Source organism: Hyperolius riggenbachi, chromosome 12, assembly GCF_040937935.1.
Source record: "Hyperolius riggenbachi isolate aHypRig1 chromosome 12, aHypRig1.pri, whole genome shotgun sequence".
NCBI lineage: Eukaryota > Metazoa > Chordata > Amphibia > Anura > Hyperoliidae > Hyperolius > Hyperolius riggenbachi.
Genome location: NC_090657.1, coordinates 132,085,124 through 132,229,302, shown reverse-complemented (window position 1 = coordinate 132,229,302; position 144,179 = coordinate 132,085,124). Strand labels below are relative to the sequence as shown.

The 144,179-nt window shown below is 47.8% G+C and overlaps 1 protein-coding gene across 1 annotated transcript; it reads left to right on the top strand.

Annotated features, from left to right (window-relative positions):
* The first annotated feature begins 26,026 nt into the window (after positions 1-26,026).
* Positions 26,027-140,920, top strand: LOC137541104 (uncharacterized). The gene is made up of 5 exons (XM_068262247.1): positions 26,027-26,128; positions 80,036-80,362; positions 94,204-94,367; positions 98,811-98,932; positions 139,041-140,920. The coding sequence occupies exons 1-4, from the start codon at positions 26,044-26,046 to the stop codon at positions 98,910-98,912; spliced, it is 678 nt and encodes a 225-aa protein (XP_068118348.1). The 5' UTR covers positions 26,027-26,043; the 3' UTR covers positions 98,913-98,932; positions 139,041-140,920.
* Positions 140,921-144,179: the final 3,259 nt, after the last annotated feature.

Genomic DNA, 144,179 nt, shown 5'->3' with positions numbered 1-144,179 from the left:
ACAAAATGTAGCTATTGTAGTGGCAGAATAGCCAGTGGCGCATGGCAGCAGTACATAACTCTGTGGACCCTGGCGGTGGGAGCACAGACAGCAGGAGGTTAAATACAGCAGCAGGAGGAGGAGGAGTGACATGTAGCAGCAGGCAATGTAACGGGCCACGGTACCTAGTGTCGGTACCACGGCTGTAATAATAAACACCATACAGCAGGAGGTTCCAGACAGCAGTCGGGAAGCCCACATTGTGTCCAATACACAATAGGGACAGCACAGTTTTCAACCCAGACACCTCAGAATAATAATTTTATTTTTTTTACACAAGAAAAGAAATAGTAGCTATTTTGGGGGGGTTTAAATAGCTAGTGACAGCAGCGCATAACGGAGTGGACCTTGGTGGTGGTGGTGGGAACAGAGAAATGAGGTTTAATGCAGCAGCAGAAGGACATACATGGCAGCAGCCAGCCTAGGCCATGGCATCTAGTGGTGGTACCACAGCACCTAAAGAAAAACCAGGCCAAATTTGCAGGGGACTGAAGGTTGATGTTGTTAAAAAATAATTCCCAGGCACCTCATGTCCTCCTGTCACCGACAACAGGTGCCTGGAACGTGCCTTCAATCCAGGCCTGGTAGATCTTCAGGAATGTGAGTCTGTCCACGGACTCTGTGGACAGACGAAAGCGCTTTTCCGAGAACACACCACCGGCTGCACTGAAGCACCTCTCTGACAGCATGCTGAAAGGGGGGCAAGACAAGACTTCCAGGGCGTACTGCGCCAGCTCACTCCACATCTGCAAGCGCTCAACCCAGTACTCCAAGGGGTGTCCACAGGCTCCTCGCCTGTGTCAAGCCCACTGAAGGACCCCATGTAGTCGGTCACCATCCGGGTCAGATGCTGCCTGTGACTTTGAGAGGAGGAGGATGCTGCTACACGCACCTCCTCTCTCGGCTGCTCTACCGTCAGGTAGAGTGCCTTTGTCAAGGACAGCAGGTTTCCTGGGCGAATGCTGCTGCTGCTGTTGGCTACAGGCACCGGCTGTTGTGCTGGCTGGAAAGGGACAGAGGGGGTGGAAGGTCGTGAGAGGTTTCCTCCAATCGCCTAACAAGGATCTCCTGCAACTCCCTTGTTCGCTGCTCACGGTCTCCAGCAGGCAAGGACTGAGCCACCCCTCCCCCTCAGCCATGGGTCCAGGATCATGCTGATGCAGGTGTCCTCCTGAGCTTGCATCTGCTTAACCCTGGGGTCTGTGCGCAGGCACCGCAGCATGTGCCCTGCCATGGTGAACAGGGCGGTCCGTCCAGCAGAGACATCAGGGTCAGTGGCCTCAAGTTAGTTGTCCTCCTCCTCCTCTGGCCCCTGAGCCTCTTCCTCCTCTCTCCACCCTCTCACCACTGCTGCTGCGCTCCGCTGTTCCCCCTCAACAGCAACATCTAGCACTTCCAACTCCTACTCCTCCAACAACTCAAATTCCTACGCAGAAGTGGAAAGCGCAGGCGGTTGCTGTTCCAGCTGCTTCAGGGCCTCCTCTCCCACATCCATTAAATCGCAAAGTGCCCTGTCCAGCAAACAAACAGAGGGCACCCACTGGCAGAGGAATGCCCGTTCCTCGCTCACCAGGTTGGTTCCCTGCAGGAAGGGAGCCAAAACCAAGCAGACCTGCTGCATCTGCCCCCACTGTGCATTGGAGATGAGCTGGAGTTTGGTGGTGCTGGTGACAGCGGCATCAACATTGTAGCGGTGGATAGCCCTCCTCAGCGAGTTGGCAAATCGATGACAAGGCGGTGTCGTGGCAGGCCCTCGCGCTGCTGAATGTCGGCCAAGTTTGCTGCTGCAGTGGCTGAGCGACGGCAGCCATTTAAAGGGCACTTCCGTTTTTTCTATCCGGATACCCGAATCGGTCGGGCTGGCATGCTCAGATGTACCAAAATTCGATTCGGGTACATTCAAATTCGGGCCAGGAGGACATTCGGATTCGAATTAGATCGCAAAATTTGGTTTGGATTCGAATTCGGTTCGGGTGTCGTTAGCAAAATTCGGTAAAAAACTAGTGTTCGGGAATTCGGATGCGTTTTTTTTTAAAAAGTGAAATCACATTTAAATAGGTGTAATTAAAAAAAAAAAAAAAGAAGTGACGTATGGCAGCAGGCAATGTATTCTGTGGAACCTGGCGTGGGAAAACAGACAGCAGGAGGATAAATACAGCAGCAGCAGGACGAGGAGTGACGTATAGCAGCAGGCAATGTATTGTGTGGACCCTGGCTGTGGGACCACAGACAGTAGGAGGATAAATACAGCAGGAGGAGGAGTGACGTGTGGCAGCAGGCAATGTATTGTGTGGACCCTGGCGGTGGGACCACAGACAGCAGGAGGATAAATACAGCAGGAGGAGGAGTGACGTGTGGCAGCAGGCAATGTATTGTGTGGACCCTGGCGGTGGGACCACAGACAGCAGGAGGATGAGAATCAGCGCGGCATAATATGTTGGTGCTTTATAAATACAATAAATACATAAATAAATTCATAAATAAATAAATACAGCAGCAGCAGGATGAGGAGTGACGTATAGCAGCAGGCAATGTATTGTGTGGACCCTGGCGGTGGGACCACAGACAGCAGGAGGATAAATACAGCAGGAGGAGGAGGAGTGACGTGTGGCAGTAGTAAAATGTAATGTGTGGACCCTGGTGGTGGGACCACAGACAGCAGGAGGATAAATACAGCAGGAGGAGGAGGAGTGATGTGTGGCAGCAGGCAATGTATTGTGTTGTGTTGTGTTGTGGACCCTGGCGTTGGGAACACAGACAGCAGGAGGATGAAAATCAGAGCGGCGTAATATGTTGGCACTTTATAAATACAATAAATACATAAATAAATTCATAAATTCATAAATAAATAAATAAATACAGCAGCAGGAGGAGGAGTGACGTATGGCAGCAGGCAATGTATTGTGTTGTGGACCCTGGCGTTGGGAACACAGACAGCAGGAGGATGAAAATCAGCGCGGCGTAATATGTTGGCGCTTTATGAATATAATAAATACACCAATTCGCCAAGTGCCCTGTCCAGAAGGCAAACAAAGGGCACCCACTGGCTTGTTCACTCACCAGGTTGGTTCCCTGCAGGAAGGGAGCCAACACCAAGCAGACCTGCTGCATCTGCCCCCACTGCGCGTTGGTGATTAGCTGGAGTTTGGTGGTGCTGCCGGTGCCGGCGACAGTGGCATCATGGATGTAGCGTTGGACAGCCCTCCTCTGCTCAACCAGCCGCTCCAACATCGCCAGGGTGGAGTTCCAGTGAGTTGGCACATCTATGATGAGGCTGTGTCGTGGCAGGCCCTCGAGCTGCTGGATGTCTGCCAGTTTTGCCTCGGCAGCAGATGAGTGGCGGAAATTGCGCACAATTTTCCACGCCGCTTCTAACAGCTCCTCCATCCCATGGTAGGTGCGCATGAACTTTTGCACCACCAGGTTCAGGACGTGGGCCAAGCAAGGGACGTGGACCAAGTCTCCCCTGCTGATGGCAGCGAGCAGGATGGCGGCATTGTCGGACACCACCAATCCGACAGTGAGGCCTCTGGGTGTCAGCTAGTGTTGGGCAAACACCTAGATGTTCGGGTTCGGGAACGTTCGCCAAACATGGCCGCGATGTTCGGCATGTTCGGGCCGAACCCCGAACTCCCCGAACATCCCGCTTTTGGGGGCCCTATGGGGTCGCAGGCATAAGGGGGGAGCATGCCCCGATCGCGGGGGGGGGGGGGTCGGAAATTCCCCCCACCCCCTCCGCTAGCGCTCCCCCCTCTGCCCGCTTCCCCATACAAAAGTTTGACGAAAGTAAAATAGTACCGGTGGTGGTGGCTGGCTGCTGCAGTGGCTGGCTGGCACTATGAAGTGACTGAGGAGGAGGAGTCAGAGTAGGACGCGTTGAGGGAGGCCGGGCAGCGGGCGGTTCAGCGGTAGTACCCTTGTGGTACTTCCGCCCTTTCTCTGACCTCACGTCCTCTGGATACGAGGGTACGCGTCACGCGTACCCTCGTATGCGTCATCACGCAGAGGACGTGAGGTCAGAGAAAGGGCGGAAGTACCACAAGGGTACTACCGCTGAACCGCCCGCTGCCCGGCCTCCCTCAACGCGTCCTACTCCGACTCCTCCTCCTCAGTCACTTCATAGTGCCAGCCAGCCACTGCAGCAGCAAGCCACCACCACCGGTACTATTTTACTTTCGTCAAACTTTTGTATGGGGAAGCGGGCAGAGGGGGGAGCGCTAGCGGAGGGGGGAATTTCCGACCCCCCCTGCGATCGGGGCATGCTCCCCCCTTATGCCTGCGACCCCATAGGGGGGCCGTATTCGGCCGAACAGGGCCCTGTTCGGCCGGGCATTCAGCAGTTCGGGCGAACCCGAACAGTTTGGCCGAACACCACCAGGTGTTTGGCCGAACTCGAACATCACCCGAACAGGGTGATGTTCTGCAGAACCCGAACAGTGGCGAACACTATTCGCCCAACACTAGTGTCAGCCACGTCTTCTCCTGCTCCCTGAGGTACCGGAGCATGTTGGCTCCCGTCAAGCTGTTTACCCCAGTCTTTTCATCTCCAGCAGCACTAGGCAGTGGCAGGCCTTCACGCTGCTGTTCAGACTTGATCGCTTGGCGGCGGGAGCTTCTGCTTCTCCCCTGACCCCGCGCAGTGGCACCACATACTGGGTGACTGGTGCAGCTGCTGCCCCTGATGAGCCCGAGGGTGGACCTGCTGCTTTCTCACTCGGGCTCTCCACCAGGCTGACCCAGTGGGTCCCAAAACGGCTGCTCCATGAATCCATGGTGACATGGATCTGCTCACTCACGGCGTGATCGATTGCGCGGCCCACGTTCGCCATGGCAAAGCGGTGCAGTGCTGGGATCACCCTGCGGGAGAAGGAGTGGCGACTGGGGACTTGACACTCTGGGATCCCAACCTGCAGCAGCGCTCTCATGTCACTCCCCTCCTGCACAAAGAAATATGGCAGGAGCTGGGAGCACATCTGAAATCTGTGCAGTGGCTGTCTGGGTTTGACCACTGCCTGCGTCACTCTCCGTCAGCTTCTCCAACTCACTAAACTCCTCCAAATGTCTACTCTGTAAGTGGATCTGCAGGCACGAGGCACTCAACTTGAGTGGATCGCGACCTCTGTTGAGACTGACACCGCAACTGTTGCAAATTGCTTTGGTCGCATCCACTGGGCACTTGGTGAAGTACCGCCAGACTGGGGACTTCAACTTGCTCTTTGAGCTTGAGGGCTGGGGTTTTTTGGTGGCTTTGAAGGATTGTGCCTTTTTTGGTTTGGTTGGAGGTTTGCTGCAGGTGGTGGTAGCGGCTGAAGCAGCAGGCTGTGGCTCCTGCCTTCCAAGCCCTGTGCTGGCCGCCTTGCTGCTGCCGTGCCTCTGCGCCAGAGACACCTCCTCCTCCGATGACGAGCTGCCTTCAACCAACTGTGCTGGTGGTACTGGTGGCACATAGGAAGGATCCAGCACGTCATCATCATCATCCCCAAACATCTCCTGTGAGCCCGCCTCAACCAACTCCTCTACCCCAACATCCCCTGCATCACGCCCCTCCTCCTCAGTGCCAAAAACAAACTGCTGCGCCTCTAACTCCTCCTCCTCCTTGCATGGCCCTGTCATGTCCACCTCAAACTGCTCCAAAACATCCCTTTACATGCTCACAGTGTCTGTGTCTGTGGATAAGAGCAAGCTCAGTCAGGGCAGGCTGGTCGATGGGGTCACCGTGACCATGGCCTCAAGCGGTGGTGGAGGCCTGCTGCAGACCGGAGTGCTGGTGGTGGCACTGGTCTTGCTGGTGCTGGAGGCCTGGCTGGAAACGGTGGCTTCCTGCTCCGCCATAATTTCTACCACAGCCTGCACCTCACTTTCCACAATGGGCCGGGGGCGACGACCCGTCTCAACGATGGGCGCAACGTGCTGCTTTTGCGCCTCTGCTCCCTCCTCCACAACTCTGCGGTCTTTGGCTGGAGGCAGACCAGTCCCAGACCTTCTGCTGCTGATGGCAGTGACTCCTGCAATGGCGTTGCCTCTCCTGGTGGTGCCTCGTCCTCTACCTCTGCCAGTCATTGTGCAATATACAAATACAGTACAACAAAAAATGAGGTTTTTTTTTTAATTTTTATATAAATAGTAGTATTAATAGTAGTAGTAGTCCTACTAACAGCAGTAGTGTAGTCTACAGTACTAACTAACTCGTGTGACAGACAGTGACAATTAAAGTCAGTCACACACGGTCAGATGCAATCAATAGGGTCAGGCAGATGACAGTCACAGGTCACAACGGATGCTGGCCTGTGATGTATCTATTTTTTATTACACAGTACAGAAGCTAATAAAATCACACAGTTGGGTTAAGGCAGCAAGTCATCAGAGGAGGAGGCGTCTCTGGCACAGAGCCGTGGCAGCAGCATGATGGCCAGCACAGGGCGTGGCAGGCAGGAGCCAAAGCCTGCTGCTTCAGTCGCTACCACCACCAATCGCACCAAAGCTCCTCCCAAAAAAAAAAAAAAAACAGCCCTCCAAAGTCAAAAAAGCTCTTCTGCCCTCAAGCGGGAAGGGCAAGATGAAATCCCTAGTCTGGCGGTACCAGTGCTGGTCGTAATGGAGAAAGCTACGCTTACGGATCATTACGCGTAATTTTACGCTATTACGCATTACGAAATTACGCTTACGGCATAGACAGTCAACTTCGGTACATGTGTATAATTACGTATAGCACTTACGCAATTATGCGTAAGTATACCGTAATTCAGGTTGTTACGTTATAGGTTTACGCGTAAAATCCTACTAGCAATTAATGCGTAAGGTCATGCTGCCAAGCGGAAAAGTTGACGCATGGATCAATGTTAGGTAGCCGCCGACTTTAAGGGTTAATAGCAAAGCCTCCTTAAGTGCTAAGAGCCTCAAATTTGGAGAATATATTAAGGAGATCAGAAGGAATAAGAGGAAAAAAATTTTTTTCAAAAAGACCTTATAGTTTTTGAGAAAATCGATGTTAAAGTTTCAAAGGAAAAATATATACATTTAAAAACCCGCCGACTTTAACGGTTAATAGCAAAGCCTGCTTAAAATTTAGGAACACCAAATTCACAGGGTATATTAAGGGGATCAGTGGGAATAAGAGGAACATTTTTTTTTTCAAAAAGACCTTATAGTTTTTGAGAAAATCGATTTTTAAATTTCAAGGGTGAAAATGTCTTTTAAATGCGGAAAATGTCAGTTTTTTTTGCACAGGTAACAATAGTGTTTTATTTTCATAGATTCCCCCAAGTGGGAAGAGTTTTACTTACTTCGTTCTGAGTGTGGGAAATATAAAAAAAAAACGACGTGGGGTCCCCCCTCCCAGACCTCTTTAACCCCTTGTCCCCCATGTAGACTGGGATAGCCAGAATGCGGAGCACCGGCCGCGTGGGGCTCCGCACCCTGACTATACCAGCCCGCATGGTCCATGGATTGGGGGGTCTCGGAAGGGGAGGGGCAGCCAAGCTTTCCCCTCCCCCTCCGAGCCCTTGTCCAATCCAAGGACAAGGGGCTCTTCTCCACCTCCGATGGGCGGTGGAGGTGGAGGCCGCGATTTCCTGGGGAGGGGTTCATGGTGGCATCTGGGAGTCCCCTTTAAAAAGGGGTCCCCCAGATGCCCACCCCCCTCCCAGGAGAAATGAGTATAGAGGTACTTGTAGTACCCCTTACCCATTTCCTTTAAGAGTTAAAAGTAAATAAACACACAAACACATAGAAAAAGTATTTTAATTGAACAAAAAACATAACCACGAAAAAAGTCCTTTAATATTCTTAATTAACCATTAATACTTACCTGTCCCTTTAAAAGCCAGTTCCCACGCAATATCCTCGGAAATATACTAATCAGTTACAATGTAACAAAGTTATTACAATGTAACAACTTTGTTACTTTGTAACACCACCGCACCCGACGTCACTCGCCGCTCACCCGCCGGCCGCCGCATACACGCTAGTCCCCGCCGGCTCCCGCCGTCCACTCCGCCCACACCTGTCACTCATATACATGCTGGCACCCATGGGTGCCAGCATGTATATAGGTGACATGTGGGAGAGGCGGGGAGGGCAGCGGAGCCGGCGGGGACTTAGCGTCCCTTCACCCGACAGAGCTCTGAGCTATAGCTCAGAGCTCTCGAAAGCATCTTTGTATTTGGGCTCCAAGGAGCCCCATTGGTCCTTAGCAGACCAATGGGGTTCCTTCAAATCAGAAGGAACCCCATTGGTCTGCTAAGGACCAATGGGGCTCCTTGGAGCCCAAATACAAAGATGCTTAGAGAGCTCTGAGCTATAGCTCAGAGCTCTGTCGGGTCCTGCAGCACAGACGCGGTGGCGGCGGCGGCGTGAGTGACGTCGGGTGCGGCGTAGTTACAATGTAACAAAGTTGTTACATTGTAATAACTTTGTTACATTGTAACTGATTAGTATATTTCCGAGGATATTGCGTGGGAACTGGCTTTTAAAGGGACAGGTAAGTATTAATGGTTAATTAAGAATATTAAAGGACTTTTTTCGTGGTTATGTTTTTTGTTCAATTAAAATACTTTTTCTATGTGATTGTGTGTTTATTTACTTTTAACTCTTAAAGGAAATGGGTAAGGGGTACTACAAGTACCTCTATACTCATTTCTCCTGGGAGGGGGGTGGGCATCTGGGGGACCCCTTTTTAAAGGGGACTCCCAGATGCCACCATGAACCCCTCCCCAGGAAATCGCGGCCTCCACCTCCACCGCCCATCGGAGGTGGAGAAGAGCCCCTTGTCCTTGGATTGGACAAGGGCTCGGAGGGGGAGGGGAAAGCTTGGCTGCCCCTCCCCTTCCGAGACCCCCCAATCCATGGACCATGCGGGCTGGTATAGTCAGGGTGCGGAGCCCCACGCGGCCGGTGCTCCGCATTCTGGCTATCCCAGTCTGCATGGGGGACAAGGGGTTAAAGAGGTCTGGGAGGGGGGACCCCACGTCGTTTTTTTTTTATATTTCCCACACTCAGAACGAAGTAAGTAAAACTCTTCCCACTTGGGGGAATCTATGAAAATAAAACACTATTGTTACCTGTGCAAAAAAAACTGACATTTTCCGCATTTAAAAGACATTTTCGCCCTTGAAACTTAAAAATCGATTTTCTCAAAAACTATAAGGTCTTTTTGAAAAAAAAAAATGTTCCTCTTATTCCCACTGATCCCCTTAATATACCCTGTGAATTTGGTGTTCCTAAATTTTAAGCAGGCTTTGCTATTAACCGTTAAAGTCGGCGGGTTTTTAAATGTATATATTTTTCCTTTGAAACTTTAACATCGATTTTCTCAAAAACTATAAGGTCTTTTTGAAAAAAAAAAATTTCCTCTTATTCCTTCTGATCTCCTTAATATATTCTCCAAATTTGAGGCTCTTAGCACATAAGGGGGCTTTGCTATTAACCCTTAAAGTCGGCGGCTTTTTTATATTATACGGGAGCGTAATATTACGCGATTACGGCAGACTGTGTAATTTCAATGGGAGTTTACTGTCTTACGCGTAATTTGTTATGCGTAAAACGTAACCCTACGGTCTACGCATAATTAATTACGCGTAATACTGTAACCTTACACGTAACGCTTACGGTGCATTTGTAGTGAATTACGATGCGTAATTACGCTAATGCGTAATGTCGGCCCAGCACTGGGCGGTACTTCACTGTGTGCGATGACGACAAGACCCGTGCCATTTGCCACAGTTGCAGTGCCTGCCTGAACGGAGGTCACGATCTCAACAAGTTGGGTACCTCGTGCCTGCAGACCCACTTGGTGACCAAACATTTTGAGGACAGTGACTTTCTGATGCTGAAGGACAGTGGCACAGGCAGTGGTCAGAGCCAGACAGCCACTGCACAGACTTCAGCAGTAGCAGCAGCAGCAGCATCCCACCCTCATGCTCATCCAGGATCAGCAGCACAGAAAGTCACTGCTTCCCCCCGGGCAGCCAGTCCTCAGTGGTCTCATCTGCTCCCTCCACAGTGGCCTCCTCATTCTCCCGTGCAGGCAAATGCCGCCAGACCCTGCTCAGCAAGTCCTTTCCCAGTGTGACCAAGGTTTTGCCTGCCACCATCGGGCGCATCTGAGTGCTGAACGGGTTGCTTGGCTGGGCCATGTGCTCCCAGCTCCTGCCATACTCCTTTGTGAAGGAGGGGAGTGACATGAGAATCAGGGTTGCTCATCTGGATTTCGGATATCCAGGTAAACCGGATATTCGACCATTTTTACACTATCCGGCCGGATCCTGGATAGTTGAGCAGAAATCCGGATAGCTATCTGCAGATAGTTTGACAGCCGACCCGGATATCCACGGATTTCTCCCAGATATCCGAATCCGGATTACAGGTTCGGTGGCAAAAAGCTCCAGCTCCTCCTCCTCCCTCTGATCTTGCCTTCCAGGGATTTGTAGGCTGTCAAAAGCAAGCTCACATACATTGGCCAGGAATTGAACCCAGGTCCACTGCTTTGAAGGCAGCTATGCTCACCACTATACTACCGACGGCACTACATGCTGAAGCCAGCCTAGCATGTACCATTGTGATATACCCAAGAGAAAAATAAGCTTGCTTATTTGCCTAATTTGCTAGATGAAAGCAGTGGGACACATGGTGAAACTGCTTACAAGATTCAATTCAAGACTTCAGAATCAGAAAGATCATGTGCCCCCCTGGATGATGCAAACACACACAGCAAAGGACAGCAATTTGAAGTCTGGAAGATTCCAGGGCAAGGGTGGGAAGGATGAAAAGCTAGGTGGCCATGCAACCCTTCCTGCTAGGGATGGCCTTGCCTTTTGTGTTCAACAGTTGTCCGAAGAAAACTCCAGATAGCCATTTAGCAGCAACTACATACACACAGTCCTTGTGGCACAATTGGTTAGTGCATTTGGCTGTTAACCGAAAGGTTGGGGGTTCAAGCCCACCTAGGGACGGCCTTGCCTTTTGTGTTTGTGAAGGGAACTAATGTACCCTTCTTAACCACTTCACAACTGAGGGGTTTTACCCCTTCAGCATCCGAGCAATTTTCTCCTTTCAGCGCTCCTTACATTAATTCGCCTATAACTTTATCATTACTTATCACAATAAAATGAACTATATCTTGTTTTTTTCGCCACCAATTAGGCTTTCTTTAGGTGGGACACTATGCCAAGAATTATTTTATTCTAAATGTGTTTTAATGGGAAAATAGGAAAACATTTGGAAAAAAAAACATTATTGTTCAGTTTTCCGCCATTATAGTTTTTAAATAATGCATGCTACTATAATTAAAATCCATGTAACTTATATGCCCATTTGTCCCAGTTAATACATCATTTAAATTATGTCCCTACCACAATGTTTGGCGCCAATATTTTATTTGCAAATAAAGGTGCATTTTTTTCAGTTTTGCGTCTATCCCTAACTACAAGCCCATAATTTATAAAGTAACAGTGTTATACCCTCCATGTATAAATATTTAAAGATTTCAGTCCCTAAGGTAACTATTTAAGTTTTTTTTAATTGTAATTTTGTTTAATTTATTTTAATATTACAAAAAAAAATATATTGGTAAGAATTGGGGAGTGTGGGAGTTAATGAGTTAAAATTTTTAAATGATTAGTGATAATAATGTATGTGTATGTGAAAAATGTTTTAGGGTGTAGTACTTTTTGGCCACAAGTTGGCCACATTTTTTTTTCAGGCGTCCTACAAGCGTCGGAAGGACGCTTGCAGGAAGGGAGGCTGGGAAACTGAGTTTTTTCACAATGGTCGCGCTGCTTCTAATAGAAGCATGCCGATCATTACGGGGGCAGAGATCAACGAACGGGAATGGATTTTCCCGTTCATTGATCTCCGGGCGAGCGGGCGGCGGCGTGCACGATCGCGGGAGTGCGCGCACCTGCGAGCGGGAGCACGGACAGCGGCGGCAGTGGCGGTGGGGGGTGCGTACATCTATGCTCCGGGCGGGGAACTGAAGTCCAAAGGAGCGTAGATATACCCGGGCGGCGAAGTGGTTAAACTTGAAAATTGTATACAAATGTAAGCAGACTGCAGAGTAGAGCAGCAGAAGTATGCTGGGCCCATAACCCAGAGGTTGATGGATTGAAATCATCCTCTGCTAGGTATGATTTTATTTTTGCACCTCGCTTTATCGCATGAGCAAAACGGTTTCCATAGCCCTGTAAGAGAAAGTGTAATAAGGGCCCTGCTGTAACATAGATATTACGGTAGCTAAGACTACTCCTGGGCCTTGCTTGTAGTTGAAGAGATGAGTGAAATGGCTGGCTTCAGCCTGTAATCTTAGTTGACCTGGGTTCAAATCCCGGCCAATGGTGGTATAGCGGTGAGGAGAGCTGCCTTCTAAGCAGTGGACCTGCATCCATCTGAAAATGGCACCTGTGAATAATGGCGCACAGTGTTGCCGCTAATCCGTTCGCCGCTTATCGCTATTTAACGTTAAAGCCTTATTGTTATTTAGCGGTAAAGCCTTATCGTTATTTAGCGTTAACACACAGAACCCTCTCTGTACCGATCCCTAACCCCTAGACCCCCCTGGTGGTGCCTAACCCTAACCACCCCATGGTGGTGCCTAACCCTAACCACCCCCCTGGTGGTGCCTAACCCTAACCACCCCCTGGTGGTGCCTAACCCTAACCACCCCCCTGGTGGTGCCTAACCCTAACCACCCCCCTGGTGGTGCCTAACCCTAACCACCCCACTGGCGGTGTATAGTGTACTGTAACTATACCTAACCCTACTCTCACACAGAACCCTCCCTGTACCTAACCCTAACCACCCCCTTGGTGGTGCCTAACCCTCAGACCCCCCTGGTGGTGCCTAACCCTAAGATCCCCCCCCCCAGTGGTGCCTAACCCTAACCTTGACAGTGTTACATTAAATCCATTCACCGTTTTGCAGTTAAATAACGTCTGCAGTTTGGCTTATGTAGGGCGCTATTGATAAATAACGTTAGTGTGTGCCACTATTGGTAAATGACGTTAGTGTGTGCCGTTTTTCTTCTTTTTTTCCCTGTGCGCCATTATTATGCAGTACTAACGATAAATAGCGATAAGCCTATCTTTTTAATGCGGTGCCATTTTTATGCATAGGGGATGTGCGCCATTATTCACTGATCCCGTGGACCTGGGTTTGATTCCTGGCGAATGTATGTAAGCGTGCTTTTGACATCCTACAAATCCCTGGAAGACAAGATCCTCCTCCGGAGGAGGATAAGGAGGGAAGGAGGGAAGGTAGGTAAGAGGATAGAAGGTGTTTTTAAAGCATTTTAAAAGGCACCTCCGGTTTTTCTATCCGGATATCCGAATAAGTCGGATATCAGCGGATAATGCGTTCGGATATCCGCGTTCATGCTGATATCTAAAAGGTTGGATTCGGATATCCGAACCGGATCCAGATATCTGAATATCCGGATCAATTCCGATTTTAAAAAGTACTATCCGAGCATCCCTGATGAGAATGCTTCTGTAGTATGGGATCCCAGAGTGGAAAATCCCCAGCCACCAGCCACTACTTCTTCCGCACGGCGATCCCAGCACTGCACCGGTTTGCTATGCTGAATGTGGGCCGCTTGCTCGATCATGCCCTGAGTGAGCGGATGCACATCACCATGGACTCCTGGAGCAGCCGTTTTGGGACTGCCCGCTACATGTCCTTCATGGCTCACTGGTTCAGCCTGGTGGAATGCGCCAGCGAGGAAGCAGCAGGTCCATCCTTGGGTCGCAGCAGCAACGGCACCGGTTGTCCACTATGTGGTGCCACCACGCGGAGTCAGGGGAGAAGCAGCAGCTCCCGCCACCAAGCGACCCCGCATCAACAGCAGCGTGAAGGCCCACCACTGCCAAGCACTGCTGGAGATGAGAGGCCTGGGGAAGAACAGTTTGACGGCAGCCAACGTGCTCCGCTACCTGAGGGAGCAGGAGAAGATGTGGCTGACCCCCAGAGGCCTCATAGTCGGATTGGTGGTGTCCGACAATGCGGCCAACCTGCTGGCTGCCATCAGCAGGGGACACTTGACCCACGTCCCCTGCTTGGCCCATGTCCTGAACCTGGTAGTGCAGAAGTTTCTGCGCACCTAACAGTAGAAAAAAATGAACTGAACGGGTAGTAGTAGTAGTAGTAGCAGTAGTAGTAGTAGTAGTAGTAGTAGTAGTAGTAGTAGTAGTACGCAGGTAACTAATAAATCCCTAGCGTACTACAATAACTAAGTCGTGCGGCAGACAGTGACAATTAAAGTCGGTCACACAAAGTCAGACGCAATCAATGAAAAGGGTCGGGCAGATGACAGTCACAGGTCACTCACAACGGATGCTGGCCTGTGATGTAACTAACTATTATTTATTACACATTACAAAAGCTAATAAAATCACACACTAACAGTAGAAAAAATTAACTGAATGGGTAGTAGTAGTAGTAGTAGTAGTAGTAGTAGTAGTAGTAGTAGTAGTAGTAGTAGTAGTACGCAGGTAACTAATAAATCCCTAGCGTACTACACAATATCTAAGTCATGCGGCAGACAGTTAGTGACAATTAAAGTCGGTAAGACGCAATCAATCAATAGGGTCAGGCAGATGAAAGTCACAGGTCACTCACAACGGATACTGGCCCGTGATGTAACTATTTATTGCAGCAAAAACGGAAAAAGTTCCGCACAAAATCTTGTGTTTAATCGAGTCCCAACTTTATTGATACAGGTAAAAAGCCATACAGTCATGGAGCTGACATGTTTCGGACTCACAGGTCCTTAATCATAGCACAAGTTCATGTTAAAAAGACACAGTGAATATAAAGTCTAAAACCCATCCCCAACACAGGTGAATCCAATCACACTCTTTTCCTGGTTCACATTCAAGAGTGGTGGTAGGTGTGGCTAAAATGTAAGGAAAGAATCAATAGTATCCCCTTAATAAAACCAAATTAACGCATATGAAAAAGATACAAAACACTTGATACAGCAATGTAACGATTGGTGTCAGCACGCAGAGAGAATCTGATTATTGGTGATCTGCAGTATTACCAAGAATGCAGATATATACCCGGTTATTGATGATCTGCAGTATCATCGATAATCAGATATATTGCTAACCTCTGGACACCTATGGATATGTGAGTGTTTGGAGTAACAGTAATACTTTGAGTAATGTACCTGCTGAGCAGGCGATATACAGTACAGAGACACCGCTCTGGGAACACAGGAACCTTCCAGCAGCCTGAGGCTCTCCCAGGGGAGGAGTCAGACTGGAGACGGGAAGGGCCTAGGAGAGGGTGACACCTAAGATGGATGTCACTATCTGATCTGGAAACTATCTCTTTAAGGGGAGAGATAGCTCTCGAGGTCGGGCACGCCGGGTCGGCAACACACTGACAGATAAAGTACAAAGACAGAAGGCTGATTCGGTATCCAAGTCAAGCAGGGTCTGGCAACGGAATATCAGATATACGAGGTACCGAATCAGAAGACAGAGGAGTAGTCAGAAAAGCTATAAGTCATAACATATATCAAACAATGTCTATACTGGGTGCGAGGTCCTTGGTCTCAGCACCCCGGAACTAGTCTGAAGAATACACAGATGATAATACAGTATTCCTGTGAAGAAACGCGGAAAAGCCGCTGCATGGACGCAGGATGAGGCGGCTGTTTCCGCGGCTGGCATAGCGGAACGCGGAGAAACCACTGCTTCTGACACGGCGGTTTGCGCGCACAGGCCTGCTACTGACAGTCTGACCAGGCGCGGGGAGGCCACCGCATGTGCAGATAGCGGTGCGTCTTACCCCGCGTGCAGGCCAGCAGAGACATTGCAAAGCGTGACTGGTGTGGCTGGGACTGATAGTCCACACAGGTTCAGAATGACGCGCGCGCGCGCTGAGAGGCAGAGTTTATATGACAGCCAGAAGAAGGTCAGCTGACCAAGCTGGTCAGCTGACATTTCCACCACTTTTCATTGGTCCAGCACTTTAGGGTGGCGCTGGAGAGCGCTATAGTATATATACTGGGTGCTGGTCATTTCTCTGGCGTCTGGTGTTGTGATCACTACGTGGTAGCACTCAGGCCTTGTCTGTTTCTGTGTTCTAGCATAGTTTCCAAAGGCGTTGACATCAAGGAGCTCACACCTTAGCATTAGGAATATTGAATTGTATTATTTGTTATGACCTACTGCCTGCCTGACTATTCCTCTGAACTCTGATCCTGTACCTTGCTATTTCTGATATCCTGTTGCCAACCTCTGCTCGTTCCTGGACTCTGTACCTGCCTCCTAATTCTGTACCTCGTTATTCTGATTCTCCGTTGCCTGACCCTACCTGTTATTGGATTCCGTATCTGCCTTCTGATTCTGTACTTTATCTGTCTGTGTGTTGACGACCTGGCTTCGCCGACCTCGAGAACTAGCCTTACTGTTAGGCCTAGTCCACACTAGGTCCGGAAACGTATCCGTGGCTGCGTTTTTCAAACCGGATGAAAAACGGAGTCCCGGATACTAATGTTGAGAATAGCAGCCAGCCTCACCCAAGTAAAAAACGGATCCGTCTGCGTTTGCAGGGACCCGTTTTCAAAACCTGAACGGAAGGTCCGGATCTGCTGCATTTTCACGGACCACGGATACACGGATGGGTAGCGGAAAGCAATGGGAAAACGCAACTCCATCTCCACAGGCAAAATAGCACCAAAAACGGATGACAAAACGGAAAGCCTGAACTTCCTTCTCCTCCCCTCAACGTCATCTCTGACAGCTTCCTGTTTACGAGCTGGGAGAGACACGAGTGCAGCCATCATGCCCAGGAGCTTCATCAATGTGGAGGACTTCATTATAATAACAATAACAATAACAATAATATTTATATAGCGCTTTTCTCCCTGGGGACTCAAAGCGATGTGACCCTGCATTATGCAGTCTCAAAGGCTAGGGAAAAGAGGTGAGTTTTTAGCCTTTTTTTAAAGCTGTCCAGAGAAGGAGCCTCTCGTACTGATTGTGGAAGTGAGTTCCATAGAGTAGGGGCTGCATAGGAAAAGGCCCGAGCACCAAATGTTAAGTGTATCCTGGGAATAACCAGCTTCATCTTGTTGGCAGAGCGGAGGGTGCGTGGAGGGGCATAAAGTTCCAATAGATCCGCTATGTATTTGGGTCCCATGTGGTGTAGAGCCTTGAATGTCAGCAGGCAGATCTTAAAATTGATTCTCCATTTTACTGGCAACCAGTGAAGAGTTTGCAGTACTGGGGTGATGTGTGAGCTGCGGGGGACATTGGCTAGGAGTCTGGCTGCAGCATTCTGTACTAGCTGTAAGGGGCGCAGAACCTTATCTGTAGATCTGATTAACAGGGCGTTGCAGTAGTCTAGGCGGGAGGATACAAATGCGTGAACCAGGGCAGGTAGGTCTTCAGCTGGGATAAGGTGTTTTATTTTCACTATATTTCTTAGATGGAAGAAGGAAGACTTGACGACAGCTGATACCTGCTGTCTGAGTTTTAGATTTCCATCCAGGATCACCCCAAGGTTTCGCACAGAGTCTTTATACTGTACATTATCTCCCCCAATTGCTAGTTTGAGGTGGTGAGCGTTTTGAACTTTATTCATCATGTGTGGACCACCTACCACCAACACCTCTGTTTTGTCAGAGTTCAGCCTCATCCAGCTGGTGTTCATCCAATTTTGTAAATCCACTAGGCACGCATTTATGGATGCTGATGGGTCTTGGGTGCCAGGCTTGAAGGACAGATACAGTTGTGTGTCATCTGCATAACAATGGTATCCTAAACCATAGTTCTGGATTATTTTGCCCAGTGGGAGCATGTAGACTGCAAAGAGTAATGGTGATAGTACAGAACCCTGTGGAACTCCATAGGCAAGTGGCACTGGATTAGAGTAGTGTGTGCCCAGACATACTTGCTGTGTCCTGCCAGATAGGAAGGTCTGAAACCAGCTAAGAACAGTACCCCTTAGGCCACAGTAATTCTTCAGTCGCTGGATTAGTATTTCATGATCCACAGTATCAAATGCTGCTGACAAGTCAAGAAGAATCAGAATTGAGCAATCACCCTTGTCCCTTGCAGTAAGTAGATCATTCATTACTCGGACTAATGCTGTTTCAGTGCTGTGCCTTTTCCTGAATCCTGACTGAAAAGTATCAAAGATGTTGTTATCTGTAAGCCTGGCTTCTAGCTGGTTGGCGACTGCTTTCTCGATAACTTTTGATAGGAATGGTAAGTTTGCCACAGGTCTGTAGTTGGTTACAGAATCAGGATCTAGTGATGGTTTCTTCAGGAGGGGTTTTATGATTTCTTTCTTTAGTTCTTCTGGGAAAAGTCCACTTTGCAAGGAGCACTGAGTGATTTTGTGAAGTGCTGGCCTGAACAGCGCTGGGCACTGCATTAAGGATCCAGTTGGGCCAGGATCCAGGTCGCAGGTAGTGGGGCGGAGACTTTGAATGAGAATTCCAAAATCTTCTACACTCAGAGTGTCAAAGACTTGCCATGGTGGTACGGTAGTAGGCATATGCAACGTCCAGTGGTCAATTGATGTTGTTGGTGTAATGCTGGCACGGATGGTAGACACCTTGTTTGTGAAGAAGGCAGAGAATTCTTCACACCTTTCCCTGGAGTATGTGGTTGGGGCTTTTAGGCAGGAAGGATTGCAGAGTGATTCCACTGTGTGGAAGAGTTGAGCAGCTCTGTTGTTGGCTGTAGATATTTTGTGCGAGATAAAGTCTGATTTTTTCTTGGTTATTGCTTGTTGGTATTGTCTGAGGTGTTGAACTAGGCTAGATTTGTGCTCCCCAGTCCCTGATTTACGCCACTGTCTTTCTAGTCTGCGCCCTTTCTTTTTTAGATCCATGATGGTTTTGTCAAACCAATTAGCTTTCTGCTTTTTGGTTGCTGATTTGGTGCGCCATGGGGCAATACTGTCAAGTGTTTCATATATCGTGTTGTTGTACTGGGTTACTAGAGAGTTTGGGTCCATTTGACTGTGGAGCAGATTTGTAAAATCCAGGTTGGCAGTTATCCTCTCCGGTGTTAATTTACTCAGGGGACGGGTTTTGATTGTTTCTTTAGGGAGCTGCTTGATAGGGTGATGTTCAATAGTAAACTGTATTATGTGATGGTCTGACCACACCACTGGGGTTACTGTTATGTTACTAATGTCCATTCCGAGGTGGAACAGTAAGTCTAGCATATGCCCTCCTCTGTGGGTAGCTGATTTTACAACTTGTGTGAAGCCTAGTCGACCCATGAGATTTATTAGTTCATTTGCATCTTGTGATTGAGTGTTATCAGCCCGGATGTTGAAGTCACCAAGGATGATCCATCTCAGATACGACAGAGTTAGCATTGCCAGAAGTTCTGAGAATTCCTGTAGGAAAGGGTCAGCATCTCCAGGGGGACGATAAACCACTAAAATTTTGAAGCCTTTACCAGCTGAGATCTGGGCACCTATACATTCAAAGGACTTTGTTGAGCCAACATTCAGGGCTCTGAGCTGCAGAGTTGTTTTGCCACAAATTGCTACACCCCCTCCTCTGCGGTCTCGTCTTCCCTCACTTAGGACTGAGTAATTGTATGGGATGGTTGCTTCCAATGTGGGGCCCGCATTGGCATCAATCCAGGTTTCAGTGATGCATGAATAATCGCATGTCTGAATAAGGTCCGCAATAATGGCTGTCTTATTGTTTATAGAGCGGGAATTGCAGAGCAATGCAGTGACTGCATGGGGCTTAGCAATGGCGACTGGGTTCACTGCCGGGGTGTTACTGCATCTCTGACTAGGGACATGGTAACTTCTGCTACTTTCAGCCTCTGATTTCCAGTACACATCACTAGAGATCGCTGGAAAGTTCTTTCCTTTGAATGGACCTGGGTCCCTGAAGTTGGACTGAGACTGAGTGTGGCACTTTTTATGGGCCTGGCCGCCTTTTTTACCTCTGTGCGTTTTATTTAAAATCCCTAGAGATTGCAGCAAATTAGCTTGTTTTTTCCCAATGTGAGATGCAGCTCTCAATGGCCTGAGAGATAGTAAGAAGCTGGCTGTATAGATTAACATTGCTCTTTGGGAAGGAATGGGTTAAGTAAGCTCTTCCTTTGATTGTTGTTGTTTATCAGTGGGGGGTAGACAAAAGCAAATGCTGGCCTTCAGAATCTGCTAGAAGAGGTGTGAAAAGTCCATTGATTATGGCCATCCAAGAGCGGCCAGAGCTGTATGATAAGAAGAATGACCTCTATAGTGACCTACAGCATGCCAGGAGGGTATGGGAGGAGATCACAAAACAATTTGTTCCTGAGTATGACAAGTTTCCAGCCAGGAAGCAGGCCAAGGAACGTAAGTGTGCCCCCTCATATCTGTGTGGTTTGAAATACATGTTTTTAAGTAATCTAAATGCCACTCTCTGCCCCCCCCTCTCCAGTGTCTCCTAAAATGCCACTCTCTAGCCCCCCACCGTCCCCTCCCCCCTCAATCTAGCCCACTCATTGTCTCAAAAATGCTCTGCCCCCCTGAAGTGTCTCCTAAACTGCCACTCTCTGTCCCCCACTGTCCCCTCCCCCCCCTCAATCTAGCCCCCTCAGTGTCTCAAAAATGCTCTGCCCCCCTGAAGTGTCTCCTAATCTGCCTTCCCCAGTGCCACACATGTTGCATTTATAAGAACACTCATCTGTAAAAAGTTTAGAAAAAGTTTATTAAACAAAGAAAGATACAATTAAAAATTTACATATAAAATTTATAACTAAAAACAGCGTAATCATCCCCCCCCCCCCCCACTAAAAAAACAAAAAAACAAGTACAGCAACAAAAATGTCCACTCAAAGAGGCACAATAATGTCTTGGTATTGGAAGTACCCCACCAGCGACAAGAAGTACTGTGCCAACCGATCCCGATTCCTCTGGGCCTGAACCCTACCCCTTGTCGCATACCGGCGAATTTGGGGCAAGTAGTCCATGTCGGCATGCTGGAGATTGTACCCTTGCTCCTGTCGAACAAAGTTGTGGAGGATGCAAGCTGCTTTAACTACAGCTGTGGCGTTGGCAGGGCTCAGCTGTAGTGGCGAGTGGAACATCCTCCACTTGTTCGACATGATGCCAAATGTACACTCCACCATCCTACGAGCCCTTGTCAACCGGTAATTGAACACGCGTTGCTGGCGGCCGAGGCCTCTCATCCCATACGGCCGCATGACATGGTGTGACAAGGCAAAGGCCTCGTCGCCAACAAACACGTAGGGGTAGCTGGGCGATGTTCTTCCAGGCCATGGCTTGTCCCCGGGGATGTCCAGCCGGTCCTCATTCAGTAGTCCATGTAACCTGGAGTGCTGGAACATCCCCGAGTCACTTGAACCGCCGTAAGAGCCAACGTCGACGTAGACAAACTTGTAGTCTGCGTCGGCTACAGCAAGGAGTACCAAACTAAAGTACTTTTTATAATTAAAATACAGACTCCCGCTCCTCGCTGGCTTCTGTAGCCGCACATGTTTGCCGTCAATGGCTCCTAGGCAGTTCGGGAAGTTGCACCTATCCCAGAACAGTTCAGCAACCTCCATCCACTTTTTAGAGTCGGGAACCGGCATGTACTTCTCGACGAGCTTGCTCCAGATCACCCGGCTTGTCCTGTTCACGATGTTGGCGACGGTGCTTTTGCCCACTCTGAATGTTAGATGTAGACTTGCATAGCTTTGTCCCGTCGCAAGGAACCTGAAATGAAATGACAACATATTGTTTGTTTGTTGTTTACAGTTGAAAAAATGAAGACAAAATGGCGAAGTATACGGGACAGTTTTGTCAAGGAACTTAAGGTGGAGAAAGATGAACAGAGGAGTGGAAGTGGTGCATCGAAAAGGACTCCATATTGCCACACTCGTCTTCTTTCATTCTTACGACCACTCGTACAAGTGCGAGGGTGAGTACGTGACGTTTGCAACTTGAAATTGCTGTTATGTGTATGCTCTCCCACAACAGTTTAATCTTTCTAGTTCTTTTTTTTTTGGGGGTAAACACCGATGTGCCTCTACTTTTCACACATGTAACCATTGCTGTTTCTTTTCTACCCACAGTACTGAAGATAATTTTGATGCACTCATGGATGATTCTAATGAAGCACCTGCTGCGACAAATAGGGATTCATCCCCTGAACATTCCTTTGAAGACTTGACAACCATCAACGTGGATGACATAGCAGAGGATGATTCTATGACATCTGAGTCACCAACCCCTTCCACATCTACTCCACGTCCAGACGCACAACCTGCCACCGACAAAGCAAATGCTGAAACTACTCGTTCAGAAGCCAGACGACCAGCTGCTCGCCCTACAAGTGCTCGTGGACAGAGCAGAACAGCTAATGTTCAGATGGCTGGAGCTGTTTCAAGTTTGGTGGGAATGATGCGCAATCAAGAAAGTATGGTTTCACGAAGACTACAGGATACAAGTTCTGGTCTATCACAACAATATTTGCAACACATAGAAATGCTAAAAAAACAATTAGATGAATCCAACCAAGTACTCCAAAAGGAAAGGCAGATGTTTCAGGAGCAGATTCAATCTCTACACATGCAGCATCGCCACGAGATTGACCGGATAATGCAACACCAGAACAGCCAATTGTACTACTCGGTGATGTCACTTTTGCCTTTAATGGAACAAGTGCCACGACATCGTTTAATACAGTGCCAGTGTAGTTTGCTTGAGTGTATCAAAAGTCATTTTGAATCCTCACCTGCACCAAGTAGGCCACCTAGCGCATGGCAACCTTCTCACACTCAGCCATACCAGGGTCCATCTCCCTCTCAGTCATACCAGAGTTATCAGCAAGGCCCTTCCTTCCCTCCCTCTCAAGCAGATGAACGTCCCGTTTATACTCAGCTAGGTGGCGGCATGCAACCCAGCCCCCCTAATACGTCTTCCCAGCAAATAGGTGGAAACTACTCTTTTTTCCCTGAACAAGATCCTAAAAAGTAGGATTTGCTGCTCATGGCCAATGTCCCACACCCCCTGGGTCAATAGATTTGCTACCTGCCTTTGAAGGCCTTGTGATCAACACATACCCAACGTAGCTTTCCATCAACACGACAAAGGGATGATGATGATCCTAGGCCTTCAATGGCAGGTAGCTCAATCTACTGAGGCAGGCAGTGTGTGGGATCCACCTTGTGAGCAACATTGTTTACATGTTATAGAAATTTTAAGATGTGTTCTAGGTACTGCACTTAAATTACTTTGCACTATAGAGGTTTGCTGCTCATGGCCAATGTCCCACACCCCCTGGGTCAATAGATTTGCTACCTGCCTTTGAAGGCCTTGTGATCAACACATACCAACGTAGCTTTCCATCAACACGACAAAGGGATGATGATGATCCTAGGCCTTCAATGGCAGGAAGCTCAATCTACTGAGGCAGGCAGTGTGTGGGATCCACCTTGTGAGCAACATTGTTTACATTTTATAGAAATTTTAAGATGTGTTCTAGGTACTGCACTTAAATTACTTTGCACTACAGATGTTTGCTGCTCATGGCCAATGTCCCACACCCCCTGGGTCAATAGATTTGCTACCTGCCTTTGAAGGCCTTGTGATCAACACATGCCCAACGTAGCTTTCCATCAACACGACAAAGGGATGATGATGATCCTAGGCCTTCAATGGCAGGTAGCTCAATCTACTGAGGCAGGCAGTGTGTGGGATCCACCTTGTGAGCAAGATTGTTTACATTTCAAACATGGCCAATGTCCCACACCCCCTTGGTCAATAGAGCTAATCTTTTTCCCTGAACAGCAGCAGATAGCAAAGACAATTGTCTATTGTCCAAGCTGGGCTGACCCCGGTAATGTGCAAGACATGTGCTCTGGGGGCAAGGGGAAAACAAAGACACAAAATGTAAAGACTTGAATGCCTGAACAGCAAGTACATTTTCTAAACCTGCCTCTTCCAGGTTGGAAGGAGAACTTTATAACCTACCATGTTGGTAGTTTTTCAATAAAAACTCAAAAAAAAATAAAGTTTTTGTTTGTTTACAAAATTGTCTCCTCATCAATACAAATGAAAAGTGGTATAGGTAAAGCAGACATTACATACCGCAAGGTGATCAGAAGTTGTTCCTCTGGGGTGATGGACTTCCGCAACCTGGTGTCTTTCTTCTGAAGATGGGGCCTCAACATCTCCAGAAGTTTATCAAAGCTTCAAAAAGGAAGGGATATCACCATTAGCAATGTGACAAATATGGGAACAGGACAAGGTAAAGTATAGGTAAAATTGGTAATCAAGTGTACTTACACACTCACAGACATCCGGCAGTAGTTGAAGAACTTTGGTGGGTGTCGTCTGAGGTCTCTGTAGAGCTGAGAGAACTGCCCTTTCCTCTCCCTCTCTTGTAACAGGGGATGCACCCACCACCGTCTCCGACTTGACTCCAGGAGGTTTCCGGCATAGTACAGCAGGACACCCAGCCAGGCTAGGTTAAGCCAGTACATAAAGACAATGGGGTCCATGGCCTTGGCTGGGCAGCAGTGCTGGAGTGGCTGGAGTGCTCTCCTGCTGGAATGTGCTGAAAACAGATGTTTCACACAATAGACATCAAAGCCACTCCCAAAACACTCCCCTGTACATTAAAAATATCCTTACATGGTGCTAATCTACTTTCTTTACAGAAAAACCACTCCCACTTCCCGGCTATTGTTCCAAATCCACTCCCACAGCCACCTCAACTACATTCCCCATGCTCAAAAAAGGTTAATTAACCTTTTTTGGAAAACATTAACCACACCCATGTCCTGCCCACTGAATTGATCACACCCATGTCCTGCCCATTGAATCTTACCATTCAAATTGATTGATTATTGTCCCAAAAACTCCTCCCTTTTGGCCTAAATTCCATTGAAAAGCATAGAAACGTTTTCTGTCCGTTTTTTGGGGTTAAAAACGGACCGGAAATGGATGCAAAACGGATGCACTTTTTGGTAAAACGGATCCGTTTGCGGTCCGTGGGAGTTCCCCTGAGCACGGACTGCAGCATCCATCCTGCAACTGGGTCTAGTGTGGACCCAGTCTTAGAGGCAGTTCCCAGATCTGTTAGTGACACCCACTCAGTGTCACTCACGCTCTATCCTTCCCACATTCTGCTTAGCTCCTCCACCGGGAGAGTCTAGGCTTACGGAAGGAGCATACGTCTGTGCAGTATTCCTTACTGCCTCTGTACCTACTCCTTAGGTACAGTCCACAAGTGTTACTGTTACACCCAATCACTCACTTCTCTCTCAGGTGTCCAGAGGTTAGTAGATATATCTGATTATCGGTGATACTGCAGATCATCAATAAGCGGGTATATTCTGCATTCTCGGTGATACTGCAGATCACCGGTAATCAGACCCTCTCTGTGTTACACCGATCGTTACACAACGCCAGACCAAGATGCAAATGGACGCACACACTGACCGTCTGGGCGTCTTCCACGTCTTTCACGTGGAATTCCAATAAAATTGATGCATGTTTTTGGCAGTAATGTGACAAAATGTGGAAAACTTCAAGGGGGCCGAATACTTTTGCAACCCACTGTATCTCACTCAGGCTCAAGATTAACACTCTGAGCTGCGGATTTCTGTCCCAAGCCTGACTTGGGATTACCGCTAAGGAGGTTAAGGAAATCTGTAAATTACGAGTTTTTACACTCACCACTATGATTAACCCAGATTGTGTGCTGCACCATCTGACCAACATGTGCAATTGCCTTCAATTGCATGATTTACAGTATATGACCAAAGTCGAGAAAGAAATGACATACAAATGCATCACCTGTTGCAAACATATATATTGACAACTGACAATGACTGAAAACTGATAAAGTGCAAACAATATTACAATTCATGTTCAATGAAATAAAAAAAACAAAAACATACAAGTGTGCAAAAAAAGGTTTCAGGGAAATGCAGAGGTGTGGGAGGTATTATGAACAGTATATGGGTTGTGTACTTCACAATACTGTAGTAGACGTGAGTGACAACAACCACCTCAAAGACAACTATGGCTAGAACTAAGGAGGAAATGATTCTGACATATATAGCTCTGCATTGCTCTGTGGCCCTGGCCTTAGAGACATGTAGTAAAGGTTAGTACAATTACTACTTTTCTATCCCATTAATATTATATTGAATTTCTGTTACATTTGTTAATTGTATACTTTAGAGTAGAAGGGAGGCACACCAAAATGTATAAAATGCTTAAAAACTGTTTAATGCTCTCTGCACACTGAAAATCTGATTTGCGATTCTGATTCCACTCCCTGCACACTGCATGTGATTCCGATCCCAATTTTTTTATTTTTTACATGCGATTCCTATTTTTAATCGTTACTGCATGCTGCGTTTATTTCTGCATTTTTATTTTGATAGCATTCAGGGAAAATCGGAATTGCAAATCGGAATCGCAAATCGGATTTGCAGTGTGCAGGGAGCCTTAAAGGTAAGAAGCACTTAACTCAGGATGACGCAGTTTAACCACTTGAGGGCCACAGTGGTAAACCCCCCTAAAGACCAGGCCTTTTTTTAGTAAAATGGCCACTGCAGCTTTAAGACCAAGCTGCAGGGCCGCACAACACAGCACACGCGGGAAACCCCCCCCCCTTTTCTCCCCACCAACAGAGCTCTCTGTTGGTGGGGTCTGATCGTACCCACAGTGTTTGTTTATTTTTCAATAAATATTTATTTTTTTATTTTTTATTATTTTTGACACTTTTTTTTTTTCTTCCAAACCCCTTCCTCAGTCCCGCTGGCCAATCATGGTGATCGGCTGTCATAGGCTTCTGCCTATGAGAGCCGATCGCTCTCAAGTACACCAGGGGGACAGCCATGTTACACGACTGTCCCCAGTACAGCACTGCTGTAGATCACAGCGCTGTACATGTAAATAGACAGCGGTTATGTCGTCTAACAGTCTCCTGAGCGGCAATTGCAGCATGCGCGCGATCTCCTGCAAACTGCAGCCCCAGGACTTGACGCCAATTGGCGTTAGGCGGTCCTGGGGCTGCTGCCCATGGGCATGGAACGGTCTTTAGGTAGTTAAGTAGAAAAGAGGTATTTTATCTGTAAAAAAAAATAAATAAATAAAAGGGGGTCTTAGGGTTAGTATGGCATGGCTTGAAGTGCCAGTAGGACACCATTTACTGTCCTGAGGATGCGGGTCGGCTCCTATGAAACCTGTTGTCTGGTGTTTTTTTTTTTTTTTTTACAAATACACTGTCTCATTTTACCCTAAACGGTGTAATCCTGAAGTAAGTTCCTACTACCCTTTAATCTATTTTAAATGTGTTTTATATTTTGTGGGGCACATTCCTCCCTCTCAGGTTACATTACGACCCCCTACAGAGGTGCTTATCAGTTCGGGCCGCTAATGGTCTTCCCCTTTGGTGACCCTATCTACACTATTGCTGGAGAGAACCCTAACCGTTTAATGATTATATACACATCAAACCCAAAGCTTAAATACCATGGCTGCCATTCCACAATCTGGTTTTGTGAATACCACTTATTGGTCTTATGTATACCATTTGCATAACATACTACACCATAAAGGGCTCCTGGTCTATTCTGTGCTTTTTTCCCCCATTCTAGAAGATCCCAGGTTTTCCAGACCAATAAAAAAAGGGCATAGTGTAAAAAATAAAGCGTTATGTTAAAAAAAAAAGTATTACTACTAGTTATTTTATAACAAAATTATCTGCTATAGTGCTGTACAGGTAGAAGTAAATATAAGTAGCATTTACTTACAAATTAGCATAGCATAGCTGAACAACACAATGCATGATAAATAAAGCAATACAGGAAACACTAGTGGATTGCCCAAATGTCTTCACAGTCTAAAAATGATAGGGAATGGAAACAAGTGCTAAAGGGAGTCAATAAAGGCAAGGTCACATGGTTCTCTTCTAGTGTTAAACGATGGCTGAGATACTCATCGCTTAAATTAATGGACAGCACAGGTACTGTTTATAGTCCGTTGTGCAAGCGCCACGCTCGAATGATTTCCCATTTTCTTCTAAAAAAAAAAAAATTCTTGGCCACCCTTTTCACCACCTTATAGTTCAGATTTGCAGCAAATGACATTGAAGTCTATGGAGGGATCCTTTTCACACAGTTAGCTCAGGCGCCCTTTTCAACTAATGCCTTTTTACACAATTTACTGTGTTATGGGCTTAATTCCACTAGAGCCACGGCCATTTCCGATTCTCAGCACAATTCTCTAAGCTGTGCCATGCATGCATGTTTTAGTGATTCAAATCTATAGCATGCTTTCCAGATTTGCACCAAAGAGCAATCTGTACAGCAAGCCACTAAAAAGATAGGCAGTGATTTCCCGTACAGCTCACAAAAGGGGAAGTGTTGTGAATTTGTTTATAGTGAAAATGGGCCCTAACAGTTTGTTATTCCTTCCAGGCAGATTCAAGGCATTTGATTGTATTACTCTTCAATATATTACCGTAATCAAGCAGTCTTCTACTTATCTTATAGCCTCAACTACACAACAAATTGCACTGCTAGCTAGATTGGGAGTTTGATGGAAATTAAAAGTTTTGTAGCCGGTAACTTTTTAAAGATAAAACAATTTCAAGCTGTTTACAGTTCCCCATCCAATCACACTTGATAGAGTTCTTCTTTAATATTTAGAATATATAATAAGTAGATAGCAGGAAAATTATATTAAGAATAATAACCACCAGTAACAGACAGCTGTTCAAAGCTTCTTATGTGATGCTACATACAGTAATTTCTGTCATATTCATTTTCATGTTGATGACACATATGGAAATTAAAACTAAAAAACAAAATTCAGCTTGCTGCAGCTTTCGCTGTGTCATACATAGGGAGGTAAAGGGATTTTTTTAAAACAAAAAAAAAATGCATTGCTTTGCTTTCAGTTTGGCTTTGTACCTTGCAAAGATTAATGTCAAACATTATTTTTGGACCCAGCCTATACTCCGTCAAGACTATACAGCAGTGGCTACCTAAAGGAGCATTCACGCTGTAATATTTGCAAAAGCAGAAGTGCTGAAAAATCAGGATTGTAATTTATTTAGCTATTTTTGGTGAGAAACCCCCTTAAGAATTAAAGCCCTTAAATTGAAAATAAGAATCAAGGGCTCCAGAAAAAATTGTGATAAAATTTTGTGAATCAGGTAAAAAGAGACTAATGTAAATACTACTGCCGATTAGCAGCTATGACTGGGTAAAATTTTGCTGGTGATAGCCAACATTCACAGCAGTTAACATTTGTGTCTATGGCAGTGTCTGTCAGTAATAGCTGCTAATCGTGGCAATTAACAATAATCTCTATGGCGACAAATACCATAGGAGCACCCATTAAAATATCGGGCATTTGGGCAGCTCGCTATGCAAACTGCAGCTACAAATAGTAAATAGAGATGGCCCGAGCAGTTCACCGACAGACAGTTCCCAGCGACAGATCAGCTGTTCACATCCACGGCGGGTAGCGAACAAATAGCGCGTTTGACCCGCCCCCTATACCTCGTCATTGGGCTAAACTTTGGGGGTCCGTTAAAAATGGCGCCAGTTATCGTAGTTAAAAAACGGCGCCCCATAGAGAACCACTATCGCTAGTTATTTTTCGTTTTTGACAGCTAAAAAACGGCGCCGGCTTTAAAAACGAAATTTATCGTTTATATTTATATTTGTATTGCTCCCAAACGATATTTTTTGTTTTAACCCTTGCTATCTGCCCGCCGGCTTTAATGTTTAATAGCAAAGCCCCCTTGAAAGTTAAAAACACCAAATTTGCAAGGAATGTTAAGAAGAAAATTGTGAACAAGAGGAAACATTTTTTTTTCAAAAAGACCTTATAGTTTTTGAGAAAATCGATTTTAAAATCTTCAAAGAGGAAAATGTATCTATTTAAATCGCGTAATGACATTTCCGTGGCGGAAACAATTCCCGCCGACTTTAGCAGTTAATAGCAAAGTCCCCTTAAATCCTAGCAACACCAAATTAGCAGGATATGTTAAAAAGATACTGGGAAACATTATTTAAAAAAAATTGAATTTTTTTTTTTAAATTTAAATTTTTGGGATATGTTCAGAGTGTGGGAAATGTTTTGAAAAAAATGACGTGGGGTCCCCCCTCCCGAGCCTCTGTAACGCCTTGTCCCCCCCCCATGCAGACTGGGATAGCCAGAATGCGGAGCCCCGGCCAACTGGGGCTTCGCACCCTGAGCTATACCAGCCCGCATGGTCCATGGTATGGGGGGCTTCGGAGGGGAGGGGCGGCCAAGCCTTCCCCTCCCCCCGGATCCCTTGTCCAATCCATGGACAAGGGGCTCTTCCCCACCTCCGGTGCCCCAGGAGGAGGTGGGGGCGACTACTCTCTGGGGGGGGTTTCATGGTGGCATCTGAAGGTCCCCTTTAAGAAGGGGAACCCAGATGCCTGCCCCCCTCCCAGGATAAATGAGTATAGGGGTGCACCCCTTACCCATTTCCATAAAGGGTTAAATGAAATAAAAACGCAACAACGAGAAAAGTCCTTTAATGTTCTAAATTAACCAGAAATACTTACCTGAACCTTTAAGAAAAAAATCTGAAGCCAATTAGGTCCCACGACAGTATCCTCCATCTTGCGATCTTCAGAAATACTTACCTGTACCTTTAAGAAAAAAAATCCCACGCCATTATCCTCGGAAAAGGTCCTGCGCTATAATCTGTTATGTCCCACGACGACAGTATCCTCTGTCTTGCGATCTTCAGAAATACTTACCTGTACCTTTAAGAAAAAAATCCCACGCCAATCAGGTCCCACGACAGTATCCTCTATCTTGCGACCTTCTGTTACATCTTGATTGAAGATCTCCGTCGCCCCGACGCCACACACGCCGCCTCTGCCGAACTGCTCTCAGCTATACTAAGTATAGCTTAGAGCAAAAAGCATCTTTAAATTTTAGTTCCAATGGTCCCCATTGGTTCCTTAACAGACCAATGGGGATCAGGAGGATCCCCATTGGTCGATAAGGAACCAATGGGGAGCCTTGGAGCCAAAATTTAAAGTATAAAAAGTATAGCTGAGAGTGCATCAGTCGCATTAGCGCTGGCTGCCGCTGCCCTCCATGCCTCTCTCACACCTGTCACCCTCACCCATGCTGGCACCCATGGGTGCATTGGGTGCCAGCATGGGTGAGGGTGACAGGTGGGGGGAGGCAGTGAAGCTATGGATGATGATGATGATGGATGATGGATGATGATGATGTGGGCATGGATGCCACGTGGGTGCTCGAAAGACAAGATGAACAGGGGGACAGTTGAGAGATGGAGACAGAGAGGAGGAGGAGACGAGTTGCTGTAAGCAGCAGGGGTAGCTCATCGCGAACCGCTCATGGCACTGTCCGACAGCATGTATCGCCACCCAGGGTCAGCCAGCCAACACGCCCTTCAACGTCAGCTGCCGCCACCACCAGAATGCCATTATCCCAGAGCTCACCAGTGTGGCTTTTTGTGTGTCTCTGCCTCAGATTACAACAATACCATCTGTAATATCTGCCACCGAAAACTGAGTCATGGAAAAAGCAACACCGACCTAGGGACAACTGCCTTAAGAAGGCACTTAATCTCCTATCACAAACACCAATGGAATGAGCACATAAGTAAAAGCAAGACACAAATGCAAAGCCAACCTCTGCCTCTTCTTCCTTCTCCTGGTCCAGCATCTTCAGCCGCTTTATCCTCTGCTGCCCTTGTACCTTCACAGCCACCCTCCTCCACTCCGCCTCTCACCTTGTCCAGTTCCTGCTCCTCTGCCCACAGCTAGGTGTCCGTTAAGGAAATATTTAAGCGGAAGAAGCCAATGTCTGCCAGTCACCCCCTTGCCCGGCGTCTGACAGCTGGCTTGGCAGAACTGTTATCTCGACAGCTGTTACCATACCGGCTGGTGATGTTGAAAGGCAAGTGGTGTCATCTCTGGCACACAGTGTTGGGTCAAGGGTCCATCTGACCACGGATGCCTGGTCTGCAAAGCACGGTCAGGGCAGGTATATTACTTATACGGCACATTGGGTAAACCTGCTGACCGCTGGCAAGCATGGAGTACGTGGCTGTGCAGTGGACTTGGTAACACCCCCACGGCTTACAGGCAGGCTTGCTGCCTCCACCTTTCCTTCTCCTCCTACATCCTCTTCGCTGTCGTCCTCCTCTTCGGCTGAATCCTACTCTACTGTTGCACTCTCCTCTCAAACTGCACACCTTCAGCTTCCCAGGGCCTATTCCGCATGCCAGGTATGATAGTGTCATGCCATCTTGGACATGTCTTGCCTCAAAGCCGAGAGTCACACCGGACCAGCACTCCTGGCCGCTCTGAACAAACAGGTGGATCAGTGGATGACCCCGCACCAACTGGACATCGGCAACGTGGCGTGTGACAACAGAATCTCTTGTCGGCTTTGAGTTTGGGCAGGTTGACACATGTGCCCTGAATGGCACGTGTTGAATCTTATAATCCAATGATTTCTGTGTAAGTTCCCATGCTTACAGGAGGTCCTGAAGCAGTCCAGGAAGGTGTGTGGGCATTTCAGGTGTTCCTACACGGCCATGGCATGCTTCTCCGATATTCAGTGGAAAAATAACTTGCCAATGAGGCACTTGATTTGTGATAGCCCGACTCGCTGGAATTCAACGCTTCTCCTGTTTGACCGCCTGCTACAACAGGAGAAAGCCATCAACTAGTATCTGTACAGCTACGGTGCTAAGGCAGGCTTTGGGGAGCTGGGTATTTTCTACTTGGAGCAAAGAGTGGTGGATCAAGCTGTAGAGGAGGGTGAACGGGAAGAGGAAGAGTTGTGGGAACCATCACCACCAGAACCAAATTTGTTGTCAACACCTGCAGCAGCACAGAGGAGGAGGGAGGAGAAGGAGTCTGGTGAAGAGGAGTCAGAGGAAGAAGGTGGCTTTGAGGAGGAGATGAAAGTACAACCGCAGCAGGCAATGCAGGGGGCTTGTGCTTCTCACCTTTCGGGGACCCATGGTATTGTTCGTGACTGAAGGGAGGAGGAGAACTTCCCTAACATCAGTGAGGAAGAGACAGAGGAGATGACGACTAGGTCAGCATCCAACCTTGTGCAGGTGGGGTCTTTCATGTTGTCCAGCCTGTTGAAGGACCCCCGTATGAAAAAAACTCAAGGAGAAAAAAACTGTACTGGGTGGCAACGGTACTAGACCCTGGGAATAAGCACAAAGTGGCGGAGATGTTACCAAATTACCAGAAGGCAGAAAGGATGCAGAACTTGCACAACAAGCTGGTAAATGTGCTTTACACTGCATTTAAGGGCGATGTCACAGCACAATAGGAAAGAGGTGCCAGTAACAGGGCTGCTCATCGGATTCTGGATATCCGGATAACCCAGATATCCGAACTTTTTCAGCTATACGACCGGATTCGGATTCCGGATACCTGGGCCCAAATCCGTATAGCAACCTGCGGATATTTGGTCGCATACCCGGATATCCGCATCCGGGTACTGTTACCATGGAGATGACGTCCATGACGTCATTGAGCCAATCAGAGGGCTCCCAGCCTAAGCCCAAGCAACCAATCACAGAGGGGAACCTTGGCCAGTCCCTCCAGTATATAAGGATGGGGGCCACGATGAGAATCTCGTCCTTGCTTTGTGACCACCACTGAGAGACAGCTCCAGTGTGTTTGGCTAAGCAAGTGCACTATCACACTGTGAAACCCAGCATTTTTACACATAAACACCTTCACTACACTACTGTTATATTGTGTTGTAGTTAGCTAGCCTGTGTAATTTGTTATGCTGGATACACACCATGCGTTTACGTGTCGAATGTGTCCGTCTATACGCGTCGATTCGATTATTTCCGAGCATTTCCGAACACATTTCGATGATTTTTAGGTTGATTGCCATGTAAAGTATGGCAGATCGACCTAACGATCCATCGAAGCTTGAATCGGACATGTCGGAAATAATCGAATCAATGCGTATCGACTGACGCATCGAACGCGGAAACGCATGGTGTGTATCCAGCATTAGTGTCAGTCAGTCAGACTTTGAGCTTTAGCAGCTGCTACTGGGTCCTGTGTCTGTGTCTGTGGGTGCTGCATAGTCCAGGCCTTCTGCTGCTGGCTGGCTGGCCTGCTATTAGCCTTAGCTAGCTAGTAGGTACAGTATAGGTAGGTAGGATTACTGTGTTATTGTGTAGTTACTGGCTGCAGTACTATTAGTTGTTCGAGAGAGTCAGTAGTACTGTGTTAGCTACTACCGATTATTTTAGTGCTGCTGTGCTGCTGACTGAGCAGTGAGCAGTGTCAGTGTGTGTTCTACTCTGCTGTCTGTCACTCCGTGCTGATTCACAGTCCATGCCCCATATTAATAAAGGACAAGTACCCCACATCATCTGTGACATCACATATAACTTGTACTATGTCTGGCACTGGCAGCCGGGGGAAGGTCAGCAAAGCCAAGATGAGAGGGAGCAACATTGCTGCCTCTGTCAGCAGTTCTGCCGCATCAGTCTCCATTCCGCCGCTACCCACTGGCCATCCAGCTGTTAGGGGGAGTCACGCTGCAGAGACGCAGCAGCGTGTAACAGCCATTTTGAAGCAGGGTGAGCGGCGCAAATTGGAGGAGAAAGATGCTGCGCCTGTCATGTAGCTGATGGTGGATGACGAGCAGGCCACCACCAGCCCTACAAAACACATTCTGGACGCAATGGGCTTTGTGGAAGAGTCTGAGATGGTGACAGTAATTGTTGGGGGAGTCCATCATCCATGATGTGTCAGCAGAAGAGGAGTTTGGGGCGGGCTCATCATCCCGGCAGCAGTTGTTCGAGGAGAGGGAGTTTGATGTTGATGACAAGGTGAAGAACCCGGACTACCATACACAGGAGGGGGATGTCAGCTCTGACTCTGAAAAAGAAGATGATTCAGTGGGTCTGGCCCGGAAGATCAGCATTGCAGGGATTGGCAGGAGCAGCAGTGGGCATGGAATGCGTGACCCACAGCCTGCTGCTCCATCTACCACTACTACCACCAGCCTCACCACTCAACCCCAGGCCCCAACCACCACTGGGAGAAAATCTGCAGCAGCATCCCATTCTAGGCGACGTAAGGAGCAGGGCAAATTGCAATCCCCAATATGGAAGTTTTTTATCTGCCCTCACTTGAAAGCAAGTTTGTGACTTGTAATGTGTGCCATGTGCAGATGAGCAGAGGGTCTAACTCCTCCAACTATGGCACCTCCAGCTTCATCAACCATCTGGCTAATAAACACAAACCGGAGCACGACGAATTCAAGAGGCTGAAGGAAGCTGGCGCTGGCCCTTGCAGTGGTCAGAGCACCATAACCCACTTTGCAACTTCTGCCAACACTGAAGCCTGTTTAGGCAGCCAGTCCTCCTCAGGGGTCTCTTATGCTTCATCCCCAGCTTCCCGTGCAAGCCAAAAACACCACCACCACCACCAGACCCTGCTGAGCGAGTCCTTCGTGGTCAGGGCTCAGCCTCCCGGCAGCCGTCGCATACGCCAGCTGAATAGGGATGCTCGCTGGATTCTGCGGAATTCTTAATTCTGCGATTCCGGACGGTATTTGGGCCAATTCCAATTACAGCGGTCGGAACGGAATTGCTAAACCTCTAAAACGGAATTCCGCGGAATTTTTTTTAATTCCGCTGAATTTTACGGAATTAAAATGTATTTCCTCACCTATCTATTTTCTCCTCCTCTCTCCTACTCTCCTCCCGGAGGGAGAAGGGTCTCATCTTCCAGGGAATTGTAGTATTTTAAAAGCCAGCTTACTGAACCCAGGCTGGGCTGGAAATTGAACCCAGGTCTCAGTGTGTGGTAGGTAACTGACTTAACCACTATACCACCAACAACACTACATGCTGAATCAAGCCTAGCATGTACCATTATGATCAATCCAAGAGAAAAAGTAGCGTGCTTAAGGATTTGTAGCGTGTCAAAAGCCAACTCAACGTGACTGGGAATTGAACCCAGGCTGAGCTGGGAATTGAACCCAGGTCTCAGAGTGTGGTAGGTAACTGACTTAGCCACTATACAACCAACAACACTACATACTGAAGCCAGCCTAGCATGTACCATTGTGATATACCCAAGAGAACAATGAGCTCTCTCTCTCTCTCTCTCTCTCTCTCTCTCTCTAGGACTTGATGCCATTGAACTGAATTTTCAGCTTAAAACCATCAACGGATACCGGCAGAATTTCACAGGCATTTCAAAATTCCGCCTGATTGAAAAAGCAATTCCGTTCTGACCAAACGGAATGGATTGACCAATTTCCGCCTAAAAATTATGGAAAATACAATTCCGCGGAAAGCGGTGACCATCCCTACTAGAGAGAGAGAGAGAGAGAGAGAGAGAGAGAGCTGAATCTACCTGGCTATCTGGGGTTCTCTTCGGACAACTGTTGAACACAAAAGGCAAGACAATGCCTGGCTACAAATCCTTAAGCAAGCTAATTTTTCTCTTGGATTGATCATAATGGTACATGCTAGGCTGGCTTCAGCATGTAGTGTTGTTGGTGGTATAGTGGTTAAGTCAGTTACCTACCACACACTGAGACCTGGGTTCAATTCCCAGCCCAGCCTGGGTTCAATTCTCAGCCACAGTATGTAAGCTGGCTTCTGAAATACTGCAATTCCCTGGAAGATGAGACCGTCCTCCATCCGGGAGGTGGAGGAAGGGAGGAGGGAAGGAAAGAAGGACTTATTGAACAGTTAAAAGGGACTATCGGCTACCATATAGGATAAACAAGGTTACTTAAGCAATGTTTTTCAATTTTTCCGACGGAATCCGTAATTCCGAGGAATTTCGTACAAATCCGGCGGAATTTTCATAGCGACGGAATTTAACACTGATGGAATCCGTGATTTCTGGCGGAACGGAATTTGCTAGCGCCGATCATCCCTACAGCTGAACGGCCTGCTTGCACGGGCCATGTCCTCCCAGCTCCTCCCATACTCGTTTGTGCAGGAGGGGAGCCAGATGTGTATGCTCCTGCAGTGTGCAGCTCCGGATTGGCCAATCCCCAGCCGGCACTACTTTGCACACAAGACCATCCCTTCCAGCACTGCACCTGCTGCAGGAAGTGACGTCAGTGGAGCGCATGCTGGAACGAGGAAGAGGTGAGTGATCCCCGACTGTTGCCTCTTACAACAGCTGCAGGCAGCAACGTAACTTTTCAAAGCTAGAGGGGAGTGGAGGTCGGGGGACCCAGGCGAGGGAGGCGTCTGACCCCCCCTCCTCGCCGCTAAGCCCAATACCCCCTTCCTGCCCACTATCCCCTCCAGCTCGGGCGGCCCCCCACACCCACGGCTTGGGGGGGGGCGGCGATTTCTTTAAAGATTGCCTCAGGCGGCAAAAAGTCTAGAGCCGGGCCTGCCGGCACCACCCATCTCCCGGACATTATCCGCCCTGCTGAGTAGGAAAAAATGCAGGTGGTGTGCTTAGTGCTGGTACCCTTCCTGGAGGCCACCAACATGGTCAGCCGGGACCATGATTCACTGTGTGAGTGGGTGACCATGGTGTGCATGCTGGACAAGGCCCTCGATGCTCTGCTGGAAGTGGGAGAGGCCACCTTGATCCAGCAGGAGCAGCAGCAGCAACCTTCACAGTCCACCTCTGTGCGGCAGGAGGAGGAGATTGAGGACTCGGAGGACTTGGAGGAGTTGGAGGTCCCTGACCTTGAAGAGGAGGGGGCACAGCGGAGTGCAGCTGCAGTGGTGCAGACGTGGCAAGAGCAGGAGGAGGCTCAGGAGTCAGAGGAGGAGGACAGCACTGGTGGTGATGAAGAGGAGTATGTGTCAGCAGAGATGGCAGCCCTTTTCCCCATGGCAGCGCACATGCTGCAGTGCCTGTGCAAAGACCCAAGGGTGAAGCAGATGTTTGCTCGGGAGGACATCTGGATCACCCTGATGCTGGACCCATGGCTGAAGGGGAAGCTGGCTCAGTTCTTGCCTGTAAGAGGAGACCCTGTGCGCCAAATGAGGGACTTGCGGCAGATTCTGGTTCGGCACTTGGAGGAAGCCTTCCCCCAGACTCCCACCCCCCTGCTGTCACAGTCCAGTCAGCACAGCAGCAGGTGCCTGCATCCAGCAGCAGCAGGCGCCCAACAAACCTGCTGTCTCTGACAAAGGCACACTACGCCACGCCAGTACCGCTGCCTACAGAGGAGGTGCCTGCAGCAGCATCCAGCTATCAAAGCCAGAACCAGCACCTGACGCGGATGGTGGCCGACTACATGGGGTCCTACAGCGGGCTTGACACCGACACCCCTGTGGACCCCTTGGATTACTGGGTCAAGTACATGGATATCTGGAGCGAGCTGGCGCATTTTGTATGCTTTTTTCATGCGTTTTTATATTTCCATTTATGCAAATCACTAGGAAGATAACAGGAAGCGGAAATATAGCATAAAATAATATTTTGGGGAAAAACACGTATAAAAACGGATGAAAAGCGCATACCATTGTGTTCCCATTGACTTTCATTATGTACATTTTTGATGTGTTTCTGAATATTATGCAACAAAATCTGCATTTTTAAAAATTCAGGTTTGAAACGCGTATGCGTTTTTTTATATGCGTTTTTTCCTGCGGCCCATACACTTCCATTAGCGGCAAAAATGCAGCGTTTTCCTAAACGTTACCATTTCTGCTATGTGTGCACCTAGCCTGACAAAGACTGAGATGGCCAGGCTGCTGAGTAATTGTTACTCCCTTAGACTCAGGAAGGCTGAGCCCCCCCCCCCCCATTTTACGCAATTTTTACCGAGATTTTAATGAAAGAGAATGGGAGAAAAATTTTAAAAAGCGATCAGAAAGCGCTTATCAATCACAAAGTGCTCAGAAAAGCGCTTATATATAGTATGGATCCGGCCGGGCCTTTTTCCACTGCACAGCTGAATCGCAAAATCGCAAATCGTTAGTGATTTTTAAATCGCTAAGGTTGCTACTTTATCATAGAAATCACTAGAAGTAGTTTCCACTATATTGATTAGATCTGGAAATTGCAAATTGCAGTCACTTTCTGGAGCAATTTTAAGAGGGATAATGCAATGAAAATGAAAAATCGCTATTGCATAACAAAATGAATGAAAATGTCAGAAACACCTGATCTGCTGCATGCTTGTTCAGAGTCTATAGCCAAAAGTATTAGAGGCAGAGGGTCAGCAGGATTGTCAGGCAACTGGTATTGCTTAAAAGGAGATAAATATGGCAGCCTCCATAACCCTATCACTTCAGTTGTCCTTTAATCCAATCTGTTGTCAGATATGAAACTTTATGTTGGCAATGGCAAACATCAGCCTTGACACCTTATGCTGGGCATACACGGCACGATAGTTCTCATCAATCGAGCCGCTGATGGCTCGATTGATAATAGCCGACGTGTTCGATCACTGCGGCGGATCGATACCGCGCTTGATCCCTGCGGGCAGACAATGCAGAAAACGAAGCACTGATAAGGAAGCGCCCGCGGGGAAGAGCGGGAATCGTTCAGCGCGCACGCGTGGACGAGCGGTGACGCGCCGGCATCGAGCTGCTGGCTCGATTCCAGCGCATTATCTCCCATTATATGCCCAGCTTTACTGACTTGAAAAGGATCTGCAAAGAGGAGTGGGTGAAAATCCCTCCTGAGATGAGTACAAACCTGGCTGCTATAAGAAATGTCTGACCTCGATGATTGCCATCAAGGATTTTGCCACCAAGTACCAAGTCATCTTTTGGTAGGAGATCAAATACTTATTTCACTCATTACAATGCTATCAAGCTCCAAAGGTGGGTACACACATCAGATAAAAGTCTTTGGAAAATGAAAGATCACAGACCAATTTTACCCCCTTCAATGTAGTATGAGAGCCATACTCTACACAGTCTTTTCTATGGAGCTGAACTCCCCATCAGATAGAAATCTTTGCAAGATGCTGCACACAAAGATGCTGTACACATGCAAAAGATCGGTATCTGCAAAAGATCAGTTCCTGCAAAAGATCCGTTCCTGTAAAATGCATGAATAGTCTATGATATCTGCAGATCTCATACACACTTTGTTTAACGGACAATCATCTGCAGATCAGATCCACCAGGATGGATCTTTGGATCTGCAGATGATTGTCTGATCTGCAGATGACTGTTAAACAAGGTGTTTATGAGATCTGCAGATATCATAGAATATAAATGCATTTTGCAGAAACTGATCTTTTGCAGATACAGATACTACATGTGTACAGCATCTTTGTGTGCAGCATCTTGCAAATATTTTTATCTGATGCGGAGTTCAGCTCAATAGAATAGACTGTGTAGGTATAGCTCTCATACTACATGAAAGGGGGTAAAATTGGTCTGTGATCTTTCATTTTCCAAAGACTTTTATCTGATGTGTGTACCCACCTTAACTTTTTGGCACTGGGCTCTCAGGGGCTCTTTTGTTGTTATTCTGTCTCTCACTCACAGCCACAATAAACAAACCCACCTTTACAATTGCAGAATGGTCAGTTCTTGGTTAAAGGGCAAACAAGCAAAATCGACAGGGGATGAAATATGTCTTTCCCTCATTGTAAATGCTTAAAAAATGTATATGAAATTACTTATTAAATGTACAAACTAGATATGGTCAATGAAATGCACATAAATATGGCTTGCATGCATATATCATGCAAGTTGCATACATCTTGGATTTGGGCTTAAAAAATCCACTTTCTGTCAAATTTGAGTGGTGCAGATCCAAGCTGCATACAATTTCCAGTACATTTTTATCCAGTTACAATTATTTGCATCTCATTGACCATCTCTAACATTCCACAAAAAATGAATTGTAGACCAACTTTCTTTTTAGGCTGGAATCACACTTAGATGCATTGCATCTAGTGTTGGGCGAACAGTGTTCGCCACTGTTCGGGTTCTGCAGAACATCACCCTGTTCGGGTGATGTTCGCGTTCGGCCGAACACCTGATGGTGTTCGGCCTTTTAAGTTCGGGTTCGCCCCGAACTTCTAATGGCCGCCGAACAGGGCCGAACAGGGCCCCTGTTCGGCCGAACAGGGCCCTGTTCGGCCGAATACGGCCCCCCTATGGGGTCGCAGGCATAAGGGGGGAGCATGCCCCGATCGCGGGGGGGGGGGTCGGAAATTCCCCCCACCCCCTCCGCTAGCGCTCCCCCCTCTGCCCGCTTCCCCATAACAAAGTTTCAAGAAGTACCTGCTGTGTCCGGTGGTAGTGTGGGTGGCTGGCAGTGGGCGGCACTATGCAGTGACTGAATGAGGAGGAGGAGTCCGGAGAGTGACGCATTGAGGGAGGCCGGGCAGCGGGCGGTTCAGCAGTGAACATCCAGGTGTTCGCCCATCACTAATTGCATCGCGTCGCATCACATCTCGTCACGTTGCACCCACTGAAAAAAGCTTGCTGCAAAACACAACTCAGCATAATGCATCTAAAGGCTCATACACACATCAGACCATGGTCTTTAGAAAATGAAAGATCACAGACCAATTTTACCCCCTTCCATGTAGTATGAGAGCCATACCTACACAGTCTTTTCTATGGAGCTGAACTCCCCATGAGACAGAAATCTTTGCAAGATGCTGCACACACAGATGCTGTACAGACACAAAAAATCAGTATCTGCAAAAGATCTGTTCCTGCAAAAGATCAGCTCCTGCAAAATGCATTCATAGTCTATGTGATCCGCAGAGCATCATACACACCTTGTTTAACAGACATTCATCCAGTGGCGGACATACGGCCGTGCAGGCCGTGCCGCCGCACGAGGGCCCCTGAAGTTCCGCTGCTTCAGGGGCCCATTAAGTATTGCAGGTTTTTTTTTTTAATTTTACCTTTTATTTTAACCTGGGGGGCCCCGACTCCTGTCCTCCCCCCTCACATCGGCCCCCCCCTCCCCCTCATGCGATGCGGCGGGAGAGCAGAAAATCCAGGAAGTCTCCGCCGGGGCTGCAGCAGACACTAGAGGCTGCTGCCGCTTGGTCTCCCGTGTCTCCAACTTTGTACACTGCTCGCTACTTCCTGGTTTAGTAGCGAGCAGTGTACAAAGTTGGAGACACGGGAGACCAAGCGGCAGCAGCCTCTAGTGTCTGCTGCAGCCCCGGCGGAGACTTCCTGGATTTTCTGCTCTCCCGCCCGCCGCCGCCGCCGCCGCGCATACCGGGAGGGGGGCCCCGAGGTGAGTGAGGGAGGATAGGAGTCGGGCCCCCCACCCGGATAGCTACACACCCATCCACCCGGCTAACTACCCACCCGGATACCCGCACACTCACCCGGCTACCTACCCACCCGGATACCCACACACCCACCCGGCTACCTAACCACCCACCCAGCTACCTACCCGGCTACCTAACCACCCTGCCGGCTACCTACCCACCCGGCTACCTACCCACCCGGATACCCACACACCCACCCGGCTACCTACCCGGCTACCTAACCACCCACCCGGCTACCTACCCACCCGGCTACCTACCCGGCTACCTAACCACCCTGCCGGCTACCTACCCACCCACCCACCCGGCTACCTACCCGGCTACCTAACCACCCTGCCGGCTACCTACCCACCCACCCGGCTGCCTACCCACCCGGATACCCACACACCCACCCGGCTACCTACCCGGCTACCTAACCACCCACCCGGCTACCTACCCACCCGGCTACCTACCCGGCTACCTAACCACCCTGCCGGCTACCTACCCACCCACCCACCCACCCGGCTACCTACCCGGCTACCTAACCACCCTGCCGGCTACCTACCCACCCACCCGGCTACCTACCCACCCGGCTACCTAACCACCCACCCGGCTACCTACCCACCCGGCTACCTACCCGGCTACCTAACCACCCACCCGACTACCTACCCACCCGGCTACCCACCCACCCGGCTACCTAACCACCCACACATCTACGCACTCACCCGGCTACCTACCCACAGGGCTACCTAACCACCCACCCGTCTACCCACCCGGCTACCTACCCACCCAGCTACCTAACCACCCTGCCGGCTACCTACCCACCCACCCGGATACCTACCCACCCACCCGGCTACCTACCCACCCAGCTACCTACCCGGCTACCTAACCACCCACCCGGCTACCCACCCGGCTACCTAACCACCCACACATCTACCCACCCGGCTACCTAACCACCCACCCGGCTACCTACCCACCCGGCTACCTACCCACCCACCCGTCTACCTACCCACCCAGCTACCTAACCACCCTGCCGGCTACCTACCCACCCGGCTACCTACCTACCCACCCGGCTACCTACCTACCCACCCGGCTACCTACCCACCCGGCTACCTACCCACCTGGCTACCCACCCACCCGGCTACCCAACCACTCACCCGGCTACCTAACCACCCACCCGGCTACCTACCCGGCTACCTAACCACCCACCCGGCTACCTACACACCCACCCGGCTACCTACCCACCCACCAGGCTACCTACCTACCCACCCACCAGGCTACCTACCAACCCACCAGGCTACCTACCTAAAGACCCACCAGGCTACCTACCCACCCACCCAGCTACCTAACCACCCACCTACCCACCCACCAGGCTACCTACCCACCAGGCTACCCACCCACCCGGCTACCCAGCCACCCACCAGGCTACTTACCCACCCGGCTAAGGGCTGCCTACCTACCTACCCACCAGGCTACCTATCCACCCAACCACCCATGGGAGCTGCGCGCTGGATGGAGGCTGGGACAGGAGGTCTGCTGCTGCAGGTGAGTAAATGGTTTTTTTTATTATTTATTTTAGCAGGTGTATGTTCTGGGCAGGTCTGCCACATGATTGCGTGTATGTTCTGGGCAGGTCTGCCACATGATTGCATGTATGTTCTGGGCAAATTTTCTACATGATTGCATGTGTTTTCTGGGCAAATCTGCCGACATGATTGCACGTATTTTCTGGGCATATCTGCCGACATGATTGCACGTATTTTCTGGGCATATCTGCCGACATGATTGCGCGTATTTTCTGGGCATATCTGCCGACATGATTGCGCGTATTTTCTGGGCATATCTGCCGACATGATTGCGCGTATTTTCTGGGCATATCTGCCGACATGATTGCGCGTATTTTCTGGGCATATCTGCCGACATGATTGCGCGTATTTTCTGGGCATATCTGCCGACATGATTAAGCGTATTTTCTGGGCATATCTGCCGACATGATTGCGCGTATTTTCTGGGCATATCTGCCGACATGATTGCGCGTATTTTCTGGGCATATCTGCCGACATGATTGCGCGTATTTTCTGGGCATATCTGCCGACATGATTGCGCGTATTTTCTGGGCATATCTGCCGACATCATTGCGCGTATTTTCTGGGCATATCTGCTCACATTATGTGTATTTTCATGAGAAAACCTGCACAATTATGTGAATTTTCTGGGGAAAGGGTCACCAAAACCTGGGCCCACTGTCTTTGCGTTGCACTTTTCAAGGGAACCTGAGGTGAGAATAATATTGAGGCTGCCATATTTCTCTCCTTTTAAGCAATACCAGTTGCCTGGTTGCCGTTCTGGTCCTCTGCCTCTTATTCTTTCAACCATAGACCCTGAACAAGCATGCAGCAGGTCAGGGGTTTCTGACAATATTGTCAGAACTGAGAAGATTAAGCTGCATGCTTGTTGCTGGTGTAATTCAGTTTATTACTGCAGCCAAATAGATCAGCAGGGCCGCCAGGCAACTAGTATTGTTTAAAAGGAAATAAATATGGCAGCCTCCATATCACTCTCACCCCGGGATCACTTTAAATTACAGTTAGCTCCGCCCTTATCCGGTCATTGCCACGCCCATTTTTTGACGCGGCGCTATGCGCCGCAGGTTCTATCCACACCCATTTTTTGCTGCGGCGTGCTTCGCGCGTCGTAGGTTATAGCCACGCCCATTTTTGGCAGGTCAGGGGGGCCCACAATTGATATTTTGCACAGGGGCCCACTGCTGCCTGTGTCCGCCACTGCATTCATCTGCAGATCAGATCCACCAGGATGGATTTTCAGATCTGCAGATGATTGTCTGATCTGCAGATGAATGTCAGTTAAACAAAGTGTGTATGATGATCTGCAGATCTCATAGACTATGAATGCAGTTTGCAGGAACGGATCTTTGTCAGGAACAGATCTTTTGCAGATACTGATCTTTTGTGTCTGTACAGCATCTGTGTGTGCAGCATCTTGCAAAGATTTTTTTTTTTCTGATGGGGAGTTCAGCTCCATAGAAAAGACTGTGAAGGTATGGCTCTCATACTACATGAAGGGTGGTAAGATTGGTCTGTGATCTTTCATTTTCCAAAGACTATAGTCTGATGTGTGTATGAGCCTTAAGTGTAAATCCAGCCTTATTGTAACAAACTCACCTGGTGTGGTCTCTGCAAGCTGCTCTGATAGTTTGGAGCAGCTGGAGCAAACTTCCTCTTCCTTTTTGATCAAAGGCATCCCCAGCTTCCCTGTAGACGTGAATCAGAATGATGGCATCCCCAGCTCCCCTATAGATGTGGGTTGGCGTGTTGGTTTTAGCAGGACGCGCGCAGCTCAGAGCTGTCTTTATAGACTGAGGAGGTGTGTCTGTTGGGGTGTCAGCGGTGATGTCATCAGTTGACACCTTTTTTGCAGGAGGTGCTGTCATTTCTGGGGTCTGGGCTTTTGCTCTGCCTCCTGGGTATTTAAGGCCATTCATTACACACAACTGAAGTAGTTCAAGCCTTTTATTGTTTTAATATTGATGATTTTGGCATACAGCTCATGAAAACCCAAAATTCCTATCTCAAAAAATTTGCATATTTCATCTGACCAATAAAAGAAAAGTGTTTTTAAAACAAAAAAAGTCAACCTTCAAATAATTATGTTCAGTTATGCACTCACTACTTGGTCGGGAATCCTTTTGCAGAAAAGATAGGGCCAGAAGCTGTAGCTAGCGGAGTGCCATGATGAGGTAGCCATCCCCCGGGTAGCGCTAGGTAGCAGGGTAAGTGGGTAGTCGCCCCAGGTCTCGTGGGGCAGTGCAGGGGTTAACTGGAGTAGGGGGCGGGTAGTTCAGTGCTGGGAGGCGTAGGCGAACTTTCCCGGGTTAGGCGGCGGATGCAGGGGGCGGGCACTTCCAGCTTGTAGCAGCGTGAAGGAAGAAGCTGCTTGCCTGCGACTATGGCTGATCTGGACTTGTTGGTGGCCAGGATCCGGGCTGAAGCGGAATAGAGGGGCCCCTCGTGGGTCCAGGTCCAGCTGGCGGCTATGGGAGCGAGCACAGCGGCGGAGGTTGCGGCGGCCAGCGAGCCACCCGCGGCTGCGACGCCCAGCGCTCCACCCACGCAAGCAGGTGAGGGGAGAAGTGATGAAAGGAGGCAGTCCAGGCCCCCAGAAAGACTCAGCCCAGAGCTCCATGCCGGACCCCGGCGCCGCTCAGGGAGCCCCCCCCCCCGGGACCCTCCGCCTGCCCCCGCAAAACGCCTGTCTAAGGGCCGGGGGGCTGGTGGGAGGAATCCCAACCACCGGCAAGAGGCAGCAGGAGATGGGCCATACAGCGCGGCCAGCTCCTCGCATTCACAGCCTGCGAGAGGTGATGCGGCCCTTAGTCCCTGCGCGGCAGACTAAGCGGGCCCAACGGAAGGATTCCCATCCCACGGGTGCCGCCCTTCCCCCTGCGGCGGCGACCCACCAAGCACACGGTGGAAGCAGGAGCTCCACAAGCAAGGGCAAGTCGGGAGGATCCAGCAAGCAGAAGGGCAAGTCAGGCAGAGGCGCTTAGCGGCCACAGACACAGCAAGTACAGCACGGCAGGGGTCCTACAGCGGGAAACGTCTCTGCCTCCGAGGTGGATTCCGCAAAGGATGATGACGATGCCGCGGCGGGTGGATCCGGAGTGACGGCTGGCAGGGACATGCGTCCGGAGCAGCCAGGTGAGGCCAATTTAGCTGCGGTCAATGCCTTAGCCACTTTATTGTTGGGGATTTGTGGGGGAAGACGGTGGGGCTGGTAGCCTAGCAGCGTCAGCAGGGTCGCAGTTAGCGCAGGTGCAGCCTTCACCCTCCATGCCGGCGGTTGCATCGGGGTTGCTACCAATTGGCACGCCCCTCTCACCGGTGGGGGCTTGGTCTTTTGCACCCTCGGGAGCGGCCTCTCACGCGGGGCTGGTTCAGGGGGGGGGGGGGGGCGCAGGTGGTAGGTTCGGCCGCACAAGGGGTTGTTCAGGTGGCTCCACCCGCGGCATTGGGCTTGAATAGTGTCCAGTCGGAGGTGGCGGTGCAGACGGAAGGGGCAGCCAGCGGCTCTTCCGTTGATGGGGGGGCAGGCCAGGTGCGCCTGGCAGATGCGTCGCATGCGGAACTGTACGTTTGCTTCAATGGCCTTCTCGGTTCTCATTTGAAGCAGGAAGTGAAGGAACGGATCTGGAGGGGCGAATATATAGAGATATTTTCGCTCCTTCAGCTGGAGAAGTTCAATCTGGATAAGGGTAAGCCGGACGAGAAGAAGAGGGAGGAGGAACGGCGCTACAGATTGATACCCCGGACCTTCCAGAACTGGTTCCAGGCTTTTTCAATCCTTGCAAGCGTGACACGGGAAAAGCAGCCTGAGCATTGCTCAGCGCTGTTTGGTTACATGGACTCGATCGGGGAGGCTTACCGGTCATACGGGGGGAATGCCTGGCTGCGGTACGACGAGCAGTTTAGACAGACGAAGGCGGTACGGCCGGAGGTTCGGTGGGACCATAAGGATATCACCTTGTGGATGCGGCTGATGATCACGGCGAGGACCTCTCAGTCCTTTCCCGCAACTGCCGGAGGGTCAGCCCCCGCTGGCCAGCCGGCGACCCGAGGAAAGGGTACCTGTTGGCAATACAATGATGGAGCATGTCGTTTTGGCCAGTCCTGCCGGTTCAAGCACGAGTGCTCCCATTGCGGAGGATCACACGCGGCGTCCAGATGCTATAAGCAGCGAAGGGCGAAGTCCGGGGATTCTGCGCGTAAAAGGGACGACGCCAGTGAAGGGGGCGGAGATGGCGCAGTTTCTAAATAGGTATCCCGACCACGAGGCGGCCGAGTTCCTGAGGGCAGGTTTTGAGGAGGGGTTCCGGATTCCCAGTAGTTGTTCGTTGCGGTCGGACCCCCCTTTTAGGAACTTGAAGTCTGCCTATGAGCTGCCGGGTGTCGTGGACAAGAAGTTGGCTAAGGAGGTGGCAGTGGGTCGATTGGCGGGTCCGTTCCCTTCTCGCCCTCTGGTTGATCTGATCATGTCACCACTGGGCGTGGTTCCTAAAAAAGAACCAGGATCGTTCCGCCTAATCCACCACTTGTCTTTTCCTCGCGGTTCATCTGTCAATGACGGATTGTCGGGAGACGATTCATCGGTGGTGTACACGTCATTCGATGCGGCTTTGAGTTGGGCCAGGCGTTTGGGGCAGGGGGCGTTGCTGGCAAAAACTGATATCGAATCAGCTTTTAGGTTACTGCCGGTTCATCCTTCGAGTTTCCGTTTGTTGGGTTGTTTTTGGAAAGGGGAGTACTTTGTGGATAGGTGCCTGCCCATGGGGTGCTCCATTTCCTGTGCGTATTTCAAGAGGTTTGGCACTTTTTTGGAATGGGTAGTGAAGGATGTGTCGAGCGTGCAATCGATTATACACTACCTCGACGATTTTTTGTTCATGGGTGCAGCAGACTCTCCGGATTGTGCGTACGCATTGGCTACTATGCGGCACATATGTGAGCGCTTCGGGGTCCCACTCGCTGAGGAAAAGACGGAGGGCCCCGTCACGGCGTTAAAATTCTTGGGAATTACTATAGACACCGTTGCTATGGAATGTAGCTTGCCAGCTGATAAGGTCGTGAACCTTAAGAATTCCATTTCGGTGGCAATCCATAGCAGAAAGATGACTTTGAGGGAGGTGCAGTCTATGCTGGGCAAGTTGAATTTCGCCTGCAGAATCATGCCCATGGGGCGTATTTTCTGCAGGCGCCTGGCAATGGCAACCGCAGGGGTATCAGCGCCGCACCACCGGATCCGGTTAACTGCGGACATCAAAGCCGACCTGCAGGTGTGGTTGATTTTCTTGACTGATTTCAATTGCAAGTCGCTGTGGATGCAAGACACGGTGAGCAATGCAGATCTAGAGCTGTTTACAGACGCGTCGGGCTCCCATGGTTTCGGTGCCTTTTTCGCGGGACAATGGTGCGCGGTTCCCTGGGACACATCCTGGGTGGAGGCGGGTTTCACTTCCAACCTGGTGCTGTTGGAATTATTCCCCATAGTAGTGGCGGTACAGATTTGGGGAAGGCAGCTGGTCAACAAGCGGGTGAGGTTCAACTGCGACAACATGGGTGTGGTCTTGGCAGTGAACAGCTGTTCGGCATCTTCCCCCCCCCCGGTGATAAGTCTGATGCGGCAATTGGTGTTGGATTGTTTGCGGCTTAATATTTACTTGTTTGCTGTGCATTTACCTGGGGTCGACAATGTCATTGCTGATGCACTTTCTCGATTCCAGTGGGACAGATTCTGGGCGGCGGTTCCCACGGCGGAAGAGCATGGGGTTCCTTGCCCGTCCGCGGCGTGAAGGATTCCTTTTGAGCGGTATCCTGTATGATTGGGAGATCCATATCGGAGTCATCAGCGGCAGCGTACACGTTGGTGTGAAGTGCGTGGGACGCTTTGATGTGTCAAGCAGGAGGTTGTGCTTCGGATGAGGAGCGGCTATGTTTGTTGCTGTATTTCTTGGGGAATAATTTCGTAGAGGGTATTTCAGCGTCGGCAGTGGCTAAGAAGTTATCTGCTTTGGCTTTTTGGTTTAAGGTTAGGGGGTTCTTAGATGTAACTAAAGATTTTCGGGTGAGGCAGGCTCTCAGGGGGTACCGGACTGGGGCGGTTCGTAGGGAGGCCAGACGCCCGGTGACGTTTGAGATGTTGGGCAGGCTGGTGGAGGTTCTGCCGGGCTTATGTTCCTCCAGTTTTGAGTGCGGTCTATTTCAGACCGCCTTCGTGCTGGCTTTTTTCGGGGCCTTTAGAATAGGGGAGCTGGTTAGCCGCAACAAATTGGGAGTGGGAGGCATCCTTGCCAGGAGTGGACATACGGCCGTGCAGGCCGTGCCGCCGCACGAGGGCCCCTGAAGTTCCGCTGCTTCAGGGGCCCATTAAGTATTGCTGGGGTTTTTTTTTTAATATTACCTTTTATTTTTTTTTTTACCTGGGAGGCCCCGACTCCTGTCCTCCCCCTCACCTCGGGAGAGTGGAGAGCGGAAAATACAGGAAGTCTCCGGCCGGGGCTGCAGCAGACGCTAGAGGCAGCTGCCGCTTGGTTTCCCCTGTCTTCAACTCTGTATACTGCTCACTACTAAACCAGGAAGTAGCGAGCAGTATACAAAGTTGGAGACATATCGGAGACTAAGCGGCAGCTGCCTCTAGCGTCTGCTGCAGCCCCGGCCGGAGACTTCCTGTATTTTCTGCTCTCCCGCCGGCCGCCGCGCATACCGGGAGGGGGGCCCCGAGGTGAGGGAGGGAGGATAGGAGTCAGGCCCCCCACCCGGATAGCTACCCACCTATCCACCCGGCTACCTTACCCACCCACCCGGCTACCTTACCCACCCGGCTACCTACCCCGCTACCTAACCACCCACCCGGCTACCTACCCAGCTACCTAACCACCCTGCCGGCTACCTACCCACCCGGCTACCTACCCGACTACCTAACCACCCACCCGGCTACCTACCCGGCTACCTAACCACCCACCCGACTACCTACCCACCCGGCTACCTAACCACCCACCCGGCTACCCACCCACCCGGCTACCTACCCGGCTACCTAACCACCCACCCGGCTACCCACCCACCCGGCTACCTAACCACCCACCCGGCTACTTAACCACCCACCCGGCTACCCACCCACCCGGCTACCCACCCAGCTACCTACCCGCTACCTAACCACCCATTCGGCTACCTACCCGGCTACCTAACCACCCACCCAGCTACCTACCCACCCGGCTACCTACCCGGCTACCTAACCACCCACCCGACTACCTACCCACCCGGCTACCTAACCACCCACCCGGCTACCCACCCACCCGGCTACCTACCCGGCTACCTAACCACCCACCCGGCTACCCACCCACCCGGCTACCTAACCACCCACCCGGCTACCCACCCGGCTACCTACCCGGCTACCTAACCACCCTGCCGGCTACCTACCCACCCGGCTACCTAACCACCCATTCGGCTACCTACCCGGCTACCTAACCACCCATCCAGCTACCTACCCACCCGGCTACCTACCCGGCTACCTAACCACCCACCCGACTACCTACCCACCCGGTTACCTAACCACCCACCCGGCTACCCACCCACCCGGCTACCTACCCGGCTACCTAACCACCCACCCGGCTACCCACCCACCCGGCTACCTAACCACCCACCCGGCTACCTAACCACCCGGCTACCTAACCACCCACCCGGCTACCCACCTGGCTACCTACCCACCCGGCTACCTACCCGGCTACCTAACCACCCACTCGGCTACCTACCCACCTGGCTACCTACCCGGCTACCTAACCACCCACCCGGCTACCTACCCACCCGGCTACCCACCCACCCTCCCGGCTACCCAACCACCCACCCGGCTACCTAACCACCCACCCGGCTACCTACCCGGCTACCTAACCACCCACCCGGCTACCTACCCGGCTACCTAACCACCCACCCGGCTACCTACACACCCACCCGGCTACCTACCCACCCACCAGGCTACCTACCTACCTACCCACCCAGCTACCTACCCACCCGGCTACCTACCAACCCACCAGGCTACCTACCTAAAGACCCACCAGGCTTCCTACCCACCCACCCAGCTACCTACCCACCCACCTACCCACCCACCAGGCTACCTACCCACCCGCCTACCCAGCCACCCACCAGGCTACCCACCCACCTGGCTACCCAGCCACCCACCAAGCTACCTACCCACCCAGCTAAGGGCTACCTACCTACCCACCCGGCTGCCTACCTACCCACTCACCCACCAGGCTACCTATCCACCCAACCACCCATGGGAGCTGCGCGCCGGATGGAGGCTGGGACAGGAGGTCTGCTGCTGCAGTTGAGTAAATGGTTTTTTTATTATTTATTTTAGCAGGTGTATGTTCTGGGCAGGTCTGCCACATGATTGCGTGTATGTTCTGGGCAAATTTGTGACATGATTGCACGTATTTTCTGGGCATATCTGCTGACATGATTGCACGTATTTTCTGGGCATATCTGCTGACATGATTGCACGTATTTTCTGAGCATATCTGCCTACATGATTGCACGTATTTTCTGGGCATATCTGCCGACATCATTGCACTTATTTTCTGGGCATATCTGCCGACATCATTGCACGTATTTTCTGGGCATATCTGCCGACATCATTGCACGTATTTTCTGGGCATATCTGCCGACATCATTGCACGTATTTTCTGGGCATATCTGCCGACATCATTGCACGTATTTTATGGGCATATCTGCTGACATGATTGCACGTATTTTCTGGGCATATCTGCCTACATGATTGCACTTATTTTCTGGGCATATCTGCCGACATCATTGCACGTATTTTCTGGGCATATCTGCCGACATCATTGCACTTATTTTCTGGGCATATCTGCCGACATCATTGCACGTATTTTCTGGGCATATCTGCCGACATCATTGCACGTATTTTCTGGGCATATCTGCCGACATCATTGCACGTATTTTCTGGGCATATCTGCCGACATCATTGCACGTATTTTCTGGGCATATCTGCCGACATCATTGCAAGTATTTTCTGGGCATATCTGCCGACATCATTGCACGTATTTTCTGGGCATATCTGCCGACATCATTGCACGTATTTTCTGGGCATATCTGCCGACATCATTGCACATATTTTCTGGGCATATCTGCCGATATGATTGAATGTATTTTCTGGGCAAATCTGCCGACATGATTGAATGTATTTTCTGGGCAAATCTTCTCACATTATGTGTATTTTCTTGAGAAAACCTGCACAATTATGTGAATTTTCTGGGGAAAGGGTCACCAAAACTTGGGCCCACTGTCTTTGCGTTGCACTTTTCAAGGGAACCTGAGGTGAGAATAATATTGAGGCTGCTATATTTCTCTCCTTTTAAGCAATACCAGTTGCCTGGTTGCCGTTCTGGTCCTCTGCCTCTTATTCTTTCAACCATAGACCCTGAACAAGCATGCAGCAGGTCAGGGGTTTCTGACAATATTGTCAGAACTGAGAAGATTAAGCTGCATGCTTGTTGCTGGTGTAATTCAGTTTATTACTGCAGCCAAATAGATCAGCAGGGCCGCCAGGCAACTAGTATTGTTTAAAAGGAAATAAATATGGCAGCCTCCATATCACTCTCACCCCGGGATCACTTTAAATTACAGTTAGCTCCACCCTTATCCGGTCATTGCCACGCCCATTTTTTGCGCCGCAGGTTCTATCCACGCCCATTTTTGTTATAGCCACGCCCATAGGGGGGCCCACAATTGATATTTTGCACAGGGGCCCACTGCTGGCTGTGTCCGCCACTGATCCTTGCAGAGCACATCACCATCCACTCTGATTCAGTCGTCATTTATTTGCCGCACTCAAAAACCGACCAGTCGGGCAGGGGCCGGGCTATCACTCTGTTTCAGATTGGCGGTCCGTTATGCCCTCATTATAACGTTCAGAGTTTCGGGGCAGCCCGCCCCTCACAGGCGCAGGTGTTTTTGGTGCACCGGGACAGCTCGTCCATGTCTCGCTTTCAGTTCATAGCGTTATTTCGGAAATGTTTAGGAAAACTCGGCCTCCCTTTCCTCGAGTTTGCCTCTCACTCTTTCCGGATTGGTGCAGCTACGGAGGCGTCACGCTGGGGGTTGAGTGAGGGGGTCATAAAGCAGATTGGGCGTTGGGAGTCAGCTCGGTACAAGTCATATATTAGGCCCCACTTAGTGTAGGTGGGGGGGGGTTGCTGGGGTCTAGGGCAAGTGCTGTTAGTTTGTTCTCTCTTGTTGCAGGTCCGCAGGTCATCTTCTGGATTGTGGGACACTCCTACGTTAGTAGGGGGGCGAGAAGATGTGAGGCCCGAGGGCCGGCAGCTTGGCTTCCCGAGGGAGCAGGTGCGTATCCGGTGGATAGGTTTCCCTGGGATGGTTTGGCCCAGCCTTTTGCCAGAACTTCACAAGTTGGCACGCATGGACAGAGCCCCCGACATCCTAGTTTTGCACGTTGGGGGGAACGATCTGGCGGCTAGATCTACCAGAATTGTTATAAAGGAGATCAAATTCGATTTTTTGAGGGTTCGGTCCCTGTTTCCCGAGACCATTGTAGTTTGGTCAGACATTGTGGCTCGGGAATATTGGAGGTTGGCTAACTCGGTTCCAAAGGTTAACAAAGCTAGGATAAAATTTAACAAGGAGGTTGCCAGGTTCTTTATCAGGAATGGGGGGTTGACTATTCGTCATTTCGAACTGGAGGAAGACATTGGTTTGTTCCTTAGAAGGGACGGGGTACATCTTAATGACATTGGGATGGATTTGTGGGCCCTAGGTATCGAGGATGGGATACAAAGAGCTTTGAGGTTGGGGGCCTCAAGGGCATAAGGGGTCATGCCCTTTCGTGGTGGAGGGGTAAAAAGGGGCTCCGGAGGTCGGTTTCTTGGGAAAACGAGATTTGTCGCGGGACAAATCAGGCGGTTTTAACCGAGTTAAGAGAGAGATGACTTTGGGGCATGCAGCTGTCCCCGAACCGAGTTCCGCGGCTGGAGGCCGGTACAAGGCTGCATGTCACACAGGTGTTGTGACAGACAGATTTTCGGTGCCTCCGGACCCCTTACCCCAGCTCTTTGTGAATGCTGTTTTGGTTATGATGGTTATTTATGATTGTTTTGGAACATTGTTAATTGGCTGAATAAAGAAGGTGCTGCTATGGCCTTAAATTAATCCAATGCCAAGTAGTCCGTGTCCATTATTTAATAGGTTAAGAGGGGATGGAAAATGGTGGTTGAGGGGTGGTTTTTGGCGGTTGAGGGGAGGTAGGCTTACCATTATCATGACTGCTTCAATGCGGCGTAGCATGGAAGCAATCAGCCAGTGGCACTGCTCAGGTGTTATGGAGGCCCAGGATGCTTTGATAGCGGCATTAAGCTCATCCAGAGTGTTGAGTCTTGCGTCTCTCAACTTTCTCTTCACAATATCCCACAGATTCTCTATGGGGTTCAGGTCAGGATGGTCAGTAAACAATTTACCAATGGTTTTGGCACTGTGAGCAGGTGCCAGGTCATGCTGAAAAATGAAATCTTCATCTCCATAAAGCTTTTCAGCAGATGGAAGCATGAAGTGCTCCAAAATGTCCTGATAGTTAGCTGCATTGACCCTGCCCTTGATAAAACACAGTGGACCAACACCAGCAGCTGACATGGCACCCCAGACCATCACTGACTATGGGTACTTGACACTGGACTTCAGGCATTTTGGCATTTCCCTCTCCCCAGTCTTCCTCCAGACTCTGGCACCTTGATTTCCGAATGACATGTAAAAGTTGCTTTCATCCGAAAAAAGTACTTTGGACCACTGAGCAACAGTCCAGTGCTGCTTCTCTGTAGCCCAGGTCAGGCGCCTCTGCCGCTGTTTCTGGTTCAAAAGTGGGTTCATGCTGCCATCTGCTGAAAAGCTTTATGGAGATGATTTCATTTTTGTTTTAAAAACACTTTTCTTTTATTGGTCGGATGAAATATGCTGATTTTTTGAGATAGGAAATTTGGGTTTTAATAAGCTGTATGCCAAAATCATCAATATTAAAACAATAAAAAGGCTTGAACTACTTCAGTTGTGTGTAATGAATCTAAAATATATGAAAGTCTAATGTTTATCAGTACATTACAGAAAATAATGAACTTTATCACAATATGCTATTTTTTTTTAGAAGATCCTGTATATGTACTCCTGTTAGTCAGTCTTGTATTTTGTAGTTATATTATATATTATCATAATATATTGAGGTAACATCTTATTGTATATTTATCTGTGTACCGACTTTTGCCTGCCTCTTGACCTCGCTCTTGTCTCGTCCTTCTGTACCACTGCCATCTGATACACGTGTTTGACTCGGCCTGTCCCTGCCTGACTTCATTATTGCCTGATCCTTACAATACGACTGACATCTGACTTATGTGTATGACCCTGCCTGTTTATTGACTACGATATTGCCTTGCTACTCTGTACCTCTATACCTCTGACTTTGTGTACGAATATGGCCTGATCCTCCTGACTACGCTTTATGTACTACTTTTTGTGTATACACTTGTATACATATCAGCGTGATATTATCAAGGCCCTTACCTACAAATTATGGAGGATTTGCGAGACCAAATTTTGACCCTCGCAGGTGCTGTTAACCATCTCACTGAGCAAGTTGCCAATCAGCAAACACAGTTGACCCAGTTATCTAACACACTCGCTCAAATAAGCTTGTCTGCTAATGTCAATAACCAGCAAACTTGAGCCTAAAATGCCGTTACCGGAAAAATTTACGGATGCACGTTCTGATTTCAGTAACTTCCGTAACAGATGTATGTCTTATTTTGAGGTCAGGTCTAGATCTTCGGGAACGGAGTCCCAGAAGATTACACTGATTAAGACCTTATTGCAGGGTGATTCTCAGACCTGGGCCTATGGATTAGGTCCAGATCATGAAGCTCTCTCCTCAGTTGAGAATTTCTTTGATGTCATGGCAATTATATATGCTGATCGCGATATTTCAGCCACAGCTGCTCGCAAATTACGGGATTTACGTCAGGGTAAACATACAATTGAGGAGTATGCAGCTGAGTTTAGGAAGTGGTCTGTATCAGTTAAATGGGGTGGGGCAGCACTCTTAGACCAATTCCTTTGCGGCCTAGCCGATTCTGTAAAGGATGTATTAGTAAGCCACCCTGAGCTTAGGAATCTTGAGGATGCTATTTCTCTGACCATAAAAGTTGACAGACGGATTAGACACCGACGTCAGGGTAAGGTCTATTCCGTCTCAGGGAACCTTAGGTGAAGTAATTCTAATACTGGTGATGAACCCATGCAACTAGGCTTCTTCCGATTGTCACCTGCAGAGAAGCTTAGGAGGAGGCAGGAAGGATTGTGTATGTATTGTGGGGAGAAGGGTCATTTTGCTCAAACTTGCTCTGCAAAGAAGGCTTCAGAAAACTCCAGCGCCTAGGTGAAGTTGGGGAACTTCCCTTGGGCGAGCCGTTTTTTCCCCTTAAAATTAAAAAAATGCTGGTACCAGTAATTATACATTGGGGCGATAAGTCGCTTTAGTCTGAGGCCTTTATCGATTCTGGTGCGGCAGGGAACTTCATTGATACCACCTTTGCAACCATTCCGGGTATTCCTGCCATACCTCTGCAGAGCAAGCTTTACGTTACTGCTATTGATGATACGCCATTGCAGACTAAAACTCCCATTACCATTACACCTGAGATTTCTGTTCAAGTTGGAGCTTTACATTATGAAAAAATTAAATTGTATATACTTAAAATGCCATCCAGTCCTATCATATTGGGATTACCCTGGTTACAATGTCACAACCCTCACATAGACTGGTGTACAGGTCAACTTACCAACTGGTCACATCGTTGGCAGGATAATTGGTTAAGGGGAATTCCTCTTCTTAGTCTTGAGGTCAAACAGAGTGTCGTACCACAACCCTACATAGATTTATCTGATGTATTTTCTCCTCAATCAGCTGACAAACTACCACCGCACAGACCTTATGATTGTCCCATTGACCTGTTACCCGGGACCATGCCCCCACGAGGTCATCTTTACAATCTCATACACCCTGAAAAAGTAGCAATGAGAGAATACATCAAGGAAAATCTAGAAAAGGGGTTCATTAGACAGTCCACATCACCAGCCGGCGCCAGCTTTTTCTTTATGGAAAAAAAGGATGGTGGACTCCGTACATGATTACAGAGGGTTAAACAAGATTACGGTAAAGAACCGATTCCTTCTGCCATTAATTGATGACCTATTCACACAGGTGTCAGGGGCCAGAATCTTCTCCAAACTTGATTTACGGGGTGCTTATAATTTGATCAGACTATGCCAAGGGGACGAATGGAAAACGGCCTTTAATACTCAAGACGGTCACTATTAGTATATGGTCATGCCCTTTGGACTGTGTAACGCACCCGGTGTGTTCCAAGACTTTGTGTAACGATTGTGGAATTATTTCCGTGGTCAGCGCACAGAACACGCGCCGACACTACGGAAATCCTTCACAAGCGTGTAAAAAGAGAGAACCCAGATTGGGTGCAATGCACCTGTAGAGGGAGATTCCCACCGGCAGATGGAGCTGTGGAGTGCAGATGAACACAGCCTCTGCACGGCCACAGATGCCAGATGGGAATTGTACGAGTTGAAGCAATGCAGGGCAAGATAGCCCTTAAAAAGCGAGAGAGCACAGAGACAGAATGTATGTGTGTCCACCAATCTAGTCGCCACCCAGCGACGGTGAACACACAACAACGGAAACCAAGTGGGAACGCAATCGCAAGAGTGGCGATTGCTAACAGCGACACAAGACCGAAAGAGCACAGATATAGAATGTATGTATGTCCACCAATCTAGTCGCACACACACAACAACGGAAACCAAGTATGAACGCAATCGCAAGTGTAGCGATTGCCAACAGTGACACAAGACCGAACCAGACTGAGCACAAGTGTAGAGAAAGAGCACAGAGACAGAATGTATATGTGTCGACCAATCTAGTCGCCACCCAGCGACGGTGAACACACAACAACGGAAACAAAGTGGGAACGCAATCGCAAGACTGGCGATTGCCAACAGTAACACAAGACCGAGCAGGACAGCGCACGAGAGTAGCAAGAAAGGCACAGCAAGCAGCAACAATCAGAACATCAAGGAAAATAACAAACGCTAGCTAAACCCTTTCCACCCTCAGACCATCACCTTCTCACCTTCAACCTCCTCACAGAAGGCACCTCCAAACTACCCGCCCACCCACCTGGCCGATGGCAGCGAGACCTACGCAAGCTCAACCCTAGCATCCTTGCTGACCCCCTCCATGCCCTCTCCTCCACTCATTCACAACAGCGAACGCGTTTAAGCACGATCACCGCATGTTAGGCACCCAGTGATAAGCGTGCCACCCTAACTACCAATGAAACACAAACACGAAATAGAGAACGTGAACACTTGCTAAACGGTACCTCAACGAGCCTACAGCAAGCGTTCGTACCAGACAAGACAGACAGATGGGGCTACCAGTAGCAACTGCTGCTCTGGCTAGCACCCCTAAGGCAGGATACGGAAGGAACCACCCCTGCTACCGCTAGAGCGGATGCGATCCAAACAGACAAACAGATGGGGCTACCAGTAGCAACCGCTGCTCTGGTTAGCACCCCTAAGGCAGAATACAGAAGGAAGCACTGCCACTACCACTAGGGCGAATGCAATCCAGACAGATGGAGCAGCCAGTAGCAACCGCAGCTCTGGCCTACACTTCCAGACAGACAGACTGATTTCCTGTCGACCGCCGCTGGCGACAAGACAATCGAGACAGAGAGACAGAACCAGGCAATACAGATAATACATCCTTACTGCACTAGAAGGGATGCCTAGTGCAGTCCCCAGGAATACTCTAAAATAATCTTTAGCAAACAATCGCAAGGCTGACACTCCAGGAGAGTTAAGCAGGAACAAACCATCATGGCCAGCAAGGAATTCTGGGAGCAAAAGGTATTTATACTGCAAGACATCAAAGGAGGCAGCTACACAATTTGCATGACAAGTATATGCAAATTCCTCACCAGCAGAGCAACTCTGAAAGTTGCAAAACGAAGACAGGTCTCTTTTCCAGAGACCTGCAACACTCAGACCTAAAGAATGGTCAAACAGCTGTCTGCTTGTGCAGACAGCTGAGCGGATCATTACACTTTGTAAATGATATATTCAGAGATGTGTTGGGGAGATTTGTTGTCATCTACTTGGACGGCATTCTAATATATTCTAATTCATTGTCCGAGCATCGGGGTCATGTGAGATGTGTTCTGCAGAAGTTGAGGGAGAATTCTTTATTTGCTAAATTTGAGAAATGCCTATTTGAGGTTACACAAGTTCCCTTCCTGGGTTATGTGATTTCTTACACTGGTCTGTCTATGGACGAGAAAAAACTATCAGCAGTACTGGATTGGTCACCCCCCAAATGCCTCAAGGTCATTCAGCGGTGCATTGGCTTTGCCAATTACTATGGCAGGTTTATTAAGAATTTCTCCTCTCTGGTCGGCCCTCTAACTGACTTGACAAAGAAACATGCAGATCCGGTTAATTGGTCTCCACAGGTGTACAAAGCTTTTTCTGACCTGAAAACAGCTTTTTGCTCTGCTCCCTTCTTGGAAAAGAAGGCACAGGGATGTAACTGTTCCGGCCGGCCGGAAAACTGAGAAAGAACGGCTCCCACACCCAATTCTGAAGCATCAACCTCTACAACAAAGGGTAAATTCACATGAGGGTGAGTGAGGACTCACCCTGATCTGAATTTACCCTTTGTTGTAGAGGTTGATGCTTCAGAATTGGGTGTGGGAGCCGTTCTTTCTCAGTTTTCCAGCCGGCCGGAACGGTTACATCCCTGTGCCTTCTTTTCCAATAAATTTATTCCAGCAGAACGCAAGTATGATACTGGTAACTGAGAACTGCTGGCTGTTTCAAGGAGTGGAGGCACTGGCTAAAGGGAGCAAATCATTCAATCACAGTCTATACAGATCGCAAAAATCTAGACTATATTGAGGGGCTAAAAGGCTTAATCCCAGAGAGGCACGATGGGCATTGTCTTTTTCCCATTTTTATTTTGTAATCGTGTATAAACCTGGGTCCAAGAATGTAAAGGCGGATGCCTTATCCAGAACCTTTGAACCCGAAACATCTCAGGAGGACGTTCCCCCTAAAAAGATTGTGCCCACACATTGTGTTTTGGCCGCCACCCACACTCAAGAATTTCCAGATTTGGATGATACATTACAGCCTTTCCAACAGGATAGTCCTCCTCCTGAGAGACCCCCTGAAGTTGATTTTGTACCCTTGCATTTACGTCTTCAGATACATCAAGTATTTCATGATTCTAAATTGGCAGGGCACCCTGGAGAGGTTAAAACTCTAATCTTCTGTCTCCTCATGCTTGGTGGCCTTCTATTAATAAAGACTGTAACGCTTTTGTGGTAACTTGTCCTACTTGTGCCAGAAGTAAGGTGCCCCCCGGGGTCATCTGATGCCACTATCCATTCCATCGAGATCTTGGTCCTACCTCTCAATGGATTTCGTGGTAGACTATCTGGAGATAAAAAAGTAATTTTGGTCGTTGTTGACCATTTCAATAAGATAGCACATTTTGTGCCTCTCTCTGGACTGCCCTCAGTCCAGGAATTGGCTAGACTCTTCATTATACACGTGTTTTGCTTACATTGCATTCCTGAGAATATTGTGTCAGACAGAGGGGTTCAGTTTATTTCCCGGTTCTAGCGTGCTTTTAGTGATCTTTTGGGTATCAAGTAGTGTTGGGCGAACACCTGGATGTTCGGGTTCGGGCCGAACAGGCCGAACATGGGCCAGATGTTCGGCATGTTCGGCCCGAACGCCGAACTCAATGGGAGTCAATGGGACCCCCGAACATGCCCATTTTGGGGGCCCTATGGGGTCGCAGGCATAAGGGGGGAGCATGCCCCGGTCGCGGGGGGGGTCGGAAATTCCCCCCACCCCCTCCGCTAGCGCTCCCCCCTCCGCCCGCTTCCCCATAAAAAAAGTTTAAAGCAAGTTCAATAGTACCTGGGCTGGTGGCACTGGCTGGCAGTGGAGTGAGGAGGAGGAGGAGTCCGAGTAAGCAGAGTGACGTTGAGGCCGGGCAGCGGGCGGTTCAGCGCTAGTACCCTTGTGGTACTTCCGCCCTTTCTCTGACCTCACGTCCTCTGCGTGATGACGCATACGAGGACGTGAGGTCAGAGAAAGGGCGGAAGTACCACAAGGGTACTAGCGCTGAACCGCCCGCTGCCCGGCCTCAACGTCACTCTGCTACTCGGACTCCTCCTCCTCCTCACTCCACTGCCAGCCAGTGCCACCAGGTACTATTGAACTTGCTTTAAACTTTTTGTATGGGGAAGCGGGCAGAGGGGGGAGCGCTAGCGGAGGGGGTGGGGGGAATTTCCGACCCCCCCCCCCGCGATCGGGGCATGCTCCCCCCTTATGCCGGCCCTGTTCGGCCATGCATTCAGCAGTTCGGCGAACCCCGAACAGTTTGGCCGAACACCATCAGGTGTTCGGCCGAACTCGAACATCACCCGAACAGGGTGATGTTCTGCAGAACCCGAACAGTGGCGAACACTGTTCGCCCAACACTAGTATCAAGCTGTCTTTCTCTTCTGGCTTTCACCCTGAGACTAATGGTCAGACAGAGAGAACTAACAAGTCATTAGAACAGTATCTCTGCTGTTTCGTGTCAGATTGTCAAGAATCATGGTTAGAGTATTTGCCATTTTCTGAGTTTGCATTTAATAACCTACCTAACTCTTCCACCAAGTTATCACCGTTTTGGATAGTGACGGGTCAGAATCCCAAATTTACTTTCTTCCCATCCTCTGCTTCTTCTTTCCCAGCTTTGGAGGAGTGGAGCACTCACACTCAGCAAATTTGGCCTCAGGTTCAGCAAAATTTGCAGAATGCCGTTTCTCGACAGAAACTTTATGCAGATGCCTGTCGCTCACCAGAATTTGAATTTTCCCCGGGAGATATGGTGTGGGTGTCTACCAGCAATATTCCCTTACGCCAACCTTCTGCGAATTTGGGTCCTAGATTTATTGGTTCTTATCCCATTCAGGAGAAAATCAATGATGTGGTGTATAGGGTGACACTACCCCAGTCTATTAGGGGAGTTAAATCTTTCCATGTCTCTCTTTTAAAACCAGCTGCTAACATTATTTCCCCTTCGGCTCCTCCCCTTCCAGTTGAGGTGGATGGTGAACCCGAATATGAATTTGAGAGAATTCTAGATTCTAGCAAAGTTTGTGGTTCTTTTGTAACGATTGGTGTCAGCAACACAGAATATCTGATCATTGGTGATCTGCAGTATCACCAACAATACAGACGCTATACCTGATTATGTGGTGATCTGCAGAATCACCAATAATACTAGTATAGCTAGACACCGGACAACCAATGTAGAGTAGTGTTTTGTTGCAACAGTAATGAGAAGAGGAGATCTCCTGAGGATCGGGAGATTCAGACAATACTGCAGCCAAGAATTCCCTGAGGAGCAGGGAATCCAGACTGCACTGCAGCCAGTGGCACCTGAGGAGCAGGAACCACTGTCTGTACCACTAGGATAGCCACCTGAGGAGCAGGTGATAGAAGACCACACTACAGCCAAGCATCCCCTGAGGGACAGGGGAATCAGACTGTACTGCAGCCAGCGGACACCTGAGGAACATGGACCACTGACTGTGCTGCGAGGATGATCACCTGAGGAACAGGTGATTGCAGATGAACTATCAGCCAGGGATCCCCTGAGGAGCAGAGGATTCAGACTGTACTGCAGCCAGTGGACACCTGAGGAGCAGGGACCACCGACTGAGCTAAAGGATAATTACCCGAGAAGCGGGTGATAAAGACTCTACTGCAGTTAGCAGACACTTGAGGAGCAAGTGTTGCGAACTGTACTTGCAAGACTGATCACCTAGAAAGTAGGTGCCAGCTCTAGCAATTCCTCACTAGTGGCTAACCCACTAGTGGGGAGAGGAAGGTCAGACAAGCAGGGTCAGTAACACACGGACAGATAAGGTACAAAGACAGAAGGCTGTGTAACGATTGGTGTCAGCAACCAGAGAGAGAATCTGATCCTTGGCGATCCGCAGTATCCCCAAGAATACAGATATACCCGATTATTGAGGATCTGCGGAATCGTCAATAATCAGATATGTCTAACCTCTAGACACCGGAGAGAGTGTAAGTGTTTGGTGCAACAGTAACAACTCTGAGTAAAGACCACCAGAGGAGCTGGCGGCCTATACTCCTTAGGAATTCACCCCTGAGCGGTGGGTGATATTCCTGTAGCCTGTGGACCCCTGAGCGAGGGACCAAGGCTGGGTTGCAGGAAGCCCTGCTGCTAATATGTAAGGTTTTGCCCTGAACTTGGCTAACGTAACACAGTAATAACACAATCCTAGTCTGGGGTGTGAGGTCCATATTCACAACACCCTGGAACTAGTCTGGAGCATAACATAAAGGATAATACAATTCCCTAGTCTTGGGTGTGAGTTCCGCGATTATCAACACCCTGGAACTAGTCTGGAGTAACACATAAATGATAATACAGTTCCCTAGTCTTGGATGTGAGGGCCTTGATCTTAACACCCTGGAACTATGCTAGAGAATACACAGAAGATACACAGTATTCCTAGTCTGGGGCATGAGGGCCTTGATCTCAACACCCTGGAACTGGTCTAACAAATAATACAATTCAATTAGTACTTTAAGCTATCAAGAATCTGACTCAGTGTGGATTCCCAGCTCCAGCCGTTTCTGGCACACTGTCGGGTCTAGCTAAGGTCTGAGTGCCTTCACGAAGTGTTAGCAATGGCAGACAACCAGCAACTGAGAAGCAGCAGAATATATAGTTGCTGGACTCTGCCGCCCCGCCCGAGCCATTCATCCAATCACGAGTCCTGCAGGAATCAGCTGATCTTCCTGATCAGCTGACACTTCCCCTGCTGGTTTAAAGGTCCTGAGTTCAGGCCCGCGCGCGCGTAGCTCTCCATCTGCCTATGTGCACTAACAGACCCAGCCACACCAAGCGCACGCTGCTGCATGCAAACCGCTGCGTTGAACGCGGAAACAGCTGATTTGCTGTCAGGACTTTTGGCGGCTTTTCCGCATTCCACCATACTATCAGACGCGTGTCTATGCGTGCAAACCACCGCGTTGGACGCGGAATCAGCTGCCTTGCTCTTGGCACATGAGGCGGCTTTTCCGCGTTTTCTCACAGGCTGATTCAGAGTGAGGTACAGGCAGTGTCGGCAGCGGTAATCAGATAGGCAGAGGTACCGAATCAGCAAACAGGAGATTAGTCAGGAAAGCAGAGGGTCATAACAGATAATAGTAGCAATATAGCAATATCCTAGTCTAGGTGTGAAGTCCTTGGTTTCAACACCTGGGATCTAGACTAAAGCATAGTACACAAATATAACAATACAATTAGTACTTTAAGCTATCAACAGAAACTGGCTAAGTGTGAATTCCCAGCTCCGGCTGGTTCTAACACACTGTAGGATCTGACTAAGGTCTGTGCGCTAGCACGTTAGCGTTTGCAACAGTAGACAACCAGCAACTGACAGGCTGGTCCCATATATACTCAAAGCGCTCCACAGCGCCGCCCCAGTCACTCAGCCAATCTGGAGCACAGCCGGAGTCATCTGACCGGCCAATCAGCTGACTCCCCTTCTACTTGCATAAAGGTTCTGTTGTCTGGTGCGCGCTCGTAGCTCTCAATCTATGTGCACTAGAAGGACCAGGCAAAGCAGCAGCATGAAGCTGCGTGGCAGAGGCCGCCGGCCGACATGCGGAGATAGCCGCCATGCCGCTTGGCCATGCGGCGGTATCTCTGCTATCCTTTACAACTTTACAGTATTTGGTGGATTGGAAGAGATATGGCCCTGAAGAAAAATGCTGGGTTCCTGCACGGCAAATTATGCCGATGAATTGATTCAGGAATTCCATTATCAACATCCTGGTAAGCCAGGTGGGGAGTGTCCGGAGTCCACTCCTCGATGGGGGGGGGGGGTAATGTAACAAACTCACCTGGTGTGGTCTCTGCAAGCTGCTCTTATAGTTTGGAGCAGCTGGAGCAAGCTTCCTCTTCCTTTTTTATCAAAGGCATCCCCGGCTTCCATGTAGACGTGAATCAGAATGATGGCATCCCTGGCTCCCCTATATATGTGGGTCGGTGTGTTGGTTCTGGCAGGACACGTGCAGCTCAGAGCTGTCTTTATAGGCTGAGAAAGTGTGTCTGATGGGGTGTCAGTGGTGATGTCATCAGCTGACACCTTTTTGCAGGAGGTGCTGTCATTTCTGGGGTCTGGGCTTTTGCTCTGCCTCCTGGGTATTTAAAGGATACCCGAAGTGACATATGACATGATGAGATAGACATGTGTATTTACACTGCCTAGCACACAAATAACTATGCTATGTTCCTGACTCAGACAGGAAGTGACTACAGTGTGAGCCTCACTGATAAGAAATTCCAACTATAAAACACTTCCTAGCAGAAAATGGCTTCTGAGAGCAAGAAAGAGATAAAAAGGGAAATTTTATATCAGTGAGCGTCCCACTGTAGTCACTTCCTGTCTGAGTCAGGACTGAGTTAGCCACTTATACAGTATACCTGATATTTTACTCTTTCAGGCAGAGAAAGAAAAAAAAGGTACACAGCATAGTTATTTGTGTGCTAGGCACTGTACATACACATGTCTATCTCATCATGTCACATGTCACTTCGGGTATCCTTTAACCACTTCCCCGCAAGTGGACCCCGCAAGGACCGCCGTATTGACAAATGGCAGCGGTCCTTGTAGGGGCATGGGCGGAGCGATCGCGTCATCCTGTCTCCGCTCACCCGCCGCAACATCCCTCCGGCCATACGGAAGCGCCGGCGGGATGTTAACCCGACGATCACCGCATACAAAGTGTATAATACACTTTGTAATGTTTACAAAGTGTATTATACAGGCTGCCTCCTGCCCTGGTGGTCCCAGTGTCCGAGGGACCACCAGGGCAGGCTGCAGCCACTCTATGTCGCACCCAAGCACACTGATTTCTCCCCCCCCCCTGCCCCAGATCGCCCACAGCACCCCCCAGACACCCCCTGCCCACCCCCCAGACCCCTGTTTGCACCCAATCACCCCCCTAATCACCCATCAATCACTCCCTGTCACTATCTGTCAACGCTATTTTTTTTTACCCACCCCTGCCCCCTGATCTCCCCCCCACCCCTCAGATTCTCCCCAGACCCCCCCCCCCAGACACCCCCGCCCCTGGGTACTGTATGCATCTATCCCCCCTGATCACCTGTCAATCACCTGTCAATCACCCGTCAATCACCCCCTGTCACTGCCACCCATCAATCACCCCCTGTCACTGCCACCCATCAATCAGCCCCTAACCTGCCCCTTGCGGGCAATCTGATCACCCACCCACACCAATAGATCGCCCGCAGATCCGACATCAGATCACCACCCAAGCGCAGTGTTTAAATCTATTTACTCCTCTAAACACCCACTAATTACCCATCAATCACCCCCTATCACCACCTGTCACTGTTACCCATCAGATCAGACCCTAATCTGCCCCTTGCGGGCACCCAATCACCCGCCTACACGCTCAGATTGCCCTCAGACCCCCCCTCATCAATTCGCCAGGGCATTATTTACATCTGTCCTTCCCTGTAATAACCCACTGATCACCCATCAATCACCCCCTGTCACTGCCACCCATCAATCACCCCCTGTCACTGCCACCCATTAGTGTTGGGCGAACAGTGTTCGCCACTGTTCGGGTTCTACAGAACATCACCCTGTTCGGGTGATGTTCGAGTTCGGCCGAACACCTGATGGTGTTCGGCCTTTTAAGTTCGGGTTCGACCCGAACTTCTAATGGCCGCCGAACAGGGCCGAACAGGGCCCCTGTTCGGCCGAACAGGGCCCTGTTCGGCCGAATACTGCCCCCCTATGGGGTCGCAGGCATAAGGGGGGAGCATGCCCCGATCGCGGGGGGGGTCGGAAATTCCCCCAACCCCCTCCGCTAGCGCTCCCCCCTCTGCCCGCTTCCCCATACAAAAATTTCAAGAAGTACCTGTGTCCGGTGGTAGTGGGTGGCTGCCTGGCTGGCAGTGGGCGGCACTATGAAGTGACTGACTGAGGAGGAGGAGTCCGGAGAGTGACGCGTTGAGGGAGGCCGGGCAGCGGGCGGTTCAGCAGTAGTACCGTACTACTGCTGATCCGCCCACTGCCCGGCCTCCCTCAAAGCGTCACTCTCCGGACTCCTCCTCCTCAGTCAGTCACTTCATAGTGCCGCCCACTGCCAGCCACCCACTACCACCGGACACAGGTACTTCTTGAAATTTTTGTATGGGGAAGCGGGCAGAGGGGGGAGCGCTAGCGGAGGGGGTGGGGGGAATTTCCGACCCCCCCCCGCGATCGGGGCATGCTCCCCCCTTATGCCTGCGACCCCATAGGGCCCCTAAAAGCGGGATGTTCGGGGAGTTCGGGGTTCGGCCCGAACATGCCGAACATTGCGGCCATGTTCGGCGAACTTTCCCGAACCCGAACATCCAGGTGTTCGCCCAACACTACCACCCATCAATCAGCCCCTAACCTGCCCCTTGCGGGCAATCTGATCACCCACCCACACCATTAGATCGCCCGCAGATCCGACATCAGATCACCTCCCAAGTGCAGTGTTTACATCTGTTCTCTCCTCCAAACACCCACTAATTACCCATCAATCACCCCCTGTCACTGCTACCCATCAGATTAGACCCCTATCTGCCCCTAGGGCACTCAATCACCCGCCCATACCCTCAGAATGCCCTCAGACCCCAGCCCTGATCACCTCGCCAGTGCATTGCTTGCATCTATTCCCCCCTCTAATCACACCTTGAGACACCCATCAATCACCTCCTGTCGCCCCCTAGCACACCTACCCATCAGATCAGGCCCTAATTTGCCCCGTGTGGGCTCCTGATCACAGGGCCAAACCCTCAGATCCCCCTCAGACCCCCTTCCGATCACCTCCCCAGTGCATTGATTGCATCTATTTTCCCCTCTAACCACCCCCTGAGACACCCATCAATCACCTCCTGTCACCCCCTAGCACTCCTATCCATCAGATCAGGCCCAATACAACCTGTCATCTAAAAGGCCACCCTGCTTATGACCGGTTCCACAAAATTCGCCCCCTCATAGACCACCTGTCATCAAAATTTGCAGATGCTTATACTCCTGAACAGTCATTTTGAGACATTTGGTTTCCAGACTACTCACGGTTTTAGGCCCGTGAAATGCCAGGGCGGTATAGGAACACCACAAACTGACCCCATTTTAGAAAAAAGACACCCCAATGTATTCTGTTAGGTGTATGACAAGTTCATAGAAGATTTTATTTTTTGTCAAAAATTAGCGGAAATTGATTTTTGTTTTTTTTTCACAAAGTGTAATTTTTCACTAACTTGTGACAAAAAATAAAATCTTCCATGAACTCGCCATACACCTAACGGAATACCTTGGGGTGTCTTCTTTCTAAAATGGGGTCACTTGTGGGGTTCCTATACTGCCCTGGCATTTTAGGGGCCCTAAACCGTGAGGAGTAGTCTAGAAAACAAATGCCTCAAAATGACCTGTGATTAGGACGTTGGGCCCCTTAGCGCACCTAGGCTGCAAAAAAGTGTCACACATGTGGTATCGCCGTACTCAGGAGAAGTATTATAATGTGTTTTGGGGTGTATTTTTACACATACCCATGCTGGGTGGGAGAAATCTCTCTGTAAATGGACAATTATGTGTAAAAAAAAATCAAACAATTGTCATTTACAGAGATATTTCTCCCACCCAGCATGGGTATGTGTAAAAATACACCCCAAAACACATTATACTACTTCTCCTGAGTACGGCGGTACCACATATGTGGCACTTTTTTACACCCTAAGTACGCTAAGGGGCCCAAAGTCCAATGAGTACCTTTAGGATTTCACAGGTCATTTTGCGACATTTGGTTTCAAGACTACTCCTCACGGTTTAGGGCCCCTAAAATGCCAGGGCAGTATAGGAACCCCACAAATGACCCCATTCTAGAAAGATAGCACCCAAACATATTATGTTAGGAGTATGGTGAGTTCATAGAAGATTTTATTTTTTGTCACAAGTTAGCGGAAAATGACACTTTGTGAAAAAAAACAATTAAAATCAATTTCCGCTAACTTGTGACAAAAAAATAAAAACTTCTATGAACTCACCATACTCCTAACGGAATACCTTGGGGCGTCTTCTTTCTAAAATGGGGTCATTAGTGGGGTTCCTATACTGCCCTGGCATTTTAGGGGCCCTAAACCGTGAGGAGTAGTCTTGAAACAAAATTTCTCAAAATGACCTGTGAAATCCTAAAGGTACTCATTGGACTTTGGGCCCCTTAGCACAGTTAGGGTGCAAAAAAGTGCCACACATGTGGTATCGCCGTACTAAGGAGACGTAGTATAATGTGTTTTGGGGTGTATTTTTACACATACTCATGCTGAGTGGGAGAAAGATCTCTGTAAATGGACAATTGTGTGTAAAAAAAATTAAAAAATTGTCATTTACAGAGATGTTCCTCCCACCCAGCATCGGTATGTGTAAAAATACACCCCAAAACACATTATACTACTTCTCCTGAGTACGGCAATACCACATGTGTGGCACTTTTTTGCAGCCTAACTGCGCTAAGGGGCCCAAAGTCCAATGAGCACCTTTAGGCTTTACAGGGGTGCTTACAAATTAGCAACCCCCAAAATGCGAGGACAGTAAACACACCCCACAAATGACCCCATTTTGGAAAGTAGACACTTCAAGGTATTCAGAGAGGGGCATGGTGAGTCCGTGGCAGATTTCATTTTTTTTTGTCGCAAGTTAGAAGAAATGGAAACTTTTTTTTTTTTGTCACAAAGTGTCATTTTCCGCTTACTTGTGACAAAAATTAATATCTTCTATGAACTCACTATGCCTTTCAGTGAATACTTTGGGATGTCTTCTTTCCAAAATGGGGTCATTTGGGGGGTATTTATACTATCCTGGAATTCTAGCCCCTCATGAAACATGTCAGGTAGTCAGAAAAGTCATAGATGCTTGAAAATGGGAAAATTCACTTTTTGCACCATAGTTTGTAAACGCTATAACTTTTACCCAAACCAATAAATACACACTGAATGGGTTTTTTTTTAATCAAAAACATGTTTGTCCACATTTTTATATACAGAAATTTTACTTTATTTGAAAAATGTCAGCACAGAAAGTTAAAAAAAATCATTTTTTGCCAAAATTCATGTCTTTTTTGATGAATATAATAAAAAGTAAAAATCGCAGGAGCAATCAAATAGCACCAAAAGAAAGCTTTATTAGTGACAAGAAAAGGAGCCAAAATTCATTTAGGTGGTAGGTTGTATGAGCGAGCAATAAACCGTGAAAGCTGCAGTGGTCTGAATGGAAAAAAAGTGGCCGGTCCTTAAGGGGGGTAAAGCCCACGGTCCTCAAGTGGTTAAGGCCAGAGTATTTACTTGCTCGTTGGCCTTGATACTAATCTGTTCGCTGGTTCTTGGCCTAGTTAGTGAGATTCGAGGACTACATTAATATATTGTGTAGACGCACAATATATATGTACTCTATTTAGTCAGTCTTGTATTTTGTAGTTATATTACACACTAGCTGATGACCCAGCGTTGCCCGGGTATGTATTTGGCTGGTGTTGGCTCCACCCACTTTTTCTAACCCTTACACACAAACACTCAATGACCAAGTTTGTGAGCCTTGGGGTCTTTGGCATCAATAGTTTGTATATTCACATAGAAATTAAATCAGATTGACTGTTTGTGGCTCCTCCCCTCTCCAGCATTTGAACCACAGTCATCCAATACCAACTGTAGAAGGTTTGAGGCATCTGCTATTAACAGTGTAAAAATGGCAGCAATTTAAATATTCCCCTTGAAAATCAACAGGTGAATTTTGATTTGCTATTATAGGCTTCACCCACTTCCCTGAATATTAATCTCAGTCACCCAGTGACCATCTGGGTAAAGTTTGAGAACCCTGCTATTAACAGTGTAAGAATGGCTGCAGTTTATATTTTCCCAGTGAAACTTGTTTTTGGCTCCCCCCACTTTTTGTAACCTTGACACAAAGTAACTCAATGACCATGTTTGTGAGCTTTGGGGTCCTTGGCTTCAATAACTTGTATTTTCCCAGTGAAATTAAACAAATCTAATTGACTGTTTGTGGCTCTGCCCCCTTTTCTGAATTTAAACCCCAGTGACCCAATGACCAACTGTACCAGGTTTAAGGCTTGTGCCATTAACAGTGCAATAATGGCAGCAATTTACATTTTCACCTTGAAAATCAATAGGTGAATTTTGATTGGCTTTTTCAGCTCCACCCACTTTTCTGAATATTAATCCCAGTCGCCCAGTGACCACCTCAGTCAAGTTTGGGAACCCTGCCATTAACAATGTACAAATGGTTGCAGTTTAAATTTTCCAATTTAAAAAATCCGCCCACTATTTCTAACCTTGACATACAGCCACTCAATGACCAAGTTTATGAGCTATGGGGTCCTTGGCATCAATAAGTTACGATTGGCTGCTTGTGGTCTGCCCCCTTTTCACAATTTAAACCCCAGTCTGCCAGTGACAGACTGTACCAGATTTAAGGCCTCTTCTATTAAGAGTGTAAGAATGGCAGCAATGTAAATATTCCCCTTGAAAATCAATTGGTGAATTTTGATTGGCTGCTGTAGGCTCAACCCACTTTCCGGAATATTAATCCCAGTCATCCAGTGACCAACTGTGTCAAGTTTGAGAACCTTGCCAATAACAGAATGCCTGAAATCTACCTACCAAATATGATTGGCTGTTTTTGGCTCCACCCCCTTTAGTGAATTTGGACCCCAGTCACCCAATGACCAACTGTACCAGATTTGAGGCTTGTGCCATTAACAGTGCAAGAATGTCAGCTATTTTAATATTCACTTTGAAAATCAATAGGCAAATGTTGATTGGCTTTTTTAGGCTCCACCCACTTTTCTGAATATAAATCCCAGTCACCCAGTAACCAACTGTGCAAAGTTTGAGATCCCTGCCATTAACAGTGAAAAAGGGCTGCAGTTTACATATTCCCAATGAAATTTGTATTTGACTCCACCTAGTTTTTGCAACCTTGACACACAGTCACTCAATGACCAAGTTTGTGAGCTTTCGGGTTCCTGGCATCAAAATTGTGTGAATGGAAGCAGTTTAATTTAGCAAAGAAATTTGATTGGCTGCGCGGAGATTGTTTTATTTTTTTTGTATATAGTCACATCACACTGCCTGACACACACTACTCCTCCTCCTGTAGCTGCATTGAACTTCTGCTGTCTGTGTGCTGCTAACACTGCCAGGGAGAACAGAAGAAGAACTATTTTCTGCTGCCACCCACTCTCCTACCAGCTATTACCACACTACAATAGCTGCAACTACTTCCTCCTCCTGCTGATGTCTGTGTTTTACCACCGCCAGGGTACACAGAAAAAGGCGCTGTGGCTTGCAATATGCCACTACCTTTTATGCCATCAACACAAATATAACTATGGAGTTGTTATTAAAATAAAATATTTCCACAAATAAAGTAAAAAAAATATTACAAAAGAAAGGAAAACCAAGACACATAATATAATGATAGAGAAGAAGAGAAAGAAGAAGAAGAAGAAAGAAGAAAAAGATATAGAAGAAGAAGATATAGCAGAAGAAGATATAGAAGAAGAAGATATAGAAGAAGAAGATATAGAATAAGATATAGAAGAAGAAGAAGATATAGAAGAAGAAGATATAGAAGAAGAAGATGAAGAAGATATAGAAGAAGAAGAAGAAGAAGATATAGAAGAAGAAAAAGATAATTGAATAAGATACGAGAAGTAGAAGATGAAGAAGATTCGAGTAGAAGAAGATATAGAAGAAGAAAAAGAAGAAGATATAGAAGAAGAAGAAGAAGAAAAAGATATAGAAGAAGAAGATATAGAAGAAGAAGAAGAAGAAGAAGATATAGAAGAAGAAGAAGAAGCAATAGAAGAAGAAGATGACGTAAATGAAGACTTCCAACTTACAACCATTTTGGACACACCTTCTCATGCAAACACTTTTCATGAAGTTAATTTACTATTTTTGATATAAAAAAGGTGGTTTCATGCATCATTGACCTCCAATACAAGTTTTAAAAGCTATTTAAGGCCAGCTCGAATATTTTACTCGAATACAGACTCGGATAGTGACGTCGGATATCCGAGGTCGAATCGGATATTCGATTAACTCGAATATCGAACTTCGAGTGAATTCGGATAGTTTACTATCCGAATTCGACCAAACTCGAATAGGATAATGAGGTATCCGATCAACACTGGTGACAAACTGTATCAGCTGCACATTGTGTAATACCCATTATTACTGCACTTGTGTTGCGGCGACAGCTTTTGCAATTTATACTGTGTGCAGTGCCACTGCCAGCCAGGCCCACCACATTCAGTGACTAACTGTATCTGCTTCACATTGTGTAATACCCATTATTACGGCACTTGTGTTGCGGCGACAGCTTTTGTAATTTATACTGTGTGCAGTGCCACTGCCAGCCAGGCCCACCACATTCAGTGACTAACTGTATCAGCTGCACATTCTGTAATACCCATTATTACTGCACTTGTGTTGCGGCGACAGCTTTTGTAATTCATACTGTGTGCAGTGTCACTGCCAGCCAGGCCCACCTCATTCAGTGACTCATTGTTTCAGCTGCACATTGTGTAATACCCATTATTACTGTACTTGTGTTGCGGAAACAGCTTTTGTAATTCATACTGTGTGCAGTGTCGCTGCCAGCCAGGCCCACCACATTCAGTGACTAACTGTATCAGCTGCACATTGTGTAATACCCATTATTACTGCACTTGTGTTGCGGCGACAGCTTTTGTAATTCATATTGTGTGCAGTGCCACTGCCAGCCCAGGCCCAGCACATTCAGTGACTACTGTACCTGTGTGTGTGATAGGCAGCTGCTCATTGTAATACCCATTAGTTCATATACCTACCGAGCTTTTGGGTTCAGTGAACCCACCTACCTACGTGAGTGCACGCAGTATGATATACCACTCCGTGCATACCTGTTAACTGCTGCACCTGTGTGACTGCACATTGTATTAGTCAAATCAGTGCATACCTTTCACTTCATCCTTCCCATATGGACAAAATGGACAAACCAGGTCGCGGAAGAAGTAGCGGCAGACCCAGAGGAAGGCCACCTGGAAGGTGTGTGCGTGGTCATGTTGATGTGTTTTCGTGCGGCCCTGGCCCAAAGTACAGTGCTCAGAAGAAGGCACGTCCCATCACCTCCCAAAATTGTCAGGACGTGGTTGACTATTTAACACACAGCCACCAGCGCTATTACAAGCACCACATCTGCTGCATTTTACACTTCGCAGGAGTTATTTCGTGGTGAAATCACTTCATACCCACTACTGCTACAACAATATGAAGGCGCTAAGCAAGTTACACCACCTCATATGTGTGAGTTAGGTGACAATATGGACGTAATGGAGGAGGATGATGATGATGAAGTACCTGCTGTTGGTGTAGTTTTGGAGTTGTTTGAGGAAAGCAAAGCTGGGCAGGATGACGATTATACGGATGCCACGTATGTTCCCAATAGAAGAGATAAACAGGGGGACAGTTCGGAGGGGGAGTCAGAGAGGAGTAGGAGGAGATGAGTTCCTAAAAGAAGCAGGGGGAGCTCATCATCAGAAACAGCTGGTGGCAGTGTCCGGCGCCATGTATCACCAGCTATGAACAGCTAGCCAACATGCCCTTCAACGTCAGCTGCTGACTCTGAGGCCACCATAGTGCCATCACCCCAGGGGGTCTCAGCGGTTTGGACATTTTTTAGTGTGTCTGCCTCAGATCGAAGTAAAGCCATCTGTTCTCTCTGTCTCCAAAATTGAGCCGTGGAAAGGCCAACACTCACGTAGGGACAAGTGCCTTACGAAGGCACCTGGAGATAAGGTACAAACAGCAATGGGCAGAACACCTGAGCAAAACCACACAAATGAAAAGCCACCCTCCTTCTCCTCTTACTCCTTCACGTGCAGCATCTTCAGCCGCTTTCTCCCTTGCACCTTTACAGCCACCCTGCTCCACTCCGCCTCTGCCCTTGAGCGGTTCCTGCTCCTCTGCCCCTAGCAGCCAGGTGTCCGTGAAGGAAATGTTTAAGCGGAAGAAGCCAATTTCTGCCAGTCACCCCCTTGCCCGCCGTCTGACAGCTGGTGTGGTGGAACTATTAGCTATTACCATTCAAGCTGGTGGACTCTGAGGCTTTGACAGCGTTGGGTCAAGAGTCCACCTGACCACGGATACCTGGTCTGCCAAGCACAGTCAGGGCCACTACATTACTTACACAGCCCATTGGGTCAACCTGGTGAACGATGGCAAGCAGGGAGTACGTGGCTGCGCAGCGGACCAACTAGTGACACTTCCACGGCTTGCAGGCAGGCCTCTTTCCACCTCCTCTCCTTCTCCTCCTGCTACACCCTCTTCACTGTCCTCCTCCTCCTCCTCCTTGGCTGAGTGGCAGTTCAACTCTAGTGATGCTGCCATCTTCTCTCCTGCTACACAGCCCCATCTCCCCAGAGCCTATGCTGCATGCAAGGTACGATGGTGTCACGCCATCTTAGACATGTCTTTCCTTAAAGCAGAGAATCACACTGGACCAGCTCTCCTGGCTGCTCTTAACAAACAGGTGGAACACTGGCTGACCCCGCACCAGCTGGAGATCGGCAACGGGGTGTGTGACAACGACAGCAATCTCCTTTCCGCTTTGAATTTGGGAAAGCTGACACATGTACCCTGCATGGCACATGTGTTGAATCTGGTCATTCAAAGATTTGTGTCAAAGTACCCAGGGTTAGAGGGCATCCTGAAGCAGGCCAGGAAGTTGTGTGGGCATTTCAGGCAGTCTTACACGGCCATGGACCGCTTTGCGAAACAACTTGCCGGTGAGACGTTTGATATGCGATAGCCCGACTCGCTGGAATTCGACCCTGCTCATGTTCTCTCGCCTGCTAGACCAGGAGAAAGCCATCACCCAGTACCTGTACAATTACCGTAGAAGGACACAATCTGGGGAGATGGGGATGTTCTGGCCACCAAACTGGACACTGATGCGAAATGCATGCAGGCTCATGCGGCCGTTTGAGGAGGTGACCAACCTGGTGAGTCGCACTGAAGGCACCATCAGCGACTTAAGCCCCTACGCTTACTTCCTGGAGCGTGCCGTGCATAGAGTGGTGGATCAAGCTGTGGAGGAGCATGAACAGGAACAGTTACGACAGGAAGAGTCGTGGAGCAATTTTCATCTGAACCAGATGTTTCCTCAACACCTGCGGCAGTACAGAGGGCAGAGGAGGAGGAAGAAGAGGAGTTGTGTGGGGAATAAGAGGAGTCAGACGCGGATGATGAGGAAGGTGTTTCAGTGGAGGAGGAAGAGGCGGTGGCAGAAGACAGGGTCCAGGACTCCAGACGGATTCCTGAATTTTTTAGGCTGCTGCTAGCAGTGGCCGCTATAATAATTTTTCTGGGGCATCTACATTTCTGCCTAATTTTTCTGGCTTCACTGCGGGCGGCTGCAGCAACAAAACAAAAAGCATGTACATGTGCCCATCCCCCTTCATGATAATTACCTTGCCGCGGTGAAGGGGCTTGCGTATCACAATGAAGCAATGACCGCCGGCTATATGAGTGTCTCGGGGGTTGGCACACCAACGATAATAAGGTCGTTGCTTCATTGTGGTCAGACCAAATTTGATCAGCTGGACAGTCACTGTTCTGTCATTCAGCTACATCAGCTGGGCGACCATATGGGCTGTAAAGCCACCATCACCACCACTCTCATCATGGTGCGCACCAGTCCAGCACGGCCGTCACTACACAAACGGCTGTTTGCAGTCACTGCATACCTTTCACTGCATCTGTGACTGCACATTGTATTATACCTGGCAGTCAGTGCATACCTTTCACTTGAATGGATGGCAGACTTGCCCTCCAGAACAGATTCTCGTAAAAGGAGGGTGATGATGGAATCATTGACCTCCATAACAGATTCTCGTTAAAGGATTTAAAGTTGATTCATTACATCAGGGCCCCGAAAGTCCTCCTGTATTGTTATTTTTGGTCACTACCTTGGGGCGGGCATGCCATGCTTGCTGCCTTCCTTGCCTGGATGTGTGGTGGTAGCCATTTCTTAGGCTCTAAATCTGGACCGGAATAGAACCAGGATTCCCTGGCCAATACCTGTGGTCACTCACGGCAGACTTGCCCTCTATAAAATATTCTCACCTCCTTGAGGAGGAGACTAACCTGGTGAATCGCAGTGAAGGCACCATCAGATTATCATTAAAGGATTTAAAATTGATTCATTTCACATACACAGCAGGGCCTCGAAAGACCTCCTGTATTGTTATTTTTGGTCACTACCTCGGGGCGGGCATGCCATGCCTGCTGCCTTCCTTGCCTGGATGTGTGATGGTAGCCGTTTCTTAGGCTCCAACTCCAGAACGGAATAGAAACTGGACTCCCCGGCCATTACCCGTGGTCAGTCACCATGGTACTGAGAAAGTACCATCGAAAGTTTCACACAGTTGAATGAATGGCAGACTTGCCCTCCATAAAACATTCTTGGCAAATGCTTTCAAGTTGGTTTGTCTTCCGCTGGGTCAAGGGTCCACCTGACCAGTGACCACAGATGCCTGGTCTGCAAAGCACCATCAGGGCAGGTACAGCATGGGTCTCAGGCTCCCACTTCGGACCAGAATCAAACCTTGATTCCCCGGCCATTACCCGTGGTGACAATGGCAGACTTGCCCTCCATAACAGATTCTCGTTGCAGGTACTGAACAGCAAGTAGAAAATGTAATTTAAAACAAAAATAGATGTAAGCTAAGCTTTAACAATTGTAGAAAAAGAACCATCGAAAGTTGATAAGGCAGTCAGACATTACCTGATATCACTGAGGAAGAGCAATCTCACCATGTTGTGCACCAGTCCAGCACTGCCGTCACTACACAATCAGCTGTTTGCGGTGCGTTACACAGTGAGTTTTGTCTGTCAGTGTGAAGCAGTACACTAATTACACTACCTGATTGATGTATACACATGCAAGATGTTTTAAAGCACTTTAGGCCTGCAATTTAGCATTCAATGGGCTTGATTCACAAAGTGGTGCTAACCTACTTAGCACGTCTAAAGTCTTTAGACATGCTAACCAGGGTGATAAGTAGGTTACCACCGGATTTCTGAATCAGATCGCGCACTAACTTTGCAAAATTTTAGGTGCGCTAAGTCCCATAGGCTTTAATGGGCACTTCGTGCGGAGCGCCCTGCGCTCTGTGCAGCGTGCGCGTAAAGTTTTACGCGCGAAAAGCTCGTTTAGACGTGCTAAGGGGGATTTCACAGGCGTGCTAACAGTTAGCACCGCTTTGTGAATCAAGCCCAATGTGATTTCTGCCCTTAAAACGCTGCTTTGCGTCAAATCCAGATTTTTCCTCGGGACTTTTGGCATGTATCCCACTCCGCCATGCCCCCCGCCAGGTGTCAGACCCCTTGAAACATCTTTGCATCACTTCTCTGGCCAGCATAATTTTTTCTAGTTTTCAAAGTTCGCCTCTCCATTGAAGTCTATTGCGGTTTGCGGACGTTCGCACAAAACGAACCTTTTGCGAAAGTTCGCGAACCAAAAATCAGAGGTTCGGCCCATCTCTACTTATTGTATATTTATCTGTGTACCGACTTTTGCCTGCCTCTTGACCTCGCTCTTGTCTCGTCCTTCTTCTGTACCACTGCCATCTGATACACGTGTTCGACTCGGCCTGTCCCTGACTTCGTTATTGCTTGATCCTTACAATACGACTGACATCTGACTTATGTGTATGACCCTGCCTGTTTATTGACTACGATATTGCCTTGCTACTCTGTACCTCGATACCTCTGACTTTGTGTACAACTACGGCCTGATCCTGACTACGCTTTACGTACTACTGTTTGTGTATACACTTGTACGTTACCTAGGCTATCAGTGTGATACTTATATTTTCTAGAGTAATAATTTACTATTTGTTTTTCCTAGATTATTTAAATTTAATAAATCAACAGCCTCTGAACATGACATATCATTTTGGAGAAACTGCTGTCATTATCTGCGAACTGACCACCAATGAGAATATAAAAGACATACATCTGAGAAGACGTTTCCAGCGTATAATTTCTATCAATAACAGAAATGAAAGTATGATCCCACAACAATATCGGAGCCGATTGACATGGTCAAGAATAAAATCAAAATTCACCATAGAGTTGAAAAACCTAACAGACCAGGACAATGACTTCTATGTTTGTGATGGGTTTACAGAAGACCGTAAGGATATTTTTGCTAATGGAACCTTTCTTTTTGTTGGTAAGTTGATAAAGAAAATAATGATTTTATGTTTGTTTAGTTTTTCTATATTTATAAGGGTTCAGCCACACTATAAGATCTTTTCTGAGTGCTTGCGATTGATTAGCACTTTCTGAGCGCTATTTAAAAATTGCTCCCATTCACTTTTATTAAAATTGTGGTAAAAATCGCTGTGATTTTATGCATACAGGATAGCGGCAATTTTTACTGCGATTTTAATGAAAGTGAATGCGAGCGATTTTTTTAAAAGCGCTCAGAAAGCGCTAATGAATCACTAATCAAGCGCTCAGAAAAGTGCTTATAGTGTGGCTGAGCCCTTAAAATGTAACTGAAATAACATGGCGTGACAAAAAGAGAAGGGTTGATCTGCACCAACCGCACAATATATGGGGCTCGATTCACAAAGCGGTGATAACCCAGTTATCACGCCTAAAAGACTTTAGGCGTGATGACCTTTTCACCACTGAGTTATCACCGCTTTTTCCTGCTCTTCGCGCGAAGTTACCGCGCGTACGCGCAAAGTCCCATAGGGCTTAATGGGAGCTTCGCGCGAAGCGTCGGGTGCTGCGCGCGCGCGTACGCGCGGTAACTTCGCGCGAGTTTCTTCTTATCATGCCTAAAGTGAGTTTAGGCGTGATAAGGGCCTTTTCACCAGCGTGCAAACACTTTGCACCGCTTTGTGAATCAAGCCCATGGTGTGTTAGGACCTTTCCTGACAATATACAAAGAAAAACTCCAAAAAAGGAAAAAACGGTCCAGTTGACAGCATCACTATGCATATCAACCATATTTTATCAATGTTATAAGAGTTAAATAACTATAATCAATTAAAAAGACTAACAAAATGGGTATGCAATCACCTTCCTGCATCATTAACATGTTACATCAATAGAATAAATGTACTAACTAGACATGGTCAATAAGATGCACATAAATATGGCTTGCATGCATATATCATGCATGCATATATACTTTCTGTCAAATTTGAGTGGTGCAGATCCAAGCTGCATACAATTTCCAGTACATTTTTATCCAATTACAATTATTTGCATCTGATTGACCATGTCTAACATTCCACAAAAAATGAATTGTAGACCAACTTTGTTTTTAGGCAGGATTCACACTTAGATGAATTGCATTGTGTCGCGTCACATCGCATTACACCCACTGAAAAAAGCAATGCAACCAAAAACAAAAATGAAAAACTGCAATGCATTGAACACAGTGAGGTTGATTCATTAAGCTTTGATTGGGGTTGATTCATTAATGCGAGGAGCGTGAGTTGTGCACACTCTACGCACAGTAGAGCTGCGTAGCGTGATGGCAACTTACATGCGTTCCTTCCAGGAGATGGCTGCTACACTGATCCCGCCATGAGCTCTATTGGGTCCAGTGACTTTATAGGTTGTGATCCCTGCGCTTTTATTAGCCCAACAGGCTGCTATTGGGCCAACCAAAGTGCGGGAATCATGTCCTATGAAGCCACTGGACCCGACAGGGCACAGGGCCATGCAGAGGGTCCTTAAGTGGGGGGTGCTCAAATTTAAAAAGGGTCCTTGCTTGCACAGCAGTACCTACAAGTGGTGGGGGACCTTCCCCCAAACCCCCTTGCCCTGAGGTGACATGTGAACTTCACCCGACCCCCTTTCCCCTGGCTCTCCAACTATCCCAAACCATCCCCCCTAAGCCCCTCTGCTTGACACATACATTCAGTCACAGAAGCGCTGGCTGCATTCAATGGTGGAGTTGGATCTATCACCAATGGCCACATGTTCCCACCTCCTCGTTTTTGGCTTGGGGGTATTGGTTGTCATGTGAGTGCTAAATGCAGATGCTGAGTGCCATGTAGGTTCTGGGTGTAGGTACAGAGTGTCATGTGGGTTCTGGCTATGAGTGGGTATTGAGTGTCATGCAGGTGTTGATTGCAGGTACTTAGTGCCATGTGAGTTCTGAGTGTGTGTACTAAATGTCATATGGGTGCTAGGTGCTGGTACTGGGTGTGACATGGGTGTGATTACCTGTTTCCATGCCTGTACTGTTTGCTGGCTATGGGTGGACATTGGGTGTGACGTGGGTTTTAAATGGAGGTACTTTAAGTGTGGGTACTGGTTAAGTGGGTGCTTGGTGCAGATAGTGGGTGCCATGTGGAGGCTGTATGCAGGTACTGGGTGCAATTTCAGGCCTGGGTGCAGGAACTTGGTGTCATGTAAGTGTGAGTACTTTCCCCCAGCTATAGGGGGAAAGGGGTGTGGGTGTATTTTGGGAGAAGTAGAGGTCAGTGTGGGTGCTGCAGGAAGGTGAAGTCATTGGGATTGCTGGGGGAGGGAGAGGTCAGTTTAGGTGCTGAGGGAGGTCACTATGCATGCTGCTGGGGACAATAAGGGTGCCACTTGGGAAGGGAAAGGTCAATGTGGGTGCTGGGGAGAGAAAGTTCAGTGTGGGTGCTGGGGGAGGCAGGATCACTGCAGTGCTAATGCTGGGGAGCAGGAGCGTAACTAGAAATCACTGGGCCCCCTTGCGAAACTTTGCATGGAGCCCCCTCCCACCAAGGGGGCTGGGCGTTGTACACAAGAGCCTGATGCACACTGAATAGGGACTGTCTACAAACCTTTGTCTGCAAACTTTGTATGATTCCTTATCAGTGGCTGAGCAGATGCAGTCATTAGAACAATTGTGCAGAGAGCAGAAAGCTTCTTCTCTCCTTGCCCATGGTTGTCAGTCTATCAGAATGGGGCCCCCTGTGGCTTCTGGGCCCCCCTGCAGCCGCATCCCTTGCAGGGTCTATTGTTACGCCCCTGCTGGGGAGAGAGAGGTCAGTATGGGTCTTAGGTGAAGGGAGAGGTCACTGTGGTGGGTGCAAGGTTGAGGGAGAGGTCACTGCTATCAGGGAGACACCATCTTACCTGCTCCCACACAGCTGCGGGATGGTTACACAATCTGACAGTTTGCAGTGTTTAAATCACTACACACATTTTATTTATACACTTTTACTGTTTTTGTATAAATGTCGGCAGAGGCAGAAGGGGCAGTAGTGTCGCCGCCTCCATGGCTGGTCTGACACCAGCCAGTGGGTGCTCAGCTATGGTGGAGGGAACTGAGAGAAGAGGAGCAGAGGTGCAAGACATTTCTGCCTTTTTCACCCCCAGGATTGTTGCCCCATTGAGGAGAGTGATGTCAAGGTTGCTGTGGAGCTGATATTGCAGCAGTAGGGCAGTTCCACATAGATCTGCAGGAGGATGAGGGTCTGTGAACATTGTCTTCTGTATGGCCTGGCACCCGTTGGAGGAGGAGGTGATGGTGTCGATGATAACAGCCACAGCAGCATCCTGTCCACTGCAGATTGTTCACAAGATCCATGTGAGGAAGGGGAGGGGCAGATGGTAGGCAGTTTGTGACGGATTCACCTATGCTACATGCGCCATCGCATGAAAATATGCGCACAAAGGCGTGCTACAGAGTAACCCTTCAGTGTTGTTTGACTTAAAAAAAAAATCCTATAGGAAGTGACTGTTTACATTTCTGCTGGGAGAGAGGGGCAATAAAACCATTATTCTCTGCAGCAGACCACTCACAGTTTAGGTCCACATCAAATGGCAACAGAAAACCAAATCCTAGCTACATTCCTCCCCCTATATCCTGTCGGGGAGAGGGAATCCAATGTCCTATAAATTAACCCTCAAAATAGGTAATATTCATTTTAAAATATTTACATCCTTTCTATAAATGCCAGTCATCTCAAAATTAGCAGATTGGCGCTGGACCCAATCTGAAGATGTTTAAGACAGAAAATGTTTTTGTCTACCACCTTCTGTCACAAAGATATGGTATTCTCTGAAATTAAATGAAATAATTAATACGTGTTTGGTCTCTGGGAGCAGCAGAGGAAACAAGGAAACCACAGGTCTCATTTTCCACATTATATATTGAACTGACGCAGAGATATGATAACTTCAGTTATTTCATATCTCTTCCTCCCTCTAATGACAGGGGTGGGGCTGGATCAAGTGGCAGAGACTGCCCATCTCTGATTACCATCTCCACCCTCCAGCGGAGAAAGGGTTAAATTGTTGGACATACACACACACACACAGGCTGTCCAGAGTCCTTCCACTGCCAATCCATATACCATCAAGGATTTGGATTTTTATCTTTGGACTATTACTCAGAGAAATTTTGTGAGAGAAAGGTGTGGAAAAGCCATAATAGAATATCGTTAAAATTACAGCTATTTTTTATAATAATAATCTAGCACGCACCAGTAGAATATCAGCAGCTTTGCCAATATTCTACTAGCAACTTCACCCAGACTCCGGTGTCCTTTTTTGATGTACGTGGTATGACATGCTTTGTAAATTAAACATATAATTATGTAAACCCAGTGTACTAGGATTACAGATGGCCCGAACGGTTCGCTGGCGAACAACAGGGGTTCGTGTTCACGTCGAACCACAAGCATATAGAGCGTTCGACCCGCCCCCTATACCACATCATTGGACTAAACTTTGACCCTCTACATCACAGTCAGCAGACACATGGCAGCCAATCAGGCTGCACTCCCTCCTGGACCCCCCCCCCCCCCCTGTAAAAATGCTGCTGCGTTGTCCATCTTCTCACTCTGTCTGCTGCCTGCTTCTAGTGAAAGAGAGGAGAGGTTGATGGAGAGATAGGGAAAGCGTTAGTTAGGTCTTGTTAGCTTGCACCTTGCTGATATTTGATGCTGAAAAGCACCACACAAAAAGCTCTTTTGAGAGCTAATGTTCTTGTGATGTGTACTTTTTTGTGTGTGCCACTGACACTACATATACAGCCCTGTCTGTTGCAGCTGCCCATTGCTAATTGCTATACTGTTCCAGGCCCAGCACATTCAGTGCATACCTTTCACTGCATCTGTGTGACTGCACACTGTTTTATGCGTACGTTAAAAAGGGGCGCTGGGAAAAAAGGGCGCCGGGTTTTTAACGATAAGTATTGATAACGTTTAAAAATGTATTGTACTGTATTTCGTTTAAAATTAATGTTTTATAAAGTTATAAATCATTAAATAATATGCATTAAATCGGCAATTGTAAAAACGTTAATCTTGCGTTTAAATATTGAAACGTATAATAACGTTTAAAAAAAAAAATTACTAAGTAACCCTCCCTGTACCTACCCCTAACCCCTAGACCCCCCTGTTGATGCCTAAACCTAAGACCCCCCCTGTTGGTGCCTAAGTAACCCTCCCTGTACCTACCCCTAACCCCTAGACCCCCCTGTTAGTGCCTAAACCTAAGACCCCCCTGTTGGTGCCTAAACCTAAGACCCCCCTGTTAGTGCCTAAACCTAAGACCCCCCTGTTGGTGCCTAAACCTAAGACCCCCCTGTTGGTGCCTAAACCTAAGACCCCCTGTTGGTGCCTAAACCTAAGACCCCCCTGTTGGTGCCTAAACCTAAGACCCCCCTGTTAGTTTTTTCGTTTAAAAATAATGTTAAAAAAAAAAAGTACTGTTTTTCGTTTAAAAATAATGTTTAAAAAAATATTGTACTGTTTTTCGTTTAAAAATAAAATTTAAAAATGTATAAATCATTTAATAATGTGTAATCATGAGAAACAGTAATAAAACATTAAGTCTCCGGGCGCCGCTTTTAAAACGTTATTTTTCTCCGGCGCCCTTTTTTCCTATCGGGCGCCCATTAAACGATATTTATTATAGGAGTGAATGGCGGCGCCCGATTTGTCCACTAGCCTCAGGCGCCCAAATTTACTGTTCCCCTGTTTTATATACCAGTCAGTGCATACCTTTTCACTGCATCTGTGTGACTGGACATTGTATTATACCACCAGTCACTGCATAACTTTCACTGCATCTGTGGGACTGCACATTGTTTTATACCACCAGTCACTGCATAACTTTCACTGCATCTGTGTGACTGTACATTGTATTATACCAGCATTCAGTACCTTTAACTGCATCTGTGTGACTGTACATTGTATTGTACCAGCAGTCACTGTATACCTTTCACTGCATTTGTGTGACTGCACATTGTATTATACCAGCAGTCAGTACCTTTCACTGCATCTGTGTGACTGCACATTGTATTATACCAGCAGTCAGCGTATACCTTTCACTGCATCTGTGTGACTGCACATTGTATTATACCACAAGTTACTGCATACCTTTCACTGCATCTGTGTGACTGCACATTGTTTTATACACCCAGTCATTGCATACCTTTCACTACATCTGTGTGACTGCACATTGTATTATACCAGCAGTCAGTACCTTTCACTGCATTTGTGTGACTGCACGTTGTATTATACCAGCAGTCAGTGTATACATTTCACTGCATCTATGTGACTGCACATTGTATTATAGCAGCAGTCAGTACCTTTCTCTGCATCTGTGTGACAGCGCATTGTATTATAACAGCAGTCAGTGCTTACCTTTCACTGCATCTGTGACTGCACATTGTATTAGTCAAAGCAGTGCATACCTTTCCCTTCATCCCCCCCAATATGGACAAAATAACAGGCAGAGGCAGAGCCAGAGGCAGGGCACCCGGCAGGTTTGTTCAAGGTTAAGTTGACGTGATTTCATGCGGCCCTCGACCAAAGTACAGTTTTCAGAAGGCACGTGCCATCAACTCCCAAGATTGTCAGGACATAGTTGACTATTTAACACAGAACACTTCATCTTCCTCAGCTTCCGCACGGAACCGTGACATATCTTCCTCCTCTTGCTCTGATTCTGGCATCCCACTTAACACTCAGCCAGCAGCCACCACTGCTACTACTAGCACCACATCCACTCCATTTGAAACTTCACAGGAGTTATTTGGTGGGGAATTAACTGATTCACAGCCATTATTCTTATAAGATGAAGGCGCTAATCATGTTACACCACCTCATATGTCTGAGTTAGTCATCAGTATGGACGTAAGGTGTGAGGATGATGAAGTACCTGTTGTTGGTGTAGTTTTGGAGGTGTCTGATACAAGCGAAGCTGTGGAGGATAATTCTGATGATGATGATGATGATGATACTGCCATGGATGTCACATAGGATCCCAATAGACAAGATGAACAGGGGGGCAGTTCAGAGGGGGAGTCAGAGAGGAGTAGGAGGAGATGAGTTGCTGAAAGAAGCAGGAGGAGCTCATCATCAGAAACAGCTCACGGCATGTATCGCCAATGTATCGCCACCTATGGACAGCCAGCCAACATGCTCTTCAAGGTCAGCTGCTGCCGCCACCACCACCACAGTGCCATCATCCCAGGGTTCGTGTTCGGTCTCGAGAAAGCCCTTATTGTGGGGCGAAACGGCCGTCGACTTCACCTCCGCACCTCTCTACACCTGCAGTGACCTGCTAAGTATCTTTACCTTGTATTTTTGGAATTTTTTTAGCCGTTGATACCAATGTATGCTTTTTACAAAGAAGTCTATTAAAGTAAAAAATTTTAAGGTGGATTGGTTGCTCCTGGAATGCTTTACTCCTTTTTGAATATTTGAATGAATTGCTCTGCTGATTCTGGATGTTGCACCATCTGTTTTTGTATATGGTTCACGGCAATACTTTTTTGAGTGCACTCGCCACAATATATCTCCTTCTGCAATAATTGTATTATAGCAGCAGTCAGTACCTTTCTCTGCATCTGTGTGACAGTGCATTGTATTATAACAGCAGTCAGTGCTTACCTTTCACTGCATCTGTGACTGCACATTGTATTAGTCAAAGCAGTGCATACCTTTCCCTTCATCCCCCCCAATATGGACAAAATAACAGGCAGAGGCAGAGCCAGAGGCAGGGCACCCGGCAGGTTTGTTCAAGGTTAAGTTGACGTGATTTCATGCGGCCCTCGACCAAAGTACAGTTTTCAGAAGGCACGTGCCATCAACTCCCAAGATTGTCAGGACATAGTTGACTATTTAACACAGAACACTTCATCTTCCTCAGCTTCCGCACGGAACCGTGACATATCTTCCTCCTCTTGCTCTGATTCTGGCATCCCACTTAACACTCAGCCAGCAGCCACCACTGCTACTACTAGCACCACATCCACTCCATTTGAAACTTCACAGGAGTTATTTGGTGGGGAATTAACTGATTCACAGCCATTATTCTTATAAGATGAAGGCGCTAATCATGTTACACCACCTCATATGTCTGAGTTAGTCATCAGTATGGACGTAAGGTGTGAGGATGATGAAGTACCTGTTGTTGGTGTAGTTTTGGAGGTGTCTGATACAAGCGAAGCTGTGGAGGATAATTCTGATGATGATGATGATGATGATACTGCCATGGATGTCACATAGGATCCCAATAGACAAGATGAACAGGGGGGCAGTTCAGAGGGGGAGTCAGAGAGGAGTAGGAGGAGATGAGTTGCTGAAAGAAGCAGGAGGAGCTCATCATCAGAAACAGCTCACGGCATGTATCGCCAATGTATCGCCACCTATGGACAGCCAGCCAACATGCTCTTCAAGGTCAGCTGCTGCCGCCACCACCACCACAGTGCCATCATCCCAGGGCTCAGCGGTGTGGAAATATTTTTGTGTGTCTGCCTCAGATGACAGCAATGCCATCTCTCTTCCACCAAAAATTGAGTTGTGGAAAGACCAAGACCCGGGTAGGGCCAACAGCCTTATGAAGGCACATGATGAAAAAGCACAAACAGCAATAGGATGACCACCAGAGGAAAAGCAGCACACAAACGCAAAGCCACCCTCTGCCTCCTCTTCCTCCCTCAGCTGCTCACAGCAGCCAGGTGTCCGTTAAGGAAATCTTTGAGTGGAAGAAGACAATGTCTGCCAGTCATCCCCTTACCTGGTTTCTGACAGTTGGCTTGGTGGAACTGTTAGCTCACCAGCTGTTACTATACCAGCTGGTGGACTCTGAGGCCTTCCGAAAATTTGTGGTGATTGATTGGTACACCGCAGTGGAAGATACCAGGCCGCAATTATTTTTCTAAAAAGGTCATACCCAAACTGTACCGTGATGTTGAAAGGCAAGTGGTGTCATCTCTGGCACACAGCATTGGGTCAAGGGTCCATCTGACCACGGATGACTGGTCTGCAAAGCATGGTCAGGGCAGGTACATTACTTAAACAGCACATTGGGTCAACCTGGTGACCGCTGGCAAGCAGGGAGTACGTGGCTGTGCAGGCCTAGTTGTGACACCTCCACGGCTTGCAGGCAGGCCTGCTGCCACATCCTCTCCTTCTCCTCCTACTCCTCCTGCTACATCCTCTTCGCTGTCGTCCTCCTCTTCCTTGGCTTAGTGGCAGTGCCACTCTACTGGTGCTGCAATCTCCTCTCCAACTACACACCCCCAGCTCCCCAGGGCCTATGCTGCATGCCAGGTACGACGGTGTCACGCCATCTTGGACATGTCTTACCTCAAAGCCGAGAGTCACTCTGGAGCAGCTCTCCCGGCTGCTCTGAACAAAAAGGTGGATCAGTGGCTGACCCCACACCAACTGAAGATCGGCAACGTGGTGTGTGACAACGGCAGCAATCTCTTGTCGGCATTGAGTTTGGGAAAGTTGACACATGTACCCTGCATGGCACATGTGTTAAATCTTATAATCCAAAGATTTGTGTCTAAGTGCCCAGGCTTACAGGAGGTCCTGGAGCAGTCCAGGAAGGTGTGTGTGCATTTCAGGTGTTCCTACACGGCCATGGCGCACTTGGCCAACATTCAGCAGAGAAACAACTTGCCAGTGAGGCGCTTGATTTGCGATAGCCCGACTCGGAATGGAATTCAATGCTCCTGATGTTTGACCGCCTGCTACAACAGGAGAAAGCCGTCAAACAGTATCTGTACAACTACAGTGTAAGGACATGCTCTGGGGAGCTGGGAATGTTATGGGCGAAGTACTGGACACTCATGCATAATGCCTGCAGGCTCATGCATCTGTTTAAGGAGGTGATAAACCTGGTGAATCTCAGTGAAGGCGCCATCAGCGACTTGATCCCATATGCTTTCTTCCTGGAGCATGCCGTGTGTAGAATGGTAGATCAAGCTGTAGAGGAGCGTGAACAGGAAGAGGAGGAAGATTTGTTGGAAACATCACCTGCAACAACATCAACACCTGCGGCATCACAGAGGAGGGGGGAGGAGGAGTCATCTGGGGAAGAGAAGACAGAGGGGGTTTTGAGGAGGCTGAAGAACAACCGCAGCAGGCATTGCAGGGGGCTTGTGCTGCTCACCTTTCCTGTGGTATTGTTCATGACTGGGGGGAGGAGGAGAACTTACCTGACATCACTGAGGAACAGCAAGAGGAGATGGCTAGTAGGTCGGCATCCAACTTTGTGCAGATGGGGTCTTTCATGCTGTCCAGCCTGTTGAGGGACCCCCATATAAAAAAAACTCAAGGGGAATGACCTGTACTGGGTGGCAACGCTACTAGTCCCTTGGTATAAGCAGGGCCGGATTTGTACCCCCCTTAGTATGGTGCTGCCCCCCTTAGTATATTAGCCAGGTGCTGCCCCCCTTAGTATAGGCAGCCAGATGCTGCCCCCTTAGTATAGGTAGCCAGATGCTGTCCCCATTAGTATAGGCACAGCCAGATGTTGCCCCTTCCCCTTAGTATAGGCACAGTAAAGGTAGTCAGATGCTGTCCCCCCTTTAGTATAGGTAGCCAAATGATCCCCCCCAGTATAGGCAGCCAGATTCTGTCACCTCCCCCCCCCCCTTTTTTGCATAGGTATCCTGATGCTGTCCCCCACCCCTTAGTGTAGACAGCTAGATGCTGTCCCTCTGTCACCCCTCCCCTCCTTTACTATAGGTAGCCAAATGCCCAAATGCTCTCCCCCCCCCCCCCCCCGCAGTACAGGTAGCCAGATGCTGCCCCCCTTAACCCCTCCCCCAACCTTAGTATGGGCAACCAGATGCTATCCCCCCCCTTACCCCCCCTCCCACCCCTTGGTATAGGCAACCAAATGCTGTCCACCGGTAACCCCCCTCCCCCTTAGTGTAGGAAGCCCGGTGCTGTCCCTCTGCCCCCAAGCAGAGCAGGAGGTGGTGTGGATGTCCTAATCCACTCTTCCCCTTCCGTCCCCTCGCAGAGCGGTAGCAGAGTCAGTCACTGAACTTTCAGCACTGAAGATTCCTCTGTCCCACTGTCATCCACTGCAGTGCATCTCTCAATCCAGGCGGCCTCTCTCACATGTGACTTCCCGACACTTTACCGGCAAGTCACATGATGGGAATCACCAGCAGGAGAGAGAGATCCACTGCAATGGATGACAGAATGACAGAGGAATCTTCAGCGCTGAAAGTTCGGTGACTGACTCTGTTGCCACTCTGCGAGGGGACAGAAGGGGAAGGGGCGGCTGAGCAAAGGTATGCGGCTGCTCACCGCTAACAGGAAGTGGTATAGCGCTGTAACAGGAAGAGCTGTGTAGCAGGGGTGAAGAGGAGAATGCGGACTTAGAGAGCGGATTTCAGGTCTGGTGACAGGTGAAGTCAACCTGTCACCACCCACCCCTCTCATTCTGGTGGATTCTGGCACCCTAGGCACCTGCCTTGGGGGCCTTTCCCCAAATCCGGCCCTGGGTATAAGCACAAAGTGCCGGAGATCATACCAAATTACCAGAAGGCAGAAAGGATGCAGCACTTCCACAACAAGCTGGCAACTATGCTTTACAGTGCGTTTAAGGGTGATGTCACAGCACAACGGAATAAAGGTGCCACTGCCAGTAATCTTCCTCCTCCTCCCAAGTCCACGCAGGCAAGGACAGGAAGCTCTAGTGATCTCATGGTGATGTCGTACATGCGGACAGCTGGGGGCTGGAGGCATTGTCAGTGAGAAGAGAAGTCGCCTAGGTCAAAAAAGTGTTCAGTACCTCACTTTTATCAAAATCAATGAGGCATGGATCCTGGGGGGCTACTGCCTGCCCGAAGACTAAGCCAGTCCCCACACACAGCATCTCTGCCTGCATGCTGCGTGACTGCCTGCCCGAAGACTAAGTCAGTCCCCACACAGCATCTCTGCCTGCAGGCCGCTTGACTGCCTTCTTTGCCACCATCAACAGGGTCCAGGACTCCAGGCAGATTGCAGTGGCTGCTATAATAATTTTTCTGGAGCGTGTACATGCCTGCCTAATTTTTCTGGCTGTACTGCGGCTGCAACAACAAAACAATAGGCATGTACATGTGTCAATTTCCCTTGGTGATCGTTACCTTGCCGCGGTGAAGGGGCTTGCGTATCACAATGAAGCAATGACCTATATGAGTGTTTTGGGGGGCACACCCAAGATAATAAGGTCATTGCTTCATTGTGGACAGACCAAATTCGATCAGCTGGACAGTCACTGTTGTTCTGTCATTGAGCTACCTCAGCACGACCATATGGGCTAAAAAACTGCCATTGCCTGCTCTCTCGCCATCGTGTGCACCAGTCCAGCATGGCCATCACTACCCAAACAGTTGTTTGCGGTGCGTTACACAGTGAGTTTGGTCTGTCAGTGTGAAGCAGCAGTACACTACTTACACTACCTGCTGATCCATGTCTACACAGATGTTTTCAAGCACTTTGTGCCTCCAATTTATGAATGCAATGTGATTTCTTCTCTTTAGGGATTATAAACCTGCTGTGCGTCAAATACGTATGGTAATTTTCTTTTGGTGTGTGTCCCACTCTGCCATGCCCCCCTCCAGGTGTTAGACCCCTTGAAACATCTTTTACATCACTTTTGTGGCCAGAAACAGTGTTTGTAGTTTTTCAAGTTTGCCTACCCATTGAAGTCTATTGCGGTTCGCGCGAACTCAAACTTTGGCGGAAGTTCGCGTTCGAGGTTTGCGAAGCCCAAAATTGGAGGTTAGAGCCATCTCTAACTAGGATCACACATTTTCTCCCTAGAATTTATTTACAGACTTTACCCTTTAAAGAGAATCTGTATTGTTAAAATCGCACAAAAGTAAACATACCAGTGCGTTAGGGGACATCTCCTATTACCCTCTGACACAATTTTGCCGCTCCTCGCCGCATTAAAAGTGGTTAAAAACAGTTTTAAACAGTTTGTTTATAAACAAAGAAAATGGCCACCAAAACAGGAAGTGGGTTGATTTACAGTATGTCCACACATAGAAAATACATCCATACACAAGCAGGCTGTATACAGCCTTCCTTTTGAATCTCAAGAGATCATTTGTGTGTTTCTTTCACTCTGTTCTCATGCACTGAAGTTTCAGGCTGCTCGTTTCTTCCTGCAAACAGCTTTGCCCTTGTTTATAATTCTTCAGTATGTGAAAGCCCAGCCAGCTCAGAGGACGATTTATCCAGCTTGTAAAAGATAAGAGAGAAGAGAGAAGCTGCTCTAATCCTAAATAACACACAGGCAGTGTGCAGAAAGGGGCCTCCAGGGGGGAGATGCATCACAGAACCACAACACTGAAGAACTTGGCAGCCTTCCAGACACAGGCCGACAAGTCTGACAAGAGAGAGATAAGTTGATTTATTACAGAGACAGTGATGGTATAAAGTGCTGCAGTTAGCCAGAACACATTAGAATAGCTTTTTGAACTTGTAGGATGATAAAAAACAGGATGCAATTTTTGTTACGGAGTCTCTTTAAAATGTTATAAAATGTTATCTACAGAGAGTGCAAAAAAGACTGTTACGATTGCCTGTCACATGCTAGGCAGACACCAGCTGGTCCCCAATCTCCATGTGCCTCTTACTCTATCCCGGCTTGAATCGAAGACTGTATCATCTGCATTTATTAGGATATAAGAGCCGGGGAGGACACACAGTTGGGATATATTAACAGGTGCACTGAGACCAGATGGTCTTTTTTTGTACCACCATTTTAATAATTTCGACATTGACAATAAATGTATATTTTTTTAACTCCTAGAAAAAGAAGTACAAATATTGATGCATGGAAAGGACGCAACTGTTCAGAATACGGATTCAAAATATTCAAAACAATCATGGATCGTTATTGTTGCCATCATCATTATTACTTGTGTTCTTCTTCTCTGTTTAGCGATGTATGCCTTTGTCAAATTCAGTGCATCTGTAAGTATTCTACTAGGCTGGTTAAAGTTTAATTCCAGTTTTGTTTAAAAAAACACATACTTACACACACACACACACACGCACGCACGCACGCACAATCTCCTCATTTCAGCTCAATATCACAAACACTATTTCAGATTTCTTACTTGAATTTATCAATGGGGATAAAAACAGATACATGTAATAGGAGTGCCTGGAACAATGTGTAAAACTGATAGTAGTATATTGGTAATTTTACCAGTATACTTCTATCCCTGATTCCCGATGGTAGATTATTTAATCATCGATATTGTACTATCACCCTAAACAACTACTCCCTTTGAAGCGGCTATAAAGCCATTCAATACCATAACTACCCCCACCTCAGGCCGATAATTTACTCCACAACACACACCACCCTCGCAGCAGGTATGGCCGATAATTAACCCCCTTGTAGCCCGTGAATGACTGCTCTCATTTGATTCCTGGCTTCAACTTCACTGCTGCTATGCTTTAGTTGAAGAGTTCCACTACAACCGATTTTATGGCAGCACCCAAATTTTGGGCCACAAATCCCACCCATATGCTCTGCTTCGATAAAAAAAACGACAACAAAACCTTACAGTCTGCACAATTCCTAATAAGAAAGTAAGTTTCCTGATTACTGCAGGTGATCACTCTAGAGTTGAAAACCACCAACTTCCTACCCTATGCAAGTATTAACTAAATCTTTCCAACGATAGATACAGAGATCAGCCCTGATATGTCGACTCTAAAAGCAGAAGATTCTGCTCATGCCTGATGTTAAGCCAAGCTTTTTAAGGGCCCTGCATTACATGCTGGCGATTACTTTACAATTTGTAAATATCATAGTGAAATAGTCACTGCACTGCCTGGCAAATATTAGCTTGTTCTGCAATAGGAAAAATAATTGGTTTTGGAGATTATTCTCATCCTAAATTCTTTCCATTTGGTTCAGTGATTTTGTGTTTTTGATGTGGGTACCATATTTTTCGGACCATAAGACGTACTCCCCCCCCCCAAAAAAAAGGGGGGGTGGGGGAATGTTGGTGCGTCTTATGGTCCGAATATGGCCACAAAGTTTTCCCTAAAATGAATCCCTGGCAGTCTAGTGGTCCCCTCCTCCCTCCCTCTAATGCGCAGCAGCTGCAGCCTGATCAGTGTCACTAACCCTGCTCTTTTTCAGGTGCAGTGACAGCGGCAATGGCCCCGGTGATCCGCTGATCCCTCCCTCCCTCTGGTGCGCAGAAGTGGCAGCCCATTCGTCACTCACCCTGCTCTGCAATGACAGCCCATCTATAGTGACAATATATAGTGGCAGGCACGGTGACATATGTCTTTAAGAGACCCTTGCTTGATGAGGTCATCAACCAAGGCCCCTGTATGTCACCGTGCCTGCCGAAGTATTGAGAATAAAACCACCGCTCCCGACACCGACTGAGAGTGATCTTAACAGGCTGCACATCGGAGGGAGGGCTGGACCAGAGGATTGCCTGAGGACATTGCCACTGTCACTGCACCCGGGATAGAGCAGGGTGAGTGAGGAACGGGCTGCCACCACTGCGCACTGCTGAGAGGGAGGGATCAGAGGTTTAACAGGGGCCGTTACCGTTGTCACTAAAGATGGGCTGTCATTGCAGAGTAGGGTGAGTGACGAACGGACTGCCACATCTGCGCACCAGAGGGAGGGAGGCAGTGGCGTAGCTAGAGATTATGGGGCCCCATAGCAAAACGTTCGTAGGGCCATCAAAAGAAGGCACTCTTAAAGGGAAGATCCGCACATGATATAAAAAACAAACTGCACTTACCTGGGGCTTCTTCCAGCTCCTGGCCGGCGATCGGTGCCCTCGCCGCAGCTCCTCTCCCTCCCGGCATCCAGCGGTGAAGAAGCCGACCTCGCCAGGTCGGCTTCCGGGTCATCTTCATGTGCACTCCTGCACGAACCTTCCCTTTAAGCAATATAAAAAAAAAACAAAATACAAATCGAGGGTTTCATGGCCTAGTAATCTTATGCATAAAACGTTTAATAGTAATGCCAATAAATAGTCATACAAGTGATAAAGCATAAAAAAGTCCTTAATATATGTTGGTCATAATGTCAATACCCTAGGCTATTGACATTATGAGCAAGCTGTATTAAGTATTTTTTTTATATACGTATATATCACTTGTGTGACTATTTATTAGCATTACTATTAAAAGTTATGATTTATGCATAAGATTACTAGGCCGTAAAACCCTCAATTTGTATTTTGTTTGTTTTTGATCTTGTATTCAGAGGGGTGGCCTCATTTTTCCCCAGATACGAGTACCAATATTTAACTCTTGAGCAATGTTACCTGCCCCTACCCTATGGATAAGAGTGAATTGAGAAATGTGCATTCTAATGTAATCTACACTGCATATATTCCATGGATACTGAGACAAAGTCAGAGGGTGGAAGAACAGAAGAAAGTTAATAGTAAATACATCAACTACCACCTGGGCCCCCTCTTCATAGGGCCCCATAGCAGCTGCTATGGCTGCTATGGCTATTGCTATGCCCCTGGAGGGAGGGATCAGCGGATCACCGGGGGCCATTGCTGCTGTCACTGTAAACAGGCTGGTGCAGGGGCATTGACACTGATCGCGTTTTTCACTGGTCTTCCTGGGGCAAGTTGCTTTTATTCACAGATGGGCTGCGCTGCATGTGGTGGTAATGTGGTTTCACAATTGTGTTTATGTTTGTACCTATATGAGAGCACACTCTGTTTATAGTTGCTATTTATGCATATACCACTTTTTCAGTTGTTATCCACTGAGTATAGCTGGTTTCTTATTATATGCATTGACTGCACTTAGCACTTTATTATTATTATTATTATTATTATTATTATTATTATTATTATTAATATTATTTCAGCTGCCCTAATGTGTTATTGGTTGACATTTATAGTTTATAATTGGTGAATTTGGCTGGTAAATACTGATTGTTGAGTCTAGTGTACCAATGGACTTTGTTGTGCAATGTATTGTGGCAGATCAAAGCTTTTAGCCTACAGTCTAATCTCTGCTTCCCAACACTGACATAAGGTGCTTGGGGGGAGAATCTCCAGAAGACACCCATGCACCATGGACGCATCAGGTTTAGTATATCTAAATCCTATATATATTAAAAAAAAAAATTCCCTTGTTTTTGTCCTTTAAATCTAGGTGCGTCTTATGGTCCGGAGCATCTTATGGTCCGGGCAGATGGGATGCCTACCTACCTGCTTCTTTTACTTTAGAGTGCACAACAGGGTTTGAGCAGTCCAGTATTTTATTGTTGTCCATGTTCTGCATTGAAGATAGTACCTCACTTTTTCACCTTGTGACAGGTGGTCACAAAACAGGAAGTGAGTGAGTCCCAAAATTTTAGTTATCATTAGTAGAATATTTGGGATCAATCTCTTATTTGTAATAGCAGTAGTTAAAGGTACCCCCAGTATAGGTAGCCAGAGGTGCCCACCAGTATAGGTAGGCAGAAGTAGCCCTCTGTATAGGTAGGCAGAGATGCCCCCAGAATTTGTTAGCAAGAGGAAGAACCCTAGTACAAGTAACCAGAGGTGCCCACAGTATATACCAGAGGTGCTCCCCAGTATAGGTAGCCAGTGGTAGCCCACTAGTATTTGTTAGCCCAAAGCGTCCCCAGTATTAGGTAGCAAGAAGTAGCCACAAATAATAGGAAGCCAGATGTGCCTACTCCATGCAGAGAACCTGCTCCCACTAAACTCCAGGGGGGGCGCTGTGGATCTCTATGAGGCCTGCAGCTTACCTCCTTATAGCCAGATGCTGAGACTGGACCATGGTGGCTAACGGCCCCATAGCAGCCACTATAGCTGCTATGATTAGCCCTACTTCACTTAAGTACACTTTAAAGTGGGTTTGAAGCGAAAATACATCCTACTTTTTACCTGCTATTTAGCTTAAGAAGTATGAACAGAGGGATTTATACCCCCCCAATCCCTGGGCAAAATGCTGGAGCACTTCCTGAAAGCGGCAGAGCTTTGCGCTGTAGCTCTGCCTCCACTGGAGTCAATCTCCGCTGATCGCCGCCACTCCCTGCCCCTCTCAATCTTCTTTCACAGAGAGGGGCGGGGAGAGGCGGAGATCCGTGCGCAGATTGACTTCAGTAGAGGCAGAGCTACAGTGCTAAGCTCTGCCTCCCCAGGCAGCAAAATCCACGAGCTGGAAAGTCGTGGGATTTTGCCCCGGGATTTGGGGGTATAAAGCCCTCGTTTTGCCATGGGAATGCAGCGTTTCACCTCTGCTCATACTGCTTAAGCTAAATAGCAGGTAAAAAGTAGGATTTATATTCGCTTCAGACTCTCTTTAAAGACAAAAGTACTCAGTAATTTTATGTTTGTGATTTAACAATATACTGTATTTATGTTTTTTTCTCTGTGCTTCTTGGCTCATCCACAGAGAAAAGTAAGGAACCAGAGCACATATGTGGATATGACTCAAACTCTGCGTCGAAACACAATGGGGAATGCTAATGACTACTCTCGAGCCTTTCGTAAATAAAGCAAAGGAATCACTGGATGGTATGTTCTATACTGTAACATAGTATATTTTCAAACATTTCACGAAGAAGCGACTGATGAAAAGCGTATAGCCACAGCAGTCCTGTAAATGATTACAGCAATAGATCACTAAACCATTACCATATTGATGTGTATAAAAACCTGTACTTCATATTGTTTATTCATTTTACAGTTATTGGCTATACTTCATGCACCAGGAAATCATCAGGGGGACTGTTGGCTTCTAAGTATCTCTTTGGGGGGCAGGTTATTCACATCACATTCACGTCAAAAATGTTGCGTATGGTTTTTGACAGATTGAAACAGTTTGATTTTGCTTGTCAATTCTGGTCATTAAGGGACTACGACAGTGGCGTAGCTAGAGATTATGGGGCCCCATAGCAAAACGCTCATAGGGCCATCAAAAGAAGGCACTCTTAAAGGGAAGATCTGCACATGATATAAAAAAACAAACTGCACTTACCTGGGGCTTCTTCCAGCTCCTGGCCGGCGATCGGTGCCCTCGCCGCAGCTCCTCTCCCTCCCGGCATCCAGCGGTGAAGAAGCCGACCTCACCAGGTCGGCTTCCGGGTCGGCTTCATGTGCGGTCCATGGCGCGGATCATGTGGTGTAAGTGACATCATCGGGTCTCTACTGCGCAGGCGCAGTAGTTCTGTGCCTGCGCAGTAGAGACCCGATGACGCGGATCATGTGGTGTAAGTGACATCATCGGGTCTCTACTGCGCAGGTGCAGTAGTTCTGCGCCTGCGCAGTAGAGACCCGATGACATCCCTACACCACGTGACCCCCCGCCGTGGAGCGCACAGAAGCCGACCTGGAAGCCGACCTGACGAGGTCGGCTTCTTCACCGCTGGACATCGGGAGGGAGAGGAGCTGGGGCGAGGGCACCAATCGACTGCCAGGAGCTGGAAGAAGCCCCAGGTAAGTGAAGTTTGTTTTTATATCCTGCGCGAACCTTCCCTTTAAGCAATATCAAAAACAAACAAAATACAAATCGAGGGTTTCATGGCCTAGTAATCTTATGCATAAAACGTTTAATAGTAATGCCAATAAATAGTCATACAAGTGATAAAGCATAAAAAAAAGTCCTTAATATATGTTGGTCATAATGTCAATACCCTAGGCTATTGACATTATGAGCAAGCTGTATTAAGTACTTTTTTTCTATACGTATATATCACTTGTATGACTATTTACTAGCATTACTATTAAAAGTTATGATTTATGCATTAGATTACTAGGCCGTAAAACCCTCAATTTGTATTTTGTTTGTTTTTGATCTTGTATTCAGAGGGGTGGCCTCATTTTTCCCCAGATACGAGTACCAATATTTAACTCTTGAGCAATGTTACCTGCCCCTACCCTATGGATAATAGTGAATTGAGAAATGTGCATTCTAATGCAATCAACACTGCATATAGTCCATGGTAGTGATGCTCAAATACCCCTTTTTAAAATTCGAGTTTGGTCGAATTCGAATAGTAAATTATTCGAGGTCAGTCGAATATTCGAGTCGAATAATTTTTACTATTCGATTCGACCTCGGACTTCGAGCTAACTATTCGAGCTGACTATTCGAATTGGCCTTAAATAGCTTCCAACACTTGTTTTGAGGGTGAATGATGCAAGAAACCTCTTTTTTTCCAAGTAACAACAGCAAGTGATTATGTGGGGATGTTCCTTTAAAAAAAAATGTGGAAAGAGAAGTTGTGTCCTTAATTTTGTTCAGTAGTGTTACTGTATATACTTCTTCTTCTTCTTCTTCTCCTTCTCCTTCTCCTTCTCCTTCTCCTTCTCCTTCTCCTTCTCCTTCTCCTTCTCCTTCTCCTTCTCCTTCTCCTTCTCCTTCTCCTTCTCCTTCTCCTTCTCCTTCTCCTTCTCCTTCTCCTTCTCCTTCTCCTTCTCCTTCTTCTTCTTCTTCTTCTTCTTCTTCTTCTTCTTCCTTTTCAATATCGTCTTCTTCTTCTTCACGTATTTCTCTTTTCAATTTTTTTTTTAAAGAAATGCAGCTATTTTTGAGCGTAACAAATAGCTGGTGGGCGCACGCATGTTGGAAGCGCCATTGTATGTGCTCCCTGGCAGTGGAAACACAAAGACAGCAGGAGGTAAATTCAGCAGCAGGAGGAGGAGGATGAGTGTGTGGCAGCAGGCAGTCAATGAGGCAGGCAGCTCGCCGTGACATAATAGCCCTGGTACCTAGCGGTGATACCAGGGCTGTAAATAAACACAACAGGAGGTCCCAGACAGCGGTCGTGCAGCCCGCATTGTGTCCAATACACAACTGGGACAACACAGTTTTCAACCCGGGCACCTCAGAAAAATTAAACCTTTTTTTTTTTTTAATGGTTTGTTTGGTTTTGGTTTTGCAACCAATATAGCTATTGTTTGACGTAATAGCTGGTGGCAGAGTGGCAGCAGAAGGTAATTCTGTGTACCCTGGCAGTGGGAAACACAGACAGACAGCAGCAGCAGGAGGAGGAATGGAGGAGTAGGCGAGCAGCTATTGTTTGACGTAATAGCTGGTGGCAGAGTGGCAGCAGAAGGTAAATCATCTGTGTACCCTGGCAGTGGGAAACACAGACAGACAGCAGCAGCAGGAGGAGGAATGGAGGAGTAGGCGAGCAGCTATTGTTTGACGTAATAGCTGGTGGCAGAGTGGCAGCAGAAGGTAAATCATCTGTGTACCCTGGCAGTGGGAAACACAGACAGACAGCAGCAGCAGCAGCAGGAGGAGGTATGGAGGAGCAGTGTGAGTGTGGCAGCAGGTAGGCAGCGTGACATAATAGCCCTGGTACCTAGCGGTGATACCAGGGCTGTAAATAAACACAACAGGAGGTCCCAGACAGCGGTCGTGCAGCCCACATTGTGTCCAATACACAACTGGGACAACACAGTTTTCAACCCGGGCACCTCAGAAAAATTAAACCTTTTTTTTTTTTTTTAATGGTTTGTTTGGTTTTGGTTTTGCAACCAATATAGCTATTGTTTGACGTAATAGCTGGTGGCAGAGTGGCAGCAGAAGTTAATTCTGTGTACCCTGGCAGTGGGAAACACAGACAGACAGCAGCAGCAGGAGGAGGAATGGAGGAGTAGGCGAGCAGCTATTGTTTGACGTAATAGCTGGTGGCAGAGTGGCAGCAGAAGGTAAATCATCTGTGTACCCTGGCAGTGGGAAACACAGACAGACAGCAGCAGCAGGAGGAGGAATGGAGGAGTAGGCGAGCAGCTATTGTTTGACGTAATAGCTGGTGGCAGAGTGGCAGCAGAAGGTAAATCATCTGTGTACCCTGGCAGTGGGAAACACAGACAGACAGCAGCAGCAGCAGCAGGAGGAGGTATGGAGGAGCAGTGTGAGTGTGGCAGCAGGTAGGCAGCGTGACATAATAGCCCTGGTACCTAGCGGTGATACCAGGGCTGTAAATAAACACAACAGGAGGTCCCAGACAGCGGTCGTGCAGCCCACATTGTGTCCAATACACAACTGGGACAACACAGTTTTCAACCCGGGCACCTCAGAAAAATTAAACCTTTTTTTTTTTTTTATGGTTTTTTAGTTTTTGGTTTTGCAACCAATATAGCTATTGTTTGACGTAATAGCTGGTGGCAGAGTGGCAGCAGAAGAAGGTAATTCTGTGTACCCTGGCAGTGGGAAACACAGACAGACAGCAGCAGCAGGAGGAGGAATGGAGGAGTAGGCGAGCAGCTATTGTTTGACGTAATAGCTGGTGGCAGAGTGGCAGCAGAAGGTAAATCATCTGTGTACCCTGGCAGTGGGAAACACAGACAGACAGCAGCAGCAGCAGCAGGAGGAGGTATGGAGGAGCAGTGTGAGTGTGGCAGCAGGTAGGCAGCGTGACATAATAGCCCTGGTACCTAGCGGTGATACCAGGGCTGTAAATAAACACAACAGGAGGTCCCAGACAGCGGTCGTGCAGCCCACATTGTGTCCAATACACAACTGGGACAACACAGTTTTCAACCCGGGCACCTCAGAAAAATTAAACCTTTTTTTTTTTTTTTTATGGTTTTTTGGTTTTTGGTTTTGCAACTAATATAGCTATTGTTTGACGTAATAGCTGGTGGCAGAGTGGCAGCAGAAGAAGGTAATTCTGTGTACCCTGGCAGTGGGAAACACAGACAGACAGCAGCAGCAGGAGGAGGAATGGAGGAGTAGGCGAGCAGCTATTGTTTGACGTAATAGCTGGTGGCAGAGTGGCAGCAGAAGGTAAATCATCTGTGTACCCTGGCAGTGGGAAACACAGACAGACAGCAGCAGCAGCAGCAGGAGGAGGTATGGAGGAGCAGTGTGAGTGTGGCAGCAGGTAGGCAGCGTGACATAATAGCCCTGGTACCTAGCGGTGATACCAGGGCTGTAAATAAACACAACAGGAGGTCCCAGACAGCGGTCGTGCAGCCCACATTGTGTCCAATACACAACTGGGACAACACAGTTTTCAACCCGGGCACCTCAGAAAAATTAAACCTTTTTTTTTTTTTTTTTATGGTTTTTTGGTTTTTGGTTTTGCAACCAATATAGCTATTGTTTGACGTAATAGCTGGTGGCAGAGTGGCAGCAGAAGAAGGTAATTCTGTGTACCCTGGCAGTGGGAAACACAGACAGACAGCAGAAGGGCAGTACACAGCAGCCCACTGTAGGTGTAAAATGTGTGGCTGCAGGCGACGTAATAGTCAAAGTGAACCAGGCTGGCTTAGTGAGCAGGAGCCAGGAGGTGGTAAAGGGTGGTAAGGCACATTAACGATGGTTCCGGCAGCCAGTTCATGTCCCCCTCTCGCCGACAACAGGGGCCAGGAACTCGCCTTCCACCCACGCCTGGTTCATCTTGAGAAACGTCAGTCTGTCCACAGACTTGTGAGACAGACGTGAGCGTTTCTCGGTGACCACGCCACCAGCTGCACTGAAGCAGCGCTCGGACAGCACGCTGGAAGGGGGGCAGGACAGCACTTCCAGGGCGTACTGCGCCAGCTCGCTCCAGATCTCCATGCGCTTGACCCAATACTCCATGGGATCAACAGGGGCATCGCTGTCAAGCCCGCTGTACGACCCCATGTAGTCAGCCACCATGCGGGTCAGGCGCTGGCTGTGACCGGAGGAGGATGCTGCTGCATGCATCTCCTCTCTAGTCACTGCTGCCGGAGCCTCTACAGTCCTGTAGAGCTCGTGGCTGAGAGACAGCAGGTCTGTGGGGCGCTTGCTGCTGCTGGATGCAGGCACCTGCTGCTGCCTCTGTGCTGGCTGCTGGACAGTGGGGGTGGAAGGCTGGGGGAAGGCTTCCTCCAAGCGCTCAACAAGGGCCTGCTGCAAGCTCCTTATTTGTTGCGCTGGGTCTCCTCCTGCAGGCGGCAGGAACTGGCTCAACTTCCCCTTGAGGCGTGGGTCCAACATCATGCTGATCCAGATGTCCTCCCTCTGCTTCATCTGGATCACCCTGGGGTCCCTGCGCAGGCACGTCAGCATGTGCGCTGCCATTGGGAAGAGGCGGGCCACGTCTGCTGGCACATCGACGTCAGTGCTGTCCTCATCCTCCTCCTCTGCCGCCTCATCCTCTCTCCACCCCCGCACCAACTCAGCTGCGCTGTGCTGATCCCCCTCATCAGCAGCCAGGTCAGGGACCTCCACCAAGTCCTCCTCCTCCTCCCCCTCAGAGGTGGACTGCGCAGCTGGTTGCCGCTCCTGCTGGTCCAAGGCTGCCGCTCCCTGTTCCAGCAAAGCATCGAGGGCCCTGTTCAGCAGAGAAACCAGGGGCACCTACTCGCAGACCATAGCATGGTCCCTGCTCACCATGTTTGTGGCCTGCAGGAAGGGAGCCAGCACTAAGCACACCTGCTGCATGTGCCTCCAGTCATCATCGGGGACGATGGACGGGAAGTTGCTGGTCTTGTCCCTTCTCTGAGCTGCGGAAACAGTGGCCAGGGCAAGGTACTGTTTGACAGCGCGCCTCTGTTCAACCAGACGCTCCAACATCGCCAGGGTGGAGTTCCAGCGAGTCGGAACGTCAAGGATCAGCCGATGGCGTGGCAGATCCAGCTCCTTTTGCACGTCTTCCAGGCTCGCACAGGCTGCAGCCGAGCGCCGGAAGTGACGCACAACATTCCTTGCCGTTTCCAGCAGTTCGCCCATCCCCTGGTAGGTGCGCAGGAACTTCTGCACCACCAGGTTCAGCACGTGGGCAAGACAGGGGATGTGGGTCAGGTTTCCCCTGTCTATTGCGGCAACCAGATTGGCCCCATTGTCGGCCACCACCTCTCCGACTCTGAGGCCTCTGGGGGTCAGCCAAATCCTCTCCTGCTCCTGGAGTTTGGCCAACACATGGGTTGCCGTCAGCTTGGTCTTCCCAAGGCTGACCAAGTGCAGCAGCGCTTGGCAGTGGCGGGCCTTCACGCTGCTGCTGAGGCGGGGGGTTTGGCCAGGTGTGCCGGAGGATGGCAGAGGATCGGAGGAACCTGCTGCAGTTCCCCTGAGCCTGCGGGGTGGCACCACCCACTGTGTTGCTGCTGCTGCTGTGCCCGCTGCTGCTCTCCCATCCTCACCCCCTTCCACCAAGCTGACCCAGTGGACAGTGAAGGACAGGTAGCGGCCTGTCCCGAAGCGGCTGCTCCAGGAGTCCATGGTGACGTGGACCCTTTCACCAACCGCGTGCTCCAGCCCTCGCTCCACATTGGCCATCACAAAGCGGTGCAGTGCAGGAATGGCCTTGCGGGCAAAGAAGTGTCTGCTGGGGAGCTGCCAGTCTGGGGCTGCACAAGCAAGCAGCGCACGAATGTCGCTCCCCTCCTGCACGAGCGTGTACGGCAGGAGTTGGGAGCACATGGCCCGTGCCAGCAAGCCGTTCAGCTGCCGCACGCGACGGCTGCTGGGAGGCAGAGCCCTAACCACCCCCTGGAAGGACTCGCTCAAAAGGCTCTGGCGTGGCCTTTTGCTGACACGGGAATCAGCAGACACAGCAGAGGAGGCCACTGAGGACTGGCTGCCAGAACAGGCCTCAGTGTCGGCGGCAGGAGTTGCAGAGGGGGGAGGAGCAGTGCGTTTCCGCACTCCTGCTGGTGCTGCTGGAGGAGCAGGAGGGCGGGTGGCTGCTGTTGCTGCTGCTGCTGCTGCTGAAGGCTGTGCAGTGATGGGTGTGGTGCCACTGCCAGCAGCAGATGCCTTCAGCCTCTGGAACTCCTCATGCTGGTGGAAATGTTTAGCCGCAAGGTGGTTGATGAGCGAGCTGGTGCTGAACTTTAAGGGGTCTGCACCTCTGCTCAACTTCCGCTGACAGTGGTTGCAAGTGGCGTACTTGCTGTACACAGTGGGCATGGTGAAAAACCGCCAGATTGGTGACAGAAACTTCCCCCTACGGCATGGAAGCGCTGCTGCCTGTCTCCCTGTGGTGGTTGGGGGGGGGGGCTTGGGTGCGGCTGGGGGTGGTACTGGCTGATGCTGCTGCTGCTGCTGCTGAGCCTGAGACACCAGCAGGCTGTGGGACGCTGCCAATGCTTGCAATGATGCGCCTCCTTGCAAGGCCCACAAGCGCATCCTCCTCCTCCTCCTCAGAGCTGCTGAGGACGACATCCCCTGGAGGTGGTGGCACCCAGTCTCTGTCTGTCACCGGGTCATCATCATCCTCCCCCTCCTGAAACATGTCCTGCTGGGATGAGGACCCCCCAAACTCCTCTCCTGATGCATGGATGGGCTGCTTGACTGTCGCCACAGTCTTGCTGTCCAATCCCTCATCCCCCAAAGTGCCCATCAGCATCTCCTCCTCAAGATCGCCAACAACAGCAGACAATTTACTCATGATGCCTGGGGTCAAAAGACTGCTGAATGACAGGTCGGCGAGTGACGGTGAACTGGCCTCCTCCCCAGACCCTGCTGGGCGGCTGCTGCGAACAGGGGTGGTGGTGGTGGTGAGGGTGGAGGCCTCGGATGCAGAGCTGATGGCGGGCTGCTCATCCTCCGTCATGAGTTGCACCACAGTGTCTGCATCCTTTTCCTCAATGGGACGTTTCCGACCCGGCTGGAGGAAAATGGGAGCAGGTGCTACACGCTGCTGCTGCTGTGTCTCTGCAGCGTGAGTTGCAGATGCTCCTGCTGGGCGGCGCCCAAGGCGTCCACGGCCAGTGGCTATGGGAGGAATGTTAGCCACTGACGCTGCTGCTGCTGCTGCGGAACTGTGCATGGTGGCGCGCCCGCGGCCGCGGCTTGCCACAATGCTGCTCCCTCTCCTCCTGATTCCCTTGCTGCCCTTCCCCTTGCCCAAACCGCGCTGGCTGCCACTTCCAGACATCTTAAATGTTTTGGGCGTATAGACAAAAGTTTTGTAAAAGGGCGGGTGAAAAGTGGGGTACTTTAATGGAGTGGGTTGGTTGGTGAGGTGACTGAGTGAGTGTCCCCTAGTACAGTAAGTAAGTAGTAACAGTCAGGAAGTACAACTAGCAGTTACAATAATCAGTAGTAATCACAAGTAAATTTAGTGTGTGTACACTCAGACAGTGAGTGCACGCACGCAGGAGCTAGTAGCCTATGAACACAGTGACTGAGTGTCCTAGACTCCTAGTACAGTAAGAGTAAGTAGTAACAGTAAGTAGAACTAACTAATTACAATAATCAATCAGCGATCAGAAGGAAATGGAGTGTGGGTGTGTGTACACTCAGACAGTGAGTGCACGCACGCAGGAGCTAGTAGCCTATGAACACAGTGACTGAGTGTCCTAGACTCCTAGTACAGTAAGAGTAAGTAGTAACAGTAAGTAGAACTAACTAATTACAATAATCAATCAGCGATCAGAAGGAAATGGAGTGTGGGTGTGTGTACACTCAGACAGTGAGTGCACGCACGCAGGAGCTAGTAGCCTATGAACACAGTGACTGAGTGTCCTAGACTCCTAGTACAGTAAGAGTAAGTAGTAACAGTAAGTAGAACTAACTAATTACAATAATCAATCAGCGATCAGAAGGAAATGGAGTGTGGGTGTGTGTACACTCAGACAGTGAGTGCACGCACGCAGGAGCTAGTAGCCTATGAACACAGTGACTGAGTGTCCTAGACTCCTAGTACAGTAAGAGTAAGTAGTAACAGTAAGTAGAACTAACTAATTACAATAATCAATCAGCGATCAGAAGGAAATGGAGTGTGGGTGTGTGTACACTCAGACAGTGAGTGCACGCACGCAGGAGCTAGTAGCCTATGAACACAGTGACTGAGTGTCCTAGACTCCTAGTACAGTAAGAGTAAGTAGTAACAGTAAGTAGAACTAACTAATTACAATAATCAATCAGCGATCAGAAGGAAATGGAGTGTGGGTGTGTGTACACTCAGACAGTGAGTGCACGCACGCAGGAGCTAGTAGCCTATGAACACAGTGACTGAGTGTCCTAGACTCCTAGTACAGTAAGAGTAAGTAGTAACAGTAAGTAGAACTAACTAATTACAATAATCAATCAGCGATCAGAAGGAAATGGAGTGTGGGTGTGTGTACACTCAGACAGTGAGTGCACGCACGCAGGAGCTAGTAGCCTATGAACACAGTGACTGAGTGTCCTAGACTCCTAGTACAGTAAGAGTAAGTAGTAACAGTAAGTAGAACTAACTAATTACAATAATCAATCAGCGATCAGAAGGAAATGGAGTGTGGGTGTGTGTACACTCAGACAGTGAGTGCACGCACGCAGGAGCTAGTAGCCTATGAACACAGTGACTGAGTGTCCTAGACTCCTAGTACAGTAAGAGTAAGTAGTAACAGTAAGTAGAACTAACTAATTACAATAATCAATCAGCGATCAGAAGGAAATGGAGTGTGGGTGTGTGTACACTCAGACAGTGAGTGCACGCACGCAGGAGCTAGTAGCCTATGAACACAGTGACTGAGTGTCCTAGACTCCTAGTACAGTAAGAGTAAGTAGTAACAGTAAGTAGAACTAACTAATTACAATAATCAATCAGCGATCAGAAGGAAATGGAGTGTGGGTGTGTGTACACTCAGACAGTGAGTGCACGCACGCAGGAGCTAGTAGCCTATGAACACAGTGACTGAGTGTCCTAGACTCCTAGTACAGTAAGAGTAAGTAGTAACAGTAAGTAGAACTAACTAATTACAATAATCAATCAGCGATCAGAAGGAAATGGAGTGTGGGTGTGTGTACACTCAGACAGTGAGTGCACGCACGCAGGAGCTAGTAGCCTATGAACACAGTGACTGAGTGTCCTAGACTCCTAGTACAGTAAGAGTAAGTAGTAACAGTAAGTAGAACTAACTAATTACAATAATCAATCAGCGATCAGAAGGAAATGGAGTGTGGGTGTGTGTACACTCAGACAGTGAGTGCACGCATGCAAGAGCTAGTAGCCTATGAACACAGTGACTGAGTGTCCTAGACTCCTAGTACAGTAAGAGTAAGTAGTAACAGTAAGTAGAACTAACTAATTACAATAATCAATCAGCGATCAGAAGGAAATGGAGTGTGGGTGTGTGTACACTCAGACAGTGAGTGCACGCACGCAGGAGCTAGTAGCCTATGAACACAGTGACTGAGTGTCCTAGACTCCTAGTACAGTAAGAGTAAGTAATAACAGTAAGTAGAACTAACTAATTACAATAATCAATCAGCGATCAGAAGGAAATGGAGTGTGGGTGTGTGTACACTCAGACAGTGAGTGCACGCACGCAGGAGCTAGTAGCCTATGAACACAGTGACTGAGTGTCCTAGACTCCTAGTACAGTAAGAGTAAGTAGTAACAGTAAGTAGAACTAACTAATTACAATAATCAATCAGCGATCAGAAGGAAATGGAGTGTGGGTGTGTGTACACTCAGACAGTGAGTGCACGCACGCAGGAGTTAGTAGCCTATGAACACAGTGACTGAGTGTCCTAGACTCCTAGTACAGTAAGAGTAAGTAGTAACAGTAAGTACAACTAACTAATTACGATAATCAATCAGCGATCAGAAGGAAATGGAGTGTGGGTGTGTGTACACTCAGACAGTGAGTGCACGCACGCAGGAGCTAGTAGCCTATGGACAGTGACTGAGTGTCCTAGACTCCTAGTACAGTAAGAATAAGTAGTAACAGTAAGTAGAACTAACTAATTACAATAATCAATCAGCGATCAGAAGGAAATGGAGTGTGGGTGTGTGTACACTCAGACAGTGAGTGCACGCACGCAGGAGCTAGTAGCCTATGAACACAGTGACTGAGTGTCCTAGACTCCTAGTACAGTAAGAGTAAGTAGTAACAGTAAGTAGAACTAACTAATTACAATAATCAATCAGCGATCAGAAGGAAATGGAGTGTGGGTGTGTGTACACTCAGACAGTGAGTGCACGCACACAGGAGCTAGTAGCCTATGGACAGTGACTGAGTGTCCTAGACTCCTAGTACAGTAAGAGTAAGTAGTAACAGTAAGTAGAACTAACTAATTACGATAATCAATCAGCGATCAGAAGGAAATAGAGTGTGTGTTGTGTGTGTACACTCAGACAGTGAGTGCAGTGCGCACACACAGGAGCTAGTAGCCTATATGAACAGTGACAGTGAGTGTCCCTACGGGTACAGTAAGAGTAAGTAGTAAGTAAGTACAACTAACTAACAATAATCTATCAGTAATCAGAAGGAAATAGAGTGTGTGTACACACAGACAGTGAGTGAGTGCACACACGCAGGAGCTAGCTAGTAGCCTATAAACAGTGACAGTCAGTGAGTGTCCTACTCCTAGTACAGTATAACTACAATACTATTAGTAAAGGACAGCAGAAATACTGGTATAGATGAGAGAAATAAACAGAGGACAGCTGCCCACAGAGGCAAGGCCCCCCTGAGGCCTAAACCTGTAAGCTTGCAGCAGCTGCCTGTCTCTAATGTAACACACAAGCTACTAACTAAAATACAATGTCTATCTAACTAACAACAATATAGGTGTATATGGCAGGTGTAGGTGAGCAAAAACGCTAGGTAAATGATCACAATAGAGCACTTGCTAAGCCAAAGCACAAAGGAGCAACTCTCTCTCTGTACAAGTCTCAGGCAAGCATGGAGAAACGGAACATGGCGGCCGCTATTTATAGGGTAGGGGCTGGCCAGGGTCCCCCTCTGTGATTGGCTGCCGTCAGAGGGCCTGGGAGCCCTCTGATTGGCTCTAAGGACATCAATCTGGGCTATGACGCTATTCGAGCTCGGTACCGAGCTCGAATAGCGCCGAGTTGCTCGAATAGCTCGAATAGTGAATGGGCTATTCGAGTGTACTCGGATAGCCCATTCGAATAGCTCCAGCTATTCGGAGCTCGAATACCGAGCTCGAATAGCTGAAAAAGAGCTCGAATATTCGAGCTACTCGAATATTCGAGCTCTGCTGAGCACCACTGGTCCATGGATACTGAGACAAAGTCAGAGGGTGGAAGAACACAAGAAAGTTAATAGTGAATACATCAACTACCACCTGGGCCCCCTCTTCTTAGGGCCCCATAGCAGCTGCTATGGCTGCTATGGCTATTGCTACGCCCCTGGAGGGAGGGATCAGCGGATCACAGGGGGATCTGGAGGCTGCTATATTTATTTCAAGCAATACCAATTGCCTGGCTATCCTGCTGATCCTCTGCTTCTAATACTTTTAGCCATAGACTGTGGACAAGCATGCAGCATTTCAGGTGTTTCTAACATTATTGTCAGATCAGACAAGATTATCTGCATGCTTATTTCTGGTATTAATCAGACACCACTGCAGCCAAATAGACCAGCAGGGCTGCCAGGGAACTGGTTTTGTTTAAAATTAAATAAATATGGCAGCCTCCATATCCCTCTGGTTACAGTTGTCCTGTAAAGCTCCGTACCGAATAAATATTAACCTCCTGAGCGTTACGCCGCTCAGGAGGTTGTGTTACTTTTTGCCCGATTTTGCAATAAAAGTGCTAAATGGCTATAAACCCTCTAGCTAGCACTAGGCTATCTAGAAGAAGTCCCCGCCCCCCCCCCCCCCCCCCGATCGCTGACGCTCCCCCGTTTATACATTACCCAGCCTCCCCGGACAGCTCCGTCCTTCACTATGAGGAGGATCGCAGATGACGTCATGCGCAAACCCGATTTTCCCCATAGAGAGACCGGAGCTGTGCCGGGAGGCTGCGCGATCGCTGGATCCAGGGGGGTAACGTATAAACGGAGGGGATCGCTGGGGATCGGCGGGGATCCAGGGGTGCTAGACACTCTTACTAGCTAGCCTAATGCTAGCTAGAGGATTTACAGACACTTGGCACATTTATTTCATTATGGGGGACTCCTGGGGCCACAGAGCTGTATGCCCGACACAGTGTCGGGCATACCGCTAAGGAGGTTATAATCTGTGTTGTCAAATACAGTGCTGCCTTCTTAAAATGGACGTTTTTTTTCTGAAAATTCAGCTCCACATGAGTAAGAAGTTCCTCCCATAATGCAATAGTACAAGTCAGTACATAATTATGCAAATAAATAATTTATGTGCCTAAAAAGGCAGACATACATACCTGTACATTGGTGTACAGCAAGTCCATAGACCATTAATTTAATATCATAGAGTCCAGCTTACAGTCAGATGTTTCAGGCTATTTTGGATTTCATCAGTGCAATGTATGGATTGACATGGCTCTATGAAGAACGAGCAGGGGCGCCTCTAGCCATTTTGTCACTCCAGACGAGAAACTCTGCGGCGCCCCCCCCCCCCCCCCCCATGGTGCCCTTCCATGCAAATAATCGTAATGCGGCAGCGTTTCACCAGGAAATAATCATATTGCGGCAGCGTTTCATCAGAAAATTTGCAATGTGGGCAGTGTTTCACCAGAAAATACACGTAATGTAAGGCTGCAGAGGTGAGCTTATGGGCTGCAGGCCAGTGAACTAACGAACAGCATTCATGACCGCCTGGTCGGTCTGGCACCCTCTAAAATGGGTCAGAAGGAGGCACAAAAGGGGACAGAAGGAGTCACAGGGGGACTAAAGGAGGCACAAAGGGGCACAGAAGGAGGCACAAAGGGGCACAGAAGGAGGCACAAAGGGGCACAGAAGGAGGCACAGGGGGACAGAGGAAGGCGCAGGGGACAGAGGTGGCACATGGGGACTGAAGAGGCACATGGAGACAGAATGAGGCACAAAGGGATAATGAAGGAGGCACAGGAGGACAGAAGGAGGCAGAGTGGGACTGAAGGAGGAAAAGGGGGCAGAGGTAGCACAAGGGGACAAATAAAGGCAAAGGAGACATAAGGAGGCACAGGGGGACAGAAGGAGGCAGAGATGGCACAAAGGATGAAAGAAGGATGCACAAGGCACACAGAGGTGTCAGCTGCCTGCAACTTACGCTAAGTAGATGCAGCAGAAGCAAGTAATAGAACACCCAGAGGGGTGTGGCTTATTTTTGGGTGGGGCTTAATTTGGGGGAGGGGCTTAATCCAGCAACATGGCGCCCCCCAGGACCAATGGCACTCCAGGCAATGGCCTGTACTGCCTATGCCTAGAGGCGCCCCTGAGAACGAGATAAGCTAATTGAACATCAGCAACATCAGCAACTGGTTGTGTCTGCAGATGAACTGCACATGCTCTGCAAAAGGATGTGCCGGTCATTCCTATGGGGCTTGATTCACTAAACCGTGCTAACTCATAGCATGGGTGTGCTAGGATTGTTGTGCGCATTTTCGTGTCTTTGAGCACAATCACAAGTTTTCGCGCACAATTGTGAATTTGCTTCCGCAACTACATGTAAAAATTCGCAATTGCATGCGAAAATTTGTGATTGCACGTGAAAACGCTAGCGTGGCCGTGCTGTGAGTTAGCATGGTTTAGTGAATCAAGCCCTTGGTGTGCACAGAAGAAGGCAGACCAACATCTTTATATAGGTTATTTCCAGGTGGTGCTTTTAAGAAATAGTGAAGAAAACTTTGAGAATTCCCATCTGGGGATGTTAATACCTGTTGATAAAAGGTGTAGAGCTGTCAGATAAATAATACTGACTGTAAGTGACAGTTACATAGGAAAAAGGTCATTTGAAGATCAATTTACTCTTGGATTAAAATGTACACATGTATTTTGAATTTTACAGTTTTTCATGATATTGGTCCTTTAACCACTTTAACCTTAAGTGTATTTTCACCTTATGCATCCGAACAATTTTAACATTTCAGCGCTCCTCCCATTCATTTGTCAATAACTTTATCACTACTCATCACATCTAAGTGATCTATATCTTGTTGTTTTTTTTGCCACAAAATATGCTTTTTGTGGGTGTTTTTTTGTTGTTGTTGTTACCGGGTTTTTTTAGTTACTAATTACTGTAATTTTCAATGCATTTTAAAATGAAAAAAATTGAAAAGAAAAAATACACTTTCTCTATTTCGAACGACTATGGTTTTAACCTCCCTGGCGTGCATTTCTGTCTGGAATTATGTCAAAAGTGGTACATTTTTTTCAAGAATTTTCGGCCTCCAACTCTTAAGTCCTAACTCACCAAAATATGTCAGAATAAAAGCCTGGTAGACATTCTACATATAAATAAAAGTCTAGAACACAAATTTGTTGCATTAATTAAATTCATAAATAATTGTAAAAAATTGTGAAATTGTACAAATCAAGCAGGCAGAGAGTAGTCAAAATCCAGGCAGAGGTTGGTGCAGGTGGCAGGCAGAAAGTAGGCAGGCAGAGGACATGCAGGCGGCAGGCAGAAAGTAGTCAAAATCCAGGCAGTGGTCAGTGCAGGCAGCAGGCAGAAAGCAGTCAAAATCCAGGCAGACGTTGGTGCAGAGGGCAGGCTGAGAGTAGTCAAAATCCAGGCAGAGGTTGGTGCAGGTGGCAGACAGAAAGTAGTCAAAATCCAGGCAAAAATCAGTAACAGTAAGTCAGAAGCACTTAGCTCAGAAACATTTGGGAACCCAATGGCTATATTGTCATCCTGTGCTTTCAAATGAGCTTATGAGCTTATCTCGGCCATGGCAGTCAGGTGACACAGGAGAGAGATTAAATTACAATTTGTGATTAGAGACAAATGAGGAGGAATTAGACAGGCTAAACTCTCTATAAATGCATACAGTGCTGCCCATAATTATTCATTCCCCTGGCAAATTTTGATTTGACTTAAAGAGACTAAAAAGTTTAAATATAACTTCTCATGAAATAAACTCACTCAGTAAAATATATAGATTTTTGATAAAAATAATATCTAATTCTTACCACATGTTACTGCAATCAATCAATTCATTCATAAGCCCCCCCCCCCCCCTCCCCCGTCAATTTTGCCCCTGGCGATTTTTACTTTTCAATAAGTTTATTGAGAAGAATACATACAATAACATTAAATGTCATGTTGCATCAAAAATCCGTACAGATAACAGTATTCATGACAATATAAGGTAAGAGAGATTATTATTATTTAGTATTTATATAGCGCCGACATCTTCCGTAGCGCTGTACAGAGAATATATTGTCTTGTCACTTAACTGTCCCTCTGAGGGGCTCACAATCTAATCCCTACCATAGTCATATGTCTATGTATGTATTAGTGTTGGGCGAACATCTGGATGTTCGGGTTTAGTGTGGTTTGGCCGAACATGCCCCTGATGTTCGGCATGTTCGAGCCGAACCCCGAACCCAACCCGAACATGTCCCTTTGGGGCCCCTATAGGGTCCCAGCATAAAGGGAGAGCATGCCCCGAGCGCAGGGGGGGGGTCGAAATGCCCCCCACCCCTCCCCGCTAAGCTCTCCCTTCTGCCGGTACCCTATAATTAAATTTAAGTGCCCAAAAGTACCTGAGGAGGAGGAGGGCAGGAAGAGGGAAGTCGGAGTTCTTGGGCGCTAGTACCATCTGGTACTTCCGCCCTCTCTTGACGCACTTCCTGTTTACATTTGAAGTCGCGTCAAGAGGGCGCTGAAGTACCGCGATGACGCGAACGAGGGTACGCGTCATCTACATGATGACACGTACCCTCGTACGCGTCATCGCGGTACTTCTGCGCTCTCTTGACGCGACTTCAAATGTAAACAGGAAGTGCGTCAAGAGAGGGCGGAAGTACCAGATGGTACTAGCGCCCAAGAACTCCGGCTTCCCTCTTCCTGCCCTCCTCCTCCTCAGGTACTTTTGGGCACTTAAATTTAATTATAGGGTACCGGCAGAAGGGAGAGCTTAGCGGGGAGGGGTGGGGGGCATTTCCGACCCCCCCCCCACGCTCGGGCCATGCTCTCCCTTTATGCTGGGACCCTATAGGGGGCTATGTTCGGCCGGACACGGCTGTGTTCGGCCGAACAAAGAAGGCCTGTTCGGGTTCAGGCAGCGTGCCCGAGCACCCTCCCGAACACCATGAGGTGTTCGGGGGGTGCCGAACCGAACCCGAACAGGCCAAAATCCGGGCGAACCCGAACAGTGGCGAACACTGTTCGCCCATCACTAGTATGTATGTATTGTGTAGTGTATGTATTGTAGTCTAGGGCCAATTTAGGGGGAAGCTAATTAACCTATCTGTATGTTTTTGGGGTGTGGGAGGAAACCAGAGTACCCGGAGGAAACCCATGCAGACACAGGGAGAACATACAAACTCCTTGCAGATATTGACCTGGCTGGGATTCAAACCGGGGGCCCAGCGTTGCAAGGCGAGAGCGCTAACCATCACGCCACCGTGCTGCCCCTTGTGGGTAAACATATATAACAATACAATATAATGAATAACCAATACAATGTATTATATGATATGTTCAATCGAGTAACCTAAGGTAGGGTTGGACCTAGCTATATAAGAAGGTTCAGCTATATATCAAAGTGGATAAGAAAAGATATTAATACTGTAATTGTCTTTGTATTATTGTAAACGTAAAGGGTATGATTCCAGAATTCAAATTAAAACTGCACCTTGTGTGCCAAAGTTGTGTGGAACTCTCCTTCATTCATTGCTTAGTATAAATGTATGTAGGTGGTTCCCATGAACAGAGGTTAACCAAGCTTGCCAGGTGGAGAGGAACATGAGGGTGTCCCCTGTTGTTAGAGCCATAATGTATTTATTAAGGCAAATGTACTTTATTTTTTGTATGACTTTTTCCCAACTCAATTCAGTGGATAGCCAGGATTGGGCAATATGTGATCTGGTAGCCACTAAAAATTTTGTGAATAGAATTATTTCTCCTCTTAAAAGATGGGGTATATTAAGGTTGAGGAGAGCGATTAGAGGAGATGGATGGAGAGGCTTATTCCAAAGCTCTGTTGATAAATCAAATATCTTCCCCCATAGGGCTGGCGCCTTGGGGCACTGCCACCATGTGTGTAAATAGTCTTTTGATTCCAAGCACCCTCTGAAGCAATTAGTGGAGGATTGTGGTTTATATTTATTTATTCTGGTAGGAGTTAGGTATTAACAGAATAAGAGTTTGAGAGAGGTTTCTGTCAAAGATACATTGCTAGAGCATTTAGATGTGTTCCTCCAGATTAATGTCCACTGACTATCTGAGATTTCTCCGTCTTGAATTAGATATTTTTCTAGTGTTGTCAGTGGAGGTATGAAACTCTTTCATACGTCAGTGGAGGTATGAAAATCTTTTCAGTGTCGAGTTATATAGTGCTGTAATTGAATGGAGTGGAATACTTCCGAGGGTAGAGGGTTAATTGTGGTTTGGATACAACCTTTCCCTCTCCCTAATACATCATGAAAGCATATAAACTTATTTTCTGTCCACCAAAGATAATATCTTGGATCTGTTCCTGGGATAATATCGGGGTTTCTGGAAATAGGGGCCAGAGGAGAATCTGTAGATATGAGCTTAACATGTTCCAAGGTTTGAAAGCATAGGAGATGATTGGGTTATCGGAATGTATAATAGACTTCGGAATCTCTTTAAACCAGATCACATCTTGTATTCTAAAAGGGGATATAAAGGAATTTTCTATCTCCCTCCAGTGGAAGGAATGTTTTTTAAATGTTGAGCTAATAATTGGGAGAACCTGGCCACTTGGAAGAATTTTTGGATATTGGGAACTCCTAGTCCGCCATCTAGTTTATGCTTGTACATAATTGAGGATGCAATACGTGATTTTCTTTTATTCCAGGTAAATCTCGATATGTCTCTCTGTAAATTATGAAGGTAAGAAAAAGGAACCTCAATCGGTAAGGATCTAAATAGATACAGCAATTTGGGTAGAATTATAATTTTGGTTGAGGTGATTCTACCTAGCCAAGAAATTTTCAAGTTTTCCCAGGCTAGAAGTTTGGGTTTTATTATCTTTAGGAGTGGGAGATAGTTTTGTTCATATAGAGATTTAATCGAGTCGGTAATTTGTATTCCTAGGTATTTTCGTTTTTTACTTTTCCATACAAATTGGAAATTTTCTTTAATCTGGCGATCTAGGTTGGGAGGGAAGTTCAAGGCTAACGCTTCTGTTTTTTCTTGGTTCCCAAGGAGGCCAGAGGCTACTCCAAATGATTTAAACGCCTGGAGAGCATTGGGAATAGATATGATAGGGTCTGTCAAAGTGAGTAGTAAGTCATCTGGAAATGCATTACATTTAAACAAATCTGAACCTATCGGAATCCCTTTTATTGAAGAGTTTGTTCTTATGGCTTCTAGTAAGGTTTCAAAGGCCAATACGAAAAGGGCAGGGGATAGGGGGCAGCCCTGTCTTGTACCTCTTTTGATAGGGGAGGGGGCTGAAAAACAACCTGAGGATAAGATGGATGCAGATGGATTGGAATATATATTATTGAGGATGTTAATAAAGGGACCTTTAAAGCCGAATTTCAGTAGAACAGCATAAAGGAAATCCCAATTAAGTGAATCAAAAGCCTTCTGTATATCAACCGCCAGCAGAAGCATAGGAAGGCTCTTGAGGTTTGCAAAGTGGACAATATTACATATTTTCCTTATATTATCTGTTCCCTGCCTGGTTCTAACAAAACCTACTTGATCTGATTTAATCAGTGAAGGGAGGAATGTATTTAGCCTCTCTGCTAATAGTTTTGTTAAAATGTTATGGTCCAAATTGATAAGTGATATAGGTCTGTAATTTTTACACATTGTATGATCTTTGCCTTCTTTGGGAATAACCATTATCGTGGCGTTGTTTGAGATTTGGGAAATTTGTTTACCCTCCCTAATTGAGGAGATGTAAGTCAGAAGGTGGAGTGTAATTATTGTTTGGAAACTCTTATAGTATTGCCCATTCAGTCCATCTGGGCCTGGTGCTTTCAAAGGTTTTAAATTATTAATAATCTTTAGTATTTCCTGGAGAGTAAAGGGTACGTTGATTAATTCTAACTGTTGTCGTGTTGCTTGAGGATTGATCTGTTTGAGGAAACCCTGTATTCCATCGGGAGTGGAAGATTTGTTATTGGCGTATAATTTAGCGTAAAAATCCCGGAATAAGTCTGCTATCTTTTCAGGGTTATGAGTTACTCCACCCCCCGGAAGTTTGAGAGGGTTAAATTTGAACGCTCTATTTTTACCCGCTAGAATTCTAACCCCTGGCGATTTTTCTTCTTTCGCCTGGCCAGCGCGCACAGCATTGTGGGATTGCTAACGTCACTGTCAATCCCACCTATAGAGCCCGACCCACGAATGGCTCAATTTGCAAAATCTCGAGAAATGATGCTTGGTAAACTCCTGCATCATCTCATGAACGAGAGACCAGGAACACAGGCTGAAGCACAGCTGCACAGCGGGGAGAGACAGGCTTAAACAGGGAAAAGGCAGAGAGAGGCTGCTGGCTGCACAGCGGGGAGAGACAGGATTTAGAGGCAGCTGCAGGAGGTTGTCTATGATGTCATCAGTCCTTCCTATCTGCACAGATTTTCCCAGGCATATTTACATGAAGGGGAGGGCAGAAGACTAGAGGGAAGGACAAATGCTGGAGGGGAGGCACAAAGCTGAGGGTGTACTGTCCCAGGCTTCAGCAGGAGAAGCAAGATGGCGGTGCTACAGCAGATCTAAATGTGAGTCTATTCTATCCACTGCAATATACCAGATGTAAACTTTTTATGTTTATCTAACTGTACACAGTGTATAGACTGCATATATGTATTGCTGTTCAAACTTTTTTTGGCTGTAGGTAGTCTTTAACTATTTCTGCCGCCCGGACGTGAAGCTCACGTCCGGGCGGCTGCTCTGCTGCAGTGCCACGCTCCCGTGCACGATCGCGAGCGTGCCCCCATGCCCCAGTGGTGTCCCCCGGTAGCCCTGGGATCAGTGAACGGGAACATAGTTCCCGATCACCGATTCGGCTCCCCAGCAGAAAAACCGAAGCGCTCTTACAAGAGGCTTCAGTATTTCTGCCCGGACAAATTTCCGCACCCCCCTTGTGCTTCCACTTAGCGAGAAGCACAAGGAGGGGAAAAAAATTCAAGGTGGCCATCTTGAGGCCAAATAGTAAAACTACATCTACATATTTTTTACATTAGAATTTACACATATAATAACATTAAAAATTAACTGTTTATTTCCCACACCAAAATATTACCCAAATAAAATTTTTAATGGAAAAAAAAATTGCAATTAAAAAACAACAACACATAAATAGTTACCTAAGGGTCTGAACTTTTTAAATATGCATTTGAAGAGGGTATACTACGAACATTTTTTAAATTATAAGCTTATAAATAGTGATGGACGCAAAATGGAAAAAATGCACCTTTATTTCCAAATAAAATATTGGCGCCATACATTGTGATAGGGACAAAATTTAAATGGTGTCATAACCGAGACAAATGGGCAAATAAAATACATAGGTTTTAATTATGGTAGCGTGGATTATTTTAAAGCTATAGTGGCCGAAAACTGAGAAATCAAGAATTTTTTCAATTTTTTTTCTTATTCATCCTGTTAAAATGCATTTATAAAAAAATAATTCTTAGCAAAATGTACCACCCAAAGAAAGCCTAATTAGTGGCGGAAAAAACAAGATATAGATCAATCAATTGTGATAAGTAGGGATAAAGTTATTAGCGAATGAATGGGAGGTGAAAATTGCTCTGATGCATAAGGTGAAAAATCCCCGAGGGCTGAAATGGTTAAAGTTACTTTTATTCAACCAGCAAGTAGTTTGTTGATGAATAAAATTACATAGGTGTTTCCCAAAAGATAATAAGATGATGTACAAGAGACATTATTGTGGAAAAAACATTTCTCGGCTTTTATTTACATTTGAGCAAAAAGTGTCCAGTCCAAAAATGTTCATACCCTTCTCAATAATCAATAGAAAAGCCTTTATTGGCTATTTCAGCAATCAAACACTTCCTATAATTGCAAACCAGCTTATTGCATGTCTCCACAGGAATTTTTGCCCATTCATCTTTAGCAATGAGCTCCAAATCTTTGAGGTTGGAGGGTCTTCTTGCCATCACCCTGATCTTTAGCTCCCTCCACAGATTATCAATTGGATTCAACTCAGGACTCTGGCTAGGCCACTCCAAAACATTATTGTTGATGTCTGCTAACCATTTCTTCACCACTTTTGCTGTGTGTTTTGAGTCATTGTCATTCTGAAATGTCCACTGGTGGCCAGGGCCAAGTTTCTCTGCAGACTGCCTGATGTTGTCGTTGAGAATCCTCATGTATTGCCCTTTTTTTTATATGGTGCCGTTTACTGTGATTAGGTTCCCTGGTACATTGGCTGAAAAACACCCCCAAAGCAGGCCCGTATCTATTAAGAGGCACTTTCTGGCATGTGCCCGTAGCGGCTCTTCAATGGGGGCGACTAATTGACTGCACTGCTTTTTTTTTTTTGCTTTTTTTTTTTTTTTACGGGGACAAGAGAGGTTAGAGGCAGCGGGCAGAGGAGGGGAGGGGGGGGGGGGGGGAAGGGTGTAGCAGCAGTGTTTCCCAATGCTTCATGTCATCACATATGGAAGTAACAATACCAGAGGTTGGCGCTCACAATGTGACCTAGACCCTCTAACCTTGCTCAATACAACAGTACAAACAACAGTGCAAACACGTTCCACCCTGTACTGTGCACGTATTCGTTTTCTTTCCCACACTCGTTTAAGCACAATGACTATCAGTTAGTTTAAACACCATAGAAGACTCATATATTCATAAATTCATAAAGTCCACTGTAAATTCACTTCAGAGCATAGATAGCATCAGACTGTCAAAGCCTGGAGAAATGCACAGTTCCAGTTCTAGCATCAACATCTTGAATTCAAATCACAACACATAGGCTGCTAGTGAAAATTCCATCCAAATCTGATGTTAGCAGCTTAAATACAGTCTACAACCCTTGGAGTGCTGGTAGAATTCCTGTCATATAATCAGAGAAAATCCGTCACCAAACCCTAGTGAGATACACTCAGCAGATATTAAGACCTGCTGATAGGTCAGATGAAGCCTTGGGACAGTCACCGGGTCGTCCCTCACCACTCTGGCAAGATTCAGCAAAATTCAGATAGCTCCAATGTACTGTGTTTCTTCCTTAGCATCAATACCTCAATAAAAAGGCTCCACATTAGAGATGGGCCGAACCTCCGATTTTAGGTTCGCGAACCGGGTTCGCGAACTTCCGCGGAAGGTTCGGTTCGCGTTAAAGTTCGCGAACCGCAATAGACTTCAATGGGGATGCGAACTTTGAAAAAAAAAATAATTATGCTGGCCACAAAAGTGATGGAAAAGATGTTTCAAGGGGTCTAACACCTGGAGGGGGGCATGGCGGAGTGGGATACACGCCAAAAGTCCCCAGGAAAAATCTGGATTTGACGCAAAGCAGCGTTTTAAGGGCAGAAATCATATTGAATGCTAAATGACAGGCCTAAAGTGCTTTAAAACATCTTGCATGTGTATACATCAATCAGGTAGTGTAATTAAGGTACTGCTTCACACTGACACACCAAACTGTTCACTGAACAGAACAGGTATGCAGTGGCGGGTTCACTGAACAGAACAGGTATACAGTGGCGGGTTCACTGAACAGAACAGGTATGCAGTGGTGGGTTCACTAAACAGGTATACAGTGGTGGGTCCACTGAACAGAACAGGTATGCAGTGGCAGGATCACTGAACAGGTATGCAGTGGTGGGTGCATTCACAGAACAGGTATGCAGTGGTGGGTTCACAGAACAGGTATGCAGTGGCAGGATCACTGAACAGGTATGCAGTGGTGGGTGGGTTCACAGAACAGGTATGCAGTGGCAGGATCACTGAACAGGTATGCAGTGGTGGGTGGGTTCACAGAACAGGTATGCAGTGGCAGGATCACTGAACAGGTATGCAGTGGTGGGTGGGTTCACAGAACAGGTATGCAGTGGCAGGATCACTGAACAGGTATGCAGTGGTGGGTGGGTTCACAGAACAGGTATGCAGTGGCAGGATCACTGAACAGGTATTCAGCCAGGAAAAGCTAAGCCTAACTAATCTTTCCCTATGAGAGACAGACAGCAGCTCGCCCTACTCTCTCTAATGCAGGCACACGAGTGGCCGTAATGGCCGCCGCTGCCTGCCTTATATAAGGGGGGTGGGGCTCCAGGGGCTAGTGTAGCCTAATTGTCTACACTGGGCCTGCTGACTGTGATGTAGAGGGTCAAAGTTGACCCTCATAGTGCATTGCGGGGCGAACCGAACTTCCGATAACGTTCGCCTGCGGGAGGCGAACGCGAAACACCGAAGTTCGCCGGGAACCGTTCGCCGGCGAACCGTTCGGCCCATCTCTACTCCACATAGAGTAATACTGTCACTTTAATAAAACTTATAAAACAATTGCACTTACAGTTTACACAATGATTGGACAGCATAGAGTTTTTTTGCCACGGGCTCTCCCCCCGTCTAGATGGCCGACTGGCATAGGTGTCCCTCCGCCTTTGGTGGACTTCCGACCGCCACACGCTCGCTCAGCTCTGTCCTCCTCTCACACCCAGGGTCCCGCCGTAGCCGCGTGTATTCCTGCTGTCTCTTCCACGTTAGGCCCCGCCTGACATGTTTAGTCACACCGTGACTCATCAAAAGCTGGGGCCCAACGATATAGACAGCTGTTTATTTGCCCGCCGCTCAGACCCAACATATCACCGTTCTGCCACCGTATTCCTTCTAGTATGCTGCTCATACCATATTCACCCTGATTCCCGAGACCAGCATACTAGTACCTTGCCATTCAGCTTTAGAGCATATGATCTCCTCACACATGTGTAGTTCAGCCTAACTTGCACAGTGCAATGACACATAAAAGGATTTTTAAAAGAGAATTTAAAAAGGAATTCGTTTCAGGCATGACCATTCCAGCCTCTCCCCCTGCTCCTAGTACATAACCATTGCTTTGCCCACCCTAAATAATATGAACCCCCCTTGCAAGATAATGCCTGCATTTACTGCTATACCTAACTACAGTAATGGCCAGGACTAAGCCTGCCTTTTTTATTGTTAAACCTGACTGGGGTCAAGGCAAGAACTGAGCATGCCTGCTCCATTCCAATACATTAATTAAAATATAAATGTAGAAAATTCACACAAAACATGCCTAAAAAAACAAAATTTCACTACTATGTGGAGTTCCAGGGCCAATTAGCCCCACCTGTACATGCCCTGCAGTCATGATACTATCCGTGACCGCCCAGTCCCATCTCCATGCACTGTATATATACACTTTATTTTGCAGAAGATAGACTACCCTTTTCCTTCTACTGTCCACCCATTATGGGATCTGCAGCATGGGCACCAGACACCCCACCTGACCCTATTCCCCCAAAAAAACATGATAGATCAATATCAATGTTTAACCCTTCAGGATGTTTTAGCCTGTGATACCTTTTTCACCCTATTACATCCCCTTCAGTCAGGGGTCATCTTATCTATAGCACAAAAAGACATATCCTTTGAGTCACACCCATGTTCATGAGCAAAATGTGAGGACAAGCTGTGGTTTATATAACCCTTTCTGATATTCCTCACATTTTCCCCCATACCTTCCTTGAGGGTTCTGGTGGTCCTACCTATATACTGCCATCCACATGTACACCATGCCAGGTACAAGACATATCTGTCATTACACGTGATGATGAATTTCCTGATGGAATACTCTCTTCCGTTGCTGTAAGAGACCACCTTTGTGGTTTTTACCCCCTCACTCTCCCTGCAGCTTTTACATGATCTGCATTGGAAAAAAACTGGACTCTGCCAACCCTGCATTTTCTTCTTTTTCTTGGGTTCCACACACCTTGGTGCTACTACCAGGCATGCTCAGATGCACCAAAATTTCCATTTGGGTACATTCGAATTCGGGTCAGGAGGACATTCGGATTCGGATGTGATCACGAAATTCGGTTAGGATTCGAATTCGGTTCGGGTGTCATTAACAAAATTCAGTAAAAATTTGTGTTCGGGAATTCGGATGCAATTTTTTTTAAGGGAAATCACATTTAAATAGGTGTAAAAAAAAAAAAAAAAAAAAGTGACGTATGGCAGCAGGCAATGTATTCTGTGGAACCTGTCGGTGGGACCACAGACAGCAGGAGGATAAATACAGCAGGAGGAGGAGGAGTGACATGTGGCACTGGCAGCAGGCAATGTTTTGTGTGGACCCTGGCGGTGGGAACACAGACAGCAGGAGGATAAATACAGCAGCAGCAGGAGGAGGAGTGATGTATGGCAGCAGGCAATGTATTCAGTGGACCCTGGCAGTGGGAACACAGACAGCAGGAGGATAAATACAGCACAGCAGGAGGAGGAGGAGTGACGTGTGGCAGCAGGCAATGTATTCTGTGGACCCTGGCAGTGGGACCACAGACAGCAGGAGGATAAATACAGCAGGAGGAGGAGTGACGTGTGGCACTGGCAGCAGGCAATGTATTGTGTGGACGCTGGCGGTGGGAACACAGACAGCAGGAGAATAAATACAGCAGCAGCAGGAGGAGGAGTGCCGTATGGCAGCAGGCAATGTATTCAGTGGACCCTGGCGGTGGGAACACAGACAGCATAAGGAGGAGGAGTGACGTATGGCAGCAGGCAATGCATTGTGTGGACCCTGGCGGTGGGAACACAGACAGCAGGAGGATAAATACAGCAGCAGCAGGAGGAGGAGTGACATATGGCAGCAGGCAATGTATTCAGTGGACCCTGGCGGTGGGAACACAGACAGCAGGAGGATAAATACAGCAGCAGCAGGAGGAGGACTGATGTATGGCAGCAGGAAATGTATTGTGTGGACCCTGGTGGTGGGAACACAGACAGCAGGAGGATAAAAATCAGCGCGGCGTAATATGTTGGCGCTTTATTAATACAATAAATACATAAATAAATTCATAAATAAATACAGCAGCAGGAGGAGGTGGAGTGACGTGTGGCAGCAGGCAATGTATTCTGTGGACTCTGGCGTTGGGAACACAGACAGCAGGAGGATGAAAATCAGTGCGGCGTAATATGTTGACGCTTTATAAATACATTAAATACATAAATAAATTCATAAATAAATAAATAAATACAGCAGCAGGAGGAGGAGGAGTGACGTGTGGCAGCAGACAATGTATTCTGTGGACTCTGGCGTTGGGAACACAGACAGCAGGAGGATGAAAATCAGTGCGGCGTAATATGTTGACGCTTTATAAATACATTAAATACATTAAATACATAAATAAATTCATAAATAAATAAATACAGCAGCAGGAGGAGGAGGAGTGACGTGTGGCAGCAGGCAATGTATTCTGTGGACCCTGGCATTGGGAACACAGACAGCAGGGGGATGAAAATCAGCGCGGCGTAATATGTTGGCGCTTTATAAATACAATGAATACATAAATAAATTCATAAATAAATAAATACAGCGGCAGCAGGAGGAGGAGTGACGAGTGGCAGCAGCAGGCATGTCATGGGCCATGGTACCTAGCGTTAAATCCACAGCAACTAAAGAAAAACCAGGCCAATTTATCAGGACCCAGGTAGTGAAGGTTGATGTCAAAGAATAATTCCCAGGCACCTCATGTCCTCCTCTCGCCGACAACAGGTGCCAGGAACGTGCCTTCAATCCAGGCCTGGTTAATCTTCAAAAATGTCAGTCTGTCCACGCCCTCTGGGGACAGACGAGAGCGCTTCTCGGTGACCACGCCACTGGCCGCACTGAAGCACCTCTCGGACAGCACGCTGGAAGGGGGGCAAGACAATACTTCCAGGGTGTACTGCGCCAGCTCCCTCCAGATGTGCAAGTGCTCCAGCCAGTACTCCATAGGGTCCCCAGGCTCCGCGCTGCCTGTGTCAAGCCCACTGAAGGACCCCATGTAGTCAGCCACCATCCGGGTCATACACTGGCTGTGACTTTCAGAGAAGGTGGCTGCTGCACGTACCTCCTCTCTCGGCTGCTCTACCGTCATGTAGAATGCCGGCGTCAATAACAGCAGGTCTCCTGGGTGCCTGACGCTGCTGCTGGCTGCAGGCACTGGCTGCTGTGCTGGCTGGACAGGAACAGAGGGGGTGGAAGGCTGGGGGAAGGCTTCCTCCAGTCGCCGAACAAGGATCTCCTGCAACTCCCTTGTTCGCTGCTCATAGTCTCTAGCAGGCAGAAACTGATCCCACCTCCCCCTCAGCCGTGGGTCCAGGATCATGCTGATGCAGGCGTCCTCGCTCGCTTGCATCTGCTTGACCCTGGGGTCTGTGCGCAGGCAGCGCAGCATGTACGCTGCCCCGGGGAACAGGGTGGCCTGTCCAACAGAGACATCAGGGTCAGCGTCCTCCTCCTCCTCCTCTGGCCCCTGAGCCTCTTCCTCCTCTCTCCACTCTCGCACCACTGCTGTGGTGCTCCGATGTTCCCCCCCAGCAGCAAGGTCCAGCACCTCCAACTCCTCCTCCTCCCCCAGGGACTTAAATACCTGTGGACTGCGCAGGCGGCTGCTGTTCCAGCTGCTTCAGGCCCTCCTCTCCCAAATTCACCAAATGGCCAAGTGCCCTGTCCAGCAGACAAACAAAGGGCACCAACTGGCAGAGGGATGCCAGTTGTTCGCTCACCAGGTTGGTTCCCTGCAGGAAGGGAGCCAACACCAAGCAGACCTGCTGTATCTGCCCCCACTGTGCGTTGGTGATTAGCTGGAGTTTGGTGGTGCTGCCGGTGCCAGTGACCAGCCGCTCCAACATCGACAGGGTGGAGTTCCAGCGAGTTGGCACATCTATGATGAGGCAGAGTCGTGGCAGGCCCTCCAGCGCCTGAATGCCTGCCAGTTTTGCTGCGGCAGCAGATGAGCGGCGGAAAGTGCGCACAATTTTCCGAGGCGCGTCTTCTCCTGCTCCCTGAGGTACCGGAGCACTTTGGCTGCCGACAAGCTGTTTTTCCCCAGGCTTTTCATCTCCAGCAGTGCTTGGCAGTGGTGGTCCTTCACGCTGCTGTTCAGATGGGATCGCTTGGCGGCGGGAGCTGCTGCTTCTCCCCTGACCCGGCGCGGTGGCACCACATACTGGGCGACTGGTGCCGCTGCTGCTACTGATGCGCGGGTGGACCAGCAGCTTCCTCACTCAGATTTTCCACCAGGCTGACCCAGCGGGCCATAAAGGACATATAGCGGTCTGTCCCAAAATGGCTGCTCCATGAATCCATGGTTATGTGGATCCGAGCACTCACGGCGTGATCGAGCGCGCGGCCCACGTTCGCCATGGCAAAGCGGTGCAGTTCTGGGATCGCCCTGCGGGAGAAGTAGTGGCGGCTGGGGACTTGCCACTCCGGGATCCCAAACTGCAGCAGCGTTCTCATGTCACTCCCCTCCTGCACAAAGGAATATGGCAGGAGCTGGGAGCACATGGCCCGGGCAAGCAACCCGTTCAGCACCCGGATGCGCCTGTGGGCGGGAGGCTGCACCTTGGTCACAGCGGGGAATGACTCGCTGAGCAGGGTCTGGCAGCGTTTGCCTGCACAGGAGGATGAGGAGGCCACTGTGGAAGGAGCTGATGAGGCCACTGAGGACTGGCTGCCCGGGGGGAGGGGGGGAACAGTGAGTTGTTGTTGCTGCTGCTGTGCTCCTGCTGCTGCTGTATGGGCAGGAGGGTTGGATGCTGCTGCTGCTGCTGAAATCTGTGCAGTGGCTGTCTGGGTTTGACCAGTGCCTGCGCCACTCTCCGTCAGCTTCTCCAACTCATTAAACTCCTCCAAATGTTTGCTCTGTAAGTGGGTCTGCAGGCACGAGGTACTCAACTTGAGGAGATCGCAACCTCTGCTGAGACTGACCCCGCAACTGTTGCAAATTGCACGGGTCGCGTCCACTAGGCACTTGGTGAAGTACAGCCAGACTAGGGACTTCAACTTGCTCTTTGAGCTTGAGGGCTGGGTTTTTTTGGTGCCCTTGGAGGATTGTGCCTTTTTTGGTTTGGTTTGAGGTTTGCTGTGGGTGGTGGTAGCGGCTGAAGCAGCAGGCTGTGGCTCCTGCCTTCCAAGCCCTGTGCTGGCCGCCTTGCTGCTGCCGTGCCTCTGCGCCAGAGACACCTCCTCCTCCGATGACGAGCTGCCTTCAACCAACTGTGCTGGTGGTACTGGTGGCACATAGGAAGGATCCAGCACGTCATCATCATCATCCCCAAACATCTCCTGTGAGCCCGCCTCAACCAACTTCTCTACCCCAACATCCCCTGCATCACGCCCCTCCTCCTCCTCAGTGCCAACAACAAACTGCTGCGCCTCTAACTCCTCCTCCTCCTTGCATGGCCCTGTCATGTCCACCTCAAACTGCTCCAAAACATTCCTGTACATGCTCACAGTGTCTGTGTCTGGGAAGAAGAGCAAGCTCAGTGAGGGTAGGCTGGTTGATGGGATCACCGTGACCATGGCCTCAAGTGGTGGTGGAGGCCTGCTGCGGACCGGAGTGCTGGTGGTGGCACTGGTCTCACTGGTGCAGGAGGCCTGGCTGGAAACGGTGGCTTGCTGCTACGCCATCATTTCCACCACAGCCTGCACCTCACTCTCCACAATAGGCCGGGGGCAACGACCCATCTCAAAGATGGGCGCAACGCGCTGCTGTTGAGCCTCTGCTCCCTCGTCCACAACTCTGCGGTCAGTGGCTGGTGGCGGACCAGTCCCAGACCTTCTGCTGCTGCTGGCAGTGGCTCCTGCAATGGCGCTGCCTCTCCTGGTGGTGCCTCGCCCTCTACCTCTGCCAGTCATTGTGCAATATACAAATACAGTAAAAAAAAAATGTAGAAGAAGGCGGGAAAAGGTGTAAAATTTAATAAAGTCTGGGGTGGTGGTGACATGGTGGTGACTGCTGGTGGTGGTGACTGGTGTTGAGTGACAACAAAAAATGAAAGTTTTTTTAATTTAAATACTAGTATTAAATAGTAGTAGTAATAGTTCTAACAGCAGTAGTGTAGTCTACAGTACTAACTAACTAGTGTGACGGACAGTGACAATTAAAGTCAGTCACACACGGTCAGACGCAATCAATAGGTTCGGGCAGATGACAGTCACAGGTCACAACGGATGCTGGCCTGTGATGTAACTATTATTTATTACACAGTACAGAAACTAATAAAATCACAGACTAACAGTAGAAAAAATGAACTGAACGGGTAGTAGTAGTAGTAGTAGTAGTACGCAGGTAACTAATAAATCCCTAGCGTACTACACAATAACTAAGTCGTGATGCAGACAGTTAGTGACAATTAAAGTCGGTCCCACACGGTCAGACGCAATCAATCAATAGGGTCGGACAGATGACAGTCACAGGTCACTCACAACGGATGCTGGCCTGTGATGTAACTATTATTTATTACACAGTACAGAAGCTAATAAAATTACAGACTAACAGTAGAAAAAATTAACTGAACGGGTAGTAGTAGTAGTAGTAGTAGTAGTAGTACGCAGGTAACTAATAAATCCCTAGCGTACTACAATGACTAAGTCGTGCGACAGACAGTGACAATTTACGTCGGTCACACACGGTCAGATGCAATCAATCAATAGGGTCGGGCAGATGACTGTCACAGATCACAACGGATGTTTGCTGGCCTGTAAACAGTCAGTAACTAACTAACTAACACAGTACTGAAGCTAATAAACTAACAGACTACAGCAGTACTAAATAATTAACTAAACTAGTACTGGTACACATCTAACTAGAATCCCTAACCTACTTAAGCTAGTAGTAGGCTAAGGCTGCCCTAGGCTAGCAGGTCTAGCCTGCACACAGACTAACACTAGCCTAGCACAGTATACACTATACACTAGCTGACTACAAACAATCAAATTACTAGCTATCTAAGAGTACAATAGAAGTGTTCAGGAGGTGAATAGGATGCAAAACGCTAGGTTTAACACAAGAATGCACTTGCTCAGACACAGCACAGCACTGGAGATACTCTCAGTACCAGCACAGTCACACAAGTACGTGGCTCCGCAAGATGGCCGCCACCTTATATAGAGGAGGGGAGGGCCAGGCTCCTGTCCTCTGATTGGTTGCTAGAGTGGCCAGGTCCTCAGCTGGAGGACTTCTGATTGGCCCAATGACATCATCCCCGAATCCCGAAGCTGAACCCCGAACCCACCGCGTCATCCGGCCGAATTCGAGTGCGCACATTTGGGAGCCTTTGGATTCGGCATGATTTTGAACATTCGGGGTCGGCTTCGACATCGGCAACCCTGAAAATCCACCCGAATTTTGGGGTAAATTCGCATTCAGGGGTCCTGAAGAGCACCCCTGGCTACTATTTGTTTCAGGTTCTGAGCTTTCCTATATATAAATTTAGGTTTTTCTGGGAGTACTCCCCTCAGAATGTAATCAGTGCACAGTATCCCCCAATGCCTCTCTATTATTCTTTGAATCCCTTTATACTGCATACTATACCCAGTGATGAAGGCCAGCTCATATTCACCTTCTCTTTTCTCCTCCCTTTTACTCTCTGGGAGTTCTTTCCTTTCCCTATTCCTTACATTTTTCATTTCTCCTTCTAGAAATTTGGGGTCATATCCTTTTTCCATAAACCTGTCCCTGAGAATTCCTGCCTGCTGATCAAAATCCCTAATATCAGTACAATTTCTTCTCATTCTTAAAGGGAACCTGAAGTGAGTAAAATTATTTAAAATAAACACTTGTCACAGCTGCAAATAAATATTACATACTAACGTCTCCATCAGTTCCTCTCAGAAGCTCACCATTTTCTTCTTACAGCGACCCCTTTCAGTTTTGACAATATTTTGTCAGAACTGAAATATGCCAGTTGCTGTCAGTTATATATCAACAGCTGTCAGTTACAACTGAATGTGCAAGGTAATGTCCATGTTTCCCTATGGCTCAAGTGGGTGATATTACAGTTTGACAGTGTGATGACCAGGAAGCTGTTATGGGGTAATGGCCATTTTTAAAATGGACGACGGAGAATTCCATTGATCACAGTGGACAAATGGGATGCAGGAGAGGAGAAAGAGATTGAGGAGTAGACTACACGGGAGGTAAGTATGACCTGTGTATGGTTATTTTGACATTTTATTTTCAGTTCAGGTTCTCTTTAAGAATTGACCCTTAGGCCCGGTTCACATTATCGGTCGCCGTCCGGAATCGCCGTGCCGGAGCCGGACCGCATGCAGAACAGACGGAACGGACGCACGGCATAGCAATGAAAGCCTATGCGTCCGTTCACACGCGTCCGTTTCGTCCGGACCGGATCCGGACTCCGGCATAAGACTCAACATGCGCTATTTTTTGGTCCGGCTCCTCCGGCAGCCGCATCCGGAGCGAAGCCGGACTGCACCATCCGGCCAATACAAACCAATGAGAACCGGAGAGCGCACAACACACTGGCTAAAAATCCGGATGTTCTACCCCACTTCCTATGCGTATTGTAGCGGCGATTTTGGATGGGGACACATGGGCAAGCATTTTGGAGTGGAGCAGCAGTGACTTTAAACGTGCTGGAGATGTTGGCAGTATGTCGGAGGTGGAGGTGAGTGCTAAACAGCGGAGGGCCTGATTCCACAGTTCCACCTTCTGCTGACCTCCCAGACCCCAACATTCTTATTCGGTTTCTACTATCTTTTGCCAAACGGATCCGGATCGCATCCTGATGAACACCTGATGCAACCTGACCGGATCCGGATCGGATCCGGATCAGAACCAGGGGAGGACTGGGACCTTTTGGCCTGGGGGGACAACACAAACTAGAGGCCCGTTTCACGGCATCCCCAGCCCAAAGCCATATCTTTCTTGTGTGCAAATCTTCAAATTGTGATGACTAACAGCCCCAGCCACACACACACACACACTATGTACCTGATGCCTAACCCCATTTCTCCGCACAATCTACCTGTCTGTGTCTGATGCCTAACCTTAAAGGAGTTATCAGGCTTTTTTTTTTTTTAATGAAAATAAGTGCTACTTACCCAGGGCTCGTCCAGCCCCAAGCTCCCAGCATGTCCCTTGCCGCAGCTCTGCAGTCAGCTGTTCACTGCCGCTGCCTCCCAGCCCCCGGCGATGACGTCAGGCCAACTGCGCCTGTGCAAGCGGCGCTGTCAATCACCGCCACATGGACCAGAGCGTACTCTGCAGACGCAGAACTACTGCGCCTGCGCAGTACACTCCGGTCCAAGTGGCGGTGATTGACAGTGCTGCTCGCACAGGCGCAGTACAGGCCGACATCCAGGTCGGACTGGTGCTATCGCCAAGGACTGGGAGGCAGCGGCAGCGAATGGCTGACTGCAGAGCTGCGGCGAGGGACATGCTGGGAGCGTGGGGCTGGAGGAAGCCCCGGGTAAGTAGCATTTATTTCATTAAAAATGCCTGATAACTCCTTTAAACAACCCCCCCCCCCACACACACACACACACACACACACACAAACCTACCTACCTGGTGATGCCTAACCCCACTCCTGCCCACCCACCATACAAACTACTTGTCTGACACCTACTCCCCCCCCCCCCCTCCAACTACCTGTTTGACAGTGCCTAACTGCCTGCCTCCCCCCTCCCCTGCCGCCAATCACACCACAAGAAGAAAAAACATTTCCCCTCAGGCCAGGGTCAGAATGGGGATGATTATCACACAAAAAAAAACTCAGAGGGCACTGGCCTGGGCAGAGAATTGAATTTGACAGCAGTAGCAGGCAGGCAGCAAAGTGTGAGTAACTCAGTGACAAGAAGGGAGAAGAAGTACAGAAACAAAATTTATAAAAAAAAAACCTTCTCCTCTGGCAACCAGGACCCGACCTCCTCTATCCTCCTGTCTCCTCAGTCCTACACCTCCTCCTCCTCCACAGCAGCAAGCAGCTATAGGTGGCATCTCCAACTCCCAGCCCCAAGAGTGTCCGACTCCTCCAGCCAGGACAGCCAGCCAGCCACTCGTAGCCGCAGCTCCAGGCCCCCAGCCCCCCCAGCACAGAAAGCTGAAGAGTGAGACAGCTCACTCCGACGACACCTCAGGCACAGCAGCACAGGGGAGGACTGTGTCCGACTCCTCCAGCCAGCCAGCCACTCGTAGCCACAGCTCCAGGCCCCCAGCCCCCCCAGCACAGAAAGCTGAAGAGTGAGACAGCTCACTCCGACGACACCTCAGGCACAGCAGCACAGGGGAGGACTGTGTCCGACTCCTCCAGCCAGCCACTCGTAGCCACAGCTCCAGGCCCCCAGCCCCCCCCAGCACAGAAAGCTGAAGAGTGAGACAGCTCACTCCGACGACACCTCAGGCACAGCAGCACAGGGGAGGACTGTGTCCGACTCCTCCAGCCAGCCACTCGTAGCCACAGCTCCAGGCCCCCAGCCCCCCCAGCACAGAAAGCTGAAGAGTGAGACAGCTCACTCCGATGACACCGCAGGCACAGCAGCACGTTGCGGGCGGCAATGGCTCCAGGGGGGGTGCGGAGTCAAGCAGTTTCAACCCACCTGGCCGGAGAGGACCTAAGCTATTTGTGTCCTTGTGCCGCTCACATCCACCGCAGGCGCAGCCACGCACAAGGGCACACCACGGCCGGCCGCCTCAGCCCCTTCTTTGATTGGATACTTCAACTTGCCGGGAAATATCGCGCAAGGTTGCGATCCCCACTGCGAACCTGTCACCTGTGGTATGTCTGCGGCCGCTGCGTATAGCAGCGGCCAGCCCTAATTACTTAAGATTCGGGCAGCCCGGGGGGCAATTGCCCCCCGTCGCCCTGGGCCAGTCCTCCCCTGATCAGAACCGTACGGTTCCGATCCGGATCCGGTCCGGATCCGGTCAGGTCATCCGGTCCGTTTGGCAGGGAACCGCAAGTGTGAACCGGCCCTTAGGGATCCCCCTTATCCATGTGGGATGATGGCAGCTAAGCACTGAAATGTATCAGTTTCTGTCGGTCTCTTTAAATAAACTTTTTGTCTGGACCTTCTCTTCCCTCCTCATAATTTCCAAATCTAAAAAAATGTATTTTTTCAGCTGTCAGGGCTATTCCAAGGCTTTTGTTGTTCAAAAATTTCAAAAAAATGTCCAAGCTTTCCCTCCTCCCCCAAACAAAAAACAGATGATCAATAAATCTGCTCCATAATAAGAATGAATGTCACTTGGGGGTTAAGTAAAACTGATAATGATGTGAGCACAGAAAAGACATTTGTGGTTATTTCATTATAAATGTTATGTTATATTTGTCTGACTTACAAGCGCCTCTTTGATTTAATTTTAAACAAGATGACTGAAATGATCAAAATCACTGTCAAACTGGCCAAAACACTCAATTTCAGTGGGCGTTGAATAATTTTGAACACAACTGTATGTGTGTGTGTGTATATATATATATATATATATATATATATATATATATATATATATATATATATATATACATATATATATATATATATATATATATATATATATATATATATATATATACACACACACACACACATAGTGGGTTGCAAAAGTATTCGGCCCCCTTGAAGTTTTCCACATTTTGTCACATTACTGCCACAAACATGAATCGATTTTATTGGAATGCCACGTGAAAGACCAATACAGAGTGGTGTACATGTGAGAAGTGGAACGAAAATCATACATGATTCCAAACATTTTTTACAAATAAATAACTGCAAAGTGGGGTGTGCGTAATTATTCAGCCCCCTGAGTCAATACTTTGTAGAACCACCCTTTTCTGCAATTACAGATGCCAATCTTTTAGGGTATGTCTCTACCAGCTTTGCACATCTAGAGACTGAAATCCTTGCCCATTCTTCTTTGTAAAACAGCTCCAGCTCAGTCAGATTAGATGGACAGCGTATGTGAACAGCAGTTTTCAGATCTTGCCACAGATTCTCGATTTGATTTAGATCTGGACTTTGACTGGTCCATTCTAACACATGGATATGTTTTGTTTTAAACCATTGCATTGTTGCCCTGGCTTTATGTTTAGGGTCATTGTCCTGCTGGAAGGTGAACCTCCACCCCAGTCTCAAGTCTTTTGCACACTCCAAGAGGTTTTCTTCCAAGATTGCCCTGTATTTGGCTCCATCCATCTTCCCATCAACTCTGACCAGCTTCCCTGTCCCTGCTGAAGAGAAGTACCCCCAGAGCATGATGCTGCCACCACCATATTTGACAGTGGGGATGGTGTGTTCAGAGTGATGTGCAGTGTTAGTTTTCCGCCACACATGGCGTTTTGCATTGTGGCCAAAAAGTTCCATTTTGGTCTCATCCGACCAGAGCACCTTCTTCCACATGTTTGCTGTGTCCCCCACATGGCTTGTGGCAAACTGCAAATGGGATTTCTTATGCTTTTCTGTTAACAATGGCTTTCTTCTTGTCACTCTTCCATAAAGGCCAACTTTGTGCAGTGCACGACTAATAGTTGTCCTATGGACAGATTCCCCCACCTGAGCTGTAGATCTCTGCACCTCGTCCAGAGTCACCATGGGCCTCTTGACTGCATTTTTGATCAGCGCTCTCCTTGTTCGGCCTGTGAGTTTAGGTCGACGGCTTTGTCTTGGTAGGTTTACAGTCGTGCCATACTCCTTCCATCTCTGAATGACCGCTTGAACAGTGCTCCGTGGGATGTTCAAGGCTTTGGAAATCTTTTTGTAGCCTAAGCCTGCTTTAAATTTCTCAATAACTTTATCCCTGACCTGTCTGGTGTGTTCTTTGGACTTCATGGTGTTGTTGCTCCCAAGACTCTCTTAGACAATCTCTGAGGCCATCACAGAGCAGCTGTATTTGTACTGACATTAGATTACACAAATCAGGCAATGTCTATGGGCAACTGACTGCACTCAGACCAAAGCGGGCTGAATAATTACGCACACCCCACTTTGCAGTTATTTATTTGTGAAAAATATTTGGAATAATGTATGATTTTCGTTCCACTTCTCGTGTACACCACTTTGTATTGGTCTTTCACGTGGAATTCCAATAAAATTGATTCATATTTGTGGCAGTAATGTGACAAAATGTGTAAAACTTCAAGGGGGCCGAATACTTTTGCAAGCCACTGTATATATATACACAGTGGGATGCGAAAGTTGTTCCAACCTTGATAATTATCATAATTTACCTGTACAAATCGTTGGTTGTGTCAATAAAAAATGTCAGTTAAATATATCATATAGGAGACACACACAGTGATATTTGAGAAGTGAAATAAAGTTTATTGGATTTACAGAAAGTGTGCAATAATTGTTTAAACAAAATTAGGCAAGTGCATAAATTTGGGCACCACAAAATCAATAGTTAGTAGATCCTCCTTTTGCAGAAATTACAGCCTCTAAACGCTTCCTGTAAGTTCCAATGAGAGTCTGGTTTCTGGTTGAAGCAATTTTGGATCATTCCTCTTTACAAAACATCTCTAGTTCATTCAGGTTTGATGGCATCCGAGCATGGACAGCTCTCTTTAACTCACACCACAGATTTTCAATTGTATTCAGGTCGGGGGGCTGAGATGGCCATTCCAGAACGTTGTACTTGTTCCTCTGCATGAATGCCTTAGTGGATTCTGAGCAGTGTTTAGGGTCATTGTCTTGTTGAAAGATCCAGCCATGGCGCAGCTTCACCTCTGTCACTGATTCCTGGACATTGGTCTCCAGAATCTGCTGATATTGAGTGGAAACCATGCGTCTCTCAACTTTGACAAGTTTCCCAGTCCCTGCACTGGCCACACAACCCCACAGCATGATGGGGCCAACTCCAAATTTTACTGTAGGTAGCAGGTGTTTTTCTTGGAATGCTGTGTTCTTTTTCCTCCATGCATAACACTCCTTGTTATGCCCAAATAACTCGATTTTAGTTTCATCAGTCTACAGCACCTTACTCCAAAATGAATCTGGCTTGTCCAAATGTGCTTTAGCATACCTCAAGTGGCTCGGTTTGTGCTGCGGGTGGAGAAAAGGCTTCCTCTGCATCACTCTCGCATGCAGCATCTCCTTGTGTAAAGTGCGCCGAATGATGCACAGTGACTCCATCTGCAGCAAGATGATGTTGTAGGTCTTTGGTGCTGGTCTGTAGGTTGACTCTGACTGTTCTCACCAGTCGTTGCTTCTGTTTATCCAAGATTTTTCTTAGTCTGCCACTTCAAGCCTTAACTTGAACTGAGCCTGTGGTCTTCCATTTCCTCAATATGTACCTAACTGTGGAAACAGACAGCTGAAATCTCTGAGACATCTTTCTGTATCCTTCCCCTAAACCATGATGGTGAACAATCTTTGTCTTCAGGTCATTTGAGAGTTGTTTTGAGACCCCCATGTTGCTACTCTTCAGAGAAAATTCAAAGAGGAGGGAAACTTACAATTGATCCCCCTTAAATACTCTTTCTCATAATTGGATTCACCTGTGTACGTAGGTCAGGGGTCACTGAGCTTACCAAGCCAATTTGAGTTCCAATAATTAGTTCTAAAGGTTTTGGAATCAATAAAATGACAACAGTGCCCCCATTTATGCACCTGCCTAATTTTATTTAAACAATTATTGCACACTTTCTGTAAATCCAATAAACTTCATTTCACTTCTCAAATACCACTGTGTGTGTCTCCTATATAATATACTTAACTGACATTTTTTTATCGTAACAACCAACGATTTATACAGGAAAATCATGACAATAACCAAGGTTGCCCAAACTTTCGCATCCCACTGTAAGCTTCTTGGTATTTGCTGGAAAGACCTCTTGTGGAATATATTGTCATTAATTGTATTTGTGTAAACACATTCTAGTTTTATTTATTGTGCATTGTGATAGCATTTGCAAATTTGTGGATTAATTTATTCATTTTCCATTTCATTCATTCATTCGCCATTTCAGAAAGCAGAGGACATTCTAGACGCAGTATTATGCAGTGGAATTTCTGAAGATCTTCACTTTTGAGAAGAACATGTGGAGGTTGAATTATTTGGTATCTGTGAAGATTTTTGTAACTGGAGGATGCAGATTTTGCTTTATATTCTTTATATCTCATAGAGCCTTCCGTGTCCACTTACGGTGCCCTAGTTCCAGCACGAGGGCTCCCAGAGGCTGCAAATGTAGACCTGGGGTAATACTGGAATGAGGGCACCATGAGAGAACTAGGAAGGCTCTACAGGATCCAGAGCTTTCATTCTCCATAGGGCAGTGTAACTTTTTTTTTTTTTTTTTTTTTTTTTTAGAATTGCTTTACATTTGCATTAAATCAGAGATCCCCGGCCAGCAAAGTGCAAGGTGTTATTCTTTGCAGCTCTATAAATGTATTCTGCTGCCTTATATTGTTCCTAATCAGAGCCTGGCTTTGGCTAATAATTACTACATGCATCCCAGTTATTATTATAATTATTATTTTTTATTTATAAAGTGCCAACAAACAAGGGGTACATAATCATACAGGCAATGATATACATCAAATATGGACACTGGTACAAAATACAGAACTGTTGTGGTGATTACAATTACAGATGAAACAACATGAATAAAATGTATAACAGAGTACAAGCTATTAAATACATACAATTCCAAGACACAAAAGGGTGAGAGAGCTCTGCCCTTGTGAGCTTACAATCTATAGACAGGTAACACTTTAAATCTCCCTTTTGATCACTAGCAATTAGTGATGGGCTCACGGGTAGCAAACTATCTGAATCCGTGATTCTAATAAAGCTTAAAACCTCAATTGATGTCTGTGCGCTTCTATGCAGATCACACGCTCGCACGCGTCCATCGGGACGCCTTTCATGACTCAATTACGTGCACTTCCTCTTTCCGGCCAAAGGAGGAAGTGCGCGGTATTGAGTCGTGGAACGCGTCCCACTGGACGCATGCGAGCGTGTGATACGCATCGAAGGGCACAAACATCTGGGTAATTAACCCCCTGCCCCCCATGCATACACCTGCCGCAATTATGCTTCATTAGAATCATGGATTCGGATAGTTTTCTACTTGTGAGCCCACCACTACTAGCAATGACTTATTACTTACTTGAAGTTATTGCTAAAAAAAAGAAAAAAAATAAGATAAAGATTAAAAAAAAAAACTAAATTGCTGCATTGAAAATTATATGTGTTGCATAGGTATGTCTTTTAACCTCCTTAAAGGACAACCAAGGTGACATGATGAGATAGACATGTGTATGTACAGTGTCTAGCACACAAATAACTATGCAAGATACTTGAGTCCATAGCCCTTTTGTTCTAACGTGTGCAGTTTTTTTATAACTGTATTTCCTAAAATTATGTTCCTCTAACAGTTGTCTCATGAATGGAAAAATACAATTTCTTGGCCCTGTAGTATTGTTAACATTCTATCAGTCATTTGTAGCCAAGATGTGATACATTTGAAATATTTTATTTTTTCTAAAATGGTTAGGCCCAAAAGTCCATTAGATTGCTTGCCACAGGTGTATATTGTCTGCAGTCACAGTTTATTGATTTAAAAAAACATATAATTAATTTTGTATAATATGCTCTTACTTTAGGAACTGTTTATGCTATTATAGACGTCTCTGCTATCACGACTGCTCTTTTTGTGTCATTGCTTAGAGACAAATCTAGATTAAGCCACAGATGTTGAAAAATTGCTTGAATAGGCACAAATAAAACAATACTGCTTAATTTTGTATACAAATATATCTTATATGTGATAGCTAGCATTTGATACTTTTGATTAAAATGTTGTGCTCTATAGAGCATTTTAAGTAGTATTAAAGACATAGCTTCGGTAACAATGTTATTTACAATTTATTGAAATACTGTATGTGTGTTGATTTTTGCTGACCATTTATGATCATATAATGGGAAATGAAAAAATTATTTTCAAGTGTGCTTTTTTAAGTTTTGAATAAAGGAATAATATCATTTTATTTTAGCTGGCGAAGCAAGTTTATACCAGTGAGGAATATGACTTTGTATAAAATCATAAACTATATAACAATCAGCTTGATAGAATAAAAATGAATAACAGTACATGAATCATTCATTTTTTAAAGGAATGCTGTAGGGGGCTAGGGGGGGAAAAGAGTTGAACTTACCTGGGGCTTGGTCCCCCGCAGACGTCCTGTGTCCGCGCAGCCACTTGCTGATTCTCTGGTCCCCGCCGCCAGTTCACTTCTGGAATTTTCGACTTTAAAGTCACAATCCTATTGCGCCGCATCCTTGATCCCGCTGATGTCACCGGGAGCATACTGCGCTTGCTCAGTATGCTCCCATTGATGTCAATGGGAGCAAGGATGCTACAGCACAGGCGCAGTGAGATTGCAACTTTAAAGTCGCAAATTCTGGAAGTGAACCCGTCGGCGGGGACCGGAGCATCGGCGAGTGGCTGCACGGGCACAGGACGTCTGCGGGGGACCATTAGAAGCCCCAGGTAAGTTTGACTCTTTTTCCCCCTAGCCCCCTACAGCATTTATTTAATAGAACAGCTCTGAGGTGTGATGTCTACTCTGAGATGCAATGTTTTCCTATTCCAGCAGTTGCAACATTACTGTTTCTGCTGAAGAGAAATTTATGGTCCAGGAGAGTTGCAAAGATCCTAAAAGACGGGGCACTTTTGGCCATGAAAAATAGGTTCGACTACACACCAGAATAAGGGTGTGGTCATGGGTGGAGCCAGATTTAGAGGCCTGCCCAATGTCAGATGAAGCACCCTCTCCAGTCATTAAAAAAAACATGCAGCATATCACATACAGTGGGTTACAAAAGTATTCGGCCCCTTTGAAGTTTTCCACATTTTGTCATATTACTGCCACAAACATGCATCAATTTTATTGGAATTCCACGTGAAAGACCAATACAAAGTGGAGTACATGTGAGAAGTGGATCGAAAATCATACATCATTCCAAACATTTTTTACAAATAAATTACTGCAAAGTGGGGTGTGCGTAATTATTCGGCCCCCTGAGTCAATACTGTAAAACCACCTTTTGCTGCAATTACAGCTGCCAGTCTTTTAGGGTATGTCTCTAACAGCTTTGCACATCTAGAGACTGAAAACCTTGCCCATTCTTCTTTGCAAAACAGCTCCAGCTCAGTCAGATTAGATGGACAGCGTTTGTGAACAGCAGTTTTCAGATCTTGCCACAGATTCTCGATTGGATTTAGATCTGGACTTTGACTGTGCCATTGTAACACATAGATATGTTTTGTTTTAAACCATTCCATTGTTGCCCTGGCTTTATGTTTAGGGTTGTTGTCCTGCTGGAAGGTGAACCTCTGCCCCAGTCTCAAGTCTTTTGCAGTCTCCAAGAGGTTTTCTTCCAAGTTTGCCCTGTATTTGGCTCCATCCGTCTTCCCATCAACTCTGACCAGCTTCCCTGTCTCTGCTGAAGAGATGCACCCCCCAGAGCATGATGCTGCCACCACCATATTTGACAGTGGGCATGGTGTGTTCAGAGTGATGTGCAGTGTTAGTTTTCCGCCACACATAGCGTTTTGCATTTTGGCCAAAAAGTTCCATTTTGGTCTCATCTGACCAGAGCACCTTCTTCCACATGGTTGCTGGGTCCCCCACATGGCTTGTAGCAAACTGCAAATGGGACTTCTTATGCTTTCTGTTAACAATGCCTTTCTTCTTGCCACTCTTCCATAAAGGCCAACTTTGTACAGTGCATGACTAATAGTTGTCCTATGGACAGAGTCTCCCACCTTAGCTGTAGATCTCTGCAGCTCGTCCAGAGTCATCATGGGCCTCTTGACTGCATTTCTGATCAGCGCTCTCCTTGTTTGGCCTGTGAGTTTAGGTGGATGGCCTTGTCTTGGTAGGTTTACAGTTGTGCCATACTCCTTCCATTTCTGAATGATCGCTTGAACAGTGCTCCGTGGGATGTTCAAGGCTTTGGAAATCTTTTTGTAGCCTAAGCCTGCTTTAAATTTCTCAATAACTTGATCCCTGACCTGTCTTGTGTGTTCTTTGGACTTCACGGTATTGTTGCTCCCAATATTCTCTTAGACAACCTCTGAGGCCCTCATAGAGCAGCTGTATTTGTACTGACATTAGATTACAAACAGGTGCACTCTATTTAGTCATTAGCACTCATCAGGCTATGTCTGTAGGCAACTGACTGAACTCAGATCAAAGGGGGCCAAATAATTATGCACACACCACTTTGCAGTTATTTAATTGTAAAAAATGTTTGGAAACATGTATGATTTTCGTTCCACTTCTTATGTGTACACCACTTTGTGTTGATCTTTCATGTGAAATTCCAATAAAATTGATTCATGTTCATGGCAGTAATGTGACAAAATGTAGAAAACTTCAAGGGGGCCGAATACTTTTGCAACCCACTGTAAATAGGCAGTGTCCCTTAACCATAACTAGGCAGAGTTATATGGCTTGCATGCTGTACTGGCTGGCCTGGCTTCTGTGCTGCGCTGAGTGGTCTGACCTGCTGCTGGGTACACTGGCTGGCCTGATCATGGACTGGCCTCATGCCAGCTTGGCTGGCAGTCCCCCCATCCCCCCTGGTAGACTAGCCCCCCCCCTGCGTAATATTCCCTGATCATCTAGTGGTCTCCCCAATAACACTCCCTGATCATAGTGGTCCCCTAATAGTATCCCCTGGCAATCTAGTGGTACCCCCACACCCAATAGTATTCCCTGTCATAGTGGATCCTGGCCTCATCCAATAAAAACTTTTACCTGGCAGTCTAGTTGGTCCTTCCCCCTCATCCCCATAGCATTCTTGGCCTTCTTGTGGACCCTGTACCATGCTCCCATGGCCCCCCCATTGAGGCACCACAGCTCCCATGATGCCCCATAAAGGAACCAAAGTTCCCAACATGCCCCCATAGAGGCACCACAACTCCCAACATGCTCCCATAGAGGAACCACAGCTCCCATCATGCCCGAATAGAGGCACCACAGTTCCCAACATGCCCCTAAAGAGGCTTCACAGCTTTATGGTGGAATACTGGATGCTGTAGTGCTTTTGTCGTGACATGCTGCGAACTGTGGTGCATCAGTGGGGGGCTTTGAGG

Bases quoted from the DNA above. Each gene is read 5' to 3' on its own strand.
- LOC137541104 (XM_068262247.1), top strand. From the start codon at position 26,044: ATGGCTAGAACTAAGGAGGAAATGATTCTGACATATATAGCTCTGCAT. The intron at 26,129-80,035 runs GTTAGTACAATT...TGTTTTTCCTAG, and splicing joins CTTAGAGACATGTAGTAAAG to ATTATTTAAATTTAATAAAT. The intron at 80,363-94,203 runs GTAAGTTGATAA...TTTAACTCCTAG, and splicing joins TGGAACCTTTCTTTTTGTTG to AAAAAGAAGTACAAATATTG.